The sequence below is a fragment of the Cladophialophora bantiana genome (genome assembly GCF_000835475.1).
Source record: "Cladophialophora bantiana CBS 173.52 unplaced genomic scaffold supercont1.32, whole genome shotgun sequence".
In the NCBI taxonomy this organism is placed as follows: domain Eukaryota; kingdom Fungi; phylum Ascomycota; class Eurotiomycetes; order Chaetothyriales; family Herpotrichiellaceae; genus Cladophialophora; species Cladophialophora bantiana.
Genome location: NW_015971606.1, coordinates 37,922 through 179,600, shown reverse-complemented (window position 1 = coordinate 179,600; position 141,679 = coordinate 37,922). Strand labels below are relative to the sequence as shown.

Below are 141,679 nucleotides of genomic sequence, written 5' to 3'. Positions count from 1 at the left end.
CCCTACGATTTGACACAAACCGCACGCTCCTACATTCTGGCTCTCTTCACACCAGCTCGCCGCAATATATTTTTCTCACGGAATAGAAGACCGTTTGCTGTCGTCTAGAACAACACTCAGAAAATTCCCTTGGACTATATCAACCCATAGAATGGCTGCTGGAGGTCAGTCATCCCGTAAAATTAGCAACGTAACCAATTACGCGCTGTTTGCTTTGCGGCCTCACCGACACCGAGCTCCGTGCGACTATAGGTTTTCGTCAACCTCTTTCTAGGTGGACGAGACAGCTAGCTGTCAACAGCCATGAAGGCTACTACACTAAACTTCATCCTTAAACCTTGGGCATCTCGGCGGTACGTAATAGACTTTCATATTTGTTGGGTCTACTGACACTCAGAGGGAACATAGTCGTAAATCTGCTGAGATGCTTAAAGAGGTCGGCTCTCCAGGTTAGAAGCAACAATCTTCGTTCCGTTGATTTTGAAAGCTACGCCGCAAGGTTCAGATTTCCGGTTGAGTCTTGTGCTTTGTCGTTGAACCCACCTAATTCGCGCTCAATCATTTCTCACTATCTGTCCCGCAGGCCATAGGACGGTTAGATTTAGACAGAAACCATCTTTACTCAACCGTTCCAAACTACCATGAGTCACACGCTCCGTCCATGTGGCTTCCTTGGCCTCCTTGCTCCTGTGTCGGAGATAGGCCAATATCCCTTCCCCACCACAATTAGTGATATCCAATTCAAGTCCCCTGCGACGATGAGCGAGCGCGACTCGGATGTGGGCTGAGTCGTAGTCGCCCTTCATTGATCTCGCCGAAAAGAAAGAAATTCAAGCGTCTGCACTACTGCACTCGCTGATAGCAGGTGGGCTCGCACTACTTCCGTCCAGTCTCCACGATGGGAAAGTGTATCTAGGGTCGTGTTGTACGAAGGTTGAGTTGTGGACCTGTCTGGTTGATTGTGTTCTGTCCCCCTGGCTATTCAGAGAGACTCTGCCTGTTTATATATACATTGGCCTGTAACCACAAGAGCATTCCTGAAACCTCCTATTCCGTCGCTATCCTGTCACGGATCTGCAGGAACAACGAGGTTGAGGCAGTTTGCGCAGTTGGTGAAGCGCCTAGCGTCTCAGGTGGTTTGCCCCAATGGTGCTCTCGCGACCCTGTCAACAGGTCGAGGGCCAAGAAAGAGCTAACCCTTTGTTATTGAAGGCACTTGATCCACTGTGTACACCTCATAAGGTAATGAAAAACACAATCACAAAGTAGACACTGACAAACGATACAATCAGATGGAAACCCTGTCTGCTAGTCGATTTTACGCTGACGCACCCATGTCCTACCCAAAAAGTACTCAGGATTGTAAGGCTTCGACTATGCCACGCGCCCTGAATGAGAGAATGTCTTCCGACTTTAGGCTCTCCCGTGCACGCCCATCCTCTGTGTCCCATATGCGAAAGTCCATATCTTCTAGTAAGTGCACAATTGTCCATCAGGGTCAAACGGACTCCTGTCTGTTAGCCCAATTCTCTCTTGTTTTCACACGAGCTTCCACTGTTCGGGATACCAGAGTGCACGATACACACAATGAACCTGCTATTCGTTACTTTGCGGTATCTTATAAAGTCCAGTAGTGTAGCTTCGACGGGCACCGTGACATCGCTGGTATGGATGGTCGCTTTGTCGTTGATGCTTCAATTGTTCAGCTAGCTCAGCAGAATAGCTTTGCCCACTCGCCTAGCATCATCGAGCACAAGAACTCCTAGTTGTACTACGTAGCTGCAACTGCTAGGTGCATGCAAAGCCTGGGAAGCTCCACCTTCCAATCATCTTTCAAATGTCCATCGAATAAGTCATAGTTAACATGTCTGAGGCGGAGACCTTCAAATGCAACATTTTGCGGGCGGAGAAAGGGGCCAAGCCTTGCGGTGCGCTTGGCGTCCAAAGTCGTTCTTGGCAATACCAATGAGGTTATGGAATGCCTCGTGGATGAAGGCAGGATAATAGCAACCCTCCCTGAGGTCTTCAGCAGACCTGTATATCTCCATCTCAGAGCGCACCCACGTGCATAGCATATGGATTCCAATTCGCAAATAGAAATATCAGGAGCACAAGGAGGCAAAAGGAAATAAATCGAAACCTGGCTGATGTGCATATATAAATTCTCGATAAAGAGAGCTTTTTTTCATGGGCAGGTGTCTCAAAAACCAAGCTATTTTGCAAAATTCACTATGTATTCTCCCGTGGCAACAATTCAACGTAACTGGAAGGCTTTTAGTCCCATTGAGAAGCGGAATATTATACGCTACATAATTGGTATCATGTTCTACAAAGTTTGGTCTGGAGGCTTTTACCGGTTCCATCATTGCTCTGGCTACCAATCGGTACGATTACGACGCCGCTAGCCATCATACCACGTCAATCAGTTTTGAACGGATCGGCCTTCTTACGGGCTTGAACCAAGCTTTCCAATGCTTTGGATCGATTATCATTGCTCCCCTGGCTCGCCGGTTCGCTACCAAGAATGTGTTGACGACTGCCAGTTGCGTTTTCAGACTATTTTCTGCCATTCTACTCATCGTCGATGGGAGCACTGGTGGTCACATTAAACCATCAAACTGGTCACAGACTCATGATAAAGACGATTTCTCCTATTATGGTGACTACAATACAGACGGCATTATTCCAATATACTGCTTTGCAGGCATCGGCTATGGAATGGTGGAACTGATCCGAAGGATCATCCCCCGGGATATTGTGGGTGGAAACGTGGAGAAGCTACGTTGTATGGATGCATTAGTCCATATGTTCTACGAGGTCTCAGGCACGGCCGGTTCACTATGTACCGCATTGGCCTTGATACCAGGATTGGGAAACAACTTCTCCTTTATTGTCACACCTATTTTGTTCGCGTGCGCTTCTTGCGTATGGTTCACTATCTCTGGATTACCCAATCCACTTGAGAAGGAAGCAGTCTCGGTCGCGAAGTTGAACTACTTCAAGGCAGTCACCAGTGGCATTTTCCTCTTTCTTGACTCTGTCTGGACTGGAGCTAAGATCATCTTTTCCTCGCGCAGGTTCATCTGGCTTCTCCCAGGATATACTTTTGCCCTCTACGGTCATCGCTATTTCGAGAGCAGCCTGGCACCTATCATTGCAAGGCGATACTTAGGCAACTCGGCTTGGTATCAAATTATGGTTGCGGGTTCGAATCTTGGGGAGCTATTCGGGGCTGGATTTGTTTTCCTCTTTACCAATGTGGTTAAGACGCCAATTCCATGGTTACGTCTCGACGCCCTCTTGTTACTAATTCTCTGGTATCTTCCATATTGGTACCCGCCACAAGGTCAGTCGAAATATGCTTGGGTGGTATTCGGCACGTTCATACCGGTCTCCTTTGGATGGGCAGCTGGTGATGTTTCCCTTTCAGCCTACATTCAAGCGTCACTGGCCCGGATCGAGTCCGACACTAGAAACGTGTCCGCGCTTGGCGCCGTAATGGCATTCTTATATTCAACATACATCGTTATCTACGCCATCACATCGCCGCTCCTGGGCCGTTACGTAGACAAGGTCTACCAGGAATCCGGCGGAGCCCAGGGGGGAGACGTCCATCGCGCTATACAAAATATCGGCGGCGTGCAGTACACAATCATTGCTGCCTTCATGCTTGCCGCTTCCTTTGTCCCGGTCGGGGCTTTCTCTCTCAACCCAGGCATGCTCGATGGGGATTCTATGGCAAACGAGGTGGAAATGGGCCAAGCGACAAAAGAGATCACTGTTGTAAACAGTGATCAGTCAAAAATGGAGCAAGGTTTGACACATGACCATGTTTTGGAAGTCGATGAAAAGTGCTAGGACATGAAGGGAAGAATGCACATCAAATGAGATATTTGGTAGGCATAACTTTTTGGAGGGGTGGAGTGGTTGGCTGGATTACGCTAACATTTTAGTCTAGGTTTTCATAGTTTTTCATTACTACTCAACAAGATTTTTAGGAACACCCTGAGCTACCTGGTCTTTCAATGATTGTTCCAAACGGCTCTCCGTCTGACAACCATTGAGAAGCATCCCTGAAAATCTCGAGAACGTTGCCGCTATAGATACGATGGGATGCCTTAGAAAGATCTTAGCTACTGAGGATTCGCTGCGGTAGCGTCGCTAATCAGGGCTCAGCCACCTTCGGTTGAGGGACGTAGTAGAGAAATTCGGGTAGCCGAATATGGGTTTGTAGGCCAGGGTACATACCTTTAAGTCTAGGTTGCGTACCGGCCTAGGGGACCTTTTCGTGAAATACACACGTAGTAGAAAATATTACAGAGTAGAGAAATATCGATGTTTAGGAAATTGCTAGGAAAGGGGGGATCAAGTTATCTCGGAGCACTCATACCGTTCAGGGTTGTTGAAGGTAGCTCGCATGTAAGCAATCAAACCAGACCACAGCTCGGACAATGATATGACTTCAAACCTAGATGCTGGTTCACGAGGATTCATCGTAGTCGACTTCAACTCCAGGCAACGATAGGTAATCATGTCGCTTGCCATGTCATCGCCAAAAGCCGACCTCTAGCGGGCTGTCATCTCCACCAGACCGCTTGAGGAGAGAACAGACCCCGAAATCTCATATAGCTAACGAGAAGACCACGAATTAGAGAGGTTCAGTGACAGAGCGCTAGACTCTACTGAAGCTAAATACATTCAATTGGATTCACCAGATAACTAGCATCTGCTATCCACTCGCGGTCAATGGGAGCGCCTATCAGGTCAAAACGCTGTGGCTATGTTTAGAGACCTAGTCGTCCATGTGACCGCAATTACGCAACAAACAATCTACCCAGTGCAATTGGTACCTTTTCTGCGAGTTCTTCCGCCCGATCGCATTCTCTGACCCTGTAAAATTAATCAGACCCTATATTTTTCGTTTGAAAAAAGAGAGAGAGAGAGAACCTAACTGAATATTACTTCTATAATGAGTATTCTCGTTTTCATCAATCTTCAGAGGCTTAAAGGTCCTATGATCGGTAGTACCTAGATTCTGTGGTACTCGTCAGCAACGTCTACATAGCCAGGCGTAAATCAGCTATTTCCTACATGCCCCGCTTCCAGACGTCTTCGTTAGTTCGGTCAAGGGGAAAATGCCACTTTTCTTCACTGGCAGTTTAGAGTCGGCGCAGAATCCCCGTCTATGGCAGCCATTCTGCTGTTGTCGAATAGAGGGGAAAAGAGTTAAGATGCAGACAGGACTAGCTCTCTCTTTATATTCCATTACCCCCACAAGGTGTCTCTCCAGGAAATGTTGAGTTCTCCCAGGAGAAAATCTTAGCGACATCTGCATTGTAGCTACGTTAAGGCTCATATTCGGTGGCGTTGCAAATTTACTTCCCCACTACTCTTCGTAGTTCGCTGATTGATCACCTTTTGATCGGAGTCGGACAAACCCTTCCCTGCTTAATGGTCTATGCAACCCCATTCTCTCAAAATGGGAAGGAAAAAGCGCCGTTCACGGAGTGAATGCTAAAGTAAATACTTCTCGGCCATATTTCAGTGGGAACGGCTGATACTTAGTCATCGACGAGGTCTCATTCGCTTATGAAACCCCCCCCCCCCCAACCAGGCACACCTCTTCAATCAAATTGCTTCGAGGAATTATATTCGCTCAGCATGAGTTTCGGCTAGTTTGTTGGCTTAATGAATCCTCTGCACTTGACGCCTAGCTTCTCCTACTCCAGGCCAGCGAATATAACGGGAACGGTGACACACCACCCTACACAATACCGCGTTACGTTAGAAAGATCCTCTAATTTTTTGCTCTTCTAAATCTATTTGTCTTTCTTTTTCCTCCCCCTTTCGTGCCCCCGAAGGTCGTGTATATCCTCGAGGTCAGATATTGTCTTTTTCGGATCCTCATCACCGGCACATCTAGGTATTCTCCGAAATGATACATGGGGCCTTCAATCGTTAGTATCAGTGTTCCTGTTACGTTTAAGAAGCACGCTGACCGAGTTCAAGCAGACAACACCTGATTCAAGCGTCACCCAAAAGCATATATTTGCCCTATATTCTTTAATGTGTGAAAAGAACAGTCCCACGGAGCGAGTTGAATCTCGTACGTTATAAGTCCAATCCACTTAAATACAGTTGAGATGTCTGATTCTTGCTCAAGAAGAGCCTGCAGCACAATCTTCGTACCATTCTCTGGCTGTCAAGTCAAACTATGGATGCATCAAGGAAGGAAGTCACTCCTATCATGGCCTCAACTATTCAGAATCGTTTGTCTCCAACACATTTTCGAAACAAAGGACGCATGTGATAAACGAACGGAATCGTAGAAACCGACTTTCGCGAGCCATTCAAGCCCTCCAAGGTGTAGTGCCCCAAATTGGTTCGGTCGACAGGCAGAAGAGAGGGCCATCTAGAGCGATTACGGTGGAAAAGGCAGTCGATTACATTATTTCACTTCAGCAGGAGGTAGATCGACTCCGCAAAGAATCCTCAACTACTGCTCAAGATGTTGGAGTTCTCTCCGATATAAAATCATCATCAAACAATATCACCAGCAGTTGAAGACTATAGGCCTTTCACCCGTTATCTAGATAATGTAGGAAGACTATAATTGAAGGATTTAGTAAACCATTATTTCGTTCAGATCCTTAGCATAGAATAATGTTAATTCTAATATTACCTTTTTTTTGTTTTTTTCCCTTTTAGCCTAGTGACTGGCACGATAGCCCCATTATTTTACCTAGGATTATTTATTTATTTTACATAACTAGGCTATATGTACTTAAATGGTCGATTATCGCGGGCAACACACATTGTATATAAAGGACATAGGTTCTCGATCCCCTACTACTTTTTGGCCTCAATAGAATTATACTACTACTACTGTAATTACTACTATACTTCTATATATTAGATGTAGCCTTGAGAGAGATCGGTCACGAGTTACGTGGACGCTACTTACTATCATCATTAGACATATAGAAGAATCTATAGAAGAATAAGGCTGGCTCACGTAATATGCCCTATTAGCTCTACTGGCTCTGTTGGCCCTGCGTGCAAAGAGCGCATAGAGAGCACAGAGCATAAGCATTATATATTAGTACACCCTATTCCTCCTAGATAGTTGACATTGTCCGTAGCGAATTCATATTAGCTATTAAACTAGACCGTTCCTAGTAACACCGACTACTCATACCTTACATTTCCCTACGTTCAGTTCATTCTATTAAGAATTTATTACTAAGAAATATAACCTAGTTAGATAATGCCGTAGTAGCTCTAACACTATATCTTTATTACTATAAGATTAAAACTTACTCGAACCTTTTTAATTAGTCATTTATCTCATTAGCAGTTTTCCCCGCGGCTCACAGCATTCTTATATATCCAGGGGGGCTAGGGAGCTCACCGTCGCTCACAGCTCTTATATCTAGGCTATAAGCTCTTATAGACTATCTATTTTTAGTAACTTTTATAATATATTTATTATATAATATTATTAAATTTAAAAAAAATCTTTTCTATTAAGAAAATAAGATTTACGTAAAAAGAGAATAACTCGCTAAGTCTTTAACTTAATGAATATTAACTCTATCTAGCTAATAATTTATGATTTACTACGAAACCTTATATTTTATATATATATATATATATATATATTCTAATTCTTATATATTATAATCTTAATTAGTACTAATTTAAACGACCCGTATTGTAACAAGGCGACGTAACTATGCTGGGCTGGTGGTGGACTGATAGGGCAGAGGTCTGTTAGGTCACATGTCAAACCTACTTAGATCGCTGGGAGCAGGATAGTTTACAGTGCTGGCAGAGTGCCATTCTTGACAGTTTTGAAGGAGCATCGTGAATTCAATGGTTTTGGTACCGTCAATCTATTCTTAGGTGTTTGATCAGTTCTGTTTTGTTCCTCGATGCTGCCGCTGTGCTAGGTGTGCGTAGCCCTAGCTGCTGCCCCCTTTGGGTGGTGTTAGCGGTGGTGTTGTCTCGTCAGTATCAAGCAGAAACGCGTTCTCGCTTCCCGATCTGCTGGACAGGCCTCTGTGCGTTGTTACACGTGCACGCCGAAACCTGAAGTGCTCTGTTACAGTATAATTATATATACTAGCCCGGGGCTCTCTTAGACTAGCTCATGAGCTCTCTTAGAGTAACCCAGCGAGCCCAGAGGTCTCATGGGCTGCGTGAGACGCAGACTTACCTTAATAGCCCAGGGCGGCCCAGGACTCTCAGGGTCACGCGGGAAATTTTGCCGATGTTTTTAGAGCCCCTATAATCGTAGAAGATAAGTCTATTTACTGTAATCGAAGATCGAGGTGCTAGGTTCGGCTCATGCAGTGCAGGCAAAACCTTCGTTCTCGTGTTGTTCATATCAAAAGGAAATAACCAGTGAAGAGGACTACAGCTTATTTCACAAGCATGTTGATCCTAGAGATGCGATGATGGCAAGGTCTTTTTGTGGTCACAGTATGCAGTCTTTCATATGGTTGAATAGCAAAACTGACGAGTCTGCAGGGCAGGAGAATTCTAGAGGAATTCCGTCTAAAAGGTGGAATCCTTACATACGTAACTAAGACCAATCGAAGGCGAAGACAGCACAGCGTCGAAGGATTCTGTTTGGATTGCGAATGGTTAATGGTCAGTCAACACCTCCATCTAATTGACTTTGGCTGTGAAGACATGCTGACTCGCTGTTTAAAAGCGAGCTGTGTCGTACCAGACAAAAGGGCCATTGGGAGGTGGTCCCTATCTAACAAGTGACCTGTCTTTGACCTGGGGAGAGAAAGGAGCTACTTTAGGGAGCAAATCAACTGCTAGCAATGACAAATCGTGGGATGAGCTCCGGTGCAGCGAGCCCGGTGCAAGGATGTGGTTATTGCTAGTCCGTCATTACTTATGTCTTTCTACAATCGACGTCAAGCGAGGACAGGGCTTCCTAGCCCCTAAATTTTTCTCCAGAGCTTTGCGCTAAATACAACTAGGGTTAGATACATTTATAAGTGTTCGCTGTTTATTGGTTTCTGTCTCCGGCGAACCTGCGAGAAGCTCCACCAGGCTAAGGCGCCAAGAACCTAGTTAAAGCTTTTGTGTGCTTGATGGAATGCTCGGCGTGACCGGTTTCCTTGTTCAGGCTCATGAGATGTGCGGAAGGCAATCAGTTACCGATGACACTGCGGAGTCAGTAAGGAATGAAATAGATAGTTGTCTTCTGGCTGACACCGTACTTGCTAATCTGAGGCTCTCTGCTCTGCTTCCACGAATATATATTTATTTCCCTGTGATATAGCTATCAGGCGCGGAAGTGATGATTAGGATCATCCACAAGATTACCATCCACCGGCTTAGCACAAATATAAGTGGGTTGGTAATGCATGGTTCATTTCCGTCCCGATTGATCCTTCAATTAGTGCCTACGTTACATGCAATGAACACTTCTATCACATGCACTAAAGACGCGATAACCATCCCCAGAGATCAACTTGCTTCCACTTGACCACCAACATTAATACACAAATAGATCTCTGTGGTTGTGCACACGTGCATATACCATTGGCATAGACTGAATGAGACACTTCAGCAAAATTTTCTCGTTCTAGCTGATGTCGAGTATATATATTAGGATCTTACCATCGACCTTGAAATGCCCCTATTTGCAGATCTCTAAGGTTTTCGGTGAAAGCAAGAACAATTCTTCAACATGGGTTCACATAATCTCTCTCCTGAGGAAGTAGTCTTCAATACCTCCCCCAACATTTCTCCTACTTTCGGGTTAAGCGTCTACGAGCAGAGACGTAAGTCGTTGGCTGAGGTAGACAGTGCACCTGTCGGCCTTTCCCATCTACGAGCTGTCCTTGTGGCTGGCACTGGCTTCTTTACCGATGCCTATGACCTTTTCAGCGCAAACTTCATAACTTCAATCATCGGATTGGTCTATTTTTCAGGCCACAAGATTCCCACATCTGCGGATACCGCCATCAAGCTTTCCACAACGGCAGGAGCAGTGATTGGTCAGGTCATCTTTGGATGGCTCGCAGATAAGTGGGGAAGGAAGAGAATGTACGGTCTCGAATTGATCATTATGTTGGTTGGGACATTTGGTCAAACGATAACGGGCCAAGGTCCTGCGGTTTCCTTTCTAGGGCCGTTGATATTCTGGAGGGTTATTATGGGTGTTGGGGTCGGAGGTGACTATCCTCTTTCATCGGTGATCACCTCTGAATTTGCCACGGTAAAATGGCGTGGAGCGTTAATGAACGCGGTGTTCGCAATGTGAGGACTTCAGTTGCTATTGAGGAGAAGTGAACTAACTGGATGCGTTAGGCAGGGGTTTGGCAACCTAGCGGCAGCGTTGGTCTCTTTTGTTTGCGTCGTCGCTTCGAAAGACGCCTTGTTACCGGCTGTAACAGCGGCGCAGTGCGATGAGCGATGCCAGCTCGCTGCGGATAAGATGTGGCGCAGTATTGTTGCATTCGGCACGGTCCCAGCTCTTTTAGCAGTGTACTTCCGCTTGACAATCCCAGAAACACCACGGTATACCGCAGATATCACCTTAGACGTGGAAAAGGCGCGAGCAGATGTTCAAGCATATCTTCGAGGTAAGCGACAGGGAAAAGTGGAGGAAGGCCATGCCTACGTCGCAGAGACTCGCAGAAGGAACGAATCGCCAAAGGCAACATGGTCTGAATTCTTCTCACATTTTCGGCAATGGCGGCATGGAAAGATTTTACTCGGGACGGCTGGATCATGGTTCTTCATTGACGTTGCCTTCTGGGGTCTAGGCTTAAACAATTCCGCCATTCTTGGTGCAATTGGTTATGCCAGCTCCCAAAACGTCTACGATAACTTATACAATACGGCCGTCGGCAATCTAATCCTGTCTGTCGCCGGCAACATCCCGGGATATTGGGTGTCGGTTGCGCTTATCGACACAATTGGCCGCAAACCCATACAGATGGCCAGCTTCATCATCCTCACAATATTGTTCTGTGTGATCGGATTTGGCTACCATTCGTTGTCGGCACATACGCTCCTGGGGTTGTACGTCCTTTGCCAATTCTTTTCCAACTTTGGAGCGAATTCCACAACATTTATTGGTGAGGCCATTAGAGAAATCTCATTGCTTAGTACTAACTTTCCTAGTCCCTGGCGAAGTGTATCCCACACGGTTCCGGTCCACGGCGCATGGTATCTCGGCCGCTGCGGGAAAGGTCGGTGCTGTCCTCGCTCAGGCATTAATTGGGCCCCTAAGGAACAAGACCGGCACGAACAAGTGGTTGAATCATGTCATGGAAATTTTCGCCCTCTTTATGCTTTGTGGAATCTTCACTACCTTGCTAATTCCAGAGACAAAGTGTCAGACTTTGGAAGAACTGGCAGAAAGATACCACGGTGATAGTGAGAGCATTGATGTTTCACAGACTGAGGAAGCGATCATCACAAAGGACAAATGAGAACGGCGAGCAAAGACAACAACCGCGCAACTGCAGGATCTAGATCAAGCTTGCCCAAGTTCTGCCTCATAAACGGCTTGCTTATGATTGCAGATACCTTCATTAGCAAAGACAGAGAAAGATATTTTAGCTAGGTTTATAGACGCCTCAACCCGGAGATGCCGCTTCCCTGGCGTCGTTCTACCCGTAGTTCCGCGCCTAATCGTAAGCGCTTCTTCCATCAACCCCCTGTGGAGACCGGCTTTCTTGGTAGCCAAATTCATCACCGCGATCGGGCGTCGATTAAACCGAGAAATGTGAGTTCTTGCGCGTAGCTCGGGATTATATCGGAAGGAATCTGCTGCCTTGCATCAGAAATTGACCATACGGACACTCCGAATCCTTAGATCCAAAGTTCACTTACTTCGTAAGAAGAATGTTGAATGAACGAATCACGGCGGCCGAGAAGCAATTTAGCCATGTAAGAGTCGTACTTATCCTGACCTTTCTCCATATTATACACGATTTATAGGGGCACCTTAAGCCCAAAGTCTTTCACCTACGCGCCTAATATTTTAGCTTAGAGAACTAGTATTAGAGACCTACGCAACGCAGTAGGTACAGAGAATTAGAGTAGCTAAATGCCTTATTCTATATTACGTAGTCCTATTAACAACGGCTCAACGATTAAGAAAAGAGAAGAGTTTCCTCTCTTTCTATCACGTGAAAAGGGTAACGTAGCGTTAATAGATAGCCTTGTTAACTGATAGCCTTGTTAACTGATAGCCTTATTACCTAATAGCCTTGTACTTTAGCTCTTCTTAGCTTATGCTTTAACCATCCTTTGCCTTATTCTTTTCTTCCTATACCGTCTACCCGATTCGGGTGGAGGGCGTAGGGTACTTGGGGACAACGGTGGGCTCGTGATAACTAGACTGTATTGTCGTGGGGCGACGGCGCTGCCGAAAGACGGAGGGATATCTATTGGTACTCTCGCGACGATTGGGATATCTGCTAGCAGAGTCGCAGGTGTGAAAATGTGCCCGGATTGCTAGTCTAAACTTTGCGCGCCGGAATTCAAGCTGAGCTCACCCGAATCCACCTCTGGAAATGTGAAAGGCATCTTCTGTACACATCAGGATCGTATAGCATGCTTGATGGAAGGGAGTGGCTTAACTTCATCATTACGTCTAGTCCAGCCATTTATTTCATCAGTAATTTTTCCCGCGGCTCACGGCATTCTTATATACCCAGGGAGCCCAGGGAGCTCACCGTCGCTCACAGCTCTTATATCTAGGCTATGAGCGCTTATAGACTATCTATTTTTAGTAACTTTTATAATATATTTATTATATAATATTATTAAATTTAAAAAGATCTTTTCTATTATAATGGGAGAAGTTTGAAGTGGTGGATAGCGTTATGATTAGCTGGGGCGCCGACCCTAGACTAGGGTTCTTCTTATATAGTCCTCGGGGACTATCCTTCATACAATAGATAATCAATCAAGTTACCAACAGAGAAGACTTCCTTAGTTTGAGTGTGCGTGTTGGGAAGAGGCTATGCCCACCGCCGTACGAGTTGATGCCCAAGGCTAGTAGCCTTGCCCCAGTTCACTATTTAGAAAATAAGGTTTACGTTAAAAGAGAATAACTCACTAAGTCTTTAACTTAGTAAATATTAACGCTATTAAGCTAATATTTTAAGATTCACTTCGAAACCTTATCTATATATATATATATTCTAATTTTTATGTTGTAACAGAGTACTTTAGGGTTCGGCGTGCACGTGTAACAACGCACAGAGGCCTGTCCAGCAGATCGGGAATCGAGAACGCGTTTCTGCTTGATACTGACGAGACAACACTACCACCAATACCACCCAAAGGGGCAGCAGCTAGGGCTACGAATACCTAGCACAGCGGCAGCATCAAGGAGTAGGATAGGACTGATAAAACACCTAAGAATAGATTGACGGCACCAAAACCATTGAATTCATCATACTCCTTCAAACTGTTAAGAATGGCACTCTGCCAGCACTATAAACTATCCTACTCCCAGCGATCTAAGTAGGTTTAACATATGACCTAATAGACCTCTGCTCTATTAGTCCACCACTAGCTCAGCACAGCCACTTTACCTTATTACATTACTTATTACTTTTATTTAGCTTCTTAATTATAAACTCTTAAGGATCGTAGAAATTAGCGCGAAGTTATTAATTTAAAAGTATTTAGAAAGTTCGTAAGCTATCGTAACTTAACTATTCTTAAATACTTACTTTAAGAAATATAGTATTACGCGACGTACTCTAAACGTACGAACGATATATAGTAAAAGAAAAATTATAACTAGTTATAGACTAAACTAAAGAAAAAGAAAGAACGAAGTAATATAAAGAAAGAAGAGTTTAGTACGATTACGATTTATCTAGAAGTACTAGAACGACTCTCGCTAAGACTTATTATTTTCTCTACGATATTTATTATAGTTATAACTTTCTTATAATTCACTTAAGAAAAGTTAGAAGTGAAGTAACGACGAGGACTAAGTAAAAAGAAAGTAAGACTAATAGTAAGTAAAAAGTAAAACGGCCCGGTTCGGTTCCGGTCGTAATTAGTCGTAACTCTCTATACGTATTAGGTCGTAACTATACGCCCTAGATTAAGTCTAGTGAAGGAAGAGTATAATATATATTAAGACGCTAGTAATTATAGCTATAAAAGTAGCCTCTCTAATTATATAGATCTAGAATAGTTTAATACACTTTTACGCTTTATTTCACACCTAGTGAACTAGGGCGAGGCTACTAGCCATAGGCATTAACTCGTACGGCGGTGGGTATAGTCTCTTCTCAACGCGCACACTTAACTAGGAGAAGTCCTCTCTATTAGTAACTTAATTACTTATATATTCTATGAAAGATAGTTCCTTAGAACTATATAAGAAGAACTATAGTCTAGGGTCGGCGCCCCAGCTAATCATAACGCTATCCACCACTTCAAACTTCTTTCATTATATTCCTCCTATTATCGCTCGCTTCCTTAACGGCCTCGCTTAAGATTTAACTATAATCTTCGTCTATTCTTCTCGGAAACATTAATTCTTCTTTATATTCTTTAAACGCTCTACGAAGTTATCTAATTATCTTCTATCTAACCTCTTCGGACTCGAGCCCTTTAACGCCCCTAGATCTTCACTACGCTTCGGTTTACGTATAATTATCTTATAGATCTCTAGGGCGATAGTGAAACGATCCTCGATATTAACTTAAGTATTAAATAAGGCTATTTATAAGCGAGCCGTCTCGTAAGTTTCCGCATTAATGATCGCTAGAGAATTCTTAATCACTTAGAGCTTATAACTACTAGTGTCCTACTAAAGATTAGATTTAAGGCGTATTTCCCGGAGTGAAATACTAAAAACGCTATTCTTTAATTATCGAACGAAGAAATCGAGTGTTATCTTAGTCGTATCTAATCTACCTTATGTCGAATTAATGACCGAGTATGACTACGTTATCTCATCGACTATAAAGATTAGCTAATAATACCCTTTATCTATTAAGTCGTCGTTAAAGATAATGAGTCGTCTTATATCATCGTCGACGTTTCCCTAGGCTTTAAATTTCATCGGTGCGTTTACGTTTCTACATTAGTTAATCTAGAAAAGAAACGCGGCGCCTAAGATAATGATACATCTTATATATAATTCTTTCCGGCTTACTATAATTTCCGTATCGATGAAAGACTAATTAATTCATCCGTTATATTTAGGATCTAGTAGGGCGCTCCGAAGAGTACTACTTAAGACATCGATAGCCTTATAGTCGGAATAACTAGGTAGAACCTAGTAATTTATCGTTCCGAACCTTTCTTCCTACTACTTTATTAATTATTCAAGATTCTTCATAGAATCTTTATAAGGCGTAGCGATTCTTTCTAATTCTTCTAGATATAAGGCGATTCCTTTCTCGACTATATATAAGTAGACGAATGTATATTGTTTAGATATATATTTAGTAAGTAAGCTCAATACGTTAATTATCTTTTTAGCTCCGAATTCGTAGTATCGTTATATATCTTTACGACTAACTAAGAGTATATTTCTTCCGTAGTTCGTCTATCTTATATACTTCTAAATTATTAATTACGCGAACATAATAGGGCTTCTAGAATTCGGAATTAAATTCGGTAAGTTATTGAGCGTATCTCTTCCGAGGAAGTATAGTAATGAGACGACTCCGAAAGAACTAATAACATACATTCCCTAGTTTATAAGTTACTATTCGATCTCGATTTCGTAGAAGAGTTCTAAAATTCTCGGCTTCTTTATACTTAGATTATAGCCGGGACTTAGAGCTACGAAGCCTAGACTAGGGGTTATCGTCTATAGTCGCGGTCTCTTTATAACGTCTAAGATATTAATTAAATTATTTCTTATTTAATTTATTTATTCGCGACTCCTAAGAATAGAGCGTTCTTCTCTCGGTTTCGTAAGCTATATTAAACTTCTTCGTTCTACACTCATTAAACTAGACCGTATCGAAAGAGCGCTTTACTATAGTCGTATAGAAATTAGAGTAATGAGAGTAGACGTAGTAGAGGCCGTAAAAATAGAAGTCCGATCGCCTCGGGTAGTCTACGTATTTAAACGTCTTACGGAAGTATTAGAAGAACTAATAAAGTCGGCGAAATTCGTAGTTCGAGATATAGGAAGATTACTAGTACTAGAACGAGTGACGAGTCGATGAACTCCCGAGTCTAAAACGTTTCTAGTAATTAAATCTTACGTAGTAAGTAGTGCCATTAGCCTAGATTTTCCTTCGAATATAATTAGATTATTATAGTTTATAGAAAGAACGTCTATCTAGTATAGTCTAGCCGCTTCTATAAATCCGTACCGACTAAGTATCTCTAATCACTCGGAACGATTACGCTTAATAATTCGCCCATTATCGTTAGATATTTTGCCGTCGAGAACGATCTAAATATCCCCCGTAACTAGATGCGACGAAGCATTATAGTATCGATTCTATCGAATTCGGACTAAACGAGCTATCATTTTATATAAGGCGACTTATAGTAGTCGAAGAGAGATTATATTATACTAAAGTAGATATTTCCGAGCGAATTAATATTAGTCTAAGAATATAGTTATATTCCCTTCGTATAGAATAATTAATTTATTAAAGAATTCTACTAACGTCTAAGTAGGAAGCTTCACGAATTCTCTACGCGAAATAAGAACGCCTCTCTCTCTATACTTATAATTAAAGAGACTTATATCATTTATTCGATCGTATTTAGAGAGTAGCTTATTACGTATCTCTACGCGACGATTTCGTCTATTATTAAACTCTTTCTTTTTAGCGTATAGATTAGAGTATTTTTAAAACTCTATATAAGTATTTAAAAGATCTTTAGTAAGGTCGTAGACTCGTTAAGCCATAAAGTCGCGAATCTCGCTTATTTATCGATATTTTAATTTAAGAGAGCTATAGAAGTCTTTAACCCGATTCGCGTTATCCTAATTTATAGTAGCTATAGCTTCTTCGAGCGTAACTTCTCTAATATAGTTTAGATATTTAATAGTGAAGATAGACTAATTTTCGACGGTTCCGGTATTAGATGCTTAATATCTAGTACCCCTATTAACAGCGGCCATAGAAGTAGAATTTAGGTGAATTATTGAAAGTCTCGACAAAAGTAGCCTAGGATTTCCGAATATCTTAATAGCGTAGTGAATTATTAAACTAAAAACCCGAGAAGAAAGAAAGAAAAGAAAAAAGTGATTCGGTCCGAACTATCGTCGTCGAAATACTAAACTTAATAATGAAGTTATATAAAGATTTCTAAGCTTACGCTTTTAGAATCTCACTTAAAAAGGTGATTTTAAGAGTAAAGAATGAGTCGAGAGAGTCTAGAATAATTCGAAATAATATAATTAACGAAGAATTAAGTCGTAGAATCGTAATCGAAAGAAAGATTAATAGGAAGATAAGGACTAAATACTTATATCTATCTTTAGTAGAAGTATATATATTCTAGCGTCTCTATAATAAAACCCCGATATTTTACGTTTTAGATTATCTCTCTAGACTAATTCCGTACTAGACTCGATCTCCTAGTGATAGTATCGTTACTAATAGTATTACTAATATATATCTTCCTCGTTATCTTTAGTCTATACGACTATTTAATTTATCTTATCTATAATTAATCTTTTAGTTATCTATAAAGGCCTTACGATATTCTTACTTAGTGAGCGAGAATTCTTAAAGCTCTCATTCTCTAGCGTCATTACTTTTCGATGAGAGTATACTTCGAACTATAATATTCGCTTTATCTTTTAACGTTTTAAGCGGAGACGACTACCCCGATAGCCGTGAAATTTTAGCTAATTAGCGTACTTTATTTTTCTTTATATAGTATTTAGATAAATTTAGTTAATTAGAGTACGCGCTTACTTTCTTACGTTCGTAGTATTTTCTTTACGGCCTAACGATTTACGATACTTTATTCCCTCTCTTCTTCTTTTTATTAGCGAGATTCCGGAGCTAATAGAGTCGTAAATTTAGACGTATCGTAGTTCGGTCCGAGCGTAAGACTATATCTATCGTCGTTCTCTTTCGTATAAACTTCTTATAAGTCTTTAAATTTAGAGCGTTATCTTCTTTATCGCTTCGTAATAGTAGAGCGAAAGAGATAATAACGAACTCTACGTAGTTTATTTTTTAAAAGATTCTTCTAGAATATTTAAATTATTATACTCTCTCCGTATTTAATTAATTATAAGGGGAATTTCGACTATCATTATTAAGGGTGGCGGCCTCGTCGCCCTATTTCGAAGTCTACGGCTACGGCGTAAGTAGGTTCCTTCCCGCTTCGAAAAAGAGAACTCTACGTCTATAAAATCTTTCGTCTTCGCTAAGTACGGTGAATCCGAAGTTATTATTCGTTATTATTCTTCGTCGTCGACGAAGTCTCCTAGTAATAAAGATACATCGGCTAGAAAGTTCGCTAGTCTTGAATAGAATCTCTTTAGACGACTAGTAATATACGTACTACTTAGCCGGGCCCTATTAAGCTCCGCCAACGTATACGTACTCTTCTCTTAATTCGCTTCTATAATTTTAAACGACCTAAACCATCGAAAGACTAATTTCTTTTCTATAGATATATTTATTAATTCTACGATGTTATAACTAAGAACTAGTATACTTACTTTAAATAGTTCGAAATATAAACTATACCGCTTATCGAAATATTTCTTTTCGAGTCTTCGTATTCTATTTAAATAAGCTACTACCTCTTCTAGATCTTTACTTTATCTTTTAAGAGCCCGGGCTCTTATAGTAATTAAGTCTATAGTGTCGATAATCTTATTTTAATTTATAATATTCTAGGTCGTAATCTTAAGCTTAATCGATAGAATTAATCTATCTAAGAATTCGATCTCGTATAGTATTATTTCGGTGCCGACTTTAATAATTATTCGGTCTATCTAAAGAATAGTATAAAGATAGTGTATTTATATATCTCTCTCATTCGTTTAGTATATTTTTAAAAGAGTATTCGTAATATCTCTATATTTTATCTTTATTTATTTATTTATTTAAGAATAGTAGGCCGAAGTAATTACGCGTTTAATTCTATATTTTTCGGCGAGTTCTTTCACCTATTTCTTATTCTTAGGTCCGCCGTTATATACTAATCTTCTAAATAAGCTATAACGATAGATAATCTCTTCGTATAGAAACTTCGTTACTATTATACTATTAGTAAATATAATATCTCTAGATTTAATCTAGTCGCTTATATTACTTCGCGCTTTTATAAGATATCTTTTCCCTTAAGACATCGATATTAGAGTATAATCGACACTAATTTACTTCTAGCGTATATCGACTAATATTAGAAATATCTCGTTATATAATCTTCTACTTTCGCGGAACTAATATTCCGAGTAGATCTTAACGAATTTCTTAACGTCCCGATACTAACCTTCCTAGAAATAACGATCGGCTACTCGCTAATAGATAGCTTTACGTCTAAAGTATCTAGTATTATTATATATTACTTCGAGAATTCTTTTCTTCTCGATATCATTATTAATCACCTATCTACTTAATCTATTCGCTATTAATTTTCTAAATAGATAGTCTCCGCGAACGAAGAAGTTCATTAAATTCTTTTATAACTATTGAAAATCCTTATTACTTATTCCGTGAGAACGCTATTAATCTTAAAGATACTTCGTAAGCTACTTCGAACCTTTTAAGTATTTATCTTCGAAGAGCTAAACTACGCGCGGTGCTACTAAGCTCGCGAATCGATTCCTCGCGCGTACTACTATCGATCGCATTATTACGAAATCTCGGTGAGTAGCGTTTTATTTAATAGAACGAATATTTTCGCGAACGATTAGTATTCTAGCCTCGATTTAATCGTTAATCTCTTCTTCTCTCTTCGTCTCTTTAAGATTTTTCTCGGTCGGAGAATGACGAGATAGAATATTCGTAACTATATTTTTTTTACTAGATATATATTATATATTAAAGTTAAATTTACGAATCTAGATTAATTATTAATTAATCACTACTTCTAGTAAATCTATCGATTATCGATTAAGTTAAGTAGCGAGAGTTATTACGTTAGTTTTCACGATAAAGCGTACGGTATATAACTATCTTTTAAACTTCTTAAGAACTTTCAATAATTCCCGAGCTTCTTTCTTAAGAGTATCGTATTCTAGCTCGGTTTTTACTTACACTTCGCTCTCGTATCTTATAGCTCGGCGTATTTCGATGATTGAGTTAACTTATATAATTACGTCTTCTTATTCTCGGCCGCTCGCGTCAACTATAAGAATAATCTATTCGCTATTCTCACTATAATCTAAGCTAACTAGAGTAGAAGACGACGATAAGATAAGTTTTAAGGCGCTTATACTTTCATCGTAAACTCTTTCTTAGATCTAAACTATATTCTTCCGGAGTAAGGCGTATAACGATTTAGTAATAATTACGAAATAAAAGATCTAGATACGATAATATACGTAGATTCTAAGAAAGCTACGGAGCTCTAGTTAATTCGTCGAAATAGGCTAGTTTTAAATCTTATCGATTTTCGATTCTTAAGGATATCGTTTATCTTAATCGTAGACGTATTCGACTACTTCGATTTTATTTATATAGAGCTATAGCTTCTAATCTATAATCGTAGCGCCGGCCCTTTCGAGATTAGTTAGCACTTCGTCGAGATTCGTTAAATGCTCTAATATAAAGCAGCGCATTTCTAGAACTACTTCTTTCTATTCGTAATTAATTTTTAGTTCTTTTATCGCGATATTATCTAAGAATAATCGTATATATTTCGGAATTTATTCGTATAAGATACGATTCGTAATACGTACGAACTAGACTATAGAATTAGTCGCTTTTTAAGATAATATTACGTATCGAACTAACTTAATAAATGTATAAATATCCGTAAGATCTCGGCTCTTCTTTATAAGCTCTATTTAATCGTATTCGAAAAGCTAGTCTAGAAGGAAAGTTATTTATATCTCTAAGAATTCTTTAGTAAAGTCGTCCGAAGAAGAAGATAAGTTAGCGTTTCTTATTATTACTAAATTAATATTCTAAGTAATAATTACTAATCGATATTCTCTAGACTTTTTCTTTTTAACTAGAAAGAAGAGATTTCTATATAATCTATAACTAAACTTAAAGAGACGCGATTAAATCTTATTCTTAACTAGCTTAATTACGATTAACTTAAGTATCTTAGAGACTAAGAAACTCTTCGTCTACTATGAGATATACGATATAGTTTAGATTATCTAAGGCGACGCTATATCGTAATGAATCCTTCTAATCTCTTCGATATTCTAGGCTAAAGCGCCTTCTCGATTATATAGAATTTCTACTAAGACTTCCTTTTTAAGAGATATTAAGTTAGATTCGATAATTAGCTTTTCTAGGCGCTCCGATATTAGACGTTTCTCGTAAGAAAATATTATAAGTCTAGAGTGTATCTATTTAGAGAATTAGTACGGTCGTTCGTTAAACGTAGCTTATTTCTCCGTAATAATCTTTACTCTCTAGTCTAGTAATTCTTCGAGTATTAAGTCGTTCTATTAATTAATATTTATAGACTTTATCTTATTAGCTTTTCTCTTATAGAGAGTATTAATTCGAGCTTCTAACGACCGCTTAGATCTAAGACGTTTATATCGCTATTTATTTTCTAGATCTTATCTTAAGACTTCGTCGTTAACTAGCCTCGACGATCTTACGAATTACTTATCATTCTATACATCGAAAGATCTAGCTAAGAACTATAGCTCCTAGAGATCGTCGTCGCTTATTACGAAAGAATTCGTTACCGAGATTAGATTATCGTTCTAGTCTACCTTAAAGTCGAGGGCTAGCGTCCTAGGTTTCTTCTAAGCCCTTATTAACGCGAGTACGAACTTCTTCATCGTCTTATACTCGCCTAGCCTTTTAAAGAGACTAAGTATATAAGCTCGAATATCGTAAATATATCTCGATCTTTATCGAAGTTAGGAGTAGTCTATACGACTATTTATACTCTCTTACTAACGTAGCTATCCGTTAAATCTATAATGTAAGTATCCTTATTCTTTTCCTAGATTAATCCTTAAGCTACCTTCTAAAATAGTCTTTCTAAGATAAAACGATACGTTAGGTTTATAGTATTCGTTATATAGATATTTATTAAGACCTCGATCTTAGCGATGCTAACCATAAAATCTTTAATTATTTTTATAAACTTTTCTTAGTCGCCGTTAAAGCCTACGACGTCATAAATAAACTTAGCTTTTCGTATATATTAAGATAGTTCTATCTCTTTAACTAAGGCGAGAGTTATTAGATTAATCTCGGCTTTAGTATTTAGTAAGGAGTCTTTATATCGACCTCTTATCTTTACGAGTAGATAGAGACACCCACTATAGTATAGCCTTAGGCGAATCGGGCGATTTACTAATGAGTTTATTTACATCGTACCGACTTTAGTAGTAGATTTCTCTTTCGCTTATATAAGTCTTACGCCGCTACCTCGCGAGATATAGCCCTAATAAACGGACTTTTACTTATCTTCGTCGTAATACTAATATTTACGGAAGAACTACTCGTCCCGAACCTTCTTTATCGATAGTAAGTTCTCTATTCGAATTAAGACCTCTTAATTTAATAAATAATTTACGATCTTTCCGACACTATTTAGATTCTATGATAATATCTTTCGAAGAGATCTAGGTCTAGGTGGTTCGTACGTAGCCTCTTTTATAGTCCGGAGACGTAATAATATCTAACGAGACTAGGAGGACTTTAGTGAATCTCTCATTATAGTATTCTAGAAGATCGAATTATATAATCGCTTATTCTATATATTATATAGGGAAATTCTCGACCTCTAATTAGTCGAGCTAATCGAACCTAGCGAATTATTTACGATTCCGTTATATATAATTTCTTTATTAAATTTCGTTCGTCGCGTTATATATCGTCTCGATTCTTCTACCGAAGGTTCGTAAGCTCTAATTTAAGAGTATTTCGCTTACGTATATTCGTCTTATTAAGAAGCTAAACGCTTTTCTAGAGTATCTACGTAAGCTTTACTCTAGGGCTAGTCTACACGAATTCCTTTTAAATCTATAGTATTTAAGATACGGAAATTATCTTTAGAGTCGTTTAGAGTAGCGTAATTAAATCTCGATTTAGCTACGTAGACGATACTTAATCTCGCTTCTAGTGACGTAAGATTAGAGTTCTATATACTATAAGATTATTTAAACGTAACTTCTAAATTCTTATCGATCTCTCGCGTAATCTATTCTAATCTTTCTATCTTTATCTCTCTTATAGAAATTAGTAGAGTAAATAAAGAACGATCTTAATCTCGGAACTTTCTAAGAGCGATTCTATATTCCGGATTAAGATATAACGCTCTTATTACTTTCTAATATACTCACTAAGAGTTATCTCGTAGTACGTATTCCGACTAATTATAAAGAAAGTAATTCTCTCTAGAATTACTTAAGTTTAAATCTCGTCGACCTAGCTATCTATCGTAGTACTACGACGTTTCTTCGAATTGAACCGAACGATTCTAGAACTACTATTCGCGCGAGAGCTAGATCGCTTCCTAAGAAATATTCTTTAATATCTTAATTAGTCGAGTTATAAAGTCTAGAGTAATAGCGTCTCGCGTTTAGATCGATAGCGTTAGTACTCTCATTAAACGAAATAATTCCTTCACCGATTAATTATTTCTCTTAGAGGTAAAAGAGCGATTTATTAACGACGAAGTATTCTTATTAAACTTCGTTTTACTATTCGTACGATCATTACGACGACGTTATTCTTATGATTCTTTCTTTCGAACGACTAAGGGTTGAGTCTTTCTTTTATACACTAGTTCTTAGAACTTCTCGTCGAGTACTTCTTACGTAAATTTCTTATTTTTATTATTAATATTCTATAGTTCTTTTATTTAATTTTAGTATTTCTAAAAGTTCGAATTCTTTAACTTTTAATTTATTAAATTCTATTTCTTTCGAATCTTATCTATATAAGTCTTTAATAATTCTAATAAAAGAAGACGATAGTAAGTATAGTTAGTCTTAGCTTCGATTCTAATTAGATAAGTTATAGTCTTACGAAATTAACGAAGATATAGCTCTAGACTTTAAGACTTCTCTTATCGATACTTCGCGAGTACCTAAAGATATTAAATACTTATTATTCGCTACACTTCGTTCTAATCTTTATATTCATTTAAGATCTTCTCTTTAAACTTTTCTTACTCTATTACGTTATACTTAGCGAGCTCTTTATAGCGTTCTTTCTCTACTTTAGATATAAAGTGAATAAATCTATAAATACGTTCTCCGCTTAATATAATCTAGTTATATTTATATAGTTCTTTAAACTTCTCGAAGAAAGAGATAGCGTTCTTCTTATTAAAGTATAAAAGATTATTACTCTCGTTCGAGCTCTAAGATATTTTCTTTATTAATATTACGGTAGAAGAGACGTATAATGATTATATCGTCGAATTTAACGTCGATAGATCTTATAAGCTAATACTTAATATCGTAGAAGGCTTTAACTTTTCTTTACTATTCGATTCTTCCGTAGACGATATTTTTCTTTATTAAATCGTTCTTACTTCTTCTCTTATAATCGAAATAGTATAAAATCTTAATAGCGAAACTAAAAGATTTAGATATTTTATTATTTTTAGTACTTTTATTATTATTTTATTATTATTTTATTATTATTTTATTATTATTTTATTATTATTTTATTATTATTTTATTATTATTTTATTATTATTTTATTATTATTTCTTCTCTTCTTCTCTTTATCTCTTTATCGACTTTCTTATTAAGCTCCTTTCTTATCTTCACTAATAATTTTTATTAAAATCCTAGATTTACTTCTCGATTAGTAGCGCTCTAACTTCGCTTATTTTAGTAAGTTTAGTTTAACCGCTTATTTTTATTATTTCTTAAGTAGATTCGCGTTCTTTAACTCCTTCTAAGCTTCTTAAGTTAAAAGTTTTTAGAGTTAAACGTATTCCTACATTCCTAGAAAATACTTCTCTTCTATTTCTTCTAGGTAGTCTAAATAGTCGTTAAGTCGTTAATCTCCACTCTATATAGTGATAGTAAACATATATAGCTAGTAATTCTAAAAGACACCCCGAGTAACGGTCTCTATAAATAGCCAGCGTAAACCGCTCCGTATAGCGAGATAGACTTACTTAGTTAGTGATCTAAATAATATACTCTACGCAGCGGTTCTATATATATAGCTAGTTTCTCTAGATTTAGTTAGATAGATAGGTAGATAATTCTTTAGTTCTATTAGTTTAGTAAGTAATTTAGTTTAGTTATTTTTTATAATTTTCTCTCATCGCTCGTAGAGAGATATCTATCTATAAGTATTCGTCGAAGATCTTATTAGTGACACTATTAAACTGAGGCGAGGCTACTAGCTATAGGCATTAACTTATACGGCGATGAGTATAGTCTCTTCTCAACGCGTACACTTAACTAGGGGAAGTTCTCTCTATTAGTAACTTAGTTACTTATATATTCTATGAAAGATAGTCCCCCAGAACTATATAAGAAGAATTATAGTCTAGGGTCGGCGCCCTAGCTAATCATAACGCTATTTACCACTTCTAACTTCTTCTATTACACTAGTTAGAGATTCTAACACCGAGATCGGTCGTCTCTATATATATTAATAGGGTTATAAGATAGCTACGATGATAAATTATCTAAGACGCTAGACGCTTATTAAGAATCTCTATTAATTCTAACTAAATTAGAGTTCTTAGTAATAATCCTAGAATAGTATAAGCTAATTAAGAAAGATATAAGATATAAGTAGAGTTCTCTATTACTAAGAACTATATAGTTTAGTAGATAATATAAGTTAGCTACTATAATGAGAGAAGTTAGAAGTAGTGAATAGCGTTATAATTAGCTAGAGCGCCGACCCTAGACTATAGTTCTTCTTATATAGTTCTAGGGAAACTATCTTTTATATAATATATAAGTAACTAAGTTACTAATAGAGAGAACTTCCCCTAGTTAAGTGTGCGCGTTAAGAAGAGACTATACTCACCGCCGTATGAGTTAATGCCTATAGCTAGTAGCCTCGCCCTAGTTTAATAGTGTCACTAATAAGATCTTCGACGAATACTTATAGATAGATATCTCTCTACGAGCGGTGAGAGAAAATTACGAAAAATAACTAAAATAAACTACTTACTAAACTAATAGAACTAAAGAACTACCTACCTATCTATCTAACTAAATCTAGAGAAACTAGCTATATATATAGAACCGCTACGCAGGGTATATTATTTAGATCACTAGCTAAGTAAGTCTATTCCGCTATACGAAGCGGTTTACGCTGACTATTTATAGAGACCGTTACTCGGGGTGCTCTTTAGAATTACTAACTATATATATTTACTACCACTATATAGGGTGAAGACTAACGACTTAACGACTATTTAGACTATCTAGAAGAAATGAGAGAGAAGTATCTCTTAAGAATATAGAAATACGTTTAACTTTAAAAACTCCTAACTTAAGAGGCTTAGAAGGAGTCGAAGAACGCGAATCTACTTAAGAAATGATAAAAATAAGCGGTTAAACTAGACTCGCTAAAATAAGCGAAGTTAGAGCGCTATTAATCGAGAAGTAAATCTAGAATTTTAATGAAAATTACTAATGAAGATAAGAAAGAAGCTCGATGAGAAAGTCGATGAAGAGATAAAGAGAAAAAGTATTAAAAATAATAAAATATCTAGATTTTTTAGTTTCGTCATTAAGATTTTATACTATTTTAATTATAAGAGAAGAAATAAGAATAATTTAATAAAGAAAAATATCGTCTACGAAAGAATCGAATAGTAAAGAAAAGCTAGGACCTTCTACGATATTAAGTATTAGCTTATAAGATTTATCGACGTTAAATTTAACGGTATAATCGTTATATATTTCTTCTACTGTAATATTAATAAGAGAAATATCTTAGAGCTTAAACGAAAGTAATAATTTTCTATACTTTAATAGAAAGAACGCTATCTCTTTCTTCGAGGAGTTTAAAGAACTATATAAATATAACTAGATTATATTAAGCGAAGAACGTATTTATAGATCTATTCGCTTTATATCTAAAGTAGAGAAAGAACGCTATAAAGAGCTTACTAAGTATAACGTAATAAAGTAAAAAAAGTTTAAAGAGAAGATCTTAAATAAATATAAAGATTAAGACGAAGTGTAGCGAATAATAAGTATTTAATATCTTTAAATACTCGCGAAGTATCGACGAAAGAAGTCTTAAAGTCTAGAGCTATATCTCCGTTAATTTCGTAAGACTACGACTTATCTAATTAAAATCGAAGCCGAGACTAACTATACTTACTATCGTCTTCGTTTATTAGAATTACTAAAGACTTATATAGATAAGATTTGAAAGAAATAGAATTTAATAAATCGAAAGTCGAAGAATTCGAACTTTTAGAAATACTAGAATTAGATAAAAGAATTATAGAATATTAATAATGAAAATAAGAAATTTACGTAAGAAGTACTCGACGAGAAGTTCTAAGAACTAACGTACGAAAGAAAGACTTAATCCTTAGTTATTCGAAAGAAAGAATCGTAAGAATAACGTCGTCGTAACGATCGTACGGATAGTAAAACAAAGTTTAATAGAAATACTTCGTCGCTAGTAAATCGATCTTCTATCTCTAAGAGAAATAATTAATCGATGAAGAAATTATTCTATTTAATGAAAGCACTAATACTATCGATTTAGACGCGAGACGCTATTACTTTAGACTTTATAACTCGACTAATTAAGATATTAAAGAGCGTTCCTTAGAAAGCGATCTAGCCCTTACGCGATTAATAATTCTAGAATCGTTCGGTTCGATTCGAAGAAATATCGTAGTACTACGATAGATAGCTTAGTCGACGAGGTTCGAACTTAAGTAATTCTAAAGAAAATTATTTTCGTTATAACTAGCTAGAATACGTACTATAAAATAACTCTTAGTAAGTATACTAAAAAGCTATAGAAGCGTTACACCTTAATTCGAAATATAGAATCGCTCTTAGAAAGTTCCGAGATTAAGATCGTTCTTTACTTACTCTACTAATTTCTACGAGAGAGATAAAGATAGAAAGATTAGAATGAGTTACGCGAGAGATTAATAAGAATTCGGAAGTTACGTTCGAATAACCTTATAGTATACGAGACTCTAATTCTACGTCACTAGAAGTGAGATTAAGTTTTATTTACGTAGCCGAATCGAGACCTAATTACGCTGCCCTAGACGACTTCGAAGATAATTCTCGTATCTTAAATACTATAGATTTAAAAGAAATTCGTATAAATTAGCCCTAGAGTAAAGCTTACGTAGATACTCTAGGAAAGCGCTTAGCCTCTTAATAAGACGAATATACGTAAGCGAAATATTCTCGAATTAAAGCTTACGAATCCTCGGTAAAAGGACTAAGACGATATATAACGCGACGGGCGAGATCTAATAAAGAAATCGTATATAACGGAATCGTAGATAAATCGCTAGATTTAATTAGCTTAACTAATTAGAGATCGAGAATTTCTCTATATAATATATAGAATAAGCGGTTACGTAACCCGATCTTCTAGAATACTATAATAAGAGATTCACTAGGGTCCTCTTAGTCTCGTTAGATATTATTACGTCCCCGGACTATAAAAGAGACTACGTACGAACCGCCTAGATCTAGGCCTCTTTAAAAGATATTATTATAGAATCTAAATAGCGCCGGAAAGATCGTAAACTATCTATTAAACTAAGAGATCTTAATTCGAATAGAAGACTTACTATCGATAAAAGAGATTCGGAACGAGTAATTCTTCTATAAATATTAGTATTACGACGAAGATAAGTAAGAGTCCGTTTATTAGGGTTATATCTCGAGAGATAGCGGCGTAAGACTTACGTAAGCGAAAGAGAAACCTACTACTAAAGTTAGTACGATGTAAATAAATTTATTAGTGAATCGTTCGATTCGCTTAAGGCTATACTATAGTGAGTGCCCCTATCTATCTATAAAGATAAGAGACCGATATAAAGACTCCTTATTAGATATTAGAGTCGAGATTAATCTAATAACCCTCGCTCTAGTTAAAGAGATAAAACTATCTTAATATATACGAAAAGCTAAGTTTATCTACGACGTCGTAGGCTTTAACGGCGACTGAGAAAAGTTTATAGAAATAATTAAAGATTTTATGGTTAGCATCGCTAAGATCGAGGTCTTAATAAATGTCTATATAACGAATACTATGGACCTAACGTATCGTTTTATCTTAGGAAGACTATTTTAGAAGGTAGCTTAAGGATTAGTCTAGGAAAAGAACGAGAATACTTATATTATAGATTTAACGAATAGCTACGTCGGTAAGAGAGTATAAATAGTCGCATAGACTACTTCTAACTTCAATGAGAATCGAGATATATTTACGATGTTCGAGCTTATATACTTAGCCTCTTTAAAAGGCTAGGCTAGTATAAGACGATGAAGAAGCTCGTACTCGCGTTAATAAGAGCTTAGAAGAAATCTAGGACGCTAGCCCTCGACTTTAAGATAGACTAGAACGATAATCTAATCTCGGTAACGAATTCTTTCGTAATGAGCGACGACGACCTTTAGGAGCTATAGTTCTTAGCTAAATCTTTCGACGTATAAGATAATAAGTAATTCGTAAGATCGTTGAGGCTAGTTAACGACGAAGCCTTAAGATAAGATCTAGAAAATAAATAGCGATATAAACGTCTTAGATCTAAGCGGCCGTTAAAAGCTCGGATTAATACCCTCTATAAGAGAAAAGTTAATAAGATAAGGCCTATAAATATCGATCGATAGAACGGCTTAATATTCGAAGAATTACTAAACTAAAGAGCTAAGATTATTACGGAGAAATAAACTACGTTTAACGAACGATCGTATTGATTCTTTAAATAAATACACTCTAAACTTATAATATTTTCTTACGAGAAACGTCTAATATCGGAGCGCCTAGAAAAGCTAATTATCGAATCTAACTTAATACCTCTTAAGAAGAAAGTCTTAGTAGAAATCTTATATAACCGAGAAGACGCTTTAGCCTAGAATATCGAAGAGATTAGAAGGATTTATTACGATGTAGCGTCGCCTTAGACGATCCGAACTATATCGTATATTCTATGGTAGGCGAAGAGTTTTCTAGTCTCTAAGGTACTTAAGTCGATCGTAATTAAGCTAGTTAAGAATAAGATTTAGTCGCGTCTCTTTAAGTTTAGTTATAGCTTATATAGAAATCTCTTCTTTCTAGTTAAAAAGAAAAAGTCTAGAGAATATCGACTAATAATTATTACTTAGAATATTAATTCGATAATAATAAGAGATACTAACTTATTCCCTTCTTCGAACGACTTTACTAAAGAATTCTTAGAGATATAGATAACTTCTCTTCTAGACTAGCTTTTCGAATACGATTAAATAGAGCTTATAAAGAAGAGCCGAGATCTTACGAATATTTATATACTTATTAGATTAGTTCGATACGTAATATTATCTTAAGAAGCGACTAATTCTATAGCTTAGTTCGTACGCATTACGAATCGTATCTTATACGAATAGATTCCGGAACGTATATAATCATTCTTAGATAATATCGCGATAAAAGAATCGAAGACTAATTACGAATAGAAAGAAGTAGTTCTAGAAATACGCCGCTTTATATTAAAGTATTTAACGAATCTAGACGAGATACTAACTAATCTCGAAAGAGTCGGCGCTACGATTATAGATTAGAAGCTATAGCTCTATATAAATAAAATCGAAGTAGTCGAATATATCTACGATCGAGATAAACGATATTCTTAAGAATCGAAGACCGATAAGATTCGAAACTAATCTATCTCAACGAACTAACTAAAGCTTCGTAGCTTTCTTATAATCTACGTATATTATCGTATCTAGATCTTCCATTTTATAATTATTACTAAATCGTTATACGCCTTACTTCGAAAGAATATAGTTTAGATTTAGAAAAGAGCTTACGATGAAAGTATAAGCGCCTTAAAACTTATCTTATCGTCGCCTTCTACTCTAGTTAGCTTAGATTATAGTAAGAGTAACGAATAGATTATTTTTATAGTTAACGTAAGCGGCCGAGAATAAAAAGACGTAATTATATAAGTTAATCTAATTATCGGAATACGTTAAGCTATAAGATACGAGAGCGAAGTATAAGTAAAAGCCGAGCTAAAATACGATACCCTTAAGAAAGAAGCTCGGGAATTACTAAAAGCTCTTAAGAAGTTTAAAAGATAATTATATACCGTACGCTTTATCGTGAAAACTAACGTAATGACTCTCGCTACGTAACTTAATCGATAATCGATAGATTTACTAGAAGTAATAATTAATTAATAATTAATCTAGATTCGTAAATTCGATTTTAATATATAATATATATTTAGTAAGAAAAATATAATTACGAATACTCTATCTCGCCGTTCTTCGATCGAGAAAGATCTTAAAGAAATGAAGAGAGAAGAAGAGATTAACGATTAAATTAAGGCGAGAATACTAATCGTTCGCGAGAATATTCGTTCGATTAAATAGAACGCTACTCGCCGAGATTTCGTAATAATGCGATCGATAGTAGTACGCGTAAGGAATCGATTCGCGAGCCCTATAGTACCGCGCGTAGTTTAGCTCTTCGAAGATAAATACTCGGAAGATTCGAAGTAACTTACGAAGTATCTTTAAGATTAATAGCGTTCTTACGAAATAAGTAATAAGGATTTTCAATAATTATAAAAGAATTTAATGAACTTCTTCGTTCACGGGGGCTATTTATTTAGAAAATTAATAGCGAATAGACTAAGTAGACGGATGATTAATAATAATATTGAGAAGAAGAGAATTCTCGAAGTAATATATAATAATACTAAATACTTTAGACGTAAAGCCATATATTAGTAAGTAACCGATCGTTATTTCTAAGAGAGTTAATATCGAAACGTCTAGAAATTCGTTAAAATCTATCTAGAATATTAGTTTCGCGAAAGTAGAAGATTATATAACGAGATATTTCTAATATTAGTTAATATACGCTAAGAGTAGATTAGTGTCGATTACACTCTAATATCGATATCTTAAGAGAAAAGATATCTTATAAAAGCGCGAAATAATATAAGCGGCTAGATTAAATCTAGAGATATTATATCTATTAATAATATAATAGTGACGAAGTTTCTATATAAAGAGATTATTTATCGTTATAGCCTATTTAGAAGATTAGTATATAACGACGGACCTAAGAATAAGAGATAGATAAAAGAACTTATTAAAAAATATAGAATTAAACGCGTAATTACTTCGATCTATTATTCTTAGATAAATAGATAAATAAAGATAGAATATAGAGATATTATAAATACTCTTTTAAAAATATACTAAACGAATAGAGAAGATATATAGATACACTATCTTTATACTATTCTTTAGATAGATCGAATAACTATTAAAGTCGATACCGAAATAATATTATATAAGATTAAATTCTTAAATAGACTAATTCTATCGATTAAGCTTAAGATTACGATCTAAAATATTATAAATTAGAATAAGATTATCGATACTATAGACTTAATTACTATAAGAGCCCGGGCCCTCGAAAGATAAAGTAAAGATCTAGAAGAGGTAGTAGCTTATTTAAATAGAATACGAAGACTCGAAAAGAAATATTTCGATAAGCGGTATAGTTTATATTCCGAACTATTTAAAGTAAGTATATTAGTTCTTAGTTATCACATCGTAGAATTAATAAATATATCTATAGAAAAGAAATTAGCCTTTCGATGATTTAGGCCGTTTAAAATTATAGAAGCGAATTAAGAGAAGAGTACGTATACGTTAGCGGAGCTTAATGAGGCTCGGCTAAGTAGTACGTATACTATTAGTCGCCTAAAGAGATTCTATTCGAGACTAGCGAACTTCCTAGCTAATGTATCTTCATTACTAGAAGACTTCGTCGACGACGAAGAGTAATAACGAATAATAACTTCGGATTCGCCGTACTTAGCGAAGAAGAAAGATTTTATAGACGTAGAGTTCTCTTTCTTAGAGTAGAGAGAAATCTACTTACGCCGTAGCCGTAGACTTCGAAATAAGACGACGAGGCCGCTACCCTTAATAGTGATAGTCGAAATTCTCTCTATAATTAACTAAATACGAAGAGAGTATAATAATTTAAATATTCTAGAAGAATCTTTTAAGAGATAAACTACGTAGAGTTCGTTACTACTTCTTTCGCTTAGCTATTATAAAGCGATAGAGAAGATAACGCTCTAAATTTAAAGACTTACGAGAAGTTTATACGAAAGAGAACGGCGATAAGTATAGTCTTACGCTCGAACCGAACTACGATACGTCTAAATCTACGACCCTATTAGCTCCGGAATCTCGCTAATAAAAAGAAGAAAAAAGGAAATAAAGTATCGTAAATCGTTTAGCCGTAAAGAAAACACTACGAACGTAAGAAAGCGAGCGCGTACTCTAATTAGCTAAATTTATCTAAACACTATATAGAGAAAAATAAAGTACGCTAATTAGCTAAAATTTCACGGTTATCGAGGTAGCCGTTCCCGCTTAAAACGTTAAAAGATAAAGCGAATATTATAGTTCGAAGTATACTCTCACCGAAAAGTAATAACGCTAAAGAACGAGAGCTTTAAGAATTCTCGCTCACTAAGTAAGAATATCGTAAGATTTTTATAGATAACTAAAAGATTAATTATAGATAAGATAAATTAGATAGCCGTATAGATTAAAGATAACGAGAAAGATATATACTAATAATACTACTAGTAACGATACTATCACTAGAAGATCGAGTCTAGTACGGAATTAATTTAGAGAGATAATCTAAAACGTAAAATACCGAGGTTTTACTATAGAGACTCCGAAATATATATACTTTTACTAAAGATAAATATAAATATTTAGTCCTTATCTTTCTATTAATCTTTCTTTCGATTACGATTCTACGACTTAATTCTTCGTTACTTATATTATTTCGAATTATTCTAGACTCTCTCGACTTATTCTTTACTCTTAAAATTATCTTTCTAAGTAAGATTCTAAAAGCGTAAGCTTAGAAATTTTTATATAACTTCATTATTAAGTTTAGTATTTCGACGACGATAGTTCGAACTAAATTACCTTTTTCTTTTCTTTCTTTCTCCTCGGTTTCTTATCTTAATAATTCACTACGCCATTAAGATATTCGGAAATCCTAGATTACTTTTACCGAGACTCCTAATAATTTATCTAAATTTTACTTCTATAGCCGCTATTAATAGAGATACTAGATATTAAGTATCTAATATCGAAATCGTCGAAAACTAGTCTATTCTTATTATTAAATATCTAGATTACATTAGAGAAGTTACGCTCGAAGAAGCTATAGCTACTATAAATTAGAATAATGCGAATCGAGTTAAAGACTTCTATGGCTCTCTTAAATTAAAATATCGATAAATAAACGAAATCCGCGACTTTATAGCTTAACGAGTCTACGACCTCACTAAAGACCTTCTAAATGCTCGTGTAGAGTTTTAAAAATGCTCTGGTCTATACGCTGAAAAGAAAGAGTTTAATAATAGACGAAATCGTCGCGTAGAGATATATAATAAGTTACTCTTTAAATACGGCCGAATAAATAATATAAGTCTCTTTAATTATAAGTATAGAGAGAGAGGCGTTCTTATTTCGCGCGGAGAATTTATGAAGCTTTCTACTTAGACGTTAATAGAATTCTTTAACGAATTAATTATTCTATACGGAGAGAATATAACTATACTCTTAGATTAGTATTAATTCACTCGGAAATACTTACTCTAGTATAACGTAATATCTCTTCGGCTACTATAAGTCGCCTCGTATAAAATGATAGCCCGTCTTACCCGAATTCGATAGAATCGACACTATAATACTTCGTTGCATTTAGTTATAGAGAATATTTAGATCGTTCTCGACGATAAAATATCTAACGATAATAAGCGAATCGCTAAGCGTAATCGTTCCGAGTAATTAGAGATACTTAGTCGATACGAATTTATAGAAGCGGCTAGACTATACTAAGTAGACGTTCTTTTTATAAACTATAATAATCTAATTATATTCGAAGGAAAACCTAGGTTAGTGACACTACTTACTACGTAAGGTTTAATCACTAGGAACGTTTTAGGCTCGGAAGTTTACCGACTTATTACTTATTCTAGTACTAATAATCTCTCTATATCTCGAACGACGAATTTCGCCGATCTTATCGGTTCTTCTAATACTTCCGTAAGACGTCTAAATACGCGGACTACCTAAGGCGATCGAACTTCTACTTCTACGGTCTCTACTACGTTTACTTCTATTATTCTAATTTCTATACGACTATAGTAAAGCGCCCTTCCAATATAGTCTAGTTTAACGGGTGTAAAACGAGAAAGTTTAATATAGCTCACGAAACTAGAAGAAGAACGCTCTATTCTTAGGAGTCGCGAATAGATAAATTAAATAAGAAATAATTCGATTAATATCTTAGGCGTTATAAAGAGACCGCGGCTATAGACGATAATCTCTAGTCTAGGCTCCGTAGCTCTAAGTTCCGGCTATAATCTAAGTATAAAGAAGCCGAGAATTTCGGAACTCTTTTACGAAATCGAGATCGGGTAGTAATTTATAAACTAGGAAATACGTATTACTAGTTCTTCCGAAGCCGACTTATTACTACACTTTCTCGGAAGAGATACGTTTAATAACTTATCGAATTTAATTCTAAATTCTAGGAGCTCTATCGTATTCGCGTAGTTAATAATTTAGAAGTATATAAGATAGACGAATTACGAAAGAAATGTACCCTTAGTTAGCCGTGAAGATATACAACGATACTACGAATTCGGAGCTAAAAAGATAATTAACGCATTAAGCTTACTTACTAGATATATATCTAGTCGATATATATTCGTCTATCTATATATAGCCGAGAAAGAAATCGTCTTATATCTAGAAGAATTAGAAAGAATCGCTACGCCTTATAAAGATTCTATGAAGAATCTCGAATAATTAATAAAGTAGTGAGAAGAAAGGTTCGGAACGATAAATTACTAGGTTTTATCTAGCCATCCCGACTATAAGGCTATCGATGTCTTAAGTAGTGCTCTTCGGAGCGCTCTACTAGGTTCTAAATATAACGAATGAGTTAATTAGTCTTTCATCGATGCGGAAATTATAGTAAGCTAAAAAGAATCATATGTGAGATATACCATTATCTTAGGCGCCGCGTTTCTTTTCTAGATTAACTAATGTAGAAACGTAAACGCACCGGTAAAATTTAAAGCCTAGGGAAACGTCGACGATAATATAAGATAACTTATTATCTTTAACGACGACCTAATAGATAAAGAGTACTATTAGCTAATCTTTATAGTCGATGGAATAATATAGTCGTACTCGGTCATTAATTCGATATAAGGTAGATTAGATACGACTAAGATAGTACTCGATTTCTTCGTTTAGTAGTTAAAGAATAGCGTTTTTAGTATTTTACTCCGGGAAATACGCCTAGAATCTAATCTTTAGTAGAACACTAGTAGTTATGAGCTCTAGGTGATTAAGAATTCTCTGGCGATCATTAATACGGAAACTTATGAGACGGCTCGCTTATAAATGGCCTTATCTAACACTTAAGTCAATATCGAGAATCGTTTTACTATCGTCTTAAAGATCTATAAGATGATTATACGTAAACCGAAGCGTAGTGAAGATTTAGGGGCGTTAAAGGGCTCGAGTCCGAAGAGGTTAGATAGAAGATAATTAAATAACTTCGTAGAGCGTTTAAAGAATATAAAAAAGAATTAATATTTTCGAGAAGAATAGACGAAGATTATAGTTAAATTTTAAGCGAGGCCGTTAAGAAAGCGAGCGATAATAGGAGGAATATAATGAAAGAAGTTAGAAGTAGTGGATAGCGTTATGATTAGCTGGGGCGCCGACCCTAGACTATGGTTCTTCTTATATAGTTCTAGGGGGACTATCTTTCATACAATACATAAGTAACTAAGTTACCAATAGAGAGGACTTCCCCTAGTTAAGTGTGCGCGTTAGGATGAGACTATACCCACCGCCGTACGAGTTAATGCCTATGGCTAGTAGCCTCGCCCTAGTTCACTACGGAGAGAGTATAACTATCTAGGGTAATAAAGATATATATATAATGCTTACGCTCTATACGCTCTATGTACTCTATGCGCTCTATACTAATAGAGCTAATAGGGTCAGTAGAGCTAGTAGAATATATTACGTAACCTAGCCTTATTTCTTTATAGATCCCTCTAGGTATTTAATGAACGTAATAAGTCGTATCCGTGCGACTTATAATCGATCTCCCTTAAGGCTATATCTAACACTATTCTTCCTCCGATTAGATTCTTATTCTAAGAATTCGTCTTAGCGATAATATAAAAGCGAAACGCTACCTAGCTTAAATTCGCCTAAGTCTAAAGATATCTTCTTCCCTTTCTCTCTTCTCTTCTCGTCCTTAGCCCACTATTCCTAAGCTTCTTTCCCGTATTCGCGATCGCTCTCTTAAGCGCCTTCGTTAGTCTCGTAACGTTTAGTTCACCGGCTATCGTACCATAACACTCTACTCGAATTGCGATCGCTCTCGCTCGATCTACGTAATGAAGTATAGAGTCTCCCGCTATTCCGAATGCTTAAAGAAGAATATAAAGTATAATGGTTAGTACTCTAAATCGGAGTACTAAAGTATTAAACGGAAGAAATCGAAGTTACGAAATAGAATGTAGAAGACTTAGGCTCGTATAGCTCAGCGCGCTTAATGGTATACGGGGAAAATGGCTCGTTTAGCGTAGCAACAGTCTCTAGAGTTACTTTAGGAATAGTTCCGTCTAAGTTAGGTGAAGCGTTAACTAGATAAGTTAATATAAGCTTAAAGCGATATAACGGTCCGGGCCTACATAGTGCTTAATCGTCTCGACGAGGAGGAGGGATATACGCCGAATGAACCTAAGCTACCGATAGCTCGTAAGTTCGCTTTCGACGATAAATAGCTAGACGCTTTACTAGCGTTGGGAACCACTCAGAATAATCCTTCTTTATTTTCCTTAGAAGTTCCTTCGAAAGGTTAGTCTCCGGTTCTCAGCTATTCTCGCACTCGTCGTATCCTAACCATTTAATTAGATATTAAGACTAGCCGCGCCTGACGCGTTTTCTAAGGACTTTCTTAACATTATATTCCTCGGGCGCTATCTCCTCATCTAGCGGAAGTATTTAAATAATTTTAGCGTTCCGCGGTGCTAGTTTAAGGAGTACTTTATAGAATACGTTATGAATTTTTATATTCTTTAGTAATTCTAGTCGATACGTAACGTCCCTAAGTTTATTTTTAATCTTAAATAATCCGAGTTTTATGTAGTCTAATTTAGCGCTTAGTCTTTTTATCTTAATGTTTTTTCGTAAAAGATAGACGAGGTTCCTCTCTCGTAGAAGCGGTCCCTCGATTCTTCTCTTATTTATATATTATACTATCCTCTCTATAAGAAATCGTAGATCTAATTTAAGTTATTTATAAAGTTTCTTTATAGTTAAAGCTATACTTTTAGCTCTTAAATTTAGACTTTCGTCTATAACTTCTTTAAGTCGTAGGTGAAATCCGTAGTTAGTAAAAAATGAGCTTATTTCTATTATCGACTTATAGTTATTAAAGTAAAATTATATAACTAATAGTAGTCTTACTTAGTTCGTTTAGCTATAATCGACGTACATTTTTAGATATTACTCTAAGATTTAGTTCGTTCTCTCTATTTATCCGTTCGTCTAGAGATAAAACGACGTCGATAGTTTATACTTTATCATTAGTAATTCTATTAATACTTTCTAAAATTTTAATATAAAGAGTTTATCTCTATCTATAATAATTTCTCTCGATATTCTATGATTAGCGAAAACTATTCGTAAGAATTTATATATAAATTTCTCTACTATTAATTTCTCGAGATATAGTCTAAAGTATAAGAACTTCGTTAGTCTATTATATATTATTAGTATACTATCGTAGATCATTCCCGTAAGAAGCTCTTATAACTTAGGTAGCTTTATAATAAAATCGAATATAATGAATATTTAGACTCCTTTAGGGACTTATAATGACTTTAGTAGTTCGTAAGGTCTATATCTTACGTACTTAGTCTACGCGTACACTTCGCACTAATTAATAAATTCTTAGATCTCTTATCTTATATACTTCTAGGGGTCGTAGTGTCGGGTAATGAGCTCGATTATCTTATCGACTCCTAGATATCCCATTAATAAATCGTTATAGTAGTATTTTATAATCTCTAGGCGTATAACCTCGTTATGCACCCTATCTACGAAGTAGTATTCCGTTATATTAGTTTTTAGATTAAATCGATAATTATCTCCCTCGGAGATTACTTCTACCGCTGCGATGTTAGACACAGCCTTAAGGGAGACCGATCACGAGTCGCACGAGCACGACTCATTACGTTCATTGAACACCTAGAGGGATCCACGGAGGAACAAGGCTAGGTTACGTAACATGCCCTATTGGCCCTGTTAGCCCTATTAACTCTATCAATAGAGCGCGCAGAGCGCATAGAGCGCATAGAGCGTAAGCATTATATATACACCTTCATTACCCTAGATAGTCACACTCTCTCCGTAGCTAACTTATATTATTTACTGAACTATATAGTTCTTAGTAATAGAGAACTCTACTTATACCTTATGTCTTCTCTAATTAGCTCACGCTATTCTAGGATTATTACTAAGAACCCTAACCTAGTTAGAATTAGTAGAGATCCTTAATACTTTAGCTACCACCTCCGTTATAAAAGATAATCTCTATAAGTAGACCGAACCGACCCGCCTCATCTATAGACGAACTTACATAACGTACTATACGACTATCACTAAACGATAACACGATGTCGATAACTTTAAGTACACCGAGACTAATACCGAGTACCCTAAGAACTACGGTTAGTGCACTACCACCGGCGTATGGAACGAGTGTAGTAAGCTCATTAAGAGACGTGCTATTAACAGTTAGTAAGGGAAAGATTAGTAACCCACCTAAGCCCTTTAACGGCGTGAAATCTAAACTTATACTCTTCATTCATTATATAAATATATATATTCTAATGAACTCCACTAATTTCTAGAATAACTTATAAAAGATTCTTTTCATAGGAAGCTACTTCGAAGGAGACGCTAAGGTATAGCTTAGACCCTTCATTAAGAATTATATAGAAAACGAAGGCGACGATAGAGAAGACGAAATTATTAATCTATTTAAAACATTCATAGAGTTTAAGAAAACGATGAAGCTAGTGTTTAGAGTAAAGAATAAAAAAAAGAAAGCTTAAAAGAAAATAGTGAGTCTCCGATAGACGAGATTAGTTTAAAAATATATAATAAAATTTAGAACACTAAATATAGCTCTAGGATAGTAGAATAACATTACTATTTCGATCTTTAAGAAAGAGTTAAAACTAAAGATTAAGTAAGAATTACGGTATCTCGAGAAGACTACCCTAGAAGATTAAATAGTTATCGCTATTAAAGAAAATAATAATATTAAAAAATATCGATAATAAGAACCCTATAACCTTAGAAAAATATAAGCTATAAAGATCTAATAGATAAATATTTAAAAAAGACGTAAGCCGTACTACGAACCCTAATCTATAGATCTAAGTTAGCTATAAAAACGACGAAATAACTTTAAGAAGAATAAACTAAAGAAGCCTTATAGAAAGAAAAAAGAAGTCATCTACTATAGCTACGGAAAACTAGAACATTATATAAAAGAGTATAAATAGAAGAAGAAGTAGATCGCCGCCGTAGAAAAATAACTAAAGTAGAAGAAAGCCGCCAAAACGACCCCGGAAGCTAATATAGCTAAAGGAGAGTATATACGTTTAGGCGACTCTATAGACTAGGGAAAGACGGTCATTACGGGGATCACTACTAATAAGATTTATATTCGAATAAAGTATTAAATAAGAAAACTATACTCCGACCTCTACTATTTACGGCGAACTACGGAATATAATTATACGGTATACGAACTAGACGAATTATCGACGAATATAGAGATAATCTTTAGAATCTATATATGCCGAAGTTAAGAATGTCTATGGGTTAACACTCACCCGGATTTTATATACGCCCACCAAGGAGAAAATCCATAAGGATAATCGCTAATCTAGATTTCTTTCGATGATACGACGCTACTCGAATATAATATGGCCAATTCTAAATATAACTTAGACTCTAACTACACTAGAGAAAACTAAATATAGGAATCTAAAGAATCCTTTATAGAGGAAGAAATTAGATAACTAATTCGGGAAGCTACCGAGCGAGTTATAGCGACGGTAGTATAAACGGAATAGATTACCCGCGAAGTAAGGGAAACTATAGACTAAGAGAAGATCTTCTTACGATCTCTTACTAAAAGGAATATTCTAAACATTACTAGAATAGTGAGACTCCCGAAAGAAGAGGTTCGTAAGTAAATTAACTATATAAGAATTATGAATTAAGCGAAGGCCGGAGTATAGATAACTATACGCACTTATCGGAAACGAGGAGTTCTAGTTCTACGATATATTAAGATCTTATTTAATATATTTATCGTCGAACTATTTCCTTATAACCGCGTTTATAGCTATCCTCTTCGACTAATTCTATACTTTCATAAGTAGTATCTTAATTATTTATAGTTCGAGAAGCTAGATATAACGGCCGTAGAAATATAGTAGACTTATATCGAGTTAATCTAACGTTATGGCGACTATAACTACGACGTATTATAACCCTAAGATAGAAGAATAAACTATCTTTATTAGCTAAAAAACTAGATTAGTAAGAGAATTAGAGATACCTACATCACCGAAAATATATCTTTAGAAGACGTTAGCGCTAGAAGATTAATAGTAGAGACGTATATCTAATTAGAACTAGAGAAGAAAGACGAAAGCTAAAACTTAAAGTAAATATAGTTATAAGGTCTAACGCTAGAGTTATATTTCTTAGAGGGACACTTAAAGATTAAGAAGTTAGTATTCTAATAGATTTAGAATATATAAAGAATCTCGTATATACGAGAGTAGTAGAAAAGCTACGGAACTAGAAAGTTCTAAGATTAGAATTCGACTTAATTATCGGATTCGATGAAATAATCATAATATAACTTACGCACGAGCTAAAAGTAGTGTAACTAACGATTAATGATCACTAGGAAAAGCTAAATCTCGACATTATAGATATAAAATACGATATAGTTCTTAGAATGCCATGGCTAAAATATCATAACTCTATTATCGACTAGGCTAAGTTCTAGATACGGTTCGATAACTGCGACTACGATAATAAAACTCTAGAAATGGAGATGGGGGCGGCATAAACTCATATAAAAAGAATGGTTTAGATGCGACCAACACGGGTTTTCAATAATGCGACTATAGAATGTTCACCGTAGTATACGCATTTAAAATTAGTATTTAAGAAAAGAGTAGAGACTAATGTACTACTAGAATATAAGCTATAGAACTACGAAATATATCTACAGAAAGAGAAGTAATCTATATTCGAATCTCTCTATTTCTTATTAGAGAAGAAGTAAGTCGCCCTACGAGAATATCTTAAGAAAAATATAGCTAAAGACTATATTAGATCATCGAAGTCGAAAGTAGAATATCCGATTCTATTCGCTCTAAAGAAAGATAGTAAACTTCGATTATATATGGACTACCGGAAGCTTAACGATATTACTATTAAGAATATCTATTCGTTACCACGAATCGATGAGTTATAAAACCGATTAAGAGGCGCTAGATATTTTACGGCACTCGATATTCGGAACGCGTACTACCGTATACGTATAAAAGAAGACGAAGAATAAAAGACGACCTTTAGAACCCGATACGAATTATTTAAGTATTATATAATGCTATTTAGACTTACTAATGTCTCAGCGACGTTCTAGGTACTAATTAATAATGTGTTAAGAAAGTATCTTAATATATTCTATGTCGTATACTTAAATAATATATTAATCTACTCTAAGACCTATAAGAAATATATAAAATACGTAATGAAGGTACTAAAGACCCTTTAGAAATATTAGTTACCGATTAAACTAGAAAAATGTGAATTTTATAAAGATAGTGTTAAATTCTTAGGATACGTAGTTACCCGAGAAGAACTTAAGATGAACCCCGATAAGATTAAAAGTGTATTAGAATAGCTAGAACTAACTACACTAAAGAAACTATAAGCGTTCCTAGGATTCGCTAACTTCTATCGAAAGTTTATACGAAATTATTCGCGAATCACTGCACCTCTAATAAACCTAATAAAGAAAGGAGTCGCGACCTTTACTTTAATAGAGCTTACTAAATAGACGATTAAGAATCTTAAGAAGATATTTACTAAGGCCCCGATCCTCACGATCTTCGACCCGAATCTATAGATACTCCTTAAGACGGACGTATTAGACGGCGCGATCGCTGCGGTCCTTACGTAGGTAGAATAAAATGGGAAGATTAGATTAGTTATCTACTTTTCACGAAAAATGATAGAATTAGAACTTCATTACGATATTTACGATAAGGAATTACTCGCAATAGTAAAAGTATTTAGACACTAAAGAGTATATTTAAAAGAATCTAAATATTTAGTGAAAGTTTATTCGGATTATAAGAATCTTCTATATTAGAATATAACTAAGATACTTAATAGAAGATAGGTGCGATGGGTAGAAACACTTACTACGTATAATTTTAGAATCTACTACGTTAAGAGAAAAGAAAACGACCGAGTAGATACTCTTAGTCGACGACTAGACTATATAAAGAATATAAAGCTAACCTTATTAACTTTACTACGATAAGAGAAAGAATATTTTATATACGTATAATTAGCGCTCGCAGTAGTAGAAGTAATCTTCGAGAAAGATAATTATCGATTTAACCTAAAAACTAATATAATAGAATATTACTTCGTAAATAGAGTGTATAACGAGGTTACGCGTCTAGAGATCATAAAGTATTACTATAACGACCTACTAATGAGATATCTAGGAGCCGATAAAATGATTAAGCTCATTACCCGACACTACGATTCTTAGAAATATATAAGATAAGAGATCTAAGAATTCATTAATTAGTGCGAAGTGTATGCGTAGACTAAGTACGTAAGATATAGACCTTACGAACTACTAAAGCTATTATAGATTTCTAAGAGAGCTTAGATATTTATTATATTCGATTTCATTATAAAACTATCTAAGTTATAAGAGCCCCTTACGGAAGTAATCTACGATAGTATATTAATAATATATAATAGACTAACGAAGTTTTTATATTTTAGACTATACCTTAAGAAATTAATAGTAGAAGAATTCGTATATAAATTTCTACGAATAGTCTTCGCTAACTACGGAATACCGAGAGAAATCATTATAGATAGAGATAAACTCTTTATATTAAAATTCTAAAAAGTATTAATGAAGTTACTAATAATAAAGTATAAACTATCGACGTTATTTCACCCCTAGATAAATAAATAAATAGAGAGAATAAACTAAACTCTAGAATAATATCTAAGAATATACGTCGATTATAGCTAAACGAATTAGATAAGACTACTATTAATTATATAATTCTACTTTAATAACTATAAGTTAATAATAGAAATAAGTTTATTTTTTACTAACTATAGATTTCATTCACGACTTAAAGAAGTTATAGACGAGAGTCTAAATTTAAGAGCTAAAAGTATAGCTCTAACTATAAAGAAACTTTACGAATAACTTAAATTAGATCTATAATTTCTCATAGAGAGAATAGCATAATATATAAATAAAAGAAGAATCGAGGGACCGCTTCTATAGAAGAGAAACCCCGTCTACCTTTTACGAAAAAATATTAAGACGAAAAGACTAAGCGCTAAATTAGACTATATAAAACTCGGACCATTTAAGATTAAAAATAAACTTAGGGACGTTACGTATCGACTAGAATTACTAAAGAATATAAAAATTTATAACGTATTTTATAAAGTACTTCTTAAACTAGTATCGCGGAACGCTAAAATCATTTAAACACTTCCGCTAGATAAGGAGATAGCACCCGAGAAATATAATATTAAGGAAGTCCTTAGAAAACGCGTTAGGCGCGGCTAGTCTTAATATCTAATTAAATAATTAGAATACGACGAGTGCGAGAACAGCTAGGAACCGGAAACTAACCTTTCGAAGGAACTTCTAAGAAAAATAAAGAAGGATCACTCTAAGTGGTTCCTAACACTAGTAAAGCGTCTAGCTATTTATCGTCGAAGGCGAACTCACGAGCTATCGGTAGCTTAGGTTCATCCGGCGTATACCCCTCCTCCCGATCGAGAGCATTCAACACCTAGAACTGCCGAACTATTATATCACTTTAAGCGCGGATATATCCCTCTATTTACCGCTAATAGCTAGCTAATCGACGCTCTAGTTTAGCCGACTTAGCTATAAACTTAGTAGCCTCAGTACGTACTTAGACTATACGATTATATAGCCTCCGAGCCCGTTTAGCCATCCTCTTACGCGCCTCACGGCAGCGACTCTCTAACTCTTTCTTCTTCTTTTCTAGAGACTAGAACTCCTTCTCTAAATATTAATCATTACATTTTATATTTTTTTAAGTATACTCGCTATAACGAAAATTATCTTTTAGAAGAAAGTAGATAGAGAATGATCTAGTATAATTCGAATAAGAAGTTATAGTTAAGAAACCTAGGCGTTTTATCTTTTCAGCGAGAAGGCGACGCTTAAAGAAACGCTAACGAAAAACTTTACGAATATCTAAGGAAGAAAGAGAAGAAGATATCTTTAGACTTAGGCGAATTTAAGCTAGGTAGCGTTCCGCTTTTATATTATCACTAAGACGAACTCTTAGAATAAGAGTCTAACCGGGGAGAGAATAGTATTAGATATAGCCTTGAGGGAGACCGATCACGAGTCGCACGAGTACGACTCATTACGTTCATTGGACACCTAGAGAGATTCACGGAGAAATAAGGCTAGGTTACATAATATACTCTATTAGCTCTATTAGCCCTATTAGCTCTATCAATAGAGCGCGCAGAGCGCATAGAGCGCACAGAGCGTAAGCATTATATATATACCTTCATTACCCTAGGTAGTTATACTCTCTCCGTAGTTAACTTATATTATCTACTAAACTATATAGTTCTTAGTAATAGAGAACTCTACTTATATCTTATGTCTTCCCCAATCAGCTCACGCTATTCTAGGATTATTACTAAGAACCCTAACCTAGTTAGAATTAGTAGGGATCCTTAATATGCGAGCGTTAATTATACGTATATAAGATATTCTCTCTCTTATCGTAGTAAAGTTAATAAGATTAGCTTTATATTCTTTATATAGTCTAGTCGTCGACTAAGGATATCTACTCGGCCGTTTTCTTTTCCCTTAATATAGTAAATTCTAAAATTATATATAGTAAGTATTTCTATCTATCGTATCTATCTTCTATTAAGTATCTTAGTCGTATTCTAATATAGAAGATTCTTATAATTCGAGTAGACTTTCACTAAATATTTAGGTTCTTCTAAATATACTCTCTAGTATTTAAATACTTCTACTATTACGAGTAATTCCTTATCGTAAATATCGTAATAAAGTTCCGGTTCTATTATTTTTCGTAAAAAGTAGGTAACTAGCGTAATCTTCTTATCTCGTCCTACCTATATAAGGATCGTAGCGATCGCGTCATCTAATGCGTTCGTCTTAAGGAGCGTCTATAGATTCGGGTCGAAGATTATAAGAATTAGGGCCTTAGTAAACGCCTTCTTAAGATTCTTAATCGCTTATTTAGTAAACTCTATTAAAGTAAAGGTCGCGACTCCTTTCTTTATTAGGTTTATTAGAGATATAGTAATTCGCGAATAATTTCGTATGAACTTTCGATAGAAGTTAGCGAATTCTAGGAACGCTTATAGTTTCTTTAGTGTAGTTAGTTCTAGTTATTTCAATACACTTTTAATCTTATCGGGGTTTATCTTAAGTTCTTTCTAGATAACTACGTATTCTAAGAATTTAACACTATCTTTATAGAATTCACATTTTTCTAGTTTAATCGGTAACTAATATTTCTAAAGGGCCTTTAGTATCTTCGTTACGTATTCTATATATTTCTCATAGATCTTAGAGTAAATTAATATATTATCTAAGTATACGATATAGAATATATTAAGATACTTTCTTAACATATTATTAATTAGTGTCTAGAACGTTACTAAGACATTAATGAGTTCGAATAGCATTATACAATACTTAAATAATCCGTATTAGGTCCTAAAGGCTATCTTCCATTCTTCGCCTTCTTTTATACGTATGCGATAGTACGCGTTCCGAATATCGAGTACTATAAAATATTTAGCGCCTCTTAATCGGTCTTATAGCTCATCGATTCGTAGCAACGAATAGATATTTTTAATAGTAATATTATGTTAGACATAGCCTTACGGAAGACCGACCACGAGTCGCACGAGTACGGCTCACCACGTTCATTGGGCACCCGGAAGGAGCCACGGAGGAATAAGGCTGGATCACGTAATATACTCTGTTGGCCCTGTTAGCTCTATTAGCTCTGTTGGCACAGAGCGCACAGAGCGCACAGAGCGTAACAGAGCACAAGCATTATATATACACCCTCATTACCCTAGGTAATTACACTCTCTTCGTAGCCAACTTATGTTATCTACTGAACCATTTAGTTCTTAGTAATAGAGAACTCTGCTTATACCTTATGTCTTCCTCAACCAGCTCACGCTATACTAGGATTATTGCTAAGAACCCTAACCTAGTTAGGATCAGTAGGGATCCTTAACACTTTGGCTACCATCCCCGTTGTGGAAGATAACCCCTATGAGTAGACTAAACCGACCCGCCTCACCTATAGACGAACTTACGCAACGTACTACACGACTATCACTTAACGATAACACGATGTCGACAACCTCGAGTACACTAAGACCAACACCGAGCACTCTAAGGACTACGATTAGTGCACCACCACCGACGTATAGAATAAGTATAGTAAGCTCATCTAGAGACGTACCATTAACGATTAGTAAGGGAAAGATTGGTAACCCACCTAAGCCCTTTAACGGCGTAGAATCTAAGCTTATACCCTTCATTCACTACGTAGATATATATATTCTAATGAACCTCACTAACTTCTAGAATAACTTATAAAAGATCCTCTTTATGGGAAGTTACTTTAAAGGAGACGCTAAAGTATAGCTTAGACTCTTTATTAAGAATTATATAGAAAATAAGGAAGACGATAGAGAGAATAAAACTATTAATCTATTTAAAACCTTTATAGAGTTTAAAGAAACGGTGAAGCTAGTGTTTAGAGTAAAGAATGAGGAAAAGGAAGCCTAAAAGAAAATAGTGAGCCTCCGATAGACGGGATTAGTTTAAGAATATACGATAAAATTTAGGACACTAAATATAGCTCTAGAATGATAGAATAATATCACTATTCCGATCTTTAGGGAAGAACTAAAATTAAAAATTAAGTGGGAATTACGATATCTTAAGAAGACCACCCTAGAAGACTAGATAGCTACCGCTATTAAGGAAGATAACGATATTAAAGAGTACCGATAATAAGAACTCTATAACCTTAGAAAGATATAAGCTATAAAGGCCTAATAGGTAAATACCTAGAAACGACGAGAGCTATACTACGGACCCTAACCTATAGATCTAAGCTAGGCGTAGAAACGGCGAAATAACTTTAGAAAGAATAAACTAAAGAAGTCTTCTAGGAAAAAGAAAGAAGTTCTCTACTATAACTGCGGAAAACTAGGGCACTACGTAAAGAAATGTAAATAGAAGAAGAAGTAGGTTGCTACCGTAGAAAAGTAACTAAAGTAGGAGAAAGCCGCCAAAACAACCCCAGAAGCTAATATAGCTAAAGGAGAATATATACGCCTAGGCGACTCTATAGACTAAGAGAAGATAATCATTATAGGGATCACTGCTAATAAGATCTATATTCGAACTAAGTATTGAATAAGAAAACTATACTCCGACCCCTACTATCTACGGCGAATTACGGAATATAATCACACGATATACGAACTAGACGGATTATTAGTAGATATAGAAACGATCTTTGGGATCTATATATACCGAAGTTAAGAATATCTATGGGTTAATATACACCCGGATTTTATATACGCCCACTAAGAAGGAAATTTATAAGGACAACCGCTAACCTAGATTTCTTCCGATGATACGACGTTATTCGAATATAACATAGCTAATTCTAAATACGACTTAGACCCCGATTACACTAGGAAAAGCTAAACATAGGAACCTAAAGAATTCTTTATAGAGGAAGAAATTAGGTAACTAATTCGAGAAGCCACCGAACGAGTCACGGTAACGGCAGCGTAAACGGAATAAATCACCCGCGAAGTACGGAAGGCTATAGATTAAGAAGAGGCCTTCTTACGATCTCTCACTAAAAGGAATATCCTAGATATTATTAGAATGACGAGACTCCTAGAAGAAGAGGTTCGCGAACGGATTAATTACATGAGAATTATAGATTAAGCGGAAGCCGAGGTATAGGCAACTATACGCGCTTACCGAGAACGAGGAGTCCTAGTCCCGCGATATATTAAGACCTTATCTAATGTGCTCATTACCGAACTATTTCCTTATAACCGCGTTCATAGTTACCCCCTCCGACTGATCCTACACCTCCACGAGTAACATCTCGACTACCTATAACCCGAGAAGCTAGGTATGACGGCTATCGAAGCGTAATAAGCCCATACCGAGTTAATTCAACGCTGCGACGACTATAACTACGACGTATCATAACCCTAAGGTAGAAGAATGAACCACCTTCACTAGCTAAAAAACTAGGTTGGTGAGAGGATTAGGGGCACCTACACCACCGAAAGTATACCCCTAGAAGACGCCAGCGCTAGACGATCGACAGTAGAGGCGTATATCTAGCTAGGACTAGAGAAGAAAGGCGAAAGTTAAAACTCGAAGTGAATGCGGCCATAAGGTCTAACGCTAGGGCTATATTCCTTAGAGAGATACTTAAAGACTAAGAAGTTAGTATTCTAATAGATTTAGAATATATAGGGAACCTCGTACATATAAGGGTAGTAGAGAAACTATAAGGTTAGAAAGTTCTAAGGCCGGAATCTAACCTAATTACTGGATTCGATGGAACGATCATAATATAACTCACGCATAAGTTGAAAGTAGTATAACTAACGATTAATGATCACTAGGAAAGGCTAGATCTTGATATCATAGATATGAAATACGATATAGTTCTCGGAATGCTATAGCTAAAATATTATAACCCTATTATCGACTAAGCTAAATCCTAGGTGCGATTCGATAACTGCGACTACGACAATAAAACTCTAGAAATGGAAATGGGGGCGGTATAAATCCACGCGAAGAAAACGATCTAGGTGCGACCGGCACGGGTTTTTAATAATGCGACTGTGGAATGCTCACCATAATATACACACTTAAAATTAGTGTTCGAGAAAAGGGTAGGGACTAATGCACTACCGGAATATAAGCTATAGGACCACGAAATATATTTATAGAAAGGAAAGTAGTCTATATTCGAGCCCCTATACTCCTTATTAGAGAAAGAATAAGTCGCTCTACGAGAGTACCTTAAAGAAAATATAGCTAAAGACTATATTAGACCATCGGAATCGGAAGTAGAATACCTAATTCTATTTACTCTAAAGAAAGATAGAAAACTCCGATTATATGTAAACTACCGAAAACTTAACGATATTATCATTAAAAATGTCTATTCGCTACTACGAAACGATGAACTATAAGACCGGCTAAGAGGCGCTAAATACTTTACGGCACTCGATATTCGGGACGCGTACTACCGCATACGCATAAAAGAAGGCGAAGAATGGAAGACAGCCTTTAGGACCCGATACGGATTATTTAAGTATTGTGTGATATTATTCGGGCTCACTAATACCCTAGTAACGTTCTAGACACTAATTAATAATGTATTAAGAAGATACCTTAATATATTCTATGTCGTATACTTAGATGATATATTAATTTACTCTAAGACCTATAAGGAATACGTAGAATACGTAACGAAGGTACTAGAGGCCCTTTAAGAATACTAGTTACCGGTTAAACTAGAGAAATGTGAATTCCATAAAGACAGTATTAAATTCTTAGGATATGTGGTTATCTAAGAAGGACTTAAGATAAACCTTAATAAGGTTAAAAGTGTGTTGGAATAATTAGAACTAACTACACTAAAGGAACTATAAGCGTTCCTAGAATTCGTTAACTTTTATCGAAAGTTTATACGGAACTATTCGCGAATCACTGCACCCCTAATAAACCTAATAAAGAAAGGAGTCGCGACCTTTACTTTAATAGAGCTTACTAGATAAGCGATTAAGAATCTTAAGAAAGCGTTTACTGAGGCCCCGATCCTCACGATCTTCGACCCGGACCTATAAATACTTCTTAAGACGGATGTATTAGACGACGCGATCGCTGCGGTCCTTACATAGATAGAATAAGACGAGAAGGTTAGGCCAGTCGCCTACTTCTCACGAAAAATGATAGAGCTAGAGCTTCACTACGATATTTACGATAAAGAATTACTCGCTATAGTGAAAGTATTTAAACACTAGAGAGTATATTTAGAAGGACCTAAATATTTAGTGAAAGTCTACTCGAATTATAAAAATCTACTGTATTAGAATATAACTAAGACGCTTAATAGAAGATAGATGCGATGAGTAGAAATACTCGCTATATATAATTTTAGGATTTACCATATTAAAGGGAAGAAGAACGGCCGAGTAGATACTCTTAGCCGACGACTAGACTATATAAGGGATATAAAGCCGACCTTATTAACTTTACTACGATAAGAAGGGAAATACCTTATATATACATAACTAGCACTCGCAGTAGTAGAAGTAGTCTTAGAAGAAGACGACTACCGATTTAACTTAAAAACTAATATAACGGAATATCACTTCGTAGATAGAGTGCACAATAAGATTATACGTCTAGAAGTTATGAAGCACTATTACAACGATCTATTAATGAAACATCTAGAAGCTAACAAGATGATCGAACTTATTACCCGACACTATGACCCCTAGAAACACATAAGATAAGAGATCTAAGAATTTATTAATTAATGCGAAGTATACGCGCAGACGAAGTACATAAGACATAGACCCTACGGACTACTAAAACCATTGTAAGTTCCCAATGAAGCCTAGATATCTATTACATTCGACTTCATCACGAAACTATCTAAGTTACGAGAACCCCTTACGAAAGTAATCTACGATAGTATACTAATGATATACGATAGGCTAACGAAGTTTTCATACTTTAGACTATACCTTAAGAAATCAATAGTAGAAGAATTCGTATATAAATTTCTACGAATAGTCTTGACCAATCATAGAATATCTAAAGAGATCATCATAGATAGAGATAAGCTCTTCACATCCAAATTTTAGAAAGTATTAATAGAGTTGCTAATGACGAAGTATAAACTATTCACATCGTTCCACTCTTAGATAGACGATTAAATAGAAAGGATAAACTAGACTTTAGAATAGTATCTAAGAATGTACGTAGACTATAGCTAAACGAACTAGATAAGGCTACTATTAGTTACTTAATTTTACTTTAATAACCATAAGTTAGCAATAGGAATGAGCCCATTCTTTATTAATTACGGGTTTCATTCACGACTTAAAGAAGTTATAGACGAAAGTCTAAACCTAAGGGCTAAGAATATAGCATTAACTATAAAGGAACTATACGAATAACTTAAGTTAGATCTATGATTTCTTACGGAAAGAATGGCACAATATATAAATAAGAGAAGAATCGAGGGATCGCTCCTATAAGAGGGAGACCCCGTCTACCTTTTACGAAGAAATATTAAAACGAAGAGACCAAGCGCGAAGCTAGACTATACGAAACTCGAACCATTTAGGATTAAAGATAAGCTTAGGGACGTCACTTATCGACTGGAATTACTAAAGGATATGAAAATTCACAACGTATTCCATAAAGCACTCCTTAAACTAGCACCGCGGAACGCCAAAATCATCTAAACACTTCCGCTAGATGAGGAGATAGCACCTAAGGAATATAATATTGAGAAAGTTCTTAGAAAACGCGTTAAGCGCGGCTAGCCCTAATATCTAATTAAATGGTTAGAATACGACGAGTGTGAAAATAGCTAAGAATCGGAAACCAACCTTTCGAAGGAACTCCTAAGGAAAACAAGGAAGGATCACCCTAAGTAGTTCTCAACGCTAGTAAAGTATCTAGCTATCCATCGTCGAAGACGAACTCACGAGCTATCGGCAGCTTAGGTTCATTCGGTGTATACTCTTCTTCCTCGTTAAGACGGTCGAGTACTATATAGACCCGAACCGTCATATTACTCTAAGCCTACGTTAACTTATCTAGCTGGCGCTCTACCTAGTTTAAACGGAACTACTCCTAAAGTAACTCCAGAGATTACTATTACGCTAGGCGAGCCATTTCCTCTGCGTACCATTAGATACGCTGAGCCATACGAGCCTAGGCCTCCCGCACCTTATTCCGTAACTTCGACTTTTTCTGCTCGATGCTCTAATACTCTAACTTAGAATATTAACCATCACACTTTATATTCTTCTTTAAACACTCAGAATAACGGGAGACCCTATGTTTCATTACATAGATCGAGCGGGAGCGATCATAATTAGAGCAAGGTGCTATAGTTCGGTAACCAGTGGACTAAACGTTGCGAGATTAACGAAGACGTTCGAGAGGACGATCGCGAACACGGGAAAGAGACTTAGAAGCGACGGACTATAGACGAGAAGAAGAGAAGGAAGGAGGCATCTTTAGACTTGGACGAATTTAAGCTGGGCAGCGTCCCACTTTTATATCATCGCTAAGACGGACTCTTAGGATAAGAGTCTAACCGGAGGGAGGATAGTGTTAGACATAGCCTTACGGAAGACCGACCACGAGTCGCACGAGTGCGGCTCACCACGTTCATTAGGTACCCGGAAGGAGCCACGGAGAAATAAGGCTGGATTACGTAATATACCCTATTGGCCCTGTTAGCTCTGTTAGCTCTATTGGCATAGAGCGCATAGAGCGCACAGAGCGCAATAGAGTATAAGCATTATATATACACCCTCATTACCCTAGGTAATTACACTCTCTTCGTAGCCAACTCATGTTATCTACTGGACCATTTAGTTCTTAGTAATAGAGAACCCTGCTCATACCTTATATCTTTCCCAATCAGCTCACGCTATACTAGAATTATTACTAAGAACCCTAACCTAGTTAGGATTAGTAGGGATCCTTAATATATCATTAAGCTTCCGGTAATTCATATATAATCGGAGTTTCCTATCTTTCTTTAAAGTAAATAGAATTAGATATTCTACTTCCGACTCTAATAGTCTAATGTAGCCTTTAGCTATATTTTCTTTAAGGTACTCGCGTAGAGCGACTTATTTCTTCTTTAATAAGAAGTAGAGAGATTCGAATATAGATTACTTTCCTTCTTATAGGCGTATTTCGTAGTTCTATAGCTTATATTCCGATAGTGCATTAGTCTCTATTCTTTTTTTAAATACTAATCTTAGATGCGTATACTATAATGAATATTCTATAGTTACATTATCGAAAATCTATATTAGTCGTATCTAAACCATCCTTTTTATATAAGTTTATATCGCCTCTATCTCCATTTCTAGAGTTCTATTATCGTGGTCGTAGTTATCGAACCGCACCTAGAACTTAGCTTAGTCGATAATAGAGTTATAGTACTTTAGCCATAGTATTCTAAGGATTATATTATATTTTATATCTATAATATCGAAGTCTAGCTTTTCCTAGTGATCACCGATCGTTAGTTATATCGCTTTTAACTCGTACGTAAGTTATATTATGATTATTTCATTGAATCCGATAATTATATCGGACTCTAGTCTTAGAACTTTCTAGTTCCGTAGCTTCTCTACTACTCTTATATATACGAGGTTCTCTATATATTCTAAATCTATTAGAATACTAACTTTCTAGTCTTTAAGTATTCCTCTAAGAAATATAGCCCTAGCGTTAGACCTTATAACCGTATTCACTTCGAGTTTTAGCTTTCGTCTTTTCTCTCTAGCCCTAACTAGATATACGCTCTTACTATTAACCTTTTAGCGCTAGCGTCTTCTAAGAGTATACTTTCAATAGTATAGATGCCCCTAGTTCTCCCACCAATCTAGTTTTTTAGCTAGTAAAGATAGTTTACTCTTTCACCTTATAGTTATAATACGTCGTAATTATAGTCGTCACAGCGTTAAATTAACTTAGTATAGATCTACTATATCTTTATAATCGTTATCTCTAACTTTTCGAACTATAAATAATTAAGGTACTACTCGTAAAGATATAGAATTAATCGAAGAGAGTAGCTATGAACGCGATTATAAGGAAATAGTTCAGCGATAAGTACATTAAGTAAGATCTTAATATACCGTAGGACTAGAACTCCTCGTTCTTAATAAGCGCGTATAGTTACCTATACCCCGGCCTCCGCTCGATCTATAATTCTTATATAGTTAATTCACTCGCGAATCTCTTCTTCCGGAAGTCGCGCTATTCTAGCAATGTTTAGAATATTCCTTTTAGTGAGAAATCGTAAGAAGGCTTCTCCTTAGTCTATAGCTTCCCTTACTTCGCGGATAATCTATTCCGTTTATACTACCGTCGCTATAACTCGTTCGGTAGCTTCTCGAATTAGTTATCTAATTTCTTTCTCTATAAAGGACTCTTTAGATTCTCGTATTTAGCTTTCTCTAGTATAGTTAGAGTCTAAGTCGTATTTAGAATTAGCTATATTACATTCGAGTAACGTCGTATCATCGGAAGAAATCTATATCAACGGTTATCCTTATGAATTTTCTCTTTAGTAGGCGTATATAAAATCCGAGTAAGTATTAGCCTATAGATATTCTCGACTTCGGCACAGATAGATCTTAAAGATTATTTCTATATTCGACGATAATTCACTTAGTTCGTACACCGTATAATTATATTCTATAGCTCGCCGTAAGTAGTAGAGATCGAAGTATAATTTTCTCATTTAATACTTAGTTCGAATATAAATCTTATTAGCAGTGATCCCCGTAATAATCGTCTTTCCCTAGTTTATAGTATCGTCTAAATATATATATTCTTCTTTAGCTATATTAACTTCCGAAATCGTTTTAACGATTTTCTTCTACTTCGATTATTTTTCTACGATAGCGATCTACTTCTTCTTCTATTTACATTCTTTTATATAATGTTCTAGTTTTTCGTAGCTATAGTAGATAACTTCTTTTTTCTTCCTAGAAAACTTCTTTAGTTTATCTTTCTTAAAGTTATTCCGTCGTTTTTACGTCTAACTTAGGTCTATAGATTAGAGTTCGTAGTACGATTCGCGTCTTTTTTAAATATTTATCTATTATATCTTTATAGCTTATATCTTTCTAAGATTATAAGGTTCTTATTATCGATATTCTTTAATATCGTTATCTTCTTTAATGGCGACGACTATTTAGTCTTCTAAGATAATCTTTTCGAGATATCGTAATTCCTACTTAATCTTTAGTTTTAACTCTTCTCTAAAGATTAAAATAGTAATATTATTCTACTATTCTAGAGCTACGTTTAATATTCTAAATTTTATTACGTATTCTTAAATTAATTTCATCTATCGAAGGCTCACTATTTTCTTTTAGGCTTTCTTTTTCTCATTCTTTACTCTAAATACTAGCTTCACCGTTTCCTTAAACTCTATAAATATTTCGAATAGATTAATAGTTTTATCTTCTTTATCGTCGCCTTCGTTTTCTATATAATCCTTAATAAAGAGTCTAAGCTATATCTCCGCGTCCCCTTCGAAGTAGCTTCCCATGAAAAGGATCTTCTATAAGTTATTCTAGAAGTTAGTGAGGTTCATTAAAATATATATATTCACATAGTAAATAAAGAATATAAGTTTAGATTCTACGCCGTTAAAGGGCTTAGATGGGTTACTAATCTTTCCCTTACTAACTATCAATAGTACGTCTCTTAATGAGCTTACCACACTCGTTCTATACGCCGGTGGCGGTGCACTAATCGTAGTTCTTGGGATACTCGGTGTTAGTCTCGGTGTACTCGAAGTTGTCGACATCGTATTATCGTTTAGTGATAGTCGTGCAGTACGTTGTACGAGTTCGTCTATAGGTGAGGCGGGTCGATTCGGTCTACTCATAGAGGTTACCTTCCGCAACGGGGGTAGTAGCTAAAGTATTAAGGATCCCTACTAATCCTAACTAGGTTAGGGTTCTCAGTAATAATCCTAGAATAGCATGAGCTGGTTAAGGAAGACACAAGATATGAGTAGGGTTCTCTATTACTAAGAACTATATAGTCCAGTAGATAATATAAGTTAGCTACGAAGAGAGTGTAACTATCTAGGGTAATGAAGGTGTATATATAATGCTTACGCTCTATGCGCTCTGTGTGCTCTGTGCGCTCTGTGCCAACAGAGCCAACAGGGCCAGCAGAGCCAGCAGGGCATATCACGTGACCCAGCCTTGTTCCTCCATGGATCCCTCCAGGTGTCCAATGAACGTGATGAGTCGTGTCCGTGCGACTCGTGATCGGTCTCCCTTAAGGCTGTGTCTAACAACGCTTCACCAACTACGTAAACTACCTTAACCTCATTGTTCCTATAGTTCTGTGATAGGATGGCGACGAAGTAGGAGGTTTTAGGAATGCTCTTATGGTTATAGGCCAATGTATATATAAACAGGCAGAGTCTCTCTGAGTAGCCAGAGCGACAGGACACAATCAACTAGATAGGTCCATAACTAAACCCATCGTACATCAATACGATACGGAGGAAGGAGTCCTCTAGGACAGCCAACATCAACAACGAAAACAAACAATACAATAGGATCCCCTCTATGCGCAGCGTATTGCTGTTGGGGGGTGAGGTGGACAAAATAGCTTCTGAGGGGCACTTCCTCTCCGTTGATTTTTCGACAATTTTGGACCAAAGTGACCAGCCGAGAGGTTTACCGAGGTGGAGGCTCAACCATGGAGGCAACTCTTTAAGCGATGTTGGGCGACCGACCCAATCATATCTTGCGCTTGTAGCTCATGAGGAATCTCCTTGAACCGCTTAATTGCTTTTGTCGTAGACATCCGGAGGCGGAATAATATCAGTGCGATCAATCTACCAGCTTCCGAAATGATCCATAGGCAGCAGGATGTCGTATTACGGAGGATACGGATGGATGGCCTTGATGCCGCCGACATCCAGACTGGGTAGGTCTAGACAAGTTCTATCCGCTCCCATGGAGCATTATAGAAATGCTCATCACTCCGCCGAACCTTGCCATGGATAAACCCAATCCGTCGATATCTTTTGTAAGTTTCGCCTTCGGAATTATCCTGAGAAGACGCTGGATGACCGAAACTGAACGGCTCTACGGCCAGACCAACCCATTCCGAATAACCTAGGTCAACAGCTAGACATTCAACAGTGATGCCAAGCTCAATCCTGGTCTCTTCGGGTCTGTTGGATCGCTTCTTTCGTCGTTTTAGTATTGCCGCGCTGCTCTGCCACTTTTCTGAAGCGAGACTGCACCACGAAGCGTAGTTGTCAGGCCGGAAGTCATTCCAGAAAAACCGATCGTCATCGGAAAACTCGACGTGAAAGAATTTGTTGGGATTGGAAAAATAAGTCACTTTGGCGGGCAGAAGTTTCCCTCTCAGCTTTATCGAGGCAAACTTTACTTGTCCGAAAGGGTCGAGGCCTTGTATCTCAAGGTCGGTGCTTTCAATATCAAGCTTCAGCTTTTTGGCTTCGTTCGAAATTCGTATCCTTCTAGAGTCTGCCTTGAGGTAGTCATCTGTGTCACTCATAGGTAATTCCGCGTATGACGAAAACGACACCGGAGAATTAGTCGAGATCCAGGTCCACGAAGGACCGTGATATCCGGGCGGCCGATCGCCTGAGGTTTGCGAAGTCCACCACGCCAACCCTTCGTGAAGAGCCTGCTTGATGATGCCGGCCACGTAGCGGTCATGCTCTCCGCTGAACATCCAGCTGGCTATGCCGGAAAGAGCTGGTAATACGTCGTCCGCCTTTGTCAGTTTTCGCGTCGTGTACTCCTCTACTATCTTGTACCATAATCTCCAATCTTCAGGTGTCTTTGTGAAATCCAGTCTCTTCATGGAAAATTTGGTTATCGAACAATGTGTGTGATCCCTCCCTCTGTCGTCCCCATATACATTCGCATCGTAATCGGGGAAATCCTCGTACTTTGTGGTCTGATTGCATTCCCAATACATCCGGTAGCGCCCCAAAAAAAGCAGACGTGGCGAAAGCAGATGCTCTTGAAGGATCCAGCCCCGTTTTTTGAGAGGAGAATTCCGTTCTGCCTCCGTTAAGTTGTTGTAATATGGGTACTCTACACTCCCACTCGCATGCCTCAAAGTGGCCCATTTTTTTGTTCCGGTATTCTCTTCATACTCCCATAGGTACGGTGCGGGTGTGGGCGGTGGTCGAGGATGTAAGAAGCCGTCGGAGCAGTTGGCTGCGGCAGAACCAGAGATTGTCACTGCAGAGTTGCGGTATGTCTGAGCCATCTCTTTGCACTCCCGTTCCCAATCTTGCAACGAATCCTGAACAATACAGAGAGAGTCTATCCACAGATACTTGTATCCCAGTTCTTGTGTGACCCTTATCGCATCCTGGAATGTTCGTGGAAGTCTTGAGGAGGGTATAGATACTAGATGGTTTGGTAGATCGGCAGAGGTTGTCACCAAAGGTTTTGTGGTGCCCCAGCAATGGCTGAGCGTCACGTATTCTGCCCGGCGACCTTCAGATATGCAGAGACGTGGCTCCGAACTACCTTCGGGTGATACGTCAATCACTCGTGTCGGCAATTGAGGAAGCTCTCTCATCTCTGTTTCTTGTGCGGCCTGATTGTCGCGTTCGGTTCGGCTCTCCGTGTCTTTTGTATACGAATAACATCTCGAATGTTTCTCTGTGCATTCGTCGATCCATTTGCGAGCAATCTTCCAGTTGGGGGATATGTCCAGCTCTCTCCGGCGAATACGGCTCTCGTCGTTACCTGGAGAGATTTAGCTCGATCTAAGCATTGACCATAGTCGAAACCTACCAAGATAGCTACTGAGAAGAAACCCTGCCCTTGTATAATACCTGTTGATCCACGTCATATTACCCGCTGAGTACTCGTCTGCGATCGCATAATCTATGCGATGTATCTGATTGGCCCACTTGTCCGCTGACAGCAAACATGGCGACTCTCCCTGTCTGGAGACCTTTCGGAAGACTTGGTGGCACTGGTTGATAGAACAACCATTCTCGTAGCAGTATTCGAGAGACACGCACTCTAAAAACATTAAGCACATTTCGCATCCATCATCTGCCGATTTTTGCAGCGCAGGAAAACTGGGCTGGTGCGTCATAGGGTGAGACCAGTCACCCTCAAGGTTCCAAAGACGATCAATGTTCAGCGCTGAACAAAGGCTGCAGAGTTTCATCGGCACCGGATCTTCTTCGCGGCTGTTCCACCGGTGTAGGGCCTGTTCGGTCTGTAGGGTGTATCCCCGCATCCGTCCCATCGCCAGTTTCAGCGGTTCGGTAACTCGAGCAAACACACCCATGCTGCGCGCGCTTGGCGGTGCATTTCTCTCGCTAGACATGGTCTTTGCGCAGAATGAAGGTCTTAGCAATTAATAGTTTTACTGAGTAGTGAAGGCCGCGTTAGTGATCATGAAGAGGATGAGGTGGATGGCGAGCTGCTGTGACAGGCAGCAGGCGCCGTGGAGGGGTAGTAACGGTAGCTAACAAGTTCTGACATATCATCAAGAGGTGACGAGACTACGGGCGAGCACGTGGGCCGATGAGAGGGATAGGCCAAGCCAACGGGATGAGAACCAAGAAACAGCTCCAGGAGGAGGGCTGGTGGGCCTTTCCAGGATGTGCGGGGGAATGGGACTGGGCAGCGTGCTGAGCCTGTTTGAACCTCAGATGGCCCCCTCGCGTGCACATTTCAAAATAAACCCATTGAGGTGCGAGGCCATGGCTCCACGACTCTTGGATTCCAAGGTGGGACTCGTCTCAGCACCTCGCCACAATGGGCTCTATGGGGATCAACATCAAATCGGCAGATGCGGCCATTGACACCACAGCGGCCAAGAAACAGCTCCAGGAGGAAAGGCTGGTGTGCCTTCCCGGATATCCTGACCCAAGACGAATGAGCACTGCTGTTGTCACGGCTCTGGGCAGCCAAAGAAGCGAGCGAGAAACAGGGCGATCCGACCCGTCTCACGCACCTGGATCCCAACCCCAGCAATGTCCGCGTGTTCTACCTGATGCAGCTGGACAAGATCTTTCTCGAGCTGATCCAACACCCAACGGCGATTGAGATGGTCAAGTCGGTGCTGGGCAACGACTTCCTCATCTCCAACTTCACGGCCAATTCCAAGTACAATGCACTCGGGGCAAGTCCTTGATTCTGGCTCTTGCTTTTCCTCTTCCTCGTCTAGCTTGGCTTTTTCCCGTCGTGCATTCTCAGCAACCCTTATCCAAAACTCTTCACCTTCCTTGTCCTGCGCCTCCCGCTGACCTTCCTCGATCAGCATCACTCTCACAGTTGCTCTGTCGTAGGCTCGATGGTGGTCTTGCAGGCCACGGATTATTTGCTCGGCTCTATTGTCTAACTTTCCAAGCAGGGAACGAGCGAGCGCGGATTGATTTGTAGTCGTGGTGTCTTCGTTGTGCGCCAACTCGGAGTCCAATGCAGTTTTAAGAATATCAATTGTCTCCAAGGTGTCGTAGAGCTGCGCGTCCAATGTTCCGATAGCTAGGCGCTCGAGCTCGGCTACCTTCTGCCCAGATTGGCGGGCCTCTTCAGCTTTGTCCATGACCGTGACTTTGCTAGGAAGGACTTGAAGCCAGATCAAGAGAACGATAGGGACGAGTGCTGTGATTAACTGAAGCACTCCCCACAGCCAGACGGCAATGGTTGCGACTCCTGCATTGAGGAGCGAGACTTCTTGCCGACTCCCGTGGAGTTTGCTGCTGTCTTTGGAGTCGTCGTCAAGGCTCAAGGGAAAGTCCCGGGCTTTTCCTATTGCTTCCGGCATAGAGAGAGTTTGTTCATTCGCCTCTGTGCGGCCCAGATGAGCTTGCGTGCGTTGCAGTGTCTGACTTATGCGTACCTTCTAAAGGCCAAGTGGATTCTTGGATCCTCTTCTTACGTTCAGAAATTGTAAGGCTGTAGCAAGCATACTTGCTAGAAGACGACTTTGCAGCATCTTGGATGGCACCGCATAACTGCTTCCATTCAGGTTCGTCGGGCACTTGCAAACTTGCAAATCGCGGTGTGAGTTCGGTTAGGGTAAAACTTGACCTCCTGAGCGTCAGGAAGGTCAAGGATTGCGGAGTCCCTATCGACAATCTGGCAAGGTCAGACGTATATTTCGGTGAAAACAGAATGGGGTCAAGGTTTACGATGTCAAAATCCAACCCATACTTCTGTACCGGCAGCGTCTCACAAAAACTGAAAATCTTGTACCTTTCGAGGAGGGGCTTGAATCTGGCGTTCAGGGCCTCGTTGTATCTCGAACCAAACTCAACGCTGTTCAGAAACGAATTGTCAGGTTGAACTTGACATATCTTGGCGATACAAGCAGCGGCTCTCCCCAACCTCGCATATGCTGATCCTCGATGGGGAACAGCCAAGAAAAAGATGCCGTAGGTAAAGTTCCAGATCATAGTGTGTGTTCCGTCACCATGATATGCTGTCGCAAGGGCCTCTTTGACAATGATACCGCCCATACTATGAGCAATAAAGATAATCGGCCGCGTCCTACTCGACTGTGTGTGGTTCGCACCTTAGCATCTCCACTCGATAATGCTCGATGAGGGTCCTCCAAACCTTTCTCTCTGACCGAAGGCAGTTAAGCAAGTTCATCGCTTGCTCTTCCACGCCGGCAGAAGACGTCCCAAGAGCAACATTGGCGTTGTATTGGTACGCTAGAATTCTTGAATTCGGGACTTGTGAGGAAAGTAGGTCTCTCAGCCAGTTCGTTCCCGATTCTTTATCAGTCCAAGTGTTGTTCGCGTGGTCGTCATTGTTTTCCAAGTTCATTCCATGCACGGCGACAATGCTTATTGATGTAAACACGGGAACAATGGAGGAGCGGCCTGCAGACTCACTCGAGGGTTGCAGTAGGCGGAGAGACAATAGTCCCAAGACAGTTAGTGTTGGGCGCAATCGAGGCTTGAGGAGGCTATTCGTTGGAAATTGTCAATGTACACAGCCTGATATTCACAGAATAGCTTACCATGTTGAGTTCTGAGGTGCATTTCGTTCACACACTTTGACGGTGATGGCTTCTGTCGCAAGGCTGGAATCGAGAAAGAGAAGCTTCGAGCGCAATATATGTGTCACTACAAATAACCGGATCAGGCGATGCTCATTGATTTGGCGCCGGAGGCAATTATCCGTATGCGAGATGGCCCCCCGGCAGGGGCGCAGTCACCCCTCATGCAAATGGTGACCTCTCAGCCTGGTCACCATGAAAAGCGCGCGACCTAGGAGAGCAAAGACCGGCGGTTATCCGGTCCATAAATAGTTTCCTCGAGAGTGCGCGACTGTTTCTTTAACGCGAGTCGCGAATTATGTGAGAGATGTTCATAGAAAGAAGTGAGATAACGTGGTCGGTTGGTTGTGGGTCTGTCTCCCCGATATTAAATTGACCGGGGGTAAATATGTAGTCTCTAACTGACTTGAGTTGACAGACCGCAGGGGTTTACACATCGTTTTCAGACCTGTGTCGTTTCGAAGCTCTCAGACTCTCTTGGCGATCACCCGCTTTTGCCTTTAGCGAGCCCTGGATGACTTGCAAAATGGTCTTCCCCACAAGCCGTGAGAGGACCGGTGGCAGAGCAGTCCATACATCCTCGTACTGAATGTCCAAGGACCGAAAGAAGACAAAATCGTCTGGAAATCCCTGGAGCCGAGCGAGCTCCCGCACTGTAAGGAGATCTTGGCGATCTGTAGAGTCAAAAGCTAGCATAGAAGATACATACTGGTCAAACGGGAAACGCTGATGAGATCCGCCCTCAGTTCACCTACCGGGATGTGTCCAGGGTTGAGGATCGCAAGATAACCCCTCGAGTGCATCAGTCTCCCAGAGAAGAGGGATCTTCCACGATGATGTCGACACTTGCCCGGTTTGGTGGTTGTAAACGTGGCTGGGATGTTTATCGGCCTGCTCATCGCCTGGTTGCATTTCCAGCGGTGCTGAACACAAGAATGCCCGCTCCGGCCCTAGTCCGACGCGGGTGTTCTCAAATGCCAAGTCAGCAATCAGATGACGAAGTGTGGTGGGTTGTTCACGACTAGCAAGAGATGGTGAATGTAGGTACCATGGTAGTGGGGCACAAAAGGGCGAGGCGATAATGATGAGCAAACTCCGCCCCAGTGGAAGTCCATGTTCCTGCAGGCGACAGAGCTTTATGTGGACGGAAAGTCTGTGCTAGAGCAGGTCGAGAATGGTGACCAAGAGTTGAGGTACCACTAATTGGTGGAGCATTGCTGGTGAGCAGAACATTACCAGAAAATCAGGCTTCCTCGGAGTATTAATTGCTGCGTCGAGGGGGTCCAACGGAGAAACGAATTGCTCTATGGGCGGCATCTTCTGGTTGGCCTCGCTCAGGCGAAATGGTGCGTTTCCTCCAGCAACAAGAGCGATTTTGGGAGGCGCGGGTTCCGATGTACATGGCGGACGGAGTTGTTTAGATTTAATGTCGTCAAGAGCGTCTCTTGGTGAACCGTCGTAGATTTGACTCTGAGTGTGCCGTATCTGAACAGGTCAGTGGCGGAAACGGGGACACCAATTCTATGATGGAAGGACAACTCATACCTTCCACGACAAGTGACGCTCCTGATCAAAGCCCATCGCGGCTTGAATGTCAAACACAGCCTGTGAGAATCCCTCTGCAGGGCCCAGGATACCGGGTGTGAAGTTCACGACAGCAGGTCTCGATATATTGTTGAACTGCGGCCCCCGCCACCGATCGCGCCGACTCAGCAAATCAGACGACAATGGCGTCCAGCACGCCGCTGTGCTATTCGATGTCGAGCCTTTGATTGTAAAACGACAGTACATGGCATCATGCTCAACAACTATTGCAGATTGACAAAGTCAGCTTTCCCCTTGTGGCACCGGTTCTCAATCTTGGCGGCTTACCTGGAGATAATGCAAGGACATGGTCCACACCGGCCACAAGCTCTGTCACAAAGACAATATCACTTATCTGAATGGATTCAGCGTCATGGCGTGTGCCCATATTGCCAAAGTCCCCAAAATGGAGCAACAGTTCTTGACCATTTTCGATCTCATCCTCGTCCTCTCCAACGGACTCCTCCAGGGGAGCGGGATAATTCGACACAAGTTTCGAATACTTAGTGACCAGCAGACGCGCGCCGCTGATTTCGGCTTCCTCAGCGCAGTAAGAGATCTCGTGGATGAAGATGACATGCTCCAACGGGTTCTCTCTGCCAATGCGGATTAGGGCATACTCGTCTTTGACGAATTGAAAATTCAGGTCGGGCCACTCGAGGCTTGCCACCGGGTGGAGATTTCGCTGCGCCTGGTTAGCTTCAATCTATCATATCTCTTCTCGCATTCGCTAGATGCTGGACGTACAAGATCGTTGCGTTCACGGTGCGCGAGGAGCTTTGAAAACGCTCCCGGTAGCTCTTCAGCGTGCCATTGCCGCCAATAGTCTTGATCTTGCTCAAAAAGCGGCAGAGCATCAACCTCCTTGAGTATTGGCTCGATTCCTTCCAAGCTGGATGACTGCGGCGTTGGTAGATTTTGTGTTTCAAAATCGGCGATCGGGGGCTTAACGTCAATTACCGGCGACTCCCGATGCACTACTTCCATATCCTGATCAATCTCATCCCTATGGTCGCAAATATTGGTCGCATCGTTAAAGTCAACAACCTCAGTGGCAAAGTCAGGATGATCTGCGTCGGCGGGACCCGGGACCCGACAAAGATGGTGTGACAATCCGAAGAGGTGCGACAGGGATCGGAGGTGTTGCGAAGAATGAACTGGAATCAAGTCTTGCGACCATTGGAAAATACTGCTCGTTGTGATCTAGTCCGGTGAAAATTGCTTTCGAGAGGGTCCGAGGGACAGTTTGGGATGGACAATCACATACGACCGATTCTGTGCGGGAATCTGACTCACTCTGCCGCGACGCACCATCGGCAACGGGACTTTCTGGTTATGCACAAATGTTAGGCCAAATCGCCAAGTCAGAGCTCATTAATACATACCGGTTCGATGGTCGTGAAGCAGATCATTCGATCTTGACTGGCACGAGGTCACTCGATGGAGGGTAACCAGATAGCGGATATTGCGGCTGTAGTAGGTCGACATTAGTCCTCCATTGCCAATCCAGCGGACTTCGAGCTCGTTCGGCGACTTTGTAGGGATGACTTGGACGAGTCGAGGCATGAGCCGGAGCTGTTCTCGCATTGTTCGCCGCACATCAGTAAGCTGTTCGCGACCAATTATACTGAGGAGAGAGTTAAATAGTTCTTCCACCACATGGTCACAAAAAAAAGCCTCTTCATCGAGTTGGCCGTCATCTGTCAGGCGGAGGACCTCACACGGGCCCATTTTGTGGGCTGTCAGGAACTGGAGCCATTTAGCGTGGACAAGGACCTGTTTCTCTGTATGGTTGAACGCAATCTCGAGCTTCGTACCACCACCGTCGACGAAGCGAAGGTCCAAATCTCGCAGCTTGGGGTGTAATGCCATCGACACCTTCAATGTTCGGACGATGTGTGTTCCGAATGCATCTCGATCCAAGACCACTTCCTTCGACGCCATAAACAAAACGTTGCGTTCTTCTTCTGGGGTGCGAATCAGCGAGAACTTTCAACAAGTTCCATAACGCTGTGGAAAGTGGAGCCGGCAATTTTTTAAATTCGTCTCGAATCAAGATGGCCTTTTGTGAGAGTGGTCAGCTCTTAACCTTCGTATTGAGAGAGGAGCATATCCCTTGTCGATGGCGGGTGTTTGTGAAAGGCCACCTACTTGAAAAAGGAACGGGTTAGGAGTAACGTTTTGATAAAAGAACGTGTTGGGATTCGATGCTTTCAGCCGGATCCAAACAACCTGCGCGGCTGACTTTGACAGCCTCCTCCCTGTCAAATCCACTTCGGGGCATTCCTGCTTATCTTGTAGGAGTTTGATAAGGTGTCGACGGAATCGGGTCCCTGGGTGAGAATTGCTTGCTCCCAAATCTCATTCAACATTTTTTCCTCTTCTTCCCACGTTTTCAAACGATCTCGATTACGGCCAATGGCACCGCGTGCCAAGTTATAGCCGAATGCGAACTTGTTTATTTTATGGCTGTCGATTCGCAAGCCTTGGAGGTAGAGATGCCGCTCAAATCGAGCGTCCAGGATCAAGTCGCCGGCCCCGGTCTGGACAACATCGGTGGGCGAGGGTGGATTGAGATCGATTGCAACTGTCAGCCAAGAACGAAACTCTTCTTCCGTGACAGACTCTCCTCGATCTCCTGGGGCCTTGCCAATCCTGACTGTCACATCCTCCCAAATATTCGATGTCAAGCCTCGTTTGAACTTCGGCCTCGCGCTTCTCGCAGCGAAATCGCGCTTCTTTTTCTCCAAGAGCTCTGCTTTTGGTCGCGAGAGCCGTTCGTATCTCGCCGGTTACACTGTAGGCTCTAGAATTTGATGACAGTGTTGGGGAAGAGTTTTTCACATGGCATTACAAGCTGAGAGGCTGGTGAACGGCTTATAATGGTCACTAGGAACACTCTGTCTCGACTTAATGCTGCACGTGGATTCGTGGATTGAGCCATCAATAACTCGTAGAATTGTCCGAGTCGCTCGTCGACCTGATCAAGACGGTCGTCGACCTGATCAAAACGTTCGTAGACATTCTGAAAGTCGCGCTGAACTGCGGCATCCGTGCGATCAAAACGCTCGTCGACATTTTAAAACTCTTTTCGGATAGCATCATTCCACAGTTCAAAGGCGCTTTCAAAGGCGGCCTCTAGTGCTTCCTGAGTCACCATGCCGGTAAGGGTAGACAAGTAGAGATACAATCATAATCGAGGGGAGGGTTGGAGGTGAAGCACGAGTAGGCAGTCGAGAGCGGAGGCAGATCTTGGCGGGTTGGTGACGTTTGCATTGCTCACCACCATTTGGCTTCATCAGATTCCTTTTGGTCTCAGTGCGACATACGATTCAACCGCGCACCCTGTTGCACCGCCAGGCCCAAGGTTACTGTACAAGGAAACAGCCAAAGAAAGGCAAAGGAATCTGGCAGGTTTTCTCACGCCCACCTGAAACGGCTGCCTAACCTAGTGGCAGGTATACCCGATCGCAAGGGGCCAGATTAGGGCCCTTAACATGTTTGCTTAGGGAGTGCTTAGGGAGCGCTCAGCTAAAGCTCAGTTAAAGCTCAGGGTAAAGCAGCCTTTGCTCACCCTTTAAGGATCAAACCGTAAATGGCAATCAGGTTTTTCGTTCTCGAGTAATAGAGGTAGTTAGTAAGTAGCTAGTGAATGTACTATCTTTGCTCTTGGAAGGCCCAAAGTATTCGAGTAGATAAGTTTAGTAATTCTCATCTCATTTACTTACTCACTTCGTTTATCTGAATACATCCGCATCGTAGAGCCACTATCGTACAACACTAACGGCATTCCCATCCGCAGAGTAAACTACCATCAGTTCGAAAAGGTGCGAAAGAGAGCCGCAGCGGTGATATGCTCACGGATTCTCCACTGCCTTCTCTCCGCTTCAAGCAGGGCATTCACTGCGTGCAACTTCCGTAGACCCCAACATCTCCTCTGAAACTGCTAGTCTCCAAAACTATTAGACATCCGCTCGTGTGGGTATCCATCTCATCCCAACCTCACTCTTTCGTCTGAAAGACAGGGATTTGTAGGCGTATCTCTCGTCTGCTGTATGCCGCGCCTTGATCTGCGACCAAAACCTTCCATGCTGTACCTCGTGACTGAATGTGTATGGGGGTATCACAAAAGATGCGGTAATTGTACACTGTATCTTCCATCCGCTCGTTGCTGGCTGGTGCAAATCTGTTTGGGCCCCTTGTGCGAGCTCATCGGATCGATGGAATCCACGGAGAGCTCCGTTGCCATCCATAGGCGTCCGATTCCCTTCAGCGTCAAAGAAATCCAGATCGTAGGCAAACATCAACCTCTCGATCTCCTCTTCGAGCTAGCGGGGATCGCAATCTCTACCAAATGATCCTCATCATCGTCATCATGGTCCGCTTGTCCCGCGAACTCCGAGTCCTGCTCGTCGGGATCATCGTTCATTCCATACGCATTTTCCAACTTCTCTTTCTCCAACGGACTCAACACTTCCTCGTCAGAACTATTGCTGTCGACTTCTTCGGTTGGAGCCACCATTTCTCCCATCTCTTCGTCCTCAAAAACTTCCAGTGGGCGCCGCTCGAGGCTCGTCCTTGCTTCCAGGGGCGGGTTTTCTGAATCCATGTCAGAACCAGATCCTTCAGATGACGAATCATCTAGTGACCCATCAAAATCATCATGCGAAGTTCGTCCTTGCATATCTCGACTCGGAGCAGAAGAAAACAAACTGGTCAGTCCTCTGCTAACTGAAAAGCTGTGGTGATCTCCTGTGCTTGGGTTAAGAGAGTTGATATTGCTTCGCTTCCCAAACGACGTAATGTCTTGTTCTTCTTCGTCCAACGAAAACGGATCGCCTGCATCGTTGTCGTCGCCATTTCCAAGGGCAGCGAATGGGTCGTCTGCTTCGGAGCCGAACTCGGACGCAGCCAATTCTTGCTCAGCCTCTTGTTTATGTCTCGCTAACCGATCAGCCAACCGTCTGCGAGCACGTGATGGCTCGATGTTGAGTGGTGCTGGCGGAGGTGGAAGTAAAGGTATTGGCTGATCAGACTGTTTCCAAAAGCAGAGCATCATTAGCCTAAAAAATAAACAGCCGTCGAATTGTATTGGTCCCACTTACGTTCTCCGCCGAAAGACCGCTATCAGCAGCAGAAAGCTGAGTCACTGCCCTTGAATGCTCTTCATCTTCCACATCATCCATGTCTTCATCATCGTCGTCTGAGGAGCTTCCAAAGCCACTGGAAACCGACCCACTTGAATTGTATCCAGCACTAGTGGCGCTGCCGTTGTTGGACAAATCGATGCTGTCCAAAGCATGTTGGCCGCCGCCCAACCCAACGCCAGCCAATCCGCTCGAAACACCAAAGCCCTGACCTGCATTGACAGCATTCAGAACAGCTTGTCTGGGACCGAGACCGTTATCAGGTCGGAACCCTCCTAAGATCGCATTGTCGCGTTCCCTGGTCTCAGCAAGTGTCTTGGTAACGTATTCCTCCCAGGCTTGGGAATATATGTAGTCCTGAACGATAGGCGATAGCAATTCTCTGGGGTGACGTTCGCCGAATTTAACGACTTCTTCCGCTACCAGTGTCAGGTGTCCCATGTATCCCAGCCGCATATTCCTCATTCGTTGTTCCTCATCGCTTCGTCTCTGGCCTTCAATTATCGCGTCAGTAATGCGTCCAGTTTCGAAAAGATCGAATGCTAAAAATCGGTTGTGGCCCCTGTCCATGGGTCCATTAAAAACTTGCTGCACAACATCATAAACAACGTTGTGGAGAAAGTTGTTCCAAGGAAAGCGGAAGAAGAAACTCTGTCCAGCATTAGCATCTCCCATTGAACGCCACGGAGAATACATGGTTGCTCACCAAAATCGTTGGAACGACCCTGTTCTCCACAAACATGATCTTTAAGTAATCTCCCACAACTGGCGCTTCACCAGCACCGAGTTGGTCGGGCTTGACAACTTCCATTGTGTCATCTTGGGCCGATTGGTACGATTCTCCTTCTGGCTGGCCGCCGTGGCCCGTTTCACCAAGTCGAGCTTTTGCAGTCGACGGGCTTGGAGGGGGCTCTGGGCTATTCGCTGTGGGTGTTTTGTTGGGATCTGACGATTTCGAGAACAGTGGTTCAGGCTTGTCCTCTGGATGCGGTGAGATGTCTTCAAACTGAGACTCGCGAGCCGAAGTCTGAATATTTGGTTCGTGCTCGTCGGGTGCGGCCATGTCCGTGTCTTCTAGACTAAGACGGCGGACAGTTTCATCCAGCGCGCTGGTCGGGGTCGTCGGTTGATTGCGAGATTGGAGAGGCGATATCGGCTGTTCAGCCGAATCTTGTTTCGAGCCTAAAGAGAGATCGGTTGCGTCCGAAACAGCAACCTTCTCGAAACCATCCTCGTCGTTCAGATTCGCGATGCGTAGTTCTTCTGTCGAGGTGGACCCCGAGGGTGTGAAGGCATTTTCGAACCTCGACGAACTCGCCGAGATGTCAACGGTGGAATCCTCCGATTGTTTGTTCGACAAAAACGCCCCAAGCTCTCTTAATCTCTCTCTTTCGGCGTCTCTTGCCTTGATGAATTCTTCACTGCCTCTCTCGTTCAGAAGACCCATATTGCTGCAGTGCAGTAATTCTGCCATCAACTCGCAGGTTTTGAATCGGTCAAAGCCCAGGGGTTCAATCTGCGTTCCCCACGCCGATTTGAGTTGACCTCTCTCTGCCACGGTTGTCTCCTCGCCTTTGGTAACCGTATGCTTGGAGCTGAGTATGAGGCTCATGAAATCTGGAACATGATGCGCAAACAATCTCAGAAGCGTGCCGAGATAGATCGGATCGTGGTTGGTTGGGGGAGCGTCAGCGCTGTGACCTTGATCAGGATCATAATCGGAGTTGTTCTTCCGGATAACTTCGATGACAATTCCGACGCCCACTGTAAGCGGGTTCCCACCTTTGAGCATGTATGATATAAGCTGTCGTATACACTTTTCCGAGACTAGCTGGCGTGTAAGGCTGTTCGGCCCAATACAGGATTGCTCATTTTGAGCCGCATTCGCAGATATAGTTATGATGGCTTTCAAAAAATCCCCCGCAGAAGTCTGAGTGGAGGAGTTGCAATCGGGCGACAGGTTAGAAAGGAGCATGGGGATCAAGTCTTGCCCATGAAGCCAGTCAACGATGCCCAGGCCACCATCTGACCTGTCCAGACTGATGATTTTCAACAGCAGGTCCATCACCATGGGGCAATCCACGTGCTGTAGAATGGCAGGAACGATTCCCGGAAGCGATTTGAAAAAATCCAGCATTTCCTCAGTCTTCTTCTCAAGTAGAGTCTCGTTGACTTTTGTAAAATAGCCCGCCTGGAGCGGGTCCAGTGGCGCCGGCCGTCGCAAAAAGTCCCAGAACTCTGTGAGATAAGGGGTGTTGGCCATCAGGGACTCTGTAATCGACCAGGTCTCGCAAGACAAGATCTCACAGGCGACAAAGGCATATTTCAACCGCTTCTTTTCGGCTTTCTCTTGCTCTTCATCCAGAGGCACCGGCTCATCCTCATTATCTATCGCAAGGCCTTTGCCCTTTTCATCCTCTTCATTCTCGTTGGAGTCAATCTTGGGCCCCGGCGCCACAACGTAGCTCAGGAGAGCATGGAGGTTCGTTTCGTCCCGCAGGTATTCTATCAATTTTGTATGGTGTGACTTGAGCTCCTGAATGAGATCGGACTCTTCCAGCAAGTCTTCAAGCTTGACATTGGGCTTATCAAGAAGGGTATCGATAGAAGATATATTGGAGTAGCCTCCAAAGCGCCAGAACATGGTTGCGGCTGCGATTCGGACGCGACCGGAGGAACGCAAGAGGTCTCAGTAATGATACAATATCGGGAGGGTGTGGTCGTCAAGAACCAAGCCGTAGGAAGTCGTAACTCGTGAATTGAATATTGAGTAAGACATAGACAGGCGGTCCAGCGCTGGTATCAATCTCAACAAGTCAGCTCTTTAGAACCACACGGAGAAGGTGATCAACAGAGAACATGGCGGGATTCAAAGTCGCCGGTGGCTCGGATTTTGCAATGGCGGCATGTTTACCTGTTGTTACAAAGGAGTGACTGGAAAAGAAGTCGGGACAACCGTCAAAGACGTGAGTCCAAGGACCGTTTTCGCCAGAAAGAGTTTGTTTTCGAGATGGAGGAGATACACGGGCGCGAGAGATAGAGGTACCGTGCACGGTGGTTTGTATGTTGTGGATGATTCCGGTGACTGGTTGGAGATTTGGCGGGCAACAAAAACGAGGCGAAAGGCCAAAGACCAAAGACGACAGAGAGATGCCCGCGCGAACTTGGCAACGCAATCACAAATCTCGGGTTTACATGCAATGCAGCACCTGACGTCTGGGAGCTAGGAGCGATGGTATTATGGCTGGTGCCTTGAAGAGATTGTGACACAAGCACTGAGAATAGTGACAAGAGCTGTGCTACAGTACAAGCAGCACACGGGGCGCAAACAGAGGCAAATGAAAGGGAAAAAAACGGAAGTACGAGGTACTGAGTGCTGAGTGCTGAGTGACTTGGGCACGAGAACAAGGATCTCGCTCCATCCTGGAGTGAGTAGCTGCTCCCGTTTAGCCAACGCCGTGTGGCCCTTTTGCCGGCGCCTCCACAAACAAAGCGCCCCCCTTTTTCCCTCTCACTGCGCCCAACCATGTACCCTACTCGTGCTATCCGGCTCGCCTGGTAGTTATTATTGCCCGCCACGAAATGCCCATGCCACATGGCTCCCTAGAGGAGTCCCGAAATGCAAGCCGCCGGACAGCCGGCCCCCAGACTTCTTAACTGTTTCCAGTGAAGCCCACACCTCCAACCGGTCCAAACACCGACAAAAGTGATATGAGAAATGCCGTGTCGCATGGGAAAGCGTGACACCAGACGCAGATGAGATGGCTCCGAGTGGCAGAGGGAAAAGGGGCCCCCAAGGGCACGTGCGACCTTGCCAGGATCATCTGCCCAAAGCGTTGGGCAGCGGGAACACGAGGATATTAAATCAATTTGCGCATCTGTAGATCTGTAGGTCAATACCTGCATCTCATGCGGGACGATCCTTACCCCTGGCCTCTCTCTGCATTCCCGCAGCAACTGCCACGTTGCTATACAGCCCTGTTTTATCACAGCAGCTTGCCGTGGGGGATTGTATTGGCATCGTTGAGCATCCAGATCGGGAACTGAGAATTCCCAAACGGCATTCACGGAATTTGTATAGGAATGCGCATCGTAAAATAGATGCTTCCGATAGCGTCCTCGGGGGCCAGAATACGTACCCAGTAGTTGCGAGGTGTGTGATGAAATGAGAGGGAGTGAGTGAGCTTGGTGAGCTTGCAGTGGATGCCGCCGGATAAATGTCGGAGCGAAATGACGCACCGCAAAGCCCTGCGGCGAGACAGGCAGCCTAAGGGCCGTCTGGCTTGTTGCTTCATCTGCTCCGTACATACGACAACTTCGCGCACAGACGACAACATCTTCCCCGCGGCTCCTCTAATGAGCGCACGTATCCTATATCCTATAATCCCATACCTCAAAGATGAATCGCCTCTTCGGGTCGAAGAACACGGCCCCAAAGCCCAGCTTGAACAGCGCCATACAGAATGTAAGTTCCCCCCCCCCCCCTCCGGGCGACTTGGGAAGTGCCTGACACTGTCGCAGGTAGATACGAGAATCGACTCCATCGATGTCAAGCTCGCCAAAATCAATGCCGAGCTCTCCACGTACCAACAGAAACTCTCCAAAATGCGCGACGGCCCCGGGAAACAGGCAATAAAACAGAAAGCGCTCAAGGTCCTCCAGCGGCGTAAAATGTACGAATCTCAGCGGGACCAGCTCCAGCAGCAGTCGTGGAACATGGAACAGGCCGGGGTGATGCAGGACAACTTGAAGAACGTCATGACCACCGTGGATGCAATGAAGACGACGAACAAGGCGCTGAAACAACAGTATGGCAAGATCAACATTGACAAGATTGAACAGATGCAGGATGAAATGGCAGATCTGATGGAGATTGGCAACGAGATCAACGAAAGCATAAGCCGCGCTTACGACGTGCCTGACGAGGTTGACGAGGCCGAGTTGGATGCCGAGCTCGAGGCGCTGGGCGAGGATATGATGTTTGAGCAGGAGATGGGCATTGGCGAGAGCACACCGGGTTTCTTGCAGGATGAAGTCGCTCCGCCCCAGTTCGTGGATGAGCCTCCGGAGCATACAAAGGTCAAAGAAGCCGCGGGCGGTGTTGGTTAGGAGTGTCTGCTTGGGATGCGAGCTACTGCTTTTCTCCTTATTACTGTCTTGTCGATCCTGCAAACTCCATCATGTCGCGTACAAGCGTGTCATTTTCCATCATCCATCACTCACGGTGTCAAGTATTCTTCTTCAAATCCTGTGTCCAAGCTCTCACAGCTTTTGGACCCTCGTGCGCTGCCTTGAATAATTGTCGCTCGCTCTCGTCCAGCCCTCGCAGAAATTCTGCTCCCTCACCCAACGCGCCGCGGGGATTGTGCGCCTGATCTGCGATTTCTGCTGCTCGTTCTTTGAATGTCTATCCCCGCCCCACACACCTCTCGCATCAATATCGGATTTCCGAGACAGGAAAAAAGGAGAATCACTCACATCTAACAAAGTGTCCAACACGGCGCGATCGTCGAACAACTCCATGATTCGTGCTCCGAGGGCGTAGAAGTGCGGTGCTTGGGCGCGCAGATCGACGGTTTTGGGATCTGCCTTCAGCGCGTGGATGACGCGCTGTTGAAGCGGCGCCGGGAAATCCAACGTGACGAGCCGCGGAGAACCGGGTGTGTGTCTGATCGAAGACGAGAACAAAGAAGATCAAAATCGGCACTTTCTCTTCTCAAGCGCGTTGCGCGCCCTGTAGAAGGAAGCATAGAAACTTACCCTGTAGACACCGCCAGCATGACACCCAGCCACATGGGCAGATCAACCTTCGTACCCGCCTTTACCTGCGCGTCTGGACATCAGCGCACGCGTGCTCGTTTCCTCCAGACGCGACTAAAGATACAGGGCCATCAACTGACCGTGCCACCGGCATTGCCCTCTATGTATCCGAGCCCAGGCACGTCCAGTTCGAACGTGCAGGGCAGTTTTTGCGAGTCGGTCAAGATGGCGTCGACATCGTAGTAAGAAGACATCCTTGCTCTGGGTCAGCCGCCGACCCTACCGGATTGTCAGGTACTGCGAGGGGCTCATGGGTGAGGTCCAGGGATCAATGAGCATGGGGTGAGGAGAGAGTTTACACAGGACGGTAGGAGACAAGACGTATGGTGCTGGTGTATACTTATGCATATACGTCCTGGGCCCGCTGGGTAAGGTACATATTACATGCAGTAGAGGCCGAGTTTGCCAAGCTGACCAGAATGCCAGGCCCGACGAACTACCGAAACGGGAAAACGGGAAATTTGTCGGCTGCCTCCCTATTGTTCATTCTCTCATCACGTATCCAACATCTCTCATGATGTCCGTCGAACTTGTCATTCACCACGCCTTAAATGCAGCCACCCGTGGTGTTCTCTGCCATTGGCCCAACACAAAAAACCGCTCCTATCTATTGGATACACCGTGTGGCCCTTTTCGAAAATCTTGCCGCGCATTTTGAGCCGTCAATGAATTTGGATATGAGTGCTGTACTCTCTGTTCGCCGCCTTGAAACATGTTCCATCCATCAAGTTTAGAAAGAAAGACTCCCCCACCAGCCGAAAAGCCCCGGGCCTTTGATTACTCGGCCTCAAGATAAAGGGGACTTTGCTGCCATTCAGGAGAGAAATGCGGTCCCCTTGCCTCACGATATTTGGTGCCACTCCCCCAAGGCCCGTATTTGTCACAACAAATCTCCACCCTTGCACCGGGCCCCTGAGGAGCGATAGGTAGGCTTTGCATTTTTCAACAAGCCCAACGAGTCCGTCGTCCGCGGCTGATTCAGGCTCCAAGATGTTGGGATCTGCCTCGAGGTAGGAGGCAATAGCCTTCTGCACCAAACCCTGCTTCTTGGAACCCTGGTATTTGTCCTTCTTCAAGATTTTTCGCAGTGCCTTTGACGATGCAATCACATCGGGGTCTCCAGGCTCGACATATGCAATCGGAGCTTGCCATTTCACACGTTTGCGGTCGCTTTCACTCTGTTGAGACAAAATACTTGTCGACCATTTTGTCGACTTCTTGAGTGTACATTTTCAAATTTTTGAAGGAATCGCCGCCGTCCAGCAAATTGGAATTTTTGTTCACCTCCACGATATGGCTCAAGAGCACTCCTTAGACGCAAATTTCGTGGAAATCTTGCTCCTTGGTGACAAAAAACTCTCCCTCGGAGTCTCCGGACGCATTGTAAACACCGCCCCGGTCGAAGGAGTCTGAAAGGCTAATATGTCGTGGCACGGTCCAGTCAAGTATCCAGGAGGGGAATCGATCAGACTGGGGGTTGAGACCAGCCCGGGTGAGGAGCTCTATACCGTGTCCATCGCGCACGAAAGCCTCGGCAAGCCGACTAACAATAACTTCGAAGTCGCTCTGATAGTCTGGCTCGAACTCATCTCTGTCGCCGTCAGCCGCAAGGCCAAGCAAAGCAAAGAACCGATCTCGCATTCGTCCTGATGCGACATGCCTGAGTGTCTCTAGCATTCGAATCAATGACCAGCGAGTGTGCCGCGCTTCCCATTCGCGATGCCTAGCCAGGGTTAGGAACGGTTGCCAAGCGGTCCGGTCAACTTTTGGGATGGATTTTATGTCTTGCTCGACATGCTCAATGGCGAGGAAAAGTTCGTCCCAGTCGATGATCCATTTGCCACACACCACTTTTACTACCGGCGCTGCAATTGCTTCCTGCACCACCCAGGTTCGTCGAAACCATGGACGTTGAAAGGAGGCCACAATTTGCTGCAAAAGAGGGTCTTCCGCTTGGGGAATATTCATCTCGCTCCACAAGGACGCACACGCCGGCAAGCCCTTTGGCCAGTGCTTCTCGCAAGTGCCATAAATTCCTTTTGCACTGATTTGCATCAAAGTTTCAATAGCACAACTGCTCTCCTGGTCTGCCCCTAGGAAAGCCAAGGTGCAACTGGCTTCCTGGAAAATGCGACCAAGACGAATTTGGCTGGGTTTCTCGGTAATCTCGTCCAGCTGGTTGATACAGATGACATCTACTCAGAGGACGATCGAATTCTCCCTCCGCCGTAGCCTGCGGAGCGCCGCATCGAGTGAGGTTTGGATGAGTAAGTCTCCATCTGGCATCGAAATCCTATGCGTGCTCTGGTTCTCCTCGCCCCAGGTGTAGGATAGCGTCTTATAGATTCCTGCATGTTCGAACGCTACGGTACAGATCATACCGCGAAGAGGGTCAGTTGGCTCTCCGGGGAAAACCGTTAGCAAGCGGATTTCACCCTCCCTCAGAGGCTGGTAGTTATGCGTCGACTTGACATCTTTGGCGAAGAAAGTGCCACCCGTTTCCGGGTTCTCCATGGGCATAAATCAGGCAGAATTTGTGCTCGCATTGTGGAAACACTGTTGATTGCTTTCTATCGCTCTGTGCCCCACTGCAGCTGTCCTAGAACCAGCAATCCTAGACATTGAGGACTCCTTTAGGTCCTGGCGAGGTACCATGGTCTCTATTTGGCAGGCCCTGCCAGGTCGAAGTTTCAGGATCCCAGATGCGAAAAGCTCCCAAGGCTGGAAATGATATTCGAAATAAGGATGTGTATAGATGTCGCCAATCCGAATGAGAATCAACATGAGGCCATTTGACTCGTTAAGCCTTTCATTGAACCAGAAAGTGTGTATCTGCCGTGAAGTTTAGCCCAGGTTCCACATGGTCGCAGCAAAGGTACCGCAACATCAAGATTAGAGAGTCTGATGTGTGAAGCGGATAGAGAATTCAGGAGACGCATCACACTCACACTTTCCATTTGTGTTGTACTCCAAGGTATGGAGGTATCCCAGCCAGAGCCAGAACCAGAGTGTGCAATTTCAGAAAGGAAGACTCTGGACCGCTTTATCCGCTGGATGAGGTTTGCAGGAACTCTCGGGAGGAGGAAATTCCTTGCGGGCGTCTCCCATGCTATCACCCACCAGCATGAAGGGGAAACTTGGGACCCAAGAATGATCCTCCCTCTCTCCAAAACCTGGAAGTCCAGCCCGTGTCCTCAGGGGACTGACCCAGTGGATGTTCAGGTCGTAGAAGCGTCCCAACTCATTTTCAAAGGCTTGAGATAGCTGAAAGGCTGTGTCAGCAGAGAAGCCCATTCAGGTATGATACTACCTACCAAACGCTCTCCTAGATATTGGCGCTCTCGGTCCGGGTCGGGGCACTAGCTCCAGTACCATCTCGTTTTGCCGTCAGTAAGATCATCGGAGAAGTCGATCTCGCCGTCGATAATATTCATCATCTTCAATCGCCTATCGGCAAATTTCCCATGTCTGTGGTTTCCGGCTCTTTTCTTCAATTCTCTACGTCCAAGTCGCAGCGTAAACCCGTCAGATGGACCTGCTGAGGTCCGGGGTTTGGACATACTTCGTGGCCTTGAATGCGCCTAACTCAGAAATACTTATAAGCAACTAGTTCCAAGTCAGCAGGTGCGACGATGGAACCCGTGACGACAAAATATATTCTAGTAGGTCGAGAGATAGAGCACAATATTGATCCAGAAAACTTGAATTTTGGTGTTCCATTGGCGAACATCGCAAACATTCTGCAAATGGTATTGATTAAGGCACTGGAGAGGCACTAGAACCATGAGATATCCTACCGAGAATTTAGGTTGATGGTGTCCAAGGGAATTTGATCTAAGACAATTTTTTTAGATATATATTGGGTCTGAACGGTAAGAGGTTTGGGGAGCAGGGACAACTGACGTAGGATAAAACGACAGCGGAGGCGGTATTGAAGACCAGAATCTGCGACAATTCAGCAAAGCTATAACCATTAGTGATCGTGTATCCAAATACCCATATATGAGCAAGGTTAGGTTGAAGTGGAGCGTCGATGCAATAGCGGTTGAAGATTTGATTAATGACACCAGCGACTGATGTAATCACTGGGACAAAACAGTATTGAAACACTCCAAAGAAGATGATCTGTCAAAGTGGAAAACGACCCTAGAATCCTCGTGGCTCTCTTACATTAAACCATGTCAGACCGCTCCGCGGGTTGCGCAAAAGTCCCTCGGTAGCGCCGCCTGTACACTTTTGTGGCCAATAGCCAAGATATAGGCCACCCCAATTTTTTTGGTGTAGTAGTCCTGAAGTAAATCTTTTTTTGACGGAGATCCGGGCTATTTACGAGCTCAACAAGTTGAAGAAAGACGCAAGGCCAAAAGCGGCGTAAGTGTTGCCGATGAAGAGGAAGTAGACACTGTGCCTATAGTAGATGGTAGCAAGGAGATTGCTACCGCTATAGACGGGTATCATGAAGAGTATTCTCGTGACACTGACCGTGCCACTAGCCTCTGGGTCAAGATGCAGACAGAGGACTCACTGTTTCTGCCGCGAGGCTGCAAGTAATGGGTGGCACGCAACAAGACCTTCGACAGGGAAAGCACACCCGAGAATATACTGGAGCCCAGCGCAACCCAAATAAGTATATGATGTACTGTCCAGCCGTTTCCCAGCGGAACCTTCGTCACTGAAACTGATTAGCAGAGCTCAAGAGCAGAGAGCTGAAATCGACGCTACCGATCTCGTCAGATTTTGTTGACTTGCATTTCGGAAGCTGCAATGTCACATATCATGTGAGATGGTCAAGTCAATGGCGCAGGTAGAGACGCTGGAAATGCCCAGCCAAAGTTGGGCTCTAAGGCGGGCTATATTTTGCCCCATTGCTCAATCAACCCTCGACCCAGCCCGGTGGTGCTGCGCGCCCACCCCACATGGTGATAGCTGCATTTCAAGAATGTAATGCCCAATTGGTCAAAAGAGGTCGCCAACTGCTTAGATCAAGCGATCGAGAGGTCGAGACTCGAAGAAAGTTGCGCGGCTGAGACTTGCAGGCGCATAAAGCTTCTTCGGGACGCCATGTCGCTCGGGCTGAACTCGATGTGCGGTTAAAGAGAGGAAGCAAAAGCTTCAATCTCAAGCAACTTCGGGGCATAGGCCAAAGCCTCGCCGAATCAGTTGTACTAACGTATAGGTTAAGCCTTTTTGTTCGTCTTGAAGTAGAGAGAGACAATCTTTCCGGTCCCGTCGCGACACAGCCTTGTCCCGTGTACCTGGCGTTGCTGATTTTACGCCTAGAGGCCATGTCGAGCATCTAGGAGGTGGTTCATCATTTTGGGGCGATCATTGGTAAATAAAATTCCAAAGATATTGATTGTTGTGACTGCGGACATGGTCTCTAGTGAAAGGTGGGAGAACGAGTGACAGGTGGAGGTAAAGAGGAGCCTAAAAGCGGCAGGCCCAACATGCTCTAGGGACTGCGCACGTGAGCCGCCAGTCAGTCACGTCAGTAGCGCTGGCCTCAGATTTGCGAGGGACGCGAAAGGACGCGTTCCCGAAAAGATTCTCAAGCCCTTCAGACCTGCCAAGCTGCCCTTCTTCTCCTTTTCCTTCCCTCACGTCTAAGAATAATGAGATGAGCGCCCAAGCGAACCCTCCACCGTCTGCATCCCAATCAACCTCAGCGGGATCGACACGTCCGCCTGTGACGCTTGGGCAGACCACCCATCTCGACCCAGGCGCCTACGTCCGCGGCACCCACGCCATCGTAGTCGGTGAACATGACTTGGTGCACCCCAGGGCTCAGCTGATTGCTGTCCACGGACCGCTGTCTATCGGCGACAAGTGTATTATCTCTGAGAAGTGTATTATCGGTGGCCCTGTTTGGAGCTCTGGCGGTTCCGCTCCTGATCCGACTTCCAAAGCCTCTGGTGCCCCTGGAAGCGGGAGTAACCAGCCTAGCCCGTTGATTAATCAGCCTGGTGCTGAGGATGGCGATGAGGTGGAGCGCGACCCAGTGAAAACTGTTATCCACAATGGCGTTTACATCCATCCAAGCTCACAGGTCCATGCTGGAGCAACGATAGGTGAAGGCGTACTAATTGAATCTCACGTGACAATCATTGGAAACGTCATCATCGGATCGCATTCAAAGATCTGTGCTGGGGTTACTGTGGATAGAGATGTGCCGGATTGGACGGTTGTATATGGAAATGGTGATATAAAGCGGCGGAGGAAGAAAAGGCCTGCAGAAGAAGATCAGACAGAGCTGGTGGAGATGCTGAGACTCAAGGCGATGGACAAAGAACGCGAGGGAACAGTCACTCTTTTGAGGGCCGCGGCTCGGATGGCGAGTTTGGCCAAGAAGAAGTGAGCAACTCATACGGACGGATTTCAAAGTCTGGCTTGAAGAACCCTCGTGCCTAAACCATGGAACCTTGGTTGTGATGCCACACAGTCGCCGAAGAAGCAGAGAAGACGACGTGACCCGACTGAGAAAGGAGCCGATCAGAACCGCTCTGCGAAAGAATAATACCACCCTCCCAGAAGGGCCATCCAATAACTTCACCTTCAAAACATCAATGCAGCTGTCCTTGGCCCAGACTAGCAGAAGTCAGAAGCTCGCAACAGCTTCTTCGGCGGCAACACAGGAGATTACACCTGCTATTACATTTGTGGTCATACTCGGTTGACACTGCGTGCGCGGAGCCAGAATCAAACGCAGCTGAGGAACGACATTGAGTTATTATCGTGAGATGATACTCGGCGGACTAATATTCCCATACTTTTCGCCTCTCTCACCTCTCCGATCGACAAAATTCATGCGATGCTCATCCAGACATGTCAGTGGATATTGATCGCAGTATTGAGCTCTTGATCACCCGCCTCCCAATAAATACCAATAAATTATACCGATGAATGAAGGGCAACCTGTTTCATGTTAAGAGGCCCCGAAGACAGCACTTGGCTCCAAAGAAAGTCCCGTTCCCACCGGAAGCGGTGTCAAGAACTGAAGTTTGTCGCAGGGTCCCCGCAGTGCACAACAGAAACGTCCTCTGGTAATTCTTTTACCATATCCCCAGAGAGTCCAAATGAATCCGAGAACGTGTTACAGCCATCAGTTGAAGTCTGGTATCAGGAGTCAGCTATCGAAGACTTCAACCTCGGACCTCGAAAAAACTGTTTTCGCACGCGAAGAGTCAACTCAACGGTGCACGGTCAAAAGCGAGAAAAGCGTTGATGTGGAGGCTGGTTGTGTGACAGACCAATGCGAGAGAATTGTCAATTTTGTGGATGCTTCCTTCCCAGCCACCTCACTTTTCCCCCTCTCCTCGACGACCCGTTGAAGCGCCGCATGTCTCGTATCGAGGAAACGTTCTACTGTATCATTTCGTGCACAATTGCTCTAGGTTTATCTAAACACTGCCCTCTCCTCGGCTTGCTCTTCCCGAAGATGGTAACGATCCTGCATTCTAGTAACATCGTCTCTCCATTGCCGAGAGAATGGACGATGTGGTGGACTGCACTATTATTCAGCCATGCACCCCCATGGACAGCGACGCTCACGACGTTAACGGCAATTTAGCCCGTTACAGAGCACAGACTACCTCGAACAGCCCCACAGCGGGAGGGGTTGGCCTTTTCCTGCATTGAGCTTTGGGGGCGGTTTTTGTCCATACAGTGTCCCAGAGCCTCATGAGCCCGCCTCTCTCTCCAGCTCGATTTTCTGCCTAAGCGTGCAATGCCACATCAGTCATCGCAAGTCCAGGCGCCCGCAGCGGCCAACCGCCTATGCAGCCATTCAACTACCTTGTGGCAGGCCCTTGGTTTGAAACTTAACCAATAAGCTGGGACCTTCGAAGTGACCTAGGAGTACTCCGTCGAGAGACCTGTCACTCTTTTTGTTCACACTGTCGACAAAAATAAGTCCAAAACGGACGGGACGGGGCGACCATGTTGCTTGTCCTCCACGCATATATGCTCAAGCGTCAGCTAGAAATCTTTCCGATCGAGGACTGAGACTCACTACCAAATGTCAGATTGTTAATTCAAGATGGGTTTGCGTTTGCATTTCTGTCTATTAGTGTTTGTTTCCTTGATTTCAACGTCCACGGCTGCCGTACATTTCAAGCATTGGTACGGGCAATTCCGGGATGTGTTTGAGCAAATCATGGAGAATGATTGCCAAACGGAGTATCAAACTTACCTGCACAAGGTCGCTCCGAAAGATTATTTGAGCGAATACGTTACGCCGGTCATCGACTGTATATTGGAAAACCTGAATGAAACCCGCAAGTCCAATATGGCGGCCGCTGCAGTCTTGTTAGGCCTGTTGCCGACAACTCTAGGCCTTGTTGGCTCCACCACGGTAGAGGTTGGCCTTGTCGCTCTGCGGCGGCCTTTCCTCGCCTTCCTGCTCGCGGCCGGGGCCCCAGCCGTCTCGCCAATCCGCACTTTCGATTACATTGATACGAAAGAACTGCTGGAGAGGAAGCCGCAAACTGTCAGAATAAAGCCAATGGGCCTACTCAAGGGCTTTGGGGTCTCGCTTTTCCAGTATGTCATGGCAGCCGCGGCGGTCGTGAACGTGGCTTTCGTGAGCTACGAGATCTGCATCCAAACAATCTGTTCTTTCGCCCCGGAGACTGCATATCTGCCGGCATTGTGGGCATTTTTGGCCGTTGCAGTGCACTTCTTCGGCACTTGGTCAGTCCACTGTCGTACCCGAATCCGTACTAAGCTTGGTGCGAAGAAGCCACCGGGGCTCTGGGAGACAATATGTGCAGAATTCACACCATCCGCCTCAAGGAAAGGAGCAGATCTGGAGATCAAGGAAGAGACATATCTCTACATTTTCCTCTCCTGGTTTACGGCCACCGGAACCGTCCTACACATTGTGTACGGAACGCTCGTCTTTTCCAGTCTCATATTCATCTCCACCAGCGACGCTACAGCTGTAGTGGCGAGGTATCTGTCCTCAACCCTAGTCTGCCGGGCGATAGTGATGTACGAATTAAGTGGGCTGAGAGAAGTGCTAAGCCACCAAAGCAAAGGCTCTCATGGTGGACCTGAGCTTATACCGATGGAACCAGGGCCCGGGATCATTTCGTTTGGTGATCTCAGCGCTCCTTGGAAACGGCCGGCATCGAGCCGAACGGAAGAGTGGCAGTTATTGTCCGGCGTGGAGAGGTCAGGAGAAGCGTGAGTGTCGAGGTAGCACTACACGGCCTTGTAACACCGTACGGTAAGAGATGGAGCTTCAGATGAAGTCATGACACGAGGGGGTGAGCCTCGAGACGCACACATTGAAGGCGAAATGTGCGTATAGATCGGCGCAAGAGGACCAAATGGCAACAGACTGCCGTGGAATGGTTGGAGCTTTCTTTAGATCATTCAGAACCCTTCCTTGACCACCAATTCTCTCCTCGAAGCCTCTTTTTGACTGTTTCTTTCTTTCTTCCGTACCCTCGCCTATCCAAAGCAAGACAAGAAAGATGGACGCTCACAATCGTTGATCATACGGTCTCCTCCCTTCTTGTTTGGATCTTCCTCCACCGAGCGTCTCTTTGCAAAAAATATACTCGTATATTCAATCATCTTGTCAATCACATTATATATCCCTTACCCAGAACGTTTCGTGTGTGAATTCGATCCCAGTGCACAGTTCACAGCTGGAGAAGAGAAGACAGCTGTCAGATCCTGGACCACCTGGGGTTCTATGTGGATATGTCACTTCATGGAACCCTCATACAATCGTAAACTCATAACGCCTGTCAGGGCCCAAATCACCCGTGTCAAGCCACGAAGGGGGGCACGAGACCAGGAACTCTTCGCCAAAGGAATCGGCTGTGAACGTCCCGTACCGCCTGAACTGCGCCTGACGCCCGGATGGGACGAGCAAGAGACCTCTGTACCTGGGGACCAGGTTCCGCGTGCCGCGCAGGATCGGCAGACAGTAGACGACGTGAGGTAGTTGGATGGCCGGGCTGAATCCGTCGTCCGGCCGGCATATCGCAGAGGACACTGTGCGGTCGCCGATCTTCAAGGCGAGACCGGGAGTTGGAGACCCAGGCTGGTGGATTCGGGAGAGGGTGCCGCGCGCCAGCACGCCAGACAGCCGGATATAGCCACCGCGAACTTGGCCCATGTGGTCGTTACCCAGGGGAACCACCATCGCGCCCGTGACGTCCACCAGCGTGGCAGCCCAAGCCCAAGTCTCAGTTTCGCAGGGGACCGTCGCCAGACGAGAGGCCCATGACCAGGTGGGCGCGATGTATTCGTGGCCGGCGTCGGGCTTTTGAGCAGGGTTCTTGACGTCCCAAAGTAGTTCGAAGGGGAGGTCTTGTTTCCACAAGCCAGCAAGGTAGGTGTCGTGCGGGATCAGCCGGCGCTGCAGTTTGCGAGCAATTCCAGAGAGCGCGACCAGTCGGTCTGTCCGCCTGCTCAATTCCCCGGACGAGTATGTTTCCATGACCTGGTCCCAGATTCCGTAAGGGCCGCGGCTGTTAGGCCCTTGCTGCTCGATCTTGGGTAGTCCCGAGAATGGCAGTAGTTGTTTGAACTGCTCTCCGAGTCCATCAGGGAACCCCACAGGGAATGCTTCAGACGCCTCGAGCCCCGAGCATTCCCAGTACAGCTGGTCGGCCCCAAAGTGTAGCACGCGAGGCGAGAGCAGTCGCTCTTGTAGAACCCACGATCGGCCATTCAACGGGCTCCGGGAGACGTTCTTCGTCCAATCCTCGTGGTCCACGCAGTAGAAGGACCTATTTTCACCACTTTTGGGTACCACAGAAATGGAGCAAGGGGATATCATGCGGGGATCTCGATCAGAAAAGAATCCACGGTTCCCATCCGCTGCCGCCGTGGCGGCGAGCGTGCAAAATGCATTTTGATAGATCTCGCCCATGTTTGCGGATTCCTGTCTCCAATCCTCGGCAGAATCTTGAATAATGCAGAGCGAGTCTATCCACAAATACCGCACCGCAAACTCATCCCAGAATCTCTTCGTCACCATAATGGCGTCCTGGAATGTGCGACAAAGTGCGGCAATTTCCACTCCCTCGAAGAGACTGGCCTCGGAGCTGGACGTAAGAATGACTCGCGGGCCCAGTCCCCAGCAATGGCTGAGTGCTAGGTATTCGATCGCATAGGCATCTCCGATGCTCTCAACGGTCCGAAGGCGGATAGTGTCTCCTTCACTGACTTCGATGAGCCTTTTCGGAAGCTGCCGCTGACGGACTTCCAATGACTTTGACGAACATTGACTATGTTTCGAGATACAGGTCCACATCCACGTTTTGAAAGTGTACCAGCTTTCTTGAGACTGGGTGGTGGACGCGATCCTTTCTCGTTGCGCTAGTGGTTCTGCCTCTAATTGCTAGTTAGTTTGCATTCTGAGAAGGTATGAGACACAAAGTGCAGTGTCGAATGAAGTAGAAAGGACGAAACATGATGACATGGCCAAGGCCGTCAAACACCGCTTTGCGACGAAGGTTGTTCTCAAAGAGCAAACTTCTCAATGACGGCTGAGAGAGATATACCTTCACTCCACAGTAACCTGAAGTGTCGCTTGAGAGGCTTCACGTGGTCGTGAGGGTTCGTGAGGCCTACTTGGTACTTGTACTCTACCAAGAGCTTCCCCGAACATGGGCGCGGGGAGAAGATGGCTCGATTAATGGTGAAGAAAGAAGGCAACCAGTGCGCGGGGCGATCGTCTCGCAGGATCTCGTTCCAGAAAGCATGGACTTTGGGCGGAGCGGCAGCCCAGAGCAACATGCAGAGGTGGCAGCCATCGGATGCGGACTTTTTCAATCTGGGAAGGCTGAGGTGGTTGGCCTTGTAGAAAGGCGACAAGGGGGTGGGTGAGGCTGAGCGCACTTCTCGCCTCGGCCGGCTGACCGCGAGATAATTACCCGAATTAATGTCAGCATTGTCGTCCTGCTCCTGGAAAGCGTTGGCGCAAGCACTGCACAGCATGCTGATAACGAGACACCCTGTGCAGTTTTGGTCATTGTAGAACGAAGAGCGTGGGAGCTGAAACAGCTTCGCTAGTTTCCACAGATATCATTGGAACTTGATGTTCTAGACCTGAAAAGGACTCTAGGTTCGCCAAGGGAGTTCCTAGCTCGGGATAGTATGGCCCAGACTTGGGCCTGGAACTGCGACTTTTGACAGGCATTTGTGAGGGAGATTTTAGAGGGTGGAGGGATTAGTGTCGACATTTTACCAACTCAGCGAGGATGTAAGGAAGAAGAGCTTACCCTTTATAAGTTAGGATATATCACGAGGGTGCTCTTTGAGGATGAGTAACTGGTGTATAATTATCTATTTCCCGAGTAGAGAATTGCTCTACTTTCGACCAAGTCCATCGACGTTACAAGGAAGAAAAAGGTAGCAAAGCAATCCACACTAACCCATCTGTCAACGGGATTTCAGTTGCAACTGATCCTCCAATCTCAAATACATTGCAGAGGGTACCGGAGAGTATCAATCCACCAACAATATTCAGACCGAGGCTTCCGATTTGATGTTGGACCACACTGTGCTTGAGTCTGTAAGAGCGACATGCCTGCAGTGTGTACCATCCAGCCCAGATCCATCGGACTTCAAAACGAGTCAGTCCCTGCTCTTGCGTGATGACTTCGCCAATGCGTAGAAGAGCTCGTCCACCGTGAACACTTGGCCCTTGTAGCGTAGACAGACTCGCAAATCTTAGTCGTCATGACAATGGTGCCGGTATCTGAATTGTGACGAGGAAGAGAACCGGGACTAGGTTCTGCTTCAGGGATGTCACAAGGCTTGTAACAGTCTAAGCATGTTGAGACGGCGAAGGACTTCATCAGCCTTTCAGAGACGAGCCATATCCGGTCATGTGCTGTGGCCAGGTCTTTGTTCAGATTCTTCCATGTCGCTCTTTTGTTTGGCTGCATGCTCAGCCGGCTGTCTCTGGTCTTGCCCACCTGCTTCGGGTCTTGCCAGGCCTTCGCATGCCACGTCCGTGGCGTCTTCCACGAACGAGCTAAGCTTTTCTCATGTGACTCGTTTGTTGGCTTCGTACTCTTCACGATCTCCCAAATCTTCTAGCCGCCTCCTCTTTCCGACTGACTTCTGTCAATTGGAACCTTTTCTTGTCTTCTTCCTTCCGCTCACAAAGCATTTTCATATCTTCTTGTGCTCTTCTCGCGTGTATTTGTTGATACTCCGCTTCTCTTTCTCGAATTAGCTTCCTGTCTTCTTCTGATCTTCGCTCGAGCCTATCCACTTCTTCCTCCTTAATTCTCGTGCATTCATCCTCGTCCTCCCTCTCCCGCCTACTCCTCGTCACCTCTTGCTTTTCTAGATATTCTGCGAGCAGACCTTCACGGAGCTTCAAACTGTCATCCTGTCTTCGTCGCTGCATAGACGTGTACATTATTTTAATAATCGTGATCTTCTTCTGGAGGAATAGGGGCTAGGCGATTCCACTGTTCGACAACTGATTCGAGACATTTTCTTTGTTCTTCTCGCTGGGACTAGTGGAGTGAACCGTCGACAGAGCTTTCCGGAGTTGGCGGAGCGTTATTCGCCTAGTTTTGTCAGTGACCAGGTGTGACTGCCCCTGGAAAGCTTCAGTTCTGACAGATTGAATATAGGGCCTAGTTTGGCAGTCTATTGCTGGCTTGGTCTCTCGATTTTTTGGTCATCGAGGAGCGCTGTCGGGCACTTCCTTATCATGCGACGCTCGCTTGATGGTTCTGCGTGAAGGAGTCATGGAGGAGAAACTTATTGAGGTCTTCCGAAGATATATAATACGGATATCTCGTTTTCGAAGGAATTATGCTTCTACTTCTCAAGTAACCGAGTTTGAATGTGCTGGTGAGGTCGAGGACTCGCGGAACGGGCCGTCAGGGTCAGTCAAAGAGGGGAACCAGCATCGTAATTATGCATCAAGTGAGGGATGGTGCACCTTTGAGGCATGATTGCCCGAGATGCTTTCTGCTGCAAAGCGAGGACCATATCCTGTAGCTTTTCCCGAAACACCGGGGTACCATTGGAACGTCCTGATAACTGCAAAAGTGTAAGAACTCATGAAGGTGCCAGGTAAGGGTCCCAGGCCCACTGCGATAGTTAAACGCAATAGGTAGACGATCAGGTGGGTAGACGACGCCAATTTCGCCCAGGTCGAGAGACAGGAGAACATCGATCGAATCTAAGCGGTGATACACTTGACCGGTGTCAGTAGTCGACGGTAGTTGTCGGGCTGAAAGATACACACATGTTAGTGGCCCACCATGCATTTCCGAAGACTTCTTCAGTGCGGTGGAAGCAGCACATTGGTCACTTGGCCATCAACATGGCGGCGCATCATCCCTCTGGCCTGCTGGATTATTAGCTTCATGGAATCTCCCAGCAAGGAGGTGTTGATCAATCCAATAGCAGTCTCGGAATCCGCGAGGGTGCTTTTCAATGACAGAGCGACCGGCGTAGTAGAAGCTAGCGCAATTCACTCATGAGGGACAGTTGGGCCTGTAGCTGTCACGAACCCACCGTTGTCCCCAAGTACTCTACGCCCTCCACCCGAATCGGGTGGACGGTATAGAAAGAAAAGGAAAGGATAAGGCAAAGGACGGTTGAGGCATAAGGCTATCGATTAACGCTGCCTTATCCTTTTCACGTGATAGAAAGAGGGGAAGCTATAAGAGTCTCCTCTCACCTAAATCGGCTAAGAGAGAACTCTTTCTTTTTCTTAAGCGTTAAGTCGTTGTTAATAGGGCTACGTAAATAGAACAAGGCATTTAGCTACTCTAATTCCTTTATATCTACTACGTTACGTAGGTCCCTAATAATTCTTAACGCTTACCTATTACGTAGTGGCACTATCGAGCTAGTAGTAGCTATATACGATTCTAGGGAGACTCCTAAAAATCATCCTTACTAGAGTAAGTTCCCACCTAAATTAGATGAGAATGAACCCCTTATCGCCCCGAGATAATAGGGCGCCCGAGGTCTCGTCGGGGACTATCGATGAAGACCCTACGACTACTGCGGGCCCTGTAGACCCGCGACACCTCATTTTCACGCCTACGGACGTGAGTGATCTCGAAGAAATAAATGATGAATAATTATAGGCCGAACTATCTAGGCTTAAAAGAGAAAGGACACGGCGAGAATAAATAGACTGAATCCATTACTTACGGAGAGGAGATACTCTTAGTGTGGAATAGAGATTAATGTAAGAGACTATAGTATATTCTCGAAGTCTCTCACCTAAATTGGGTGGGAATAATAAGCGACTAGCCATAGATAATTTAGCTAGCTACGCGAAAATCTTTAAGGCGAACCCCCCGAAGCATTTTAATGAGGGTAATTACTAGGCCTTAACCGAGTTTATTATGGGCATCGAGATATATTTCGAGTCCTATCACTAGGACCTAATAGATCCTAAGATAGCTAAGCGAACTATCTAAACGACGGTAACCTAGCTAGATAAAGAGCCTCGTTAGATATATTATAGACAACGCAACGTACCCGCTAGTTAGAAGGAATTTCTTACGTTTCTTCGAGGCACCATTAAAGACCCTTAAACTCGCACTTTTAAGGTCACTTATACTACTTAGTTTAGAAAGTAATGAAAAGAATAGAGTGTTCGTTAGTACTTATATAAACTAAAGTAAGTAGAGGCCGAGATAAAGACATTAAGGCTTACGGAAGTCGAGTAAAAGATATGGCGTTTTCTTTACGGTCTATAGCTCAATATTCGTAACGTAGTTATAGTAGAGCCATAGAAGGTACGTCTTAATAGAGATACTATTCTTACGGCCGCCTATCGCTATAAGATACGTTTCGCGAATGAGTAAAAGAGTAAGGCTAAGGAGAAGAATGCTTTAGAGAAAAGAAATGAGCTCCTAAAGTAAAAGACATCGATGGCTATAATAGGAAGTGAGAATAGAACTTCCCACCCGAATCGGAAGAGAAAAAACATATTTAGTTCGCTAAACGTGTCAGCTAAGCCCAAAGCTAAGTAGAGAGAAAAATCAACGTCCTCGTTTGTTCCTAAGTGCTATAATTGCTATAAGGAAGGGCATCTAGTACGGGATTGCCCTGAAAAGGGTACAAAAAAATAGATACCAATGTAGTAAACGTAGCTACCGCATTAGGGCACATTCAGTCTACGAGACACGGCGCATTAGAGCAACGCTGTGTGAGTATTTAAGTAATAGTTCGAGTAAAGGGCGAGAAGCATCGATTGCGGGCCCTTATGGACTATGGGGCATAGGACGACTTCATCTCATAGATAACTATTATTAGGCTTAGTTTAAAAGGCGTTCTACCAGATGTATTTAGAAAGGCTATGGATGGTCGGTAGATCACTATTTACGACCGTCATAGCCTCGAGGTTTAGATCATTGATGACCGGGGGAGGACTACTAAGGCTAGACTTAATTTATTATCTACGAATATCGAGGGATTCGATATAATACTCGGTATACGCTGGCTCGAAGCAATTAATCCCGATATTAATTTTAGAGATGGTACCTAGGTAGTGAGAGATCTAGACCGCTAAATCTAAATTAGTATAATTATAGTGTAAGAGCTTATTTAAGAGAAGAATAAAATCTACATCATATAATATTAATCTTTAGAGAAATCTTAAAGAGTTTCTTACTCGAATCGGGTGGGGTAGTATTTTACTCGCCTCCGAACTCTTATATTAAGTAAAGACGAAGGTATACCTTCTCTTTATACTAGCTATAGCGACGTAGTATTAGATTCGGGCGAGGCTTAAATTTTATTAGTGTCGAAGATAGAGTATATAATTAATCTTACGCTAAGTATAATAGCACTCTATGGGCCCATCTACCCTTTAAGTGATAGAGAACTCGAGGCTCTAAGGAAATATCTCGATAATATATTAATGAAAGAGTGAATTCGACGAAGTATCTCATCTACTAAGGCTCTCATTCTATTTATTCTAAAGAAAGACGGAGGACTTCGCCTCTATATGAACTATAGAGAGCTAAATAAGGTTACGATTAAGAACCGTTATTTATTGCCCTTAATATCTAAGATCCTTAATCGCCTAGTAGGAGTAAAACTCTTTATAAAGCTAGATCTACGAGATGCTTACCATAGAATCTTCATTAAGGTAGAGAACCAGTGGAAAATAGTATTCCGCACTAGATATGGGTAGTTCGAGTACTTAGTGATACCTTTTGGGCTGACGAATGCCTTAGCTACCTTCTAGGCATACGTAGACGAGTTCCTAAAGGGCTTACTAAACGTTTTCTACATTATATATATAGACGATATTCTAATCTTTAGTAGAATAGAGAAGGAATACGAGAATCATATTAAATAAGTGCTCGAAAGACTCCGGAAATCACGGCTTTTCATTAAATTCAGTAAATGTGAGTTCCATGTAAGAGAAGTAGTATTTCTAGGCTTCATCGTCAATGAGAAAGAAGTTTTAATAAATTCTTAGAGAGTAGTAGTCATCCGAGAATAGCCTACCCCCTAAATATTTAGAGATATTTAGATATTTCTAGAGTTTACTAATTTCTATAGAGGCTTCATCCGTAATTTCTTAAGAGTAGTGGCGCTAATTATAGACCTACTAAAGAGAATAAAGTATAGCGTAAAGAAGGGCCCTCTAGAATAAACTCTAAAAGTAGATAAGACTTTTTAAGAGCTTAAGAAGCGCTTTAAAAGAGCCTCTCTACTCTATTATTACGATCTAGACCTAGAGATAAAAGTAGAGATCGATGTCTCTAGTAGTAAACTAGAAGATATATTATTCTAGAAGATCACTATTCTCTTATCTAAAACGGATAAGAAATCTTTATTCGTTTGGAAATCTATAGTCTTCTACTTTCGTAAATATAAATCTAAGAAAATTCGATACTCTACGGATGATTAGGAAATACTAGCGATTATATACGCATTTAAGAAATAAAGGTATTACCTAGAAGCCCCCTCTAAGACAGTGACTATAGTCACTAACTATAAAGCGCTAACTTACTTTATGAATATAAAGGTGTTAGCTCGAAAGAGATAAACACGCTGGGTAAAAGACCTAGTAGTATTTAATTTTCGTATTAAATAGAGGGTAGGTAAGAAAAACCTCGCTGATGGCTTATTTAGAAGACTTAATTATGAGCGAGTAATTTTAAGTACTAATAAATAGAGCAATATACTATATAAACTTATAGCCCTACGCTTAGAGCCTCCACCCGAATCGGGTGGAGACGGTGAAGTACCGATATTAATTAGCGCTATTCGAATTACGGTATTAACGAGAGCGTAGTCGTTACGAAAACCGTATCTAAGGGATAGTGAATGGAACACTATTTTTAGCTTAATATCTTCTACTAACGAAGTAGAGCTAGAGTAGAAGAGCGATGAATTAAATAAACTCATCGAGGACGGTCGCCTAGTAAATATAAGCTAGGCGACCCCTAAAAGAGAAAGAGCGCCGACTTTCTCATCTAAATTAGATGGGAGAGTAAATCTAGAAGCTTAGATTCGGGAGGCGTAGAGTCTTAATCGGTTCGTGGACGCACGAATGTAAATAACCTCCGTAGATAGAGAACATTAAATACTAGATTAAGCGGAAATAGTCCGACGAAATAAACTTATTTATATTTTCAATGATCTAACGATTAAGACTAAGATTCTAAGGGTTAATCATAATGATTCTTAGGACGGGGGTCACTTTGGGCGAGCTAGAACGCTCGAAGTTATTTAGCGTTATTACTAATGGCCTAGAGTAAAGAGGGACGTTTACGAGTATATAGATACTTATGATGTATACTAAAGAATAAAGATTCCAAGGCATAAATCTTATAGAGAGCTAGTCCCTCTAGCTCCGCTGATGAAGCCCTAGTAAGATATTATTATAGACTTCATCGTAGGGCTACCACCGTCTAAGCATCGAAATAGCGTCTACGACGCGGTGCTAGTAGTAGTAGACAGGCACTCAAAAATAATACGTCTCATTCCATGTGAGCAAGATATAACGGCCTAGAAATTAGAAACGATCTTAATTAATGAAGTCTTCTCGAGATATAAAATGCCTAAAATAATTGTGAGTGATAGAGACTCTCTATTTACGTCGAAGTATTAGGAGACGATGTACTATTATCTTACGATTAAGAGAAAGCTATTAACCGCTTTTCATCCATAGATAGACGGATAAATAGAGCGGCTAAATTAAGTACTTAAATACTACTTAAGATACTATCTAAATAACGAATAAAGTAACTGGGCTGAACTACTTAGTAGTATAGAATAGGCTATCAATAATAGCCGGAATAGTACGATTAATACTATACCGTTCTAGATAGTGTACAACTATAAACTCAGTATAAAAAGAAATCTTAAAGATCCTTATTCACCTAAATTAGGTGGAAAGAAACCGCTCTTAATTCATAAGAGAGTAAGATAAAATACTAAGAAGATTTTAGCTATACGAGCTCACTTACGAGAATCCTAGTAAAGAACGTAAGAAAAGATTAAGAGCTACTATAATTAGCACCGTAAGAATATAGAATTTATAGCGGGCGATCTAGTTATACTCTCAACGAAAAACATTAAGTTACGTAAAGTTAGTAAGAAACTCTCTAATAAGTATATAGGGCCTTTCCACGTTAAACAACGAATAGATAAAAATATCTATTAACTTACTCTATCTAAGCGTTATAAACGAATTCATTTAACATTTTACGTTTCACTTCTTTAGACTTATCATTAACGCTAAGAAACTCTTCCTTCTCCACCTATTAATGTAGATAAAGAGAAAGAGTTCGATGTAAAATAGATTCTAGACGCTTAAGGAAAGGAAGTAAGACGACGTTGATTAGTTAAATAACTAGGGTGAGGCTATAAACATAATATATAGGAACCTAGAAAACACTTCACCGATGTCTTTATACGAAAAATAATTAGAGAGTTCGACGAAAAGCACGGCGTACGTACTTAATAAGAAATATCTCTCATCTAAATCGAGTAGAGATATACTTAGTTTCACTATAAAGGGCTACTTATAACCTACGCTACGTAAAGGCGATACTCTTATAGGTCGTTTTAAGGATCCCGACCTATCTCTAAGAATAAGTATTGCTCTACTATCTATATATATTCTATATTTTAGGGAGGTCCCGATCTACCTCCTAAGAATAATATTGCTCTACTATTCACTTATATTCTATATAGCCCTAATGTTAGTACTATAAACGAGAAGAACGACGTCGTTTAGAGACATCGTTATCCTAGCGGCCATAGGCCTAGAGACGTTCTTAATTCATATATTTGATCTACATTTTAGGGCCGCGAAGAGTAGCTAACTATACGTTCGGCACTCTCTAGCGAGCGCGAACGGCGGTAGCGAAAGAGGAGAAAGAGACAATAGCCTTCTTTAAGATCGGCGAAGTCGGAGGAGAGAAGAAAAAAGAGAAGAAGTCACTAAAATAATTAGTACTTTAGTTTATTTTACTATTAGTAATTTCTCACTCGAATCGAGTGAGAAGAATAAGTATACCGAAACCCGAGCTAAAATTCTCCTCATCGTTATTAACGAAGGTAAAAGGGGCCGGGAGAGAGGGAGCCACTATTCTAATTAGTATTATTTCTTCATCTCTTAATATTACTAATAAAAGATAAAAACGTCTATTAGAACGTCTAGTAAATGCTAAATCTCCCTAAGATCGGAGAGGTCGGCATCGTCGCTAACCTTATAAGTACGATTAACTTTTCGAAATATAGGCTTAAGCCTCTATACTTAGAACTTAAGCTATTCTCTAAAATAGATGTTAGTGATTCATCATTCGAATCGAATGAGAAACATCTACATCTAATCGGCTAAAATAGCCGAACCACTACTAGCAACGGAAATTACTCTCTCGATGAGAGCTTAGAGGGCACGATAATCTATCTATAGGTTAACGGGGATCTAATTCATTTAGTATACCATTAACCTTGGCTAAATTCTTACTCACGATAACGTAGCTAGCGCTAGGCCGAGAACGAGAGTAAAATCCACACGACTTAGATTAAGTTCAGTCGTAGAGCAAGGTAGAAAAAACTAGCTTCGAGCTAGGAGTAGACGGAGGATCCGTAAAACCGCGGAAAGCGCTTCTTTCGTCAGTACGCTGTCATTGTTCTAATATTGTAGAACTCACAATTCTTATTAATAAGGCTGACATTATAACCTAACTAGGACTAAGTATTTAGCCGGATTTTCTCGTACGTAAGAGGCTATATATATGTTAGCAGCGTCTCTCACCTAAGTGGGGTAGATAATACTTATATATCTTATGGTTAATCTAAACGAGGAAGAAAGAGACGAAGAAGGCTATAGTAAAGGGCTCAAGAACTAAAGTAAAGGCTGAAGTGAATTAAATCTCATCCGCATTGCTATAATAATATAAAACGGCTGTCTCACCTAAATCGGGTGGGAATTTAATTACTTACTATTGTTAGTGAATAGCTATTTAACTACTATATCATTATCTTCGTCATTAATAATTAAGACGGTCTGTCCATACGATGAATCAAGACTATCTTCATACTCGCAGCGACTCGAGGGCGAGCCGCTTTTTAGAGGGGGGGCAACTGTCACGAACCCACCGTTGTCCCCAAGTACTCTACGCCCTCCACCCGAATCGGGTGGACGGTATAGAAAGAAAAGGAAAGGATAAGGCAAAGGACGGTTAAGGCACAAGGCTATCGATTAACGCTACCTTATCCTTTTTACGTGACAGAAAGAGGGGAAGCTATAAGAGTCTCCTCTCACCTGAATCGGCTGAGAGAGAACTCTTCCTTTTTCTCAAGCGTTGAGTCGTTGTCAATAGGGCTACGTGAATAGAACAAGGCATTTAGCTACTCCAATTCCTTTGTACCTACTGCGTTGCGTAGGTCCCTGATAGTAGGACTGGCAGGATATTGGACCACTCTCTTTGCAAGTCACTGGCTTTTGGCGGCCCGAGAAATGGGTTCTTACGCCGCTACCCCGTAGAGTAAAGCGTCAAAAGGACCAGATGACCAACAGCCTCTGTTATAGAGGCTGGTTGGGAATCTGGGGCCCCAGTGCAGGACATGCCTAGTCACTTGTGCAAGGTGAATTTACTCCCTCACAGAGATCGTGAGCTATTTCACGATCCGAGAGCTTATCCGGGGGCTCCAATCGTGCCAGTAGGTTTGCAAATGGCAAGGATCTGCATGCCAGCCGTGTTGGAAACTGTGGGATACTATTTCCTGGTCAATCGGCTATCGGAGCCCTCTTTGTCCTCCCCTTGAATGGCGCTGTTCATGCAGTGCAAGATGAATATTGATGCTTATTACATCCCTGGGTGGTAAATGAATTGGCATGTGATACATTCCACGACCACGTGAAGGACAGCAGCACAACATATGTAAGAATCGTGCAAGAAGCCCTTGTGAAAGGAGAAATGGTCGGAGGGGGTGGCTGCGGGCCCTAATGCAGAGCCTGCCAAGATGCAGGAGTATGAACAAAGGAGTTGTTGGCTGTCTGCTTGGACCACAAGTTCGAACCTCCTACCATGGCATATAGCTGATACCAGAGCATGGACTCAACCTGGCAATGCCTAATTAAGCTCCGCTTGTAAGGTCCCTCAAGGTAGAAGCTTCCGAAAGTGAGACGAGCCTGACTCGGCTCTGGTCTTTTCATACACCTGATCCGGGAATTGGAGTACCCATAGTCGTCGAGACACCCTTGGATAGCTTCTGTCTCCACGTCAACTTCGTTTTGCCTTTGGTTCGGGATTCTTCGACTATCTCAGCTGCCGTCTTCCCATCAGCGATTGTTTGGTCTTGATGTGGTGAAATGGCCGTTGGTGCTGATGTCGCCGTAGGATGGAAGCGCTGTTGGGGTGAAATGCTTGAGGCTTGCCGCTGCGAATTTGCGCGCAGGCCAGTTGCATCAAAGTATTCAGGTGGCCGATTACCTGGAGTCACAATCCGTTCATTGGCTAGAGACTCGTCCGGGTTGACACAGTCGATCTGATACTCTGGTGCAGCGCCCTCAGCGTGTACTTCCGAATAAACAGGCAGCGCCTCTCTGCCTCGAGTCCATCTGTCCGCCTTCGTTACAGGATCGCCGAGTCGCCATTTTTGCACATCCTCTGGTTTGAGAAGACAATCTTCTGCCGGAGCATGGGTGCCTCTGTAGTTGCCGTCCTTGTCCTTTGCATAATGCTTTCGCCAGGTATGGTAGGGAATTTGACGCATTACGAAAGGCGGCAGGTCATCTTCTGGGTCGGATCTTTTGCATTGTGTGGTGAGACCAACTTTACGAAAGAAGCTCCTTCGCCGGCTAGGCTCCTCTTCGTGCGCGGAGTTGTTGTGCTCCCAATTGAGGGCTTCATCGAAGCTGAAGGCTTCTGACGCGCCAATGCCGGTGGGTGGAGCTCTGCCTGCTGGGAGGCGTGGAGGTAGAACGGCACAAGATACCATTTTCACACTTGGTGGCGCGGAGTCGGACTGTGATGCCACCCTGAGGCGCCCAACGGATTCGCGGCGAGACATCGTGCACAGAGGACTGCTACTAGCTGAATATCTCAGTTCAGTCGATTAATGAAACGAAACGACGCAGGTGTGCCAGATGATATGTAAATATCGAGGAAGAATTCGTTTAAGATTGAGTCGTGCTGACTTAGGTCCAACAATAGAAATATGGAGGACATGATCATTAACGATGACTGGAGCACGGTTGGCAGATCGGCGAGACCCCAAGGCACAGCCCACCAACTGGAGATTCCAGAACTTGTGCCCTTTTAGTGTACAGTAGGGGTGGCCAAGTCTGAGTCTCGATAGGTGGAACCTGATATCCCCCGCAATCCCTCGCTAAGACATTGCGGAGAGATGGGCAAGATCGACGGGGGCTAGGTGTCCTTTGGAGGAGCTGCAGGCCCAGCGCTCAGGGCTTCCGCTCAACCCATATCGTCAGGCTAATGGATTGCGGCAATGAATGCTGCAGAGACATGACTAGATGGTGTGATTGTTGGAGCTGCGAAGGGTTGACGGCTGGATCAACATCAGCTCAAGGGGCATATATTTTTCATCATTGTGGCATTTATGCGCACATAGATACATTGAGCATCATGAGTGGCTTGATTAGTTAGGCTGATAATGTTGTGTGTTTATCCTTATTTGTTTACGTGTCCCCTGGCGAACTGCTACGTGTATACAAGGCAAGACATAGATACATTGCCACTCGTGCTGGAGTCGCCTAGCATTCGGCACTCCGCAAGGCTCTAGTGTTCTGTAATAGTCAACTTAGCCGATGCCAAGCCAAGGCTGCGTTCATGTTCCCTTGCTCGGCGCTACTGCAGCTTTAATTCATCAACGCCACCCGTCTAGGGTTACTAACCCTAAGACCAGCTCTCAGTACATGATCATCCTTCACCCTTCGCCCTTCACGCGTCCTCACATCGACCTATTATGGCCCCTCGTCCTCGACTACGATCAAGTAGCAGAAAGGATACGCCTCTTTCTCCTCCAAAAGCCGCTTCGATTAGTGTCGTCATCGACGCGCCATCCGATCAAAACAAAAGTCGAACGCGCTCATCCAGTCGAGAAGCCACGGCAGCGCAACAACTACTACAAGACCTTAACCAGGTTTTGCCTACTGTCACTGAAGTGGAACCGGTATCGGAGCAAATCGAGAGCCTTGACGGCAGTATTTCTGCCTCATTTGAGACGACTTCTACGGTATCATCCTTTGAGAATCTATTGGATGCCCTGGACCGAGATGCTATCATCGAGAATTTGATTGATTTACGCAATAATTCAATCGAACTATTCTCAATCTTTGGGGCTGATGAAACAAGGTTAGCGGACATCTGTTCGAAGCTGCTGCAAATCGATCCTTCGCGGCACCGAAGATTCCTGTCTCGGAAGAACCGGTTCCTCACCACTAAGGAAGCATACGGAGGTGGCCCAGATTTTATCTTTCCAGGACTCATCGTTCGCAAAATCCTTGGTGATGCTGGACTGCGAGAGATCAACAGCGGCCTATGGCGCCCTGATGGTGTCCTCTACTTGGCTAATCTAGCCTTGCAGCTGGTCAGGGTATTCAGCCCCTCGTCAGAAGAACGTCACTCTTACCTTGATTTTATGTTCAAAAACTTCCCCGAGCCGTTTTATGATCTCACTTCATTCCCTTTTCTGCCTGCCACGGTCAAAGACACATTCGACATCCACACTGAAATTCTAACGCAATTCTACATCAGAGAAGTCGCGATCAAGCACCACGATGAGAAATTTGATCCCGATGAATTGCTTGGAGCTGTCTTTTGCGACGAAAGCAATAAGATCAAGGGATCATCGGACAAAGTGACCCACTCGAAAGCAATGGCACGAATGTCCTCCATTAAATCCCACTTCAATACGGAGAAACATCCGTGGATCAATATCGAGGCACTGGAACAGCAATTTCCTTGGTCCAATTTTGTTGTACAGGTGGTCAAGTGGAGCGTGGCTCGCAAAAATGAGCTAGAAGAAATGATCAGGTCGAGAGGAGGCATGGACAAGCTCATCGATTTGCTTTATGCCGAAGATTTTCGGAATGATGCAGCTCTATCTGACAGGTTTTCTCAGGGATCGGAGCCAGCGGCTCCCGGAACTAAAGCGCAGGAACCAGGCCCAGTCGATATTAAAGCCGAGGAGCTTGAGGATGCCAATATCAGACCTACACAACTGACGCAGAGGGTGGCGGCCGGGGGTTTGTTGGGGAAAGCCATGAAAGCCAACATTAACAGACTTAAAGCTCTCAAAGCTGAACATTCGGTTCGCGCATCCGGTGCCAAAATTAGTCATGTTGACCGCGGTCCGCCCGAACCAGAGCTTGAGATCTCACAGTCACTATCACCAGTTATAGGGGAAACTCGAGAAACAGCTGTAGGTGGAGATGATGACCAGGCACAAAGTCTTGCTCAAGCTCGTGCACCCAACGAGGAGGTCGTCCCGACCCAGCAAACAAACATGGTTTTAGAGACGGTCCGCCGACAGATCGAGCAGAGCGACAAGGAAAATAAGAAACGGACAGCGAAGAAGGCATCATTGCTCGACTGGCAAAATGGGGCAGAAAGGGTGGAATGGGGCGAACCCGCTGATGACGAAGATACTCCCCCTCCGCCCCGGCCGCTTCCGAAGCGTCCACGGCCCCGAAGGGTGGAAGATGATGATGACCATGGCGAGTTTGAGACGGATGGCAGAGCCAGAAAGAGACGTCGTCCTAGTCGTGAGACCGGCCAGCAGCCACTAGCGTCGACTCGCCCGAGGTTGTCATCCGTAGAGGAGGATGCCACACCAATCGATAGTGAGCTTGCTCGTCTCTCTGACAGATCCCGGACGGTTGAATCTCCAAGTCGAGGTCAGCCGTCAGGACTGGCCAGAGCAGCACCTTCAAAGTCGCCAGAACGCCCCCCACGCACGTTGCCGGTCTCATTATCACAGCCGGCAAGATCCGGTACCCAGAGATCACCAGCAAGTCGAGCACCTCTTCGACCTATCCCAGCAGCTGAACGGCACCAACCTCCTTCCACCGCACCCACCCGGACCCATCCAGAGAGCCTCAGATCGTCCAGAGTACCGTCACTGGAACCACCTCGCTCCCAAATTGCCGATGTGAATCGGGAAGCCAAAGCAAGGGTGCGCATGACCCGCGATTTACTGCCCACTCGAGGAAGCGTGCAAATTCGCAGACCTTATACCGAACAGGAGACCACAAGATTGATGGAGATGATTGAGTTATACGGGACGAGGTGGGCGAGGATCCTAGAAGAAGACAGTGCCCACGAAGACGGGCCGCTGTTGCAAGGGAGGACCCAGGTGCAACTGAAGGATAAGGCGCGGAATATCAAGCTGGATTTCCTCAAGTAAGTTTGCTTGTTTACCCCTTCCATCCATCCTCCCGCTTTCTTTGCAATGATTGCCCCAAGTAGTTTGCATGCAAACTAATCCCTTCACGAACAGGGCGGGTCGTCGCTTGCCCCCAGGCTTCGAGTCTGTGAGCGTCGGCCGGAGCAAGATCCTGGAGCTACGAGAACGCGGTATCGACTACGTTGAAGGAGAGAATGGAGCCCGCTTTACCGGACGGGATCCAAGTGCCGATGATGTCTATGATAACCAGGAAGAGGCTGACGACGACGGTAACGAGGATTAACGCGCTAGCTTTTTTTAGTTGGTTGGTTGATCGGTTGAATGATCGACTACTGCTCTACTAATATATGAGCGATATTGGTTCTTAGCATCCAAATCGACCGAAGCCTATCCTCGTCTGATGTTTATTTTGATCATCTCTTTATCCTCCTAGGCAGCGAGATTCAGACCAACGAATCGAGGATAAGACCAGGCAAGACCAGCCTAGTTGCAGAACAAGGACAACAACAAGCAAAGTCTTGGCTGGATACGGAGTGCTCCGTATATTAAAGTGCGTCTTATTCGTCTGTTCGTACAGGATGTGCTCTTCGTCCTTGCTCCCTTCTCTTTCACAGCTCACTTAATATTAAGTGCTTTGCCCGGTATGTATTAACTCGACTTCCTCTACCGACGATCGAGCATTTACTCTGCTGAACAAGAGATTCTCTCATGGATTGTGGAAACTCTATATTTCACACTCCCCCATAAGAATGGTACCTGAAAATATGGTACTTCGAAAAAAGTCCAAGATTTATTTAGAGGGCTGCAATCTGCACCCGGGTATTTCTTTTGTCATCCAAATCCATACCATCCCAATCCTTCATTCCATCAAGCATGATTCAAAACAAACTCATGCTGATTGATCCCGAGGTATCTGAAAAGACAGCAAGTCAATCTCCGGCGTCGATCTCATAATGTACAAACCCGCTCCCGTGTTGAAAGATCAATTCCAAGATAAACATCCTCCCATTCACTCTTCCCTCTCGCAATTCAAGAAGGGCAGTGTGCTTTCCCTGCCAGCTTCGTCAGAGTCGTAACACATCGAGCCATTCAGGCCTCCCCATTAGGATCCGTTGACCCACAGGACGCCATGCTGATAAAGAAGTCGCAAGTTTGACGTTTCGTCCCCACCATTCCGCCGCCCAAAAATACCAGAATACACAAAAAGCAAGATACGATATAGATAATGGGTTTCAACGAGATACCTTGCTCGGCTCACATATCCAACAGAAATTCCGCTAGCGCCCTCTCTTGTTTAGTCCAATTCTCTGGATGCTCAAGGTCGACTCCTAGAGCTTGGAGATGTCTCTGTTCGGTCGATAACTGTGGTTTTTCGACCTGCTCGAACGGGGAACCGTCCTCGCCCATGACGACGTCCAGGTCACCGATATTTTCAAATGGGGACATGTCTCCAAAACCGCTGAGATCAAGGCCCTCAATTCCATCAAGGTTGACCTTCCACTGATCGTCATCCGCCTTCTTCGCTGATTCTTTCTTGTCCTCACGCGACGCGGTCGCAGCAGAACCTTCCTTGTCACTGGCAATTTCTGGACTCTTGGACTTTTCGGTCGATGTATCAGTCAAAGCTCCATGTGGGCCCTCGACGATTTTCTGCCACCGTTCGCTGGTGTTACGGTAGGCCTCATAGAACTTGGACTGTTGCTCAAACAGCTTTTCCTCGGACGGAAAGAGCTCGTCCCAATCATCGCCACCAAAGGCAACACGAAGTTGATCCAATGTGATGTTACTGTGTTTCCACGGGTCATCGTCATCCATGTTGACGTCACTATCTTTTGTTGCCGTGCCTGCAGGGCCTTGACTGGGAATCTTCGACATTGGTACAGGGGTATTCGCGGAGCTTTCACCCTTGACGCTGTTCACACCTGCTGCTTTGCCTTCAGGCTTTGGGAAGTTCTTCTTGATCTGCTTGAGGTTATCGTCAAGGTTGAAGGCAGAGCGCAGGGAGTCATGAAGAAAAGCAAGAGGATCGGTGACAGGTTCCATGTCCAACTTGTGAGCCACATTGTGATGTTGGTCAAGCTCGGCTTGAGTTGCAAATCCTTTGAGCTGGTGTTCGCACCCATTGACGGGACACTTGAACATCTCGGCAGGTTTGGGCGTTTTGGTCGTCTGGGGTGAGGTCACGACAGTAGGTGTGGCGGTGGTTGCACTTGCAGGTTGCTGTTGGTTCTTCTTTCGCCGCTTGGGATCGGTGGGAAGCTTGAGGTCCTCTTGTTTGAGTCCTGGTGTGGCGTACCTAGGCGTACCTTGCCCTCTTGGATCTCCAATTTGGAACGGTGGTTGTGTGGATGTGGGAGCAGGAGGAGCTTGGTTGATCTTAAGAGATTGTTTCCGTTCTTTTTCCTGCGCTTCTAGCAAACTGAGATTTTCCGGCGTGAGCTGTGCGGGCTGTGGGCGCGCTTTGTTGTTTGGTATTTGAGCGGCGGTTTGCTGGAACTTTGCAGTAATATTGCTAACGATCCCTTCTGCGTTGTCAGCAGTAATACTGAAGGCGTCTGCCGGTTCGAAAGATTTGTTCTGCAACGACTGCGGTTTGTACTGTGAGAATAGCTGTATCTTCTGAAGTACTAATTGCTTGATGGCTGCATCATTCGGCTCGATACGATAGAACGCCAAAAGAAACGAGTCGAACCTGCCAAGCATATTCTTCACATTAACGGATGTCAAGAGGTCAGTCATACGCTTTTTCCCGTTGACATCCATGTTGGTGATGGCTCGCAGCTTCGGCATGCTAGCTTGAACTTCCTTCGTAAGTTCCATGATTCTTCGCATCGCGGCGTGCTGGAGCTTATAATTCATGTACTGCTGTTTCTTTACAGGATCCAACGCATTGAACTGTTCCCTCGTCAAAGCTTGAAACCCTTGAGGCTTATTGCCGTCCGTTTGCGGTTGTGTTTGTTTGTTTGGAACTGGCATTTCCATCCCCTCGTCATCGCTAGGTCGTTTTAGAGTTTTGTTCTCAGGGTGCGCCGGGGTCTGCGGTGGACGAGGTTGTCCCGGCGCTGGGGCCGAAGGCGGCCGAACCTGCTGTTGAGCCTGCGCCGGAGATTGATTTGGCGCAGGTCCCTGGATACCAAATTGCTGCCCCGGAGGGTTTGCTTGGCCTGGTTGTAGTGGCATTAAAGGGTGTGCCACAGCAATGCCCTGTTGGTTTGCTTGTTGTTGCATGTTCTTTTGTTGCACCTGGCGATGCCGGTTGATGAGCAAAGCTCTGATTTGCTCGTCCGGCATGCCCGCAAGGCGAGGATTTGCAGCCCGCACTTTCTGAATATCGTACACGGTTAGAGTCCGAAATGGCATTAGTCCAGGAGAGGCACCAGAAGCCGCGCCAGGGACAGGTGGCATCGAAGACTGAGGCACTTGCTGAGTCGGTTGTCCTGGAGGCTGACCCGCCATGGCATTTTGTTGTTGCTTTTGCTGCTGCTGCTGCTGCTGCTGCTGCTGTTGTTGTTGTTGTTGTTGTTGCTGCTGCTGCTGCTGCTGCTGCAGCAGATTCTGACCACGATTTTTCATGATGTGGGCGAAATGTGTCGCCTGGATGTCCAATACATGAGGTATTGGCCAATTCGCAACTTGATTGGAAAGCAGCCATTGCTTGAGTTGATACCAGGTCCGTATTTCGGGCAGCTGAGCATGCTGTCTTATATTGTTCAAGACTGTCGGGGGAACTGGCTGCTGATCCATCAGCTTCATCTGTGGAGCCGTCAACTGTTGACGAGGGCCTTGTGGCTGCCCCTGGGCATTTGGAGGTCCTTGCTGAGGCTGCCCCTGTTGTTGCTGCTGCTGCTGCTGCTTTTGCTGTTGCTGCATCTGCATTTGGCGTTGTCTCATCATCTCCTGCTGGTTATGTTGCATTTGTCCCTGGTTACCAGACTGCAAACCGGCCATTTCTTGACCCTGCTGAGAAACAGCTCCGGCTGACAACGACTGTTGCATAGGCATTGCACCGATGTTAGCGCCACCAACGAATGCATTATTCTGCATCTGGGCCATTGGCCCTTGCTGTTGCTGCAGTTGCTGCTGCTGCGCTTGCATCCCCTGTGGCTGCTGTGAAATGCTCCTCCTCATTTGACCACTCTGCTGAAACTGTTGTAGGATATTACGCCATTCACTCTGTGGCTTTTGGCGGAGAATTGCTTGGAGAGGTACTGGAAAGCTGGCCAGTGCTTGTTCGCGCTTTTGCATTTCTTGCATATTCAGCTGCTGCTGCTGCTGCTGCTGCTGGCCCTGTTGTATAGCGCCATTCATCTGCTGCATCTGCTGGTTCATCATAGGGGTTCCAGACCCAGGACGGGGGACGGTTTGCGGGCTAGCTCCGGAGACATTAGGCCCAACCGGCCGATTGATGGCAGATAAGGGGGTACTGGACTGAGGTATGGATTGAATGTCTCGACGTTGGCCAGCCATTTGGGCCTGGGCCTGGGCCTGGGCAGCCGCAGCTTGAGCGCGAGCTTGCGCCTGTGCCTGATTCTGTGCCTGAAGTTGGGCCTGCTGCATCTTGGTAGCCTGTGCTTGTTGGATGCGCTGCTGCTGCGCAATAAACGCCGGGTTATTGGCCTGGTTTTGTTGTCCCATGCGCTGGTTAGCCATCATCTGTTGCTGAAGACGCAACTGGTCCGGCATCATGCCTGGCGCGTTGCTGGCGGGAACCACCAATTCACCTCCTTCTTGAGACCTCAGTCCTTCAGCCTGCTGGCCCTGGAAGCGGCCCATGTCGCCCATAAGCGGGTTGGCATTTGCAGTCATCCCTTGACCTATCGAGTTCTGAGTCGACTGATTTTGCATCTGCCCCATCATGTTGACAGTATTGTTCGTCTGGCCGACATTTCCGGCCCCACCCATTCCTGCCTCCATTTGTTTTCGTCGTCGGAACTCTTTGGTTGCGAGCATACGAAAATAGTAAATGATAGGATCAACGGCCTTCTGGGCTAAGTTCTGACGCAGTTGTGGGTTCATCTTCTCAACGATATTACGCATCTCTTCCTTGGGGGTGCTTTTTGCCAGCTCGGCCGCTCTCAGGTTGATCGCCTTATTGTCTTCCGGAGTCAACTCAGGAAGCTGAATCGGCTTCTGCTGGACATTACCGGGCATCATGGCCGCCATAGATTGGTTGGGAACGGATTGGCTTGCTTGGTTCATCATCGGCTGGGGTTGATTAAATATAGGCGAGCTTCGTAACCCCTGTTGCAGCTGCTGCAAGTGTGGGGGTAGGGGTATGTTGTTTTGCATCTGCTGGTTGGGCTGCATTTGTGGCATAAAGTTCTGGTTGGGCATTTGCATGCCCTGCATACCCTGCATAACGCCGGCGGACTGGTTCAACTGTTGAGCGCGTTGGTCACGGATCCTCCCCAGCTTCTCGCTGCACTCCCGAATATAATCGTCTCTGCTCGCAGATTGAGTGAAGCACTTGCGCTCGAACTGCAGCGCGACTTCGATTGCACGAGGGAGCTCAACCGGGGGTCTGACTAAACGGAGAGAGTCGACGAGTAGCTTGATTTGACCGGCCCGTTCGCGGATGTGAACGTTGGCCTGCCAGCCGGTGAAAGGCCCTTGAGAGTTCAGCATGTCGAAAATGTGCTGTTGAACCGAGGGGTGGTTCAGGCTCATTTGTCCCGCCATCTGCGGAGGCATAGGTCTTGCCATTCCCGCACCCATTTGCCCAGGCCTGGGGTTCATTTGGCCCATTTGGCCCATCTGTCCCATTTGTGCCGCCATTTGCCCGCCCATCTGATTTGCCATGGCCATTTGTTGTTGCATATTATTGGGCATGCCTCGACCCACGCCCACCATGTTCTGAAAGTGCTGCGGATTCATGGCTGTGGCAGGGTTGGCGAGCGACGGGACGCTCAGGTTGAGGGATCCCGATCAACGCATCCGGGACAGGGGAGGAGCAAGGTGTTGCGAAAGAACGAGTCGTGGGGAGACGAGGAGTTGTCTTGAAATCTTGGGATGAACTGCGTGGAAGACAATGGCGGGAGTTGGCAGAGAAGGAGGAGATCGGCAAGGCAGGCTCTGGTCAGGCCCTGGTCACGGGAGGAGGTGGTAACACAGGCAAAATGAAATGAGGGCCGAGTCTGGTTCGCGGTGAGGTTGGAGGTTTCTATCAGGGTGACACAGCGCTGACAATGAGAAAGGCACACAGAAGGAGGTCAAGGAGGCCGCCGATGCTGTCAGGGAGAGAAGCTAGAGCACTTTGCTGCTCTTAGGTCATGGAGGGAGCGTAGAGAGAAGAGGATGAGTCTGGGGATGTGGGATGTATGCGTTGGTCGGACAGGAATACGGGAACAATCGAGGCTGACACTAGCTCGAGCAAGACTATGCAACGGCGCCTTATGTGAGGACTGAGGACTTTGGATGGGAGGCGAGGAGTGACTTGTAATTGGGCGCCAACCACACGCGTCGTGGAGGAATCCAGGCCAACCCACTTTGCGATGAGGCTTGTCGGTGGCTGTTTAGCCTTGTCAACCAGGCACAAAGCGCGGGGAGACCGACCACCGGGGGGGAGAGGGGTGAGAATCAAGCAACAGATATAAAGAGTGAAGAATATAGTCGCGAGGGAGGTGTGCCCACGGTAGAGTGATTTAGAGAGCCATACGGAGCTGTGACGGGGATCGTGGAGGAAGAAAAGCAGAGAGCGAGAAAATGTCGCTGTCGCAGGTGACGAGGATGGATGGAGCCAGAGTGCAGGATGGAGGATGGAGGCTAGATGGATGACTTTTCGCCAAACCTAAACTAGCACGACGAGTGAATTCGCTACTCGCTACTGTCGCCAAAACTTGATGTCTGTCAACTGTCTTTAGTGGCTAGTGAGGCCCCGGGCGTCTCCCCAGGCACCCCCGAGTCCACTCAATCAGGGCAGGAGTAGCTCAAGGGACCAGGGTGCGCAGGGATCATAAGTAAGGCCATGACCTGCCCTTGTCTGCCCTTGTCTGCCTACTGTTACTGTTCTTTACTGACTGGGTGAGGTGAGTGCATTCTTCAACATTCGCTACGCTGGTCAGCGTGCTATTCCAGCTTCTTGGTAAGTCCAGGGCATCCAGCGCACCTACCTACTTGTACCTACCAAGTAGAACACTCTGACCTTCAGCTAACTCGCTCGGCCTACCCCCCTGTAACTCCTCTACTCTTGGGGCCCGCCGCTCTCCTCCCCTCAGGTTCCTTCCCCCCCCTTTACCCTTTGCCACTGACACTTAGAACACCCTACCCATAACCAGGTAAGCTCTGGGCCCCTTGTGTGCTTTACCTAATGCGCCCTAAACTTAATCCGCTATAGCGTAGCCGTGCTTTTCCTTGTCCTCCATCCGCCTCCCGACTGCGTCTCTCCATCCTGACCACACGCTACAACGTCACTCGTCTGATTCAAGTCTACCATTTCCCTTTCTCACATTGTGCATAATCATTTCCCCCCTTGCGGCACTCTTCTCCCTTATCGCGTTCTACTTGGTTTGAGGCATTTTCAATTCTAGAAACCGACAGCCTCGACATACCGCTCCGCTGACGGCCAGAACATCACTGCGGCTCTTTCGTCACCCTGCGATAACCTCCAATTTTGGTGGTGGCTTTTTCGACATGAGGGCCCGATTAATGGCCGGTATCAACGCTCTTTGTCATTAGCAAAACCCATCTCTACATCGAGACTTGAAAGAAATGGCATCCTCGGTGGGGTCCGACATCTTCGCATGCCTGGCTCTTTTAACCATCTCAGTCGCCGTCCTGTTCCTCCTACGGCACTATCTACCTCTACGAACCACTCCCGCTTTCCTCCTCGTACCAATCTTCCTGGCCCTGGTCCTGCCTGCGAGTGCCCTCGTATTAGTCCCCATCGATCTCGCGTCGAGTGCGCGAGAAAGCGATCATGGCGGCAAAGGGATATGGTTCCCCAAAAGAGCTGTTTTGGTCTCGTGGAGGATAGTCTACTGGCTGACCTTTGTCCTGACATGGGTCGTCCTGCCTCTGCTGGGGGAATACATGGACGCCGGGTATCGTGATCCCAAATCCCGGCTGGTCTATTCTCTACGTTCCAATGGCAGGTACCAGTTGATTGTTCTCGTCTGCTCTATCGCCGGTTTGATCTACATGATCTTCTCCTATGGCTTTGATTTCACCGCGATCAGGGCCTTGGTCATGGCGCTCGCTTATGTGTGGGGTCTGGCTCTCGCCATCTACCTGATGGGCCATGGGCTAGTGTCCATTCCGAGGAGGATGTTTCGAAAGGCGGATATAAGTGGTAGCCTGCGCCGTGTCCAGAGTCAGGCGCCCAGAGTTCATGAGAAGCTGGAGGACGCGATCGTGGTGCTCGATGAATTGGAAGCCCAAGTGATGCAACTCAAGCAAAGGAAAACCGGTAGTGCTCGAGATTTTCAAGATTGGATTGATGAATTGGTCGACATGACTGGCCAGCCTGAGAGCCGTGTCTTTTCCAATGTCACCACCATCGATGCCTCTGCCAAAGTGCCCGCAGTTATTACCGAACGATACCTGGCGGACTTGACTCGACGATTAGTGCGAGCTAAGCACCGACGAGCTAGATATATCCGCGAATGGGACAACATTGTCCAGACCGCCTCAGAGCTGCAGGCTATCCTCGACTCAAAGGCCTCTCGGAAACTGGACTTTGGCCGCTCCACGTCACCCTCGCCCAAATGGTCTATCATCACCCCGTCAATTTGCTACCATCTATACGTCCACCTCATTCCCGTCGTTAGAATAGCTCTTGGAGCCGTCCTCTCCCTCGCCTCCATCGCCATCATCTGGTCTGAAATTATCAAATTCCCCGCCCCGCATCTCTCGGCCGTCAGTCTTACAGTCATCCACCACCCGAGGGACAAGAACTATCAAATTGGCTTCGGCGGGCAACTCGTCGCCTCCATGTGGATCACATATATGTGCATCTGCGCACTGAGCAGTATGAACGACGTTCCTACATGGAATCAGCGAGCCCTGGTCAGGAGGAACACCTACGCTGAATCCGCGTGCTGGTACGCCGGACAAATTGCAAAATTGACGGTACCGCTAGCGTACAATTTCCTTACTTTCTTGCCCAAGGATATTCACCGGAATTCGACGTTCTATGGCTTCTTGGGCAGATTGATCAATCTCACGCCGTTGGGGACTTGGTTCGACTACCTGTTTCCTATGTTCATCCTTCTTCCAGTGATCATGACATTATTTAATCTGTATGGCAAGATCAAGAATGTACTAGGTTTTGGCATATTGGAAATCGACGAAGCCGAGGACGAGAACCCGTCCGGTTTTGGGACAGGTGGTTGGCGCGAAGGACGGGATCTCATTGCGAGAGACCTTCAGGGAAATCGACCAACCGCTACGTTGGGCATTACGGATTCGCCGCGCACGTCCCTGGACAGGCCTCGTGCGGCACCGACTAGGTGGGTGCCTTCTGCTGATCGAGCAGGCGCTGGTAGCAACAGCACCGCCTCGTCAAACACGACACGCAACCCAACATCGGGCAGATTCAGAGACCGACCTGCTTTGGAACCTGAGCCCGTCGAGGAAAATTTCTTCACGTTGTTCGGTAGAAGGGTGAAGAACACGATTGATACCATCGAAACACCCAAGTGGATGCAAGCTTCACCGAGTCGAGGTGGAAGTGGCGGCGGATTCAAGCGGCCAAAGTGGTTAGGCGGACCAGGCAGTGGTGAAGGAGACGGCAACGACAATGACGGCAGAGGAAGTGGGAGTGGGAGTGGCTCCAACATCCTCGGATTATTTGGTGGAAGGACGCAGGATGGGAGGATCATGATATAAGGCAAGCGAAATCAGAGCCATACGTGACTCTGTATTCTGTAATTAGCAAGCACTGAATCAGTTAAACCCAACATAGATGTCTGCAAAATCCGTATATGTATCTACCTAATGAATATAGTGTGCGTGTCCGGTGCTAAGCAACGCAGCCCTACAGCCTGGTCAATGTCCCGACTTCTATACACCGCATGCAGACTATGCTATTACTAAACTAAACGAAACTAATGCACAAAAAAAAAAAAAAAAAAAAAAAAAAAAAAACTATACGGCGTACATATGTACAAGTTTACAAGTGAGTAAGTAGGCGCCAATGGCATTGACATGGTATATGGGTTTGGCGGCTCAGCCTCGTGTGTAGCCTCGTGCATAGCCGCATACATAGCCTCATGCATAGCCTCGTAGCCTCGTAGCCTTGCAGTTTCGTGCGAAGCTCGGTCTCGTAAGGTTCGTAGCCATCACGCGAAACGATATTCGTCGTTCCTGATAGCACCAATCGTGACAGTACCAGTGACAGTAAAAGAGTAATAGTGATCATGTGGAACTGTGGTATTGGAAGTAACAGCACAGAGTACAGGAGTAGTCATCAGGCCTGTTCATTTTTGTCCATCCCTCTTGCTTACCTTCCCAGTTTAGACGGTTCAATGGCCATTCTTCGGCAAACTGCAACGGCAACTGCACAAGATATTAACAGTCCTGGCTTTTGTTCGTTGATTCATAATCATCAAATCATTCCATTTGTTTCACAATACCCAGTCCGCATATCAGACAATATTAGACGGGACTGTACGTAAGCTAAGCTTTTGTTTTCGTGTATACCCTTCATATCTCCCTCATCCCTCCCATCCCCATCCCTGGTGCCGGTGCAATTCCAGGTCCGGGTCCGGGTCCGGGCGGTCCCATTGTGCCTCCAGGTAGTGGTGGTCCCATGGGGGTGGGATAGGGACCATCGCCACTTCCGCCCACGGCGCTGGCTGGTGGGATACGAGCTGGTCCTCCCCTCATCATTCCCCCTCTCATGGCAGGGCTTCCGCCACGCCCTCGCATCGGAAGTCGCGGAGGTCCCATCGCACCGGGCAGCTCAAAGTCTGGATTACCTGCCAGTAGCATGTCTTGCCTCGTCTGGTGATCTCGCCTCCTCGCGGGACCCAGTGAGTTGAACTCTCCGCCATTACCAGGCCTCCAATTGGGATTTATCCCACGCTGACTGACGGACGTAAAGTTGCTGTTCTCGCTTTCCGCAGGAGATCGGGCACCAGGCAATTCCTCGTACGAGTTTGTCGGGGGGATCTCATTGTATGAGTCGGGTCGGTAATGGCCGGGTGGGCCTGGGGTGAGAAGTGGAGGTGGTCTCCGGCTCCGTCCTTCTACATGGGGATTTTGCGGCATTGCCGGTTCTGGATCAGAAGCAAACCGTGGATCAACATCTTCGTAGTAGACGTCACTCCCGCCAGAGTTGACACGGGGTCTATGCGGCTGGCCGTTATAACCTCCTACGTGACTCCAACTTGTAGAGAGCTCAACAGGAGATTGACCATGTCTTCCAGGTGACCTCGGGTGCCCCATATCATCAACCGACATATTGTTCCAGTTAGCCCTCGCGGGGACATAGCTGAATCAGTTAGCGTAATCTCCTTGCCCCGTGGGGGCGATTTGACTCACGGGTCTTGACTCTGCGACCGCCGGGGGTTGAAGTCACGTATAGAGGTGCTAGCCATCTCCATGGGCTGAGTCGTTGGAAGCGGAGGCATCGCCGGAGGTGGGGATGGTCGACGGAGAGTACCCAAAGGTGATTGGACACGACTGCCATAAGGTGACGTCCTTTCCCTTCCCGGAGACTGCGCGCTTGCTCCGTATGGACCTTGCAGTTCCTCACCTCCTTGAGTGTAGACCGAAGGACTTCTCAGATCATACCTCCGCTCATTGTCTTCGATGTACTGTTGTGATGGTCCCATAGGTAGTGGCGGACCCATTGTCACTGGATATTCGTCCGGCGGAGTGTATCTCTCTGAGGTACTGTCGGCTCCACTGGGCGGATATCCTGGGGGTGGTCGTCGCGGTCCGCCACCCATTATAGCTCCAGCAGCCATGCCCGAGCCAACGGGAGCTCCGGGGGGAAATCCACCTCTACCACGTCCTCCGTATCCTCCTCTCGTGTCAGTCGAAAATCCACCTCTGCCAGGATAGCCTTGTGGGGGAGGCGGTCCTCTGGGGCCAACAGCACCTGCTCGAGGAGGATAGCCACCCCGCGGCGGATAGTTACCTCTGCCACGCGGTGGATAGCCTCGACCGCCCGGCGGTGGCAAACTGCGATCACGGTAAGGACCAGGAGGAGTAGGTTCGTCGCCAGACCTTCTACCTTGTCCAGACACCATGGCTCCGTCCGGACCGGGCGGCGGCAGGGGAGGGGGATTCCCGAATTGATCTCGTGGTCCACTGTAAGGTGGTCGACTGCTAGATCTAGATGGAGGCCCATAGTATCGATCCGACGCGCCATCACGAGAAGGGGTCACCAGAGTGGGTTCGTTGGACAGAACTTGCGCCCTGAGGGGTTGACGTTCTTCGTCGGATTTTTGACTCGCATCAAAGGTTGCAAAGGCGGGCAGCCTATCTGCACCCGGAGAGCCATTGACCATAGGCATAGTAGGCTCCGCGGTGAATGTTTGCGCGACCGTCTTCGACTCTTGTGCTTGCCGATTGTAGAAATTCTCTCCACTCATTTCAGCATTCTCGGCAATTCTCTTCTTACGCGCCTTCCGAGAGACCAGAGTGCGCCTCATAGCACATGTCACGACACCCGAAGCGGCTATGAGGATGGTGGAAGCTAGGACAATCCATCCGGCCCATTGTAAATGCGGCACAAAGAGCAGTATGTCGACGAGGAAAGCCAGTAAAGTGACGAGTAGGGTTGGCAGCAGCAGAATGAGGAGGCCTAGAAGATAGCGCGCCGAATGAGAGGGAGAGTGTAGGTGAGCAGCAGCTGCCAGTGCCAGGCAGACCAAGTTACAAAAGGCGGCGACAGGGTGGACGATGAGGAGAGAAGACAACGAGTGTCTGGCCGAGGAGGGAAGGTTGAAGTCTGTATCTCCGGTGGGGAAGAGGCCATCTTAGAAAGAAGTCAGTGACGCTCATGTTTCAGTAACGCGGCATCCATTATGTGGTTTGTTACCGGTTGTATATCCCACTCTGATGCCACTGCATTTCGATGGTGTGCAGTAGCCGAAGACGCCAAAATTAACTCCTTGATAGGTTGCGATGGGGATGCTGTGGATGACGGGCGTGGACAGAACCGATAGCAGGAGGAAAACGAAAGATATGAGCAGCAAAACAGTCAGAGGAGTGGCGGGCCTCAGCATGGTGTAGAATTGGAATTCGGGTGGGACGCTGCAGCTATATTTTTGTTTTCAGAGGGTCAACGGCGCAAAGCGCAACGACGGGTAGGAAGAGAGGTGTGCATAGAGGTTGACGGTGAGGGTGGATTTCAGCGAGCGGAAGGAAGACAACCCCGAGTACACCGATATTATCGAATTGGACAGCGGAATGATGGGAAACGGAGAAGAGGCAACGAAATAGTAGTAGTAGATAGTAGATGGTCAACGAGTGAGTTAGTGTAGAGTGAGGAAGGTGTAACTGCGTAAAACTGTACCTCGTAGTCGGAGTCGTAAGAAGCGTTTGAGGCGCAGTCGTCGCATCACCAACGAGAAACCGGGCAGGTGCAGAGGGCAGATGCAGATGTGCATGCACGTTTCTTGGAGGGAGCTTGGAGAGGGTGGGCACTGGGCAGGTGGGATATTAGGCTTGTGGGCGGGTGGTCACTGGTCACTGGGGGGCAGCAATCGTTCAAGCCTTGGTGGCACTAGCCTGGATTAAGGGCCGCTTAAGGTGGAGCGCAGGTGGGAGGAGCACGAGATTGGCCCCGGGGCGGCCTGGAAGTACCAGGGCGGGCGGGTTCGCAAGGGATCTTCTGGAACCTGAGCTCATGTCCGTCAATTCTTACCGTCTCAGGCCTGGGCTGCCGGAGTTTTAGGTGTGCCTGAGCCAGTTACAACGCGGTGGATGGGACTCCGTACAGGGCAACGAGACAATCTACAGTATGTCACTACCACGGTGGAGTAGTATCTGGAGATAGCAGCCCACCCACTCAGATCACTCAGATCAAGGACTATGTACGAGTGCCGAGTACCTACATACCTAAGTACTTACATACCTGGCTAGCTGGATATCGTACTTATGTTCAATACAATGATGGTGATGGTGGTGGTAACAGATGGTTGCCTCGCATCCTGTTCGGCGGAATTTCTTTTTTTCCGATCCGCAGCAGCGACGAGGTCAGGTGTATACACTGAGAAGGCTGTCTACTGTACACTGCCAATACTGACCTCAGTCTACAGTTCATTGCCTAGGACAATCAAACCTTGGTCTCCAATCTCATTCTCGATAACGGTCCAATCGCTCCCTTCATCGCTCCTCAATCCCACTAGGCACCTTTTGCCGTGTCGTTGATTACCAGCCCTCCCCTGTTATCTTTGGGATCTGTTCTCCGCCTGCGCGAGACTCAATTCATCAAAATGAATGGCCAATATGCCCTCGTAGAGAGGAGTACAGCTAATGCCTTCTACTTAGGGTCGAGTCACATCCCTCAAGCCTGATGGCGACATTGGATTTAAGATAGAACCGTTGCCTCTCCTTAGGTCCAAGTCCGTAACTCCTAGTAGGTGCCTAGGTGACTCTCTTTCAACTCAAGCGAGATGTGCAGGACCAATCCCACACAGCACTCCGCAGCCCGAAAGCTGACAAAGGGCCGGGCTTGGGCCGACGCTATGTACAGATAGGGCTGACACTCGAGAAGAATTTCATCAGCCTTCATCTTTATCGCCTTCACATATTACTCCTCCGGTTCATCTTTCATTGTCCCTTCCTTGACAGTCAGCAGCAGCCGCTATGGACCAGCGGACTGTCATTGCTCCAGTCAGTGAACAGTCATCCCCCTCCTCCATCTCTCATGCAGCCAACCAACCCGAACCCGAAGACGAAGAGGCTCGCCACAGATGTGTCTCCGCTCTCGGTTTTCGTAAATCAGCCAAACCCCCGACAACGCAATCGAATACATAACCAAGCCATCAAAAGGGCCAAAGCGAATATTGGGAAACGCCGCGACCACATCTTGTCGACGTCCCAAGAAGAGGATACTGATCCGAGGCATCGTCTTGATCCACTACTCGGCTCGACGAAGGCTGGCACTGACCCCAACGTCACGGCTACGGCCATCACGCCGTCGCCGAGATTGACCGTGACATCTGGTGGGTTGCGCGGTGACCCATTCTGTGCTTTCCCAATATCAGCGGATGGGGGTGTCCTTTCCGCTGTCGACTACTGTGAGTTTGGTTGAGTATTGTTCCGTTGGGGGATGTCTGCTAACTCTCGGCTTGCGTGAAGTCCTTCAGCACTATGCGCCGGTTCATATCAATCCGAGAAAGGAGCAGTTAGGTCCAGGGGATAGCTTGCCGCTGTCACGAAGGTACTTTGGTCTCGCGCTGGAGAATGCATCCATGTTTGAACTCATGGTGGCGCTGGCTCAAGCCTCATATGAAGCCCGCCAAGGAAATGCTCGGGGACCAACGAGGGAAGTTTTGGTTCACTATGGCAAAGGAGTCGAAGCTCTGCGTCTGAAAATGGCGCGGAGCTCGGCCTGCGACGACGACGCTACAATCTTGGCTGTCATGGCGCTGCTGGGTATTGCAGTATGTCCGCTCATCTCCCGCAACGGAACGGGTTGTTACTAACACGTGTCAAGTTGATTTACAATGATTTTGCTTCGTTCGAGACGCATTTAATTGGCCTACGCCACCTTGTTGAAATGCGAGGAGGGGTTGATTATTTGGGATGGGACGGCTTCTTGAAGAACGCCATCACTGGGTAAGTCCGGGACGAGATTGGGGCCTTGGGGTTGTGTCTTGACAAAGTTGACTGACAACGATCAGCCTCGAGTCTCTCTGGGCATACCACGAAAACAAGAAACTTATTATTTCTACGACCGAGGCCAGTATCAAGCTCCAGTATCCGAGCCATCCATTTCCTCCGGATCTCTGCGCCTTGATTGCCAAGCTTCCCGACGGATTTCGGGAAGTTGCCCTGTCCGGTCGTCTCTGTGTCCACATCATTACCCTGTTATCAGGCATATCAGAATGGGTCGACCAACTGCAAAGCCCGCGAAAGAAAGCGGTGCTGCCACTGGGAGATCCAAATGGCACGTACCTGAAGCAGACTCACGTATGTCTTGAATTGGTGCCTCTTCGCGGGCTGAACACGCTTGAGAGGGTTCTTTGTTCTGCCCTTGCGGCCATCACAACCGAGACGTTCAACAAATCGAAGCAGCAGAACCCAGTCCATCGACGTTTGATCGAATCACTGTCGGAAATGCTTTGTCGATATAACCTCCGGGATTTGCCGCCCGAATGTACCACATGGATGGCATTAGTCATAGCAGGCCCCGTATTTCCACCTGCTGAGAGAGCCGCGGGCAAGGCGACGGCACTAAGTACAGGCCAGCCGCAAACCCCAAGAACTATTCTTCTAGATAGGATACTCGAGAGTTCAACCAGCGCCAGGAATTGGAAGTGGGTCAAGAAGTCAGTCGCGAAGTTCTTCTGGAGTGAAGACTTACTGGAGACATGGCGACAGACTTGGGAGCTAGGGGTGTTGCGGTACATCGGCAAGGTCAAAGAGAGACAAAAATAAGAGACGAGCCCAGACAACATTTCCCATTCATCGAAGGCCGAACTGGAGGGGCCGACATCTACACTTGATGCCTCCTAGTACAAACTACGCACCTATTGACGACAGTGTGCTACAAAAGGAGGCGGGCGGATAATGAGTTGGTGGCCGTAGCTGAGACCAGGTCGCATTATCGACGCAACCTCATGCAAATCATGTGCACTGGCACTGGTGGCCCCTCGCATAAATGCCACCCCAGCCAGCCTTTTTCAGTTAAGTTGGGCATACTAAGGCCGACATTTGGAGGCCGGGATTGACCAAGGCGCCCGCGTCTGGCGGGAAGACGTTGAAGCTTTGATTCGCCTGGGCGGGAGGATGGGAGCCACTGACGCCACAGGGCCCTGTACTTTCTAAGTCACTGGTCCTCGCAGCTCCTACGACGTCATACTCGTCCCCAGATTCATCGACCTGAACTCGGGCGTATCGTCAATCGCGATCGATGCATCCTCCTCCACCTGGTTAAGCAAGCCACCATCTCTTTTCCAAGGAAGACGCAGTCTGACTCCAAACAATTCTATGGAGGCTGAATGGTGTTTTTACCCTCTCTCATCTTTTATTACTCTTCTCTGACACAACAGCTTTTCGCACCGCTTACACGTTCCCGCCTCCATTCAATCCCTTGCATATAGTTTCGGCTTGGGCAGAGCGAGCACGGTACCATGAAGCACCAACAAAGAATGCCTTGACAATTCTGCGGCTTTTTGTACCACTCCTTCTCTCTTCCTCCAACATCTGTATTTTCGACCGCTCTTGTCTTCCTCCTTGACCATTACCTCCCCCGGTAATCCCCCAGGATGAACGACCCTGGGCTTGACGAACCGATAGCCGATGCCTCTGCCATCCTCAAGGAAAATGTCCAAGACTATCCTCCCGCATCCCATCATAATGCTCAAACCTCATCACCTTCTCGTCAACGAGACAAGTCCCCAGAAGAGATGTACGACAAAATGTCTGAGGAGGAGCAAGAGCGGAACTTTCTTATGCCAGCGAGATGGTGGTACGCCTCCACGGGTATTCCCCTTGTGGCGGGTACGTTTGGGCCCATGGCGAATGCGTTCAGTATTTGTGCGCTGGTGGAGAATTGGCGGGTTGAGATTCCCCCGGGAGGGACAGAGGAGCATGGGATTGACATCACAGACCCTGATTGGTAGGTCATGCTCGCACGATGCAGCCCAGGACAACATATTGTCGAAGGAAACCGAGGGTGGCAGATGCGGGAGAATGCTAAGCAAGATATGATACAGGCTTATCGCTGTCAATGCCGTCTCCTTGGCCTTTGCCCTGGTCGCCAATGTGTCTCTCCTCCTGAACATGGCGCGCCGTGTACCTTTTCAAATCGCCCAACCTATTACCATACTCGGCTTTTGGATCGCCTCAGTGCTCCTGATCGGCCTGGTCGCTAACGCGTCCTTCAACTTTGACGCTCCCGGTGTCAAAAATCAGGCCCTCTCGCAGCCATATTACTACGCCATCTTCGCCGCGGGACTGTATCAGGTTATTTCGTACTCGATGTGTTTTACGGTGTATGGGGCGTACAAGGGTTATTACAGTAAAGAGTTCAAACTTACCGTGGCGCAAAGAACGTTGATGTTACAGACAGTTTTGTTCTTGGTGTATCAACTATTGGGGGCGCTGGTGTATTCACACATTGAGGGATGGAAATTTTTGGATGCGGTATATTGGGCTGAATTTACTTCTCTGACGATTGGGATTGGTGATGATTATACGCCTAAGACTCATTTGGGCAGAGGACTGTTGTTTCCCTTTGCGATGGGCGGCATTATCATCCTGGGTTTGGTGGTCGGATCGATTCGGTCATTGATTCTTGAGAGAGGGAAAAAAAAGATGGCAGCACGGTTAACAGAGAAGACCCGACTGCGACTGATCAAAGAGATTGAGAAGATTAGTAAGAAGAAGGGCCTCTTGAGACACAAGGGTGCACTGGGTCTCGAAAAAAACACCACGAAAGCGTTGACTTTGGACCCAGGGGATGGAGAGATATCCGAGCTGGAGAGGAGACAAGCCGAGTTCGAGGCGATGCGGAAAGTCCAGGAGTGGGCCGCTACTGAGCGCAAGTACATGAGTTTGCTTGTATCGACGTTTGCGTTTGCTTTCTTGGTAGGTGTGACACTTCTTTCCTGCTGGAACGCGCTGACCACGGGTAGTGGACCATTGGGGCATTGGTGCTTGAACACACGGAAAAGAACCAGGGATGGACGTATTTCGATTCACTCTACTTTTCGTATACCACGCTTTTGACCATCGGCTATGGGGATTTCCAACCCATGAGTAACAGTGGCAAGCCTTTTTTTGTCTTCTGGACTCTGCTAGCCGTCCCTACCTTGACAATTCTCATCTCTGACATGGGAGATACCGTGGTGAAAGCTGTCAAAGACGTCACCATCTGGCTGGGGGAGATCACTGTGCTTCCCAGCAGCGAGGATACCATATCAAATCGGCTCAAGCACGGCGTCTACAAGGCCACTCTTGGACAGCTGGATCCTCGAAACCCAGAGTGTCGAGATGTCGAAAAGGGATCGGACACCGCGAGTGAATCCGGGCACCAGGAGCTGCATCCTGGCGTTGCACGGCTGTTCCGCAATAGTCGCCAGAAGCAAAAGACTGGTGAAAACGACAAGAAGATCAAAGATCGTCTGGCTGCCGACTTTGAGGAGGAGGAGAAACGCGACGAGTCCGATGCTAGGGACAGGGGGGACCGTTGGCAAGAAGGTAAAAGCCTTCCATCTTCAGTGCATAGTTCATATTGCTGACCTCGGTGTAAACAGATGCCCACCACTATCGCCATGTGCTGCTCTCTCAGATTCGAAAGGTGTATGCGGATGCTTCAGCAGCAACGCCCAAGACGTACACCTATGAGGAGTGGCAAGACTTTCTCAAGTTGCTGGGTGAGGATGAAGCAGATGCATCATACCACCGACGAGCTCCCGCTCACGGTGGCAAGGGAAATGAAGCTCGAGAGACTGAGAAAGACCAACAGGAAGACAAAGATACCCGGGTTGCCCAATGGAGCTGGATCGACCCACAGAGTCCATTAATGGGTGATAAGGAGGAAGCTGAGTGGTTGCTGGAACGACTCTTCCAGCGGCTGGAAGAAAGTCTGCATTCTGACACAAAGCAGACGGAGAATGCGAAGCATTACACCAGCGATTCCAGACGGCAGAAACGGCGAGAGGAAGACGAGGCAGGGAGTGAGTGAACAGTGTCCCAGGATTGAAAGCCGGGCATTCTGGATCATGCCTGCATGTGCGACGAGGCTCTCCGCCGACAGGGGCGTTGGCCGTAGTTGGAAATCCGAACGCCTTGGACCTAGTTGGGGCGGCGTTTTTTGGCGGGGTCTCCCATGGCGTTTACAACGTCGCGTCGTCGAAGTCGCCGTTCTGAAACAGTATCGCCAGCAGCAATAAGTGTTTTTGAATGTCTGTCGGCCTCAAGATAGGATTCTGATAGCGCCGATCTCGGAAAGCTGCATCCAAACTCTTGCAAACCCAGCTGGCCAGGTTCCCTGGCATTCCGTTTCTCCGGGGCGTTTGCAGACATTTCGCCGATCTGGAGGTTTTTGAGTTTGTCAAGCTTGATCGACCTCGGCATGAGAGCTGCGGAAGTGGTAATGATTTCTGCATGGCGTTGCGGGGGGATACGAAGACAAGAGCATCTGGTGCGGATCCGGTCTGGAGCATATGACAGAGCGATCGGTTCGAAGAGGTCCGGTAGGTAGCTGGTGGTGACGGGTGCGGAGCAGTGGTGATAGGTGGTGGTGGTGCGAGATAGAAGCGGAGGTGAAGTAGCACGCACCTCAGATTTCAGCTTTTCACTCTTTCAATCGCTCATCTCCCTCCACGTCGGAGTATTGCTCGTTGTGTTCTCGGAATCAAATGGTCTGCGTCATGATCCGCCTCTCAGCTTCCCCCACAACGCAACCAGCCAATTTGGAGCCACTGCTTTGGGACACCTAGTGAGCCTGTTCCATCAGCTCGTCTATCTCCAACAGTGCGCAGCTAGACCAAGCACCGCCCTAGTTCTGCTGCTACAGGTACCTCTAGGCCCTACGGATCCTTCACTGACCCTCCATCTCGGCTGTCGACCTGAATCCCTCATCCTCGTTACGAGAAATGGCCACGGTGCCCACACCACGTCGACCAGTTCACGCGAAGTTCCTCCTCTCCCCACACATCCCAGACTCCTGCAGCACCGGACTAGAACATCTCAGCCATTCACGGCGATTTCACTGATTTGGCCGGAGTCTGTCTCTGCCGAGGGGTCTTGCTTCACGCGAATCAACACCTTCTGGAGGGCCTTCCACCCGAGTCATCAACTGTAATCTTTACGTTTTCTGCTTGCGTTCCCAGAGCTCCTCTGACAGTTTCTAATCCGGTTTCATGTCCGCCACTCCTTTGGCCCGCTTGTAACCCCTCACTGTCAGAGCTTCATTGGAACCCGGACCCGGGATGCTGATCGACACACAACCTATCCGTCTGGGGATGTTGGGGGGATGGCAGGGGACGCGGGGTTTCTAAGTCAACAAGAGATACAAATAGCATACGGTCATCGCTCGCAGATACTGTGGCGCCAATCCTCTTCATCTGTTTGTGCCGAACTCAATCGCTTCTTCTACCCATCCGACACAGCCCTTGCCTCAACCGCCTGACAACTATGGGTTCACATCAGATTGAGCAGGTCGATGTCCTGCTCGTTGGAGCTGGCTTTGCTTCTTTCACGTTGCTGAATCGGTAAGAGATGCGATCCGTTGTACGCCATGAGCATGGAGCTGACCGTTACCGGCAAGCCTGCGAAAACTCGGCTACAGTGTCCGCATCTTTGAGAAGGGAGGAGCCAGTGGCGGTATTTGGTACTGGAACTGCTATCCCGGTGCCCGAGTGGATACCGATACGCCCATCTACCAGCTGTTTGATAAGGAACTATGGGAAGATTTCACCTTCAAGGAGCGATACCCGGGATGGCAGGATCTTCGTCGCTATTTCGAACACGTCGAGAAGAAGTGGAATGTTCGTGACCACACCTCTTTCAACAAGAACGTGGACAGCGCTGTCTTTGATGAAGGTCGTCAACAGTGGTTGGTTGAGTGCACGGACGGAACCGAAATCTATGCCAAGTGGTTCATCCCCTGCATCGGGTTCGCCAGCAAAAGATATACGCCTCCGTTTCCCGGTCTCGGTAACTTCAAGGGCGATATCTACCATACTGCCGTGTGGCCCCAGCACGGTGTAAATTTGAAGGGCAAGCGCGTCGCTGAAATCGGCACCGGTGCCTCTGGAATCCAAGTCATTCAGGAGATTGGTCCAGTCGTGAAGGAGTTGACCGTTTACCAGAGAACACCTAATTTGTGCCTGCCGATGAACCAGCGCATGCTCGACCCTCAAGAAGAGGAGGAGAAAAAGAAAAATGGCTGGTATCAGACCGAGATGGAGAAGACCCGCGGCACTTTTGCCGGCTTTAGCTATGACTTTATGGAGAAAAACACCTTTGATGACCCGCCTGAAGAGCGTGAGAAGGTCTACCACAACCTCATGGTCGAGGAGGGTGGTTTCAAGTTCTGGCTTGCGACATACAAGGACATGCTGTTTGACCTCAAAGCCAATGAACCCGCTTACAATTTCTGGCGCCAGCAGGTCTTGAAACGCGTCAAGGACCCCGAGAAGCAAAGACTTTTAGCCCCTGAGGTCGCACCCCATCCGTGGGGCACCAAACGCCCATCCCTTGAACAGAGGTTCTACGAAGTGGTTGATCAACCCAATGTGAAGATCATCGATGTTAATGAGAACCCGATTGAAGAAGTCACAGCCACTGGTCTCAAAACCAAACAGGGGCTGGTCGAGGTGGACGTCATCATCCTGGCCACCGGCTTCGACTCGGTCACAGGTTCGCTGGCTCAACTCAACATCCAAGGCACCAAGGGTGGCACAATTGCCGACCACTGGAAAGACGGCACCAAGACCGCCATGGGAATTGCCATGCCCGAATTTCCCAATATGTTCTTCTTGTACGGACCCCAGGCCCCCACGGCCTTTAGTTCAGGCCCTACGTGCACGCAATTCCAAGCTGAGTGGGTTGAGAAGACGTTCAAGATGATTCAGGACAAGGGCATCACCAGACTTGAAGCCACGCCAGAGTCAGAGGAAGATTGGTGCAAGAGGATGAATGAGAAATGGAATGCGACTCTGTTCCCCTTGGCCAAGAGTTGGTACCAGGGCGCGAACATCCCCGGCCGCAAAGTCGAACCCCTGAACTGGTAAATGATTCCTCCATCCTGTGCGCTTTCCGGTGTGAGAGATCCGCTAACAATCCTGCAGGTCCGGTGGATTGGTTGAGTACGTCAACACTTTGAATCGCAGTCTAGAGAACGATATGCAGGGCTGGAAATACTCCACTGCTACGGCATGAGTATTGGGACAAGCCCGCGGTTCGCGCTTGTGGCCTGCGATGTGATGATGTACAATGAATGATTGTGACAGAAAGCGAGATACCCTAGAGCGGGACGGCAGCTGTATGTTGAAGGCGTCACGGCTCGTTGGATTAGAATGAAGGCGGTATCCGCGTACCCGTACCCGACAGGGGATCCAGCAGTTTATCGTCCGAGGGAGATCAAGGCGCACAGGTCTCTGTGGAGCACTGCACACAGCAAACAATGAACGGCAAGTCAAGTTGTTATGTACCCTACGTTATGACTATGACTATTGATGTTTTCAATTGAATCAGCCCTCTGCTTGAGCATTGAAAGTCTTTACAAACGGTCTCCAGGATCGAGACATCTATTGTACTGGGCTCCAGTCAGGCTGACTGAATCCTTGACTGGCGAGGCTGAGTTCCAATTCTACCTACAGAAGGAACGGGGCCCGGCTTTCTCCCATTACGAGGGATGTTCGCTGCATCACCTCAAGCATTTGCTTCGTCGAGAGATCTGGTCCCACTATACACCACGATCGCTACTGGTATCGATATTATGGCCAGGGGACTACAGACCAAGACGACAATATGCCTCACGAGGGAGATGGAAGAGCAACACGGTCTCTCCCTCTCATCCGGTGGTAGCTTTTTGTTTGTCCCTCTTAACTGTCAGTCGTCTGGATCCGGCGACGACGAAAACATGTTCGACGCCATTCTGCTTGCTTGGACAGCCCGTAATAATGATGTGCGAGTCCAGCCTGACCCCTTATCTAAGGTAAATGAAGACCGGATAAGCAGAGATACCACAGTCTTTATGGTCAAAGAAGGTGGAGTACGAGTACCACTCCCGCTTCCGAGATGGGGTGTACCATCAACAATACCCTGCGCATTTTTTATTCAACTCCCAGATGTAGGGGTCACTCTACTCAACGCTTCCCCAATCCAAGGCCGTTACGACTATCCTCGCTCAATGCTCTTTATGCCTCAGACCCCATCAGAACTCCTGAACACCGGCCAGTTTCGGGGTGGGTTTGGATTCGACGTGGGAGATAGTACAGTCTTTCTCCTTGTCATTGAAGTTGTAACTATGACGACTCTGAGTGCTAGCTATTTCGACGATACCGAACACGTCATCGTTGGCTATAGGATCTTCACTTGCTTTTATGACAATAGGGTAAAGCATCCTAGTCTTCGCCAGGTATGTAGGCAAGGATTACTGGGACCGCGGACAATCTCCGATATGCCCGTTACCGACTCAATTGTTACGGAAGATGTCATCATACCGAATGCAAACAAGCCAAATACTGATGAATTACATGTGTGCTTGAGGCCAATTGGAAGCGGAAACTCAGTATGATAGAAAGGCAGGCGGGCGAAAGTTGTCAGAGGATGAATCTGCCCGCCCGGGGGTTTTGGTGACTTACTGGTTGCTTTCGTCAATGTTGATAGATTACTGTAGCTTTTTAGTTTCCGAGTGATCTGGTAGTCGCTGCCAGGGGCCCCTCCTTCCTTGAGATACAGTGGCCATTTCACCATGAAACCGACCACGATGTGAGACGTTGGGCCCAGAGCAGCTCGGCACCTTATGACCGTTCTCAATATAGAACTTGCCATCAAGCTATCTTCGTCGCCGTGGTTTTGAGATTCGCCAGGTCAGGGCCGCGTTGAGACAATATCAACCTGGCAGGGTTGGACGAAACTCGAAAACTCATCGAAGCTCAAGGGGGCAGTGCGAGATCCCCGCCATGGATATGTCCAGCAGCCAACAAGTCAACACGTGGGTCAAACACACCGTCGACACCTTTAGCTCATTAGACGGAGCGGCAAACCTCGCGGACATCATCCCCCACAATATCAATGTCGATCGAGGTGAAGACCTAGATGACGACAGCTGCTCAACGTCATCAATATCAACCTAGCTGAGATCATATTCTGTATAAGAGCGCAACGGCCGCATCTCAGCCATGGTGGATCGATTGTCAATGCGGCCAGCGTGGCCGGATTGAGGTTTTGCTAACAATGCCGCATACACCGCTTCGAAACACGGAGTCATTGGTCTGAGCGAGTCAGCCGCACGCGAAGTTGGAGACAGACAGGTCTGGATTAACTGCCTGGCCCCGTAAGTGGTTGCAGATCCTAACATTGCCCTTTCTCGACAGCGGACTAATCGATACTCCGACGCAGCGATGGTCATCCCAGACCAGAGGCCACGAGCCACCCTTCTTTCAGCAGCCAATCCAGCAAAAAGGCGGATCCAGAGAGGTCGCCGAACTGATCGCCTGGTCAATGTCGGACGGGTAGGAATTCATCTTCGGGGCCACGTGCAGGTCATTGACGGAGGATAGTGTGCTTGAGCCCGAAGGATGAAAGCACGGAGTGGTGCAACTACTGAATGACCCAAGAAAACTCCATGGCCTGAAGAACTGATGTAACGGTCAGGGGTATCCCCTACTTATATGGAGGTTGCCTATAGCAGGCTTGCCTGACTTCCGTCACAAGAAGCCTGTGATGCTCCATGCGGATAGCACGTTCGACTACTACAGCTCAAACCCTTTGTCGCTGATCCCGACGTCCTACACCTCATCATGTTTCTTGAGTCAAGCAAAGCATCCTGCTAGCATCGACTATCTAGAACTAAACAATACAGTCTCAAATTGAGGCATGCCAGAAAGAAGGCTGAGAAGAAGTCCTCTCTCTCCTCACGGAACCCGCCTTCACGCTGAGCTCGGGTATCTCCCGCACCACCCAAGCCTTCATATATTTCATCTATCCCTCGGGATCCCACATCGCGGCGTCGTCAGGGCTTGTGAGATTGGAATGCCATAGTAGATTGGTAAGTGCCAAGCTCATTTCCATCCATGAAAGGTTGTGCCGGTGACCAATTAGCACACAAAAAGAGGGGTCGACAAAAATACGCCGGACGTAGACCTACTTTTTACCCAAGCACACGCGGGGTCTTATCGAGAAAGGTTGGGTGGCTTTCTTCTGGTCGGTCGAATAAGCATCAACGAGCTACCGCTCTGGGATAAAACTCTTCCTGCTGCCAAAAATTTGCCGGATTCTCCAATGCCGCCCAGAAGCTGACAGAGACCATCGTTCCCCCAGAGACCATGGAATTGTCGATATTGTCGCCGCCTGGAGGTACAGTTCTCAGCAATCCGGGGGTGACTGGAGAATGCACTCGGAGACCTTCGTTGATGCAGGCGTTCAGGTATGGCAGCTTCGCAGTCCGGTCGTGGATAATGCCTTCTTGTGTCGCCAATTCCGACCTTATTTCACGCACCAGCCGACCGTACGTTCTCGGATCACGGAGCAGTCCCGCTGTCAGTCCAGAAAGGGCATTTGCCGTGGCTTCACTCCCCACGAGACTGTGATTTGGTTAAAACCGATCCAGGTCTGAAAGGGCGAGCAGCGGATGCGAGCTGCTGACATGAATAACGTCGAATTGGCGATGATTTCTTCTTCCCGCAGCTCAAACTTGTCTTTTTGCTTCAGGACGTACCAAACGAAGTCTCTCCGGTCGTCGTTGGCACTCGTTAGTCGCCAACGGGTGTGAAGCGAGTTCGGGAAAGAGACACACTTCTTGACCAGTTCTCGCCTAAACTCCTAGTGTGGCTGATTGGGTGCTCTGATATCGCCAAAGTGCCACAACAGCGAGAAGGGTGCCAGTGGTGGCGAATGTCGGGTCGACTGCACCAATACGCTACCTTCCACGGCGGCGAAACACCAGAGCAACCAAGGAATGGTAGGGCCGCGGTCGAGGCAGCCATAGTACTCTTTGAAGGCTAGGCCACCAATCGCGTCGAAGGTGAGAAAGCTTACCATTCGGCCAGATTGAATGCCTGGCCGCGTTTGGCGAATTCGGTGATCTTTTTAATAGTTTGTTGGCATGGCCGACGATGATGGGCTCCTGCTCATTGAGAGCCTTGGAGAGGAAAGAGCAGCCTAAGCCTCGTCGTTGCTAAGCGTGCGTTGCTTCGTCCGGCTCATACTGCATGTTCACCGCCCCTTTCACCGCTTTCACAGCGCCGGCATACACCGGATCTCTGGCCATGTTTGGCTTTCCGTGCCGGTAGCCATAGATGGCTTTTCATACTTGGACACTTTTTGACGCCAATTCATTAGGACTCACTCGGACAACTAGTCCGGCACACCAGTCATCAGCTTGTGACGGACTTGCCCAATAGCTTTGCCGCACCATACATGTCGTGGAGTCTTCGTATCCATACCATGCGACCGCGCAGCAGTGAGAAGATGGCTGGGTTTGGAACACCACTTGTTTATGAATGGACCTGGGAATTTGGCTAGCGAGAGAAATGTGACTCTGTAGATGATGAGACTGGATAAGTAGAACAACGTCACCTTTTGGAATCCCCTGGTTAGAGAAGCGAGCGAGAAGACGCGGTGCTTCACGTACGGCTGATGCGCTGAGAGCGAAAAGTAGCATTATATTCCCACCATCGACGATGTTCTTCCAGGTAGACATGATCCTTGTGACACCGCTGTCAACTGAAATCGAGAGGCTTGGTGAGAAAGTCAGCCTGGCCCGACTTGTCCGTAAAGGAGTTGTCAAACGTGACTGTAGGGAAGCCACCACCGACAGTCCTAGGGTGCAAAAAGGTCGGGGCGGGTGCCCACGGATTAATTGCGCTTCTCGATCAGTTAGCCTATATAGATAAGTTATACCCCTCGGGGTATAGTTAGATACATCATCGCGTTCAAGTTAAGTGTTTCAGTCCGAGGACGACACTCATGACCACTTCGCGCACTCGTAGAGAGACCTTCCTACCTCCCCTTCGGCTCTCTGTGTGGGGCATTTGTTCCAGCCGAGGATCGAGCACCTACCCACGATAGCGACTGCCCTCGGGAGCCCATAACCGGTGGTGCAACGGAAATAAGGTTCCTTTGATAGTTAGCGTCGATGGAACAGTGTCAATCTTGAATCTGATTCTGTTCCTGTCTGTGACGATGGCTATCCGCTTCAGCGGATCTTTCCACAATGTATGCATGCTTGGTGCTTGGACTCCGCCGTGGGCAACCTAGATGACAATACCACTAGGGCCAGTATATCGATTCCCAATCGCCCCCTTATGACCTTTGTTACGTCTCATTTTACTTGTCGCCGAGGCGCTGCTTGGTCACACCTATCCATCTTACCAGCCGGAGCCAGACTCAGGTGGGACTAAAAGTTTGTCGGCAAGTCTCCTGGAACAATGCGTTTGGAAAGAGAGGATGACACCGCCGTTGAGGGAGCTTCGTCTAAACAGGCAACAGAGCCCGTTCAGGGCAATGAGCGAGCTGAATGCCACGGACTTGTGACCGACATTGAACATGTGCCCCCAGGCTATTTCGTAGGTAAATATTTCATTGGCACCTATGTTGCTCGTTGCTTCACCCTCTTAGGCGGCTTGGGTGGCTAATTTGATTACCCCGATTCTCAACTTCATCGATGAAGATCTTGGGCCGAGCGACAGTCCTTTGGCTCGCCCTCGTCTACACGCTGGGTCTGGCAGTCGGCCCGGGCCTGATGGGGCGGATCACCGATATTTTCGGTCGCCGGTGGTTCATGGTTCGCGCGAAGCTCCTGGGCTTGGAATGGGGCGGCACCCTGTACCCGTGGCGTGATGGACACGTCATTGGCACCATGGTCGCAGGATGAGTGCTCATTATTGCGCTCCCGTTCTACGAGATATTTTCTGAAATCAAGGATTCCTTTATTCCTTGCATCTTTTCAAATCCTCGGGCTGGATTGTGTCTATGCTATCGTCTGGGATTGGGGCAACCGTCTATTATAGGCTTTCCATCATCTGGCCCAGTATGGTGCAGATTATATTCGCCAACGGTGATCAGACCTGGGCCGGGTGGGCATCCTGCCTCGTCGCCATGGCATCGCCGTGGACCAGATCATCGGCGGCATGATGACGATGACAGTCACCAAGTAGAAGTATCAGTGCGTGGTGGTGGTGATCGGCGGAACCATCTTCCTAGGAGGTAAGCCTTGCTACACGTGAAGGTGGGTAAGGAGAAGTACTGACACCAGGGTAGCTCTGGCAACATGCCACGTGGATGATAGTGGATGACAGTGGGATGGCTATGGTCTTTGTCTTCGTATCGTGCCTCTTGATCGGGTGGAACGAGGCTGTCGTCGCTATATTGATCTCGGTCTGCATCAGAGATCAGCACGACTTTGGTGCTGCCACCCGCCTTTCGGGCTGCACCCGCTCCCTCCTGGGCTCGATATCAGCGGCAATCTACTATGCCGTGCTCCGTAGCCGGCTGACTGTTACTGTGCCGGCGGAAGTTGTTCCTGCAGTCACCCAAGCTGGTCTGCCCGCCCGCTCGGTCTTCGCATTCCTTGAGGCTCTCTCGATCGGGACGGGCCAGGCGTTTGCTTCGGTCAAGGACGTCACTCCGCAAATCACCGCCACCGGCACTGAAGTACAAGGTGGCGAATATAGACGCCTGTCGCACGGTTTTTCTCTCGAGCCTGGGCTTTGGGGGACTTGCTATCATTTTGCACCTTTTCATCCCCAACGTGGGTGACCTCCTAACATCAGATATCGCTGTCACATTGCACGCAGTGGGCGATCAAGATGCCACCGGTACGGTTGGGGAATAGCCGCTGCATGTTGGGAGCACACACGTGGAACGTCTCAACCGATAGCTGTGATGCGTCCAATATGGACACATTCCAGAGAGATCTTGAGGGGAGACGTCGTCTCCTCGTTGTCGTTGGAGACTTTATTTCCATCTCAAAGCCAGGTCGCGACAATTAGTGGCCTAGGAGATTGGTTCCGTTGAATTTACAGATTTACTATCCAACAATCAATGCGATGGAAGTGGGAACTTTCCGTGACCCCCTGACTGCGGCGATATTGAAATTAAGTTTTGATATTCAGAGACGTCCCCACTCCACAGGAGATGATCACCGAGGTCGTGGATGCAGCGAATCTCCAAGTGGAGCCTGTTCTCCACAAAGGATGGAGGATAATTATCCGGTGGGGGGTAGGGGACTCGGGGCGAAGAACCGCTGGTACAAGGGCGAGAGAGTTGTTGCTGTCTCGAAGTACCGTATGGCCCTCAATCCCTCTCCTAAGTGACTGCAGCATATAGCGATGGCATTTTGAAGTATCGCCCCAGCATCATAGTGCGTACCGTAGACCACTACTGAGTCCCATCTTTTTGCCCAAGATTCAGGAATTGTCGTCGTAGTGGAGGACCCGCTCCAGACCTTCCACAGCCCCAGATGACTTATCCGTAGATATCGACGGTAGAATCTTCCTGCTGTGCCTGGACTCTGCGGACGGCGTTTTCGTTGATGAGAAGATTCTGATATAGTACGTCATGGAAAGAAGGTGGTGTTTAACCTTATTCCATTGGTTTGCACAGGTCATTTGTGAGGGCAGTGCCTCACCTTGAGCAATCTGTTAGGACATCTACAATTATCCCGGAGCCCTGCAGAACAAACACAGCAAAGAGGCCAAGACGCTAAACGGGAGAGGAACGTATAAAGGCCGCACCCTCTCCCCTTTTCTGCTCAAAGCCTCTTTAAGGCTTTGAGTCTCTGTAGATACGCCGAGTATACGAAGGATATTGCTACTAAATACTTTCATCGATCTCTCTATTCTTAGATCGCCTTCTCTTACACAATCATTGCCATCCCAGCAGGAATACTAACCTCTCCTCTTACAAACGTAACTTGCCTTCGTCGAGGTCGAAGGATTCGTGCAATTTTAATTGCCAATGAATACTATTTTCTCTCTATCGTCTATATGCAAGTGCCATATTGTTGAGCAGAGCATCTATAAAAGCTGGAGCAGCCTGTCCCATGTGAGTTGAACAGCTCATCAAGGTATTCAGACATCCTCTATGATATTTTGATGGGCTGCGCCGATGGTAGTTCAAGCTTCATTATTCTCATCATTGCGAGAAGAACAGGGGGGACTAGTCGAAGCAGCTGTGACAGTGACTGAGAGACCCCGAAATGGCCCATGGCACTCACGGGTGAAGAATAGTGAGCGATGTAGGAAAGGTACAGGAGCCTGATGGTGGTATATCGAGTGTGCGTGCAGTGTTTCCGTCTTTCCAGCCATGTCAATTCGCCCGGCCATCTCTCTTTTTCCCGCACTGGCAAATATATGCTACAGAAGTACTTTAGACTATCAATTTCATCTATCTCTTTAAAAAAAGAATTTGCGAGGTCTGATTTGTCCCTACCGTCTTTATTTGCTCACTCAGCGTTACTGTGATGGCGCTAACTATGGCGCCAGATGCAACTCCAGCCGGTATCCTCCCCGCTAGTCTAGAAAGTTACATCAGCCGGTTCGCCAGTCTGTTCCTGATCATGTCGAATGCTCAGAACCTAATTCATCTTGCCAATTGCCCGCTAGAGACTAATGAGTAACGAACGGGAAGGATAAAGAGCAGTTGAATGGTTCCTTGAACACATCGATAGTTCGTAAGTGTTCCATGAAGTTACATACTAAGCTTTTCGGTTGCAACTGGATGGCTTGGGCATGGTGTTTCCCACGTTTGAAATATGTCGAATTCAACGTGTTATTTATGCTCTTTGTGCTCTTCATGTACAGTTTAATGCTGGCGAGATTAATCAAATAGAGTCTGTTTCGCTTCTGTAAGACTGCACTCTTTGTCCGTATTTCATAGTCAGCCCAGCGTGTATAGCTGGTTAGACAGTTCGTGCTATATCACGACCCTGACTTTAAAGCGAGTGATCAATAACCTCGCGGCGGTGACAAAAAATACCCCAGCTAGTAAGGTAACTCCCGTGAATATTTTTAAGCCGGTATATCCTCCATCTTCAAGCGAAACGATTGCTCCACCAACTGGATTCCCCGCAAGCAACGGAAACGAAACTGACATAAAGAAAGTCCCATACCGAACTCCCAACTCACGGATAGGACAATCATAAATGACCAGTGACGAAACCATGGTGAATATACCGCCACCAAAAGCACCGTACAGTCCAGCAAAAGCCGCTAGAGCCGCATCTGATTTTGCAGGTAGCCATAATGCAAGGCAGAGCACACCCGATACTGTCGATATGATTATGAAAATGTTGTACCCGCCGTAACGAATGGCTAGATGGCCCGGTATGAGACGTCCAGGTACACTAGTAGCTTCTCAGCACACATACCTTGTATTACCTCCCCGGAAGCGTGTGGCATGGCTCACCTTGCTGCATTCATAATCGGCACTAGATATTGAACAAACGTCGAGGACATTCCAGCCTCTCTAGCCTGTACAATGACGTAGTTGTAAGGTAAGAATATGCTGAAGTATACCAGGCATGTGCCTAACACGGTCAGAGAAAAGGGAAGCTTGGCGAAAGGCTTGGTAAACTCTGAAATGCGTAGTGGTTGAGGCTGTGGTGGAATCCGGGATTTAACCGTCAAGTTTACAAGAACCAAAAGACCCAGGTTCAGGAAAGCAGCGATTCTAACTGCCCATGGAAACCCCAAAGACGGCATGATGCGATCCATCATGATCGGGAAGATGACTCCACCAAGGCTGGATCCACACACAGCAATAGCTATTACTAGGGGATAACGTATTTTAAACCAAGTCCCCAAGACACCTGCGGCTGAGGCAAAATCAGTATGTGAGGGCATGTTAGGAAGTACGAGCACTGATACATACTAGTGAAGAAAACAAGACACAGTCCCACAGCCCAGCAGATACTTTGGGAAAGAAAGATCTGATAATACTCTTTGGAGATGGACGTCATCATCATCCCAAGGACAGTGAGAAATGAGCCTACCAACAGAGGCCACCTTGGTCCATAGCTATCATATAGCTTTCCCGAGACAACTCCCTGTGAGTATCACAGTCAGGATTCTATGCCCTAGTAAAGTGGGTCTGCGACCTACCATGATATATAGCACAAATGACTGGACGGAGGAAATCCAGGCAATGGAACTCGGGGACATTCCACGGAGTAGATCATTCTGGTAATAATCTTGGAATATGCCGATGCCTGCACTCTCAATGGGGGCCGGAGATCAGCTAAAGTTCTTGTAGGTGTTAAAGGGAGTTGGCGCAAGATCAGATTTGGCCAGAAGGAGACAAATAGCCGCAATCAAGACTCACATTGCAACCAGCCAAAACTGCACATAAAGGCAAAGAATGATCCGAAAACCACTATCCATGCTTCCCAACCACCATCCGGGGGAGTTTCTGGCTCAAATGCATCTGGAGCGGTTGCTTCGTTGATAGTGATATCCTCGACTTTGAGATCCTTCATGCACGTTGGTTCTCCCAGCGCCATCAAGATGCTTCCAGGCGATTCGTCTCGGCTCTTCAAGATCTGGAAGCTGTTCTGTGCCATGGCAGGTTGTCACGAGTAACCGCAATAGTTCTCGGTACGTACCGGGCCTGCTTCAATGCATATAGTCTCGGAAAGCAGTGCGGGGACGGCGATGACCGACAATTTTCTCCAAGATGTGAAATTGGAAAACGTAATACCCGAGGGAGCCATGGCAGTGCTGTGCTAGTAGCCGCCCGCATGAGAACTTGGTAACCGAAGGGACTGTCCTATGGAAAGATACACGACTCTTAGTCCTTTAGGAGAAGATGTACGCGATGCCGGGCACTGGCAGATAGAGTCGAATATCTGCACCATCACCGCTGCACTCGGTATTACAACGCATATGTGAGTCGGCAAATCTCTGGGCAAAAACCGTTTCTTAATATATGTAGCGAGAGCTCGAGTCAGAGATTTCGAAATAAAATTGCGGGTCTGTATCATAGCTCTGTCTCGGAGAGAAAACCTGTTGGAGCATCTTGTCTTGAGCATTCGTTGGATTTCGGATACAAAATCGCCGCAGCCATTCAGTCCTAAAATTGTCCTCATTGAACATGATGTACCAGTCGCTCATCGTTTTGCTGCATAGGCCTTTTGTGTGACCAGTATTGAATACCAGGGCATCAACTTAGCCACGAGATAGACAGACGTCTCCGAGAGCACATCAATGCTCTCTACCATCTGAACAGTTCTCGGTGCTACAAGTGGCGCAGACAAAGCGCAGAGGAGCTGCCTATAAAATGTCGGCAAGCGAACGCTTGAGGAAGGATTAGATGGGAATGATCAAATGAACCAATTCCCTCCGGCTGTCAACTAATAGAAATATCTACTAGGTCCACTTCTTCTTTGTCGTGCAGCTCCAGAACCTCAGCATACATCAGTCCATCAACGTATGCCTCTCCAACAAGTGTAGCATGACCTCTGGCGATTGAGTCAGGCCGAAGTACGAATGAGACAACACAATTGTCAAAGATACAAACGACGTCCCCTGCCTCAGCGCTCGGACGAGTATACCCCAAGCGATAATTTTCAGTCTCAATAAAAGCTCTATCCGTTCGTGCGCCAATGATTGGATAGTTCTGCACCGGCTTGGTGTTATCGCTTCGCTCTGTCTCAACTAGCTCTTTTAGATACTCTCTCTGGGCATGGTATAGTTCGAGACTGTCTCCAACGGCTTTCTGATACATCCTATGCTCAGTCAGGCATCTGTTAGCTATCAACGTTCGGCTGAATATCCGTAAGATGACTTGTTTAGGAAGTGGGAGAAGCCGTTCAGCCATTTGCAGACAGTGGTCCTCCCAAGCTCCAGATTGTCCTAGGGGCTCGGGCAGTTGGCATCCATCTATTTTTCCAATTACCTTGTCGACCAGAAACCTTTCCACGTAAGAATATTTCTGCCGGAATCCGCCGACAAGATAGGCTTCTCGAGAAATGGTTTTCTGAAACCTGCATGAAATCCAGATGCCGGACCATTGATTCCCCCAAATTGGTTAATCGGCGCAGCAAGTTGGAAGTCTGCATACCAAGATGGAAGGCCAACAAGTCGCTGGGCTTCTGCCCCTTCTACCTGACTCAGAAGATCCAGCCTAAAATCGAACCTGAGACAATGCTGAATGAGATCGGCATAAGCCTTTGGCAGGAGGAAAGTTGGAGTGACAGTGGCCGCATCCCGAACTCGTTGCGGCACCAGGCCAAGAATGCTATACACTCCAATCCGGTGGATTAGTGACCTCTTTGCGCCAGGCTACATGCAGCAGCCCTGACATTGGCACCGTGTTATCGGTACTTTGGGGCATTTTGGTCTTACACCATTCAAAGTTTGACACGATATTCAGGGCTTTGAAGATCTCCTCGATCTTGTAGTCTTTGCCTCTGAGAAGTGAGTAAAAGTTCCGGCGAAGGATGATGTGTTCCATTTTGATGAGGGTTGCCCAGTCGACAGTCGCTGGCCCACAGTCGAGCCTGATTTCCCTTGCGAGCAGCACCTCCTGGAGAACCCATAGTCGCCTGAACCAAGGACGATGAATGATACGACCAAACGCTGACCAAAAGCCAGATGCGGGAGAAGGAAGGACCGACACACATCCGGAGTCATTCTCTAGGGCATCCTGACCTCGAACGGGATTGATCGACTCCGCCCGGTGGAAAGCCTCGACAACGCTTGACATGGAGGAGACCATTTCTTGTTCATCTTTGGACCCGTCTCCTAGCCAGGCGTATACAGTGGATGCCTGCGCGTAAATTCGCCGCATCAACGGAATTTGATGGGCTTTCTCTGTTCTATCTTCTTGATTAATGCAAATCGGTGTGATGTGGGCGAAAAGGCGAGCCAGGCTACGTTGATGGTTCCGGTGCAGACTAGGTCGATCCAAGCGAGAAGGGTCGGCAAATCAATAAATCGTTGGCACAATCGGTCAAGATTTACTACAAGAACTAAGAGTAAATGTAGCCGTTCCTTAGGTACTTTCGTAATATATATAAGGTAGCTAGGGAAGCTCTTTGCTCACACCAATCTAGTACCTCATCCGCACCTCACCCCAACCTGGTGCCTCATCCCGATTTGGCTTCTCATCCTAATCTAACTCCTGATCCTGAACGGGCTCTTGATCCAAAACGCGAGGAATGCGTCAGGAGCTCGAAAATTCACCTTGAGTTGAATCGATCACTTTTATCTGCTTCTGGTGATTTATGTCGTGTGCTAGATACTTCGATATCTCAAGAGCTTGGGAAGATCGATGGCTTTTGAAGGGGAAAGGGGCTGTTGCATTACATCGTCAAGGAAGAAAGATCACCTAGGGTAGAGGAAGGATGGAAATCCTTCACGTTTGGCTCGCTAAAGTAGCTGTGCCCTATTTACGTGTGTCGTCGCATGGCTCTCCCACTTTAATAGGTTCCTGTCTCGATCCAAGCATGAAGTCAAGCTCTTCCAGATCTTGTTTATCCCATTCAATTTTCGTTACTCTACCTATCGCTCTCCGATAGGCAATATTATCGTTCCGTTCAATGCAGAACACATTCTAGAATTCGTAAAGGGGTGAGTTCGGCTGCAAACGTTGAATGAGCATCCATTCTTCTAACACCCGGCCACCATACTCATTCCTGGAGTTAGAAGCTGGGGGCAGCACTGGTCCAGGTATATCTCCATCCGACAAAACCATGGCCTCCCCACACGATATTGCGATGAATTCGTAACAAGCCTGGGAGGGTCCCTGTGTCAAAATGGGATCGCTTTGATGGAGACGTACTGCTCCAAGCCACTTGCCAAGCGTATCTTGCAGGTTTACACATAGAGATCCAGCTTGCGGAGCAATTTGAAGCCAGAATCTGGGAGCTTTGAAATAAAGAACAGGTTCAAATCCTTTCTCAGTAGGACTGACTGTTCGTGCTCCGAGAGAAAGGGGATATCGGAACCTGGTTTCGCCTTTGTCGTGCTGCTTCCAGTAGTAGAAATGGCCAATCGCGTTGAATGACCAATCTTGAGGTAATTCTAGATTCAGATTCCCTTCATGTGTTTGATAGTGATGATAAGAATTGTCGATTGGCACCAAAAGGCGATCGGTAATCCTTTTTTTTGCGCCACTTCACCAAAGGAGTGACCTTTATGTAATCGTCCAACATTGCTCGACCAAGAGGCACATGAAAATGATTGAAGCATTTTCGCCAGATGCTACTGTCGATTTCGCCATTCCATCCGGCCCAAGACCAACTGGGAAAGTGGACATTCCTTTTTCCTTCCTTTTGTCTATTTTTCCTGGAGGCATCTGGACATGACAGCCACAGTAGAGCTATGTCGAAGAACATTTCTGGCATCCCGTAGAAGAAAAGACTATTGAAACCTCCTCCAATGACACTCTGAACTCCAGTGAAAGCATTCAGCACGTCCGAATCGTAAGTCAGACAGCGAGTCTGATAGAGAGTGACGAGTTCTGTCCAACCATGGAGGTTAGGTATCTCTTGACAGTTAAACATCTCATGCATTGAACTCGTCAGTCCTTGAATGAAGATAGAGCGAAGCTGCGCTCCTTGTTTGTAGTTAGGCCATTTACGGGGAAGCTCGATCTCCTCATAACATTGGCCCATGTTGCACACTCAAGAAATGAGACCATCAAATATCAACATGCGTTTGGAGAACAAAGCTTCTTGAAAAGTCCAAGCACGTTTTGCCCCGGGGGAATTCGCACCGTCTGCACTGCGATGAATGTACTCCAAAAGAATTGAACCCGGCAAATTAAGTCGTGCAAGAGGCATGTCCCTAGATTGAACTCCAATTCCACCTAATCCATGGTTGGCAGTAGTTCCCCCTGCTGCCACGATCGTGAAATAGGCGTTTGGCATATACTGTTGGCATAGCCCGAAGAAGAGAATTCGTCAACGTTGGTGCTATCCTGGACAACGCATAGACTGTCGACCCAAAGATACCTTATCTTTAGACACCTAGTAAGGTGCATGGCGTCTCTTATGTTTGTGGAATCTTTTTGCCGAAGTTGGTGTCTGACAAAGCATGCCGCCGGCACAGATCTTTCAAATTCTTTGAAATTGATTTGAAATCTTCCACTCCTCCCCAAACATAGCTGAGAGCAAGGTAACGAACTTCTTCTGATGTTGAAATAAGGCATTGTGCATCCACATCAATGAAAAAGAGCATGCGTAGTTTTGGTAACTTCGGAATGGATGTAGTCGTGCACTTCCTGCCGTGCGCGTCACATTCACGAATCCAAGTTTCTATCAATGAGAGATCTACTTGTGTCAAGACATTTCTCGCATATTTCCTGTCAGGGAATATCGGCTTTGTTGGCAGGAATGTCACGAATTGCTCATGCTTAGTTTCCTTGATGCTGGGTATAGTATCAGCACAGATTAAGTCGAACGCCCACTTGAAGCTACCTCCGCGGAACACAAGAACGACTCGTTAGAGGTTTCTGGGAACTTTGCTGTGATCACAGTCGACAACGAAACAAAAGAAGGACATTTCGATTTCTGCTTGATGGATTCGATCGATCCAAGGAGGACGTGGACTGCACTGAGCTTTAGAAGAAGGATCTTTTTCACCAAATCGTCGAGCACAGAGCAGCCATAGCAGAAGTCGTCCAAGGCCCTTTGTCGTTCCTGCAGGCGTCTGATCAGCCGCTAGTCAGTGTTTACTGGGTGGAAGATAGCATCCGTCATCTCACCCTTAGGAATTCAATGAAAGATTTGAATTTGTCCGAGCCACCACTTGA

The 141,679-nt window shown here is 44.5% G+C and overlaps 25 protein-coding genes across 25 annotated transcripts; 12 read left to right on the top strand and 13 right to left on the bottom strand.

Moving 5' to 3' along the window:
* Window positions 1-2,187: 2,187 nt before the first annotated feature.
* Z519_12673 (uncharacterized protein) lies at window positions 2,188-3,858 on the top strand (the record flags this gene model as incomplete). Its single annotated transcript, XM_016770378.1, has 2 exons — window positions 2,188-2,259; window positions 2,335-3,858. 2 exons carry the CDS (start codon window positions 2,188-2,190, stop codon window positions 3,856-3,858), a joined length of 1,596 nt encoding a protein of 531 aa, XP_016613429.1.
* A 5,857-nt stretch (window positions 3,859-9,715) lies between these two features.
* Window positions 9,716-11,468, top strand: Z519_12672 (phosphate:H+ symporter; the record flags this gene model as incomplete). Its single annotated transcript, XM_016770377.1, has 3 exons — window positions 9,716-10,287; window positions 10,339-11,111; window positions 11,158-11,468. The coding sequence occupies 3 exons, from the start codon at window positions 9,716-9,718 to the stop codon at window positions 11,466-11,468; spliced, it is 1,656 nt and encodes a 551-aa protein (XP_016613428.1).
* Window positions 11,469-58,622: 47,154 nt separating this feature from the next.
* On the bottom strand, window positions 58,623-61,025 carry Z519_12671 (uncharacterized protein; the record flags this gene model as incomplete). Its single annotated transcript, XM_016770376.1, has 2 exons — window positions 58,623-60,430; window positions 60,479-61,025. The coding sequence occupies 2 exons, from the start codon at window positions 61,023-61,025 to the stop codon at window positions 58,623-58,625; spliced, it is 2,355 nt and encodes a 784-aa protein (XP_016613427.1).
* Window positions 61,026-61,595: 570 nt separating this feature from the next.
* On the bottom strand, window positions 61,596-63,677 carry Z519_12670 (uncharacterized protein; the record flags this gene model as incomplete). The annotated part of the gene is made up of 5 exons (XM_016770375.1): window positions 61,596-62,494; window positions 62,547-63,166; window positions 63,222-63,497; window positions 63,547-63,620; window positions 63,675-63,677. The coding sequence occupies 5 exons, from the start codon at window positions 63,675-63,677 to the stop codon at window positions 61,596-61,598; spliced, it is 1,872 nt and encodes a 623-aa protein (XP_016613426.1).
* Window positions 63,678-64,142: 465 nt separating this feature from the next.
* Window positions 64,143-67,241, bottom strand: Z519_12669 (uncharacterized protein; the record flags this gene model as incomplete). Its single annotated transcript, XM_016770374.1, has 8 exons — window positions 64,143-64,387; window positions 64,469-64,682; window positions 64,950-65,198; window positions 65,259-65,521; window positions 65,586-65,982; window positions 66,045-66,500; window positions 66,565-66,626; window positions 66,683-67,241. The coding sequence occupies 8 exons, from the start codon at window positions 67,239-67,241 to the stop codon at window positions 64,143-64,145; spliced, it is 2,445 nt and encodes an 814-aa protein (XP_016613425.1).
* Window positions 67,242-69,600: 2,359 nt separating this feature from the next.
* Z519_12668 (uncharacterized protein) lies at window positions 69,601-73,088 on the bottom strand (the record flags this gene model as incomplete). Its single annotated transcript, XM_016770373.1, has 3 exons — window positions 69,601-70,332; window positions 70,403-71,095; window positions 71,151-73,088. The coding sequence occupies 3 exons, from the start codon at window positions 73,086-73,088 to the stop codon at window positions 69,601-69,603; spliced, it is 3,363 nt and encodes a 1,120-aa protein (XP_016613424.1).
* A 1,755-nt stretch (window positions 73,089-74,843) lies between these two features.
* Z519_12667 (uncharacterized protein) lies at window positions 74,844-75,553 on the top strand (the record flags this gene model as incomplete). The annotated part of the gene is made up of 2 exons (XM_016770372.1): window positions 74,844-74,909; window positions 74,966-75,553. The coding sequence occupies 2 exons, from the start codon at window positions 74,844-74,846 to the stop codon at window positions 75,551-75,553; spliced, it is 654 nt and encodes a 217-aa protein (XP_016613423.1).
* A 118-nt stretch (window positions 75,554-75,671) lies between these two features.
* On the bottom strand, window positions 75,672-76,458 carry Z519_12666 (uncharacterized protein; the record flags this gene model as incomplete). Its single annotated transcript, XM_016770371.1, has 4 exons — window positions 75,672-75,851; window positions 75,923-76,112; window positions 76,205-76,269; window positions 76,345-76,458. The coding sequence occupies 4 exons, from the start codon at window positions 76,456-76,458 to the stop codon at window positions 75,672-75,674; spliced, it is 549 nt and encodes a 182-aa protein (XP_016613422.1).
* Window positions 76,459-77,575: 1,117 nt separating this feature from the next.
* Window positions 77,576-78,778, bottom strand: Z519_12665 (uncharacterized protein; the record flags this gene model as incomplete). Its single annotated transcript, XM_016770370.1, has 2 exons — window positions 77,576-78,459; window positions 78,646-78,778. 2 exons carry the CDS (start codon window positions 78,776-78,778, stop codon window positions 77,576-77,578), a joined length of 1,017 nt encoding a protein of 338 aa, XP_016613421.1.
* Window positions 78,779-81,881: 3,103 nt separating this feature from the next.
* Window positions 81,882-82,619, top strand: Z519_12664 (uncharacterized protein; the record flags this gene model as incomplete). The annotated part of the gene is made up of 1 exon (XM_016770369.1): window positions 81,882-82,619. The coding sequence occupies one exon, from the start codon at window positions 81,882-81,884 to the stop codon at window positions 82,617-82,619; it is 738 nt and encodes a 245-aa protein (XP_016613420.1).
* A 1,680-nt stretch (window positions 82,620-84,299) lies between these two features.
* Z519_12663 (uncharacterized protein) lies at window positions 84,300-85,451 on the top strand (the record flags this gene model as incomplete). Its single annotated transcript, XM_016770368.1, has 1 exon — window positions 84,300-85,451. The coding sequence occupies one exon, from the start codon at window positions 84,300-84,302 to the stop codon at window positions 85,449-85,451; it is 1,152 nt and encodes a 383-aa protein (XP_016613419.1).
* Window positions 85,452-85,991: 540 nt separating this feature from the next.
* On the bottom strand, window positions 85,992-88,222 carry Z519_12662 (uncharacterized protein; the record flags this gene model as incomplete). The annotated part of the gene is made up of 2 exons (XM_016770367.1): window positions 85,992-87,616; window positions 87,787-88,222. 2 exons carry the CDS (start codon window positions 88,220-88,222, stop codon window positions 85,992-85,994), a joined length of 2,061 nt encoding a protein of 686 aa, XP_016613418.1.
* Window positions 88,223-89,306: 1,084 nt separating this feature from the next.
* Window positions 89,307-89,657, bottom strand: Z519_12661 (uncharacterized protein; the record flags this gene model as incomplete). Its single annotated transcript, XM_016770366.1, has 1 exon — window positions 89,307-89,657. One exon carries the CDS (start codon window positions 89,655-89,657, stop codon window positions 89,307-89,309), a length of 351 nt encoding a protein of 116 aa, XP_016613417.1.
* Window positions 89,658-98,905: 9,248 nt separating this feature from the next.
* On the bottom strand, window positions 98,906-99,766 carry Z519_12660 (uncharacterized protein; the record flags this gene model as incomplete). Its single annotated transcript, XM_016770365.1, has 1 exon — window positions 98,906-99,766. One exon carries the CDS (start codon window positions 99,764-99,766, stop codon window positions 98,906-98,908), a length of 861 nt encoding a protein of 286 aa, XP_016613416.1.
* Window positions 99,767-100,681: 915 nt separating this feature from the next.
* Window positions 100,682-103,406, top strand: Z519_12659 (uncharacterized protein; the record flags this gene model as incomplete). Its single annotated transcript, XM_016770364.1, has 2 exons — window positions 100,682-103,119; window positions 103,217-103,406. The coding sequence occupies 2 exons, from the start codon at window positions 100,682-100,684 to the stop codon at window positions 103,404-103,406; spliced, it is 2,628 nt and encodes an 875-aa protein (XP_016613415.1).
* A 971-nt stretch (window positions 103,407-104,377) lies between these two features.
* Z519_12658 (uncharacterized protein) lies at window positions 104,378-108,997 on the bottom strand (the record flags this gene model as incomplete). The annotated part of the gene is made up of 1 exon (XM_016770363.1): window positions 104,378-108,997. The coding sequence occupies one exon, from the start codon at window positions 108,995-108,997 to the stop codon at window positions 104,378-104,380; it is 4,620 nt and encodes a 1,539-aa protein (XP_016613414.1).
* A 1,833-nt stretch (window positions 108,998-110,830) lies between these two features.
* Z519_12657 (uncharacterized protein) lies at window positions 110,831-112,948 on the top strand (the record flags this gene model as incomplete). The annotated part of the gene is made up of 1 exon (XM_016770362.1): window positions 110,831-112,948. The coding sequence occupies one exon, from the start codon at window positions 110,831-110,833 to the stop codon at window positions 112,946-112,948; it is 2,118 nt and encodes a 705-aa protein (XP_016613413.1).
* Window positions 112,949-113,764: 816 nt separating this feature from the next.
* On the bottom strand, window positions 113,765-116,298 carry Z519_12656 (uncharacterized protein; the record flags this gene model as incomplete). The annotated part of the gene is made up of 3 exons (XM_016770361.1): window positions 113,765-114,554; window positions 114,605-116,048; window positions 116,112-116,298. The coding sequence occupies 3 exons, from the start codon at window positions 116,296-116,298 to the stop codon at window positions 113,765-113,767; spliced, it is 2,421 nt and encodes an 806-aa protein (XP_016613412.1).
* Window positions 116,299-117,944: 1,646 nt separating this feature from the next.
* On the top strand, window positions 117,945-119,680 carry Z519_12655 (uncharacterized protein; the record flags this gene model as incomplete). Its single annotated transcript, XM_016770360.1, has 4 exons — window positions 117,945-118,317; window positions 118,379-118,683; window positions 118,737-118,858; window positions 118,924-119,680. The coding sequence occupies 4 exons, from the start codon at window positions 117,945-117,947 to the stop codon at window positions 119,678-119,680; spliced, it is 1,557 nt and encodes a 518-aa protein (XP_016613411.1).
* An 830-nt stretch (window positions 119,681-120,510) lies between these two features.
* Z519_12654 (uncharacterized protein) lies at window positions 120,511-122,933 on the top strand (the record flags this gene model as incomplete). Its single annotated transcript, XM_016770359.1, has 5 exons — window positions 120,511-120,863; window positions 120,961-121,834; window positions 121,882-122,241; window positions 122,332-122,446; window positions 122,503-122,933. 5 exons carry the CDS (start codon window positions 120,511-120,513, stop codon window positions 122,931-122,933), a joined length of 2,133 nt encoding a protein of 710 aa, XP_016613410.1.
* Window positions 122,934-124,387: 1,454 nt separating this feature from the next.
* On the top strand, window positions 124,388-126,136 carry Z519_12653 (uncharacterized protein; the record flags this gene model as incomplete). The annotated part of the gene is made up of 3 exons (XM_016770358.1): window positions 124,388-124,464; window positions 124,521-125,984; window positions 126,046-126,136. The coding sequence occupies 3 exons, from the start codon at window positions 124,388-124,390 to the stop codon at window positions 126,134-126,136; spliced, it is 1,632 nt and encodes a 543-aa protein (XP_016613409.1).
* Window positions 126,137-126,611: 475 nt separating this feature from the next.
* Z519_12652 (uncharacterized protein) lies at window positions 126,612-128,797 on the top strand (the record flags this gene model as incomplete). Its single annotated transcript, XM_016770357.1, has 2 exons — window positions 126,612-127,337; window positions 128,579-128,797. The coding sequence occupies 2 exons, from the start codon at window positions 126,612-126,614 to the stop codon at window positions 128,795-128,797; spliced, it is 945 nt and encodes a 314-aa protein (XP_016613408.1).
* A 2,555-nt stretch (window positions 128,798-131,352) lies between these two features.
* Window positions 131,353-131,798, top strand: Z519_12651 (uncharacterized protein; the record flags this gene model as incomplete). The annotated part of the gene is made up of 2 exons (XM_016770356.1): window positions 131,353-131,490; window positions 131,595-131,798. 2 exons carry the CDS (start codon window positions 131,353-131,355, stop codon window positions 131,796-131,798), a joined length of 342 nt encoding a protein of 113 aa, XP_016613407.1.
* Window positions 131,799-134,839: 3,041 nt separating this feature from the next.
* Z519_12650 (uncharacterized protein) lies at window positions 134,840-136,484 on the bottom strand (the record flags this gene model as incomplete). The annotated part of the gene is made up of 5 exons (XM_016770355.1): window positions 134,840-135,269; window positions 135,332-135,740; window positions 135,797-135,971; window positions 136,027-136,133; window positions 136,247-136,484. 5 exons carry the CDS (start codon window positions 136,482-136,484, stop codon window positions 134,840-134,842), a joined length of 1,359 nt encoding a protein of 452 aa, XP_016613406.1.
* Window positions 136,485-137,814: 1,330 nt separating this feature from the next.
* Window positions 137,815-138,712, bottom strand: Z519_12649 (uncharacterized protein; the record flags this gene model as incomplete). The annotated part of the gene is made up of 2 exons (XM_016770354.1): window positions 137,815-138,160; window positions 138,225-138,712. 2 exons carry the CDS (start codon window positions 138,710-138,712, stop codon window positions 137,815-137,817), a joined length of 834 nt encoding a protein of 277 aa, XP_016613405.1.
* Window positions 138,713-141,679: the final 2,967 nt, after the last annotated feature.